At 39.7% G+C, this 144,179-nt stretch overlaps 4 protein-coding genes across 9 annotated transcripts; all 4 read left to right on the top strand.

The window, feature by feature from the left end:
- Window positions 1–21,710: 21,710 nt before the first annotated feature.
- Window positions 21,711–39,162, top strand: LAPTM4A (lysosomal protein transmembrane 4 alpha). Its single transcript, XM_032430105.1, has 7 exons — window positions 21,711–21,982; window positions 29,468–29,588; window positions 33,313–33,389; window positions 33,496–33,618; window positions 36,813–36,908; window positions 37,440–37,538; window positions 38,533–39,162. Exons 1-7 carry the CDS (start codon window positions 21,872–21,874, stop codon window positions 38,605–38,607), a joined length of 702 nt encoding a protein of 233 aa, XP_032285996.1. The 5' UTR covers window positions 21,711–21,871; the 3' UTR covers window positions 38,608–39,162.
- A 10,606-nt stretch (window positions 39,163–49,768) lies between these two features.
- On the top strand, window positions 49,769–69,696 carry MATN3 (matrilin 3). The gene is made up of 8 exons (XM_032430058.1): window positions 49,769–49,982; window positions 54,156–54,722; window positions 57,665–57,790; window positions 58,546–58,671; window positions 60,097–60,222; window positions 63,234–63,359; window positions 66,901–67,011; window positions 68,843–69,696. The coding sequence occupies exons 1-8, from the start codon at window positions 49,769–49,771 to the stop codon at window positions 68,896–68,898; spliced, it is 1,452 nt and encodes a 483-aa protein (XP_032285949.1). The 3' UTR covers window positions 68,899–69,696.
- Window positions 69,697–71,781: 2,085 nt separating this feature from the next.
- Window positions 71,782–135,277, top strand: WDR35 (WD repeat domain 35). 6 transcript variants are annotated; one of them, XM_032430049.1, is made up of 29 exons: window positions 71,783–71,955; window positions 72,655–72,772; window positions 74,334–74,405; window positions 75,609–75,701; window positions 77,180–77,308; window positions 80,487–80,620; window positions 81,503–81,668; window positions 81,807–81,952; window positions 85,957–86,082; window positions 89,357–89,542; window positions 94,438–94,470; window positions 94,806–94,866; window positions 102,897–103,041; window positions 106,113–106,182; window positions 107,223–107,276; window positions 110,636–110,745; window positions 111,248–111,458; window positions 116,462–116,542; window positions 118,993–119,129; window positions 119,678–119,881; window positions 120,715–120,861; window positions 121,521–121,653; window positions 123,632–123,742; window positions 124,635–124,799; window positions 126,152–126,292; window positions 126,885–127,041; window positions 128,699–128,939; window positions 129,226–129,332; window positions 135,210–135,277. In XM_032430049.1, exons 1-29 carry the CDS (start codon window positions 71,932–71,934, stop codon window positions 135,245–135,247), a joined length of 3,540 nt encoding a protein of 1,179 aa, XP_032285940.1. In that variant the 5' UTR covers window positions 71,783–71,931; the 3' UTR covers window positions 135,248–135,277. The 6 variants fall into 6 exon arrangements, with proteins under 6 accessions (XP_032285942.1, XP_032285940.1, XP_032285937.1 ...); XM_032430046.1 differs by lacking the exon at window positions 135,210–135,277 and adding an exon at window positions 130,024–131,355; XM_032430051.1 differs by lacking the exons at window positions 123,632–123,742; window positions 135,210–135,277 and adding an exon at window positions 130,024–131,356 and having other exon boundaries at window positions 71,782–71,955.
- Window positions 135,278–135,732: 455 nt separating this feature from the next.
- On the top strand, window positions 135,733–140,317 carry TTC32 (tetratricopeptide repeat domain 32). The gene is made up of 3 exons (XM_032430052.1): window positions 135,733–135,971; window positions 139,236–139,402; window positions 140,143–140,317. Exons 1-3 carry the CDS (start codon window positions 135,820–135,822, stop codon window positions 140,268–140,270), a joined length of 447 nt encoding a protein of 148 aa, XP_032285943.1. The 5' UTR covers window positions 135,733–135,819; the 3' UTR covers window positions 140,271–140,317.
- The last annotated feature ends 3,862 nt before the right edge of the window (window positions 140,318–144,179 follow it).

Here is a 144,179-nt window from a genome sequence, read left to right as displayed (position 1 = left end):
CAAAAACACTGCTTGGTGGAGCATGATGCTCCTTGGCCCACTCAGTCCCATCCTGGCTCTCACAGGCCCTTCCAAGCTCCAGCCATGACGTCCCGGTCCCTGGCCTGCAGCATCCACCCTGCAGCAAAGAGAGGGGGCTGCACTCTTGGGCCCTGTCCATGCCACTGGGGAGCACACTCTGGCCTCCATCCCTGTCCCTCCCCCTTGTCATCACTTCCGCTCTAAAGTGGCTACTCCTATGTCTGCAGTCCTCAAGGGGAAAGGCTGAGACACGTCTCTAATCCATGCAGCTGGGATCCAAGCCAAGGCTTCTGTACGTGCCATCAAATTTCAAAAATACAAAAGGCAAGAGAGTGAAATAAAAAATATATCTCCTTTCTTTCCTATTCCCCAACCACACAGTTCCCTTCTTCAGAGGCAACTTCCTCCTTCTCCGTACCAATGTCTGGCATGTCCTTTAGGAGATATACTATGTATCTGCAATTATAACCATGTCTTATTAAAATATTTTTATAATGGTAGTGTATTTTACATACTGTCTGCATCTGGCTTTTTTCACTTAATGTATCTTGAAGGTACAGGACATATAGCACTACACACACACACACACACACACACACACACACACATGTATATATAGGCTGCTTAGTATCACATCCATACCTCTGATGGTTAATTTTATGTGTCAACCTGGCTGGGCCATGGGGTGGGTGCCCCAGGTACTTTGTCAGACATTATTATTCTAGATGTTTCTGTGAGGGTGTTCTTGGATGAAATTTACCTTTATTATTTATTTTTGGATGAGGTTTACATTTAAATTGGTATACTTTGAGTAAGCAGGTTGCCTTCCGTTGTGTGGGTGGGCCTTATCTAATCAGTTGAAGGCCTGAAAAGAACAAAAAGCTGACCTTCCCTGAGCAAGTGAGAAGTCTGCAAGCAGGCTGCTTTTGACCTTAAAACTGCAACATTGGCAGGGTGCCTGGGTGGCTCAGTCGGTTAAGTGTCTGCCTTTGGCTCGGGTCATGATCCCAGGGTCTTGGGGTCCAGCCCTGTATCCACCTCCCTGCTCAGTGGGGAGTCTACTTCTCCCTCTCCCTCTGCTACCCTCCCCCCAATTTGGCCCCCCTCCCCCCACGCTTGCTCTCAAATAAATAAATAAATAAATAAAATCTTAAACAAAAAACAAAACAACTGCAAATTGGCTCCTTCCTGGGTCTCCAGCCTGCCTGACTTTGGACTTGAACTGCAACTTTTTCCTGAGTCTCCAACCTGCTGACCTCCTTCATCAGATTTTGGACTTACCAAACCTCCACAATCACATGAGCCAACTCCTTAAAATAAATCTCTTTTTATACATAACACACATCCTATGGTTCTGTTTCTCTGGAGAACCAGACAAATACAATATGGTAATCTATTTGACCAAGTCTCTATTATTGGACACTTAGGCTTTTCATTGCTTTGCTATTACAAACAAGGCTGCAATGAATATACTTGTAAGCATGTCGTTATGTACATGCCATGCCCATGTTGTAACCACTATGGTATTTTGCTTCTGTGTATAGGAATTTAGAAAATCCTCTCCCCTAGCAGTAGCCAGGGTAGCTCGGGTAATGCCTTGCTACAAATATTATTGTGAATGTCGTTAGTCGTTACGGAAGTGCATCATGAGATGCCCCACAAACCCACTAGAATGGCTAAAATTACCAAGACTGGCCATATTAAGTGTTGGTGAGGATGTGGAGCAACTGGAACTCTCACACCCGGCTGGTGGGAGTATAAAATGGTGCCAGTATTTAGTAAGAGAGTTTGGCAGTTTCTTGTGAAGATAAAAGTACACCAGTGGTATGATCCAGCCATTCTGTTCCTAGAAATTTGCCCTAGAGAAATGCAAGGATGCGTCCACACAAAGACTTGTACACAAATATTCACAGCAGCTTAATTTGTAATAGTCCAAACCAAGAAACAACCAAATGTCCATCAATGGGCAAATAAGCATATTGTGGGACATCCATACAATGGAATATTCCTCAGCAGCAAAAAGGAATGGCCCACTGATTCATGCAGTGGGTCATGAGGTGAGTCCCAAAATAATTATGCAGACAAAACATGTGTAAATACTGTATGATTCCATGTGTATAAAATTCTAGAAGATACAAATTAATCTGTAGTGATAGAAAGAAAATCAGTGGGGATGAGGAATATGTTCACTGTCTTGATCGTGATGACTGTTCCACAGATGTATACATATGTCAAAACTCATCAAATAGTAAACTTTGAATATGTGCCGTTCCTGTGTTTCTCTTTCTTTCTCTCTCTCTATAGTGTTTCAATATAAAGCTCTAACATTGTATTTTAAGTGTCAAAAGGTATATATTAATGCTTTCTTCTTTCCCATATTTTTTCTAGAAAAAATCTTAATCTTCTACATGTAAATGAATGCCTCGGGACAATCGGATCATGTCACATACCCAGAACAGCTAAAGGGAAAAGCACATTAATATTTTTCCAAACTATTACCCTGCTTACAAAGTTACGTTGTGAGTATGCTGCGTAGCCCCCCCACGGCTCTTCAGCCTCATCTCCCATCACACCCCAAAGGCGAGGTAAGCCACGTCATACCGAACCGTCAGTTCCCCAGATACACCAGCCGTGGTCCCTGGGACCTGCAGAGCAGGCCACGCTGAGCCCATCTGCAGAGTCTCCAGAGCAGGAACACACTGCCAGCCTTAAGGGCAGAGCCTGAGGACGTCCGAGGGTGATGCCCTTCCTTGCTCTGAGCTCAGCTCTCCTTGCCTGGTTCCAAGCTGTGGGCGGAGAAGGATGAGTCAGTGCCCCAGTGCAGCCTGCGAGAGGCCAGGGCACTCCTCACTGCTTGGCAGCCTGTGCAGATGCCCTCTGCCAGGCCTGGACAGGCAGATGCCCCAGATATAGGGCTGGATGCTGGGTGAGCAATCGGAAGCTCCTGTTAGGACACAGCCAGCCCTCTTGTGTGTCAGCACAGGCCGGAAGCGAGAAGAACACCGCTGCCTGCTGCAGGTTAGAGCTGAAGGGGCCAACACTACCTGGTCCGGCCTCCCTTCGAGGCTGCACACCAGAGGGCCAGGAGCCTTTTCAAAGTCTCATGTTTACTGTGCTTCAGCAAGCCCTGAGCCCCCAAGGCCTGGCACTGTCTGAAGCAGAAGACTCCAGCAAACTTTGCTTGTCTTCTATGCAATTTCTACTGGCGCCCACTGTTGGTGCAACCTGCCCCCCCGCCCCATTCCACGGCCCAGCCTGGTCCTATTTTCCCAACCCCTGATAGAAGGATCTGCTGGCCTCTTTATGTTCCTCTTGGACTCCAGAGGACAATATTCTCAATTTTATGAATTGTAGAAAGAAACAACACATCCTGCCCAACCCCTGCTCACCCAGGGATAAATGTTAATGGAAACCGCATTGTTTATTACTTTAAAAAAAATTATAGTCCAAGTGTTTGACCAGTTCATATTTGCAGGATGAAGAGAGAGGTGCTTGAAAGCTCAGATATTAAACAAAAAGGTGAAGGACTCTGGGTTCTTTGGTTTCACTTGGCTAAGACCCACAATTGTGTAGACTCTCCCAATCCGCAGGACTGCTTTAGCTTACAAGCATGGGAATCCTTGTATTCCCTGGGAACTCACAGGCTTGCTTATGCTCCTCGGCCTTGTCTGCATTTTGGAAGTTCAAGAAGAGCTGTTAAATTGAATGGTGAGGGTGGTGGAATATTCCTTTCTCAGTAAGATGTATTTGGAAGAGTCTACCATTAGTAACAACATTCGGTAAACAACATGTACAAAGAATCCCAAGATCAAGTGCTTGTGAGGCATCAAAGGCAAAAGAGTTCAGAGGTCTCATTTTATCTTGGCCGGAATGTACCTGAGAGTAGGGGCAAATTTATGCTGCCCAAGTAGAAACTGTTTGACATGCACTGTCAAGGTTATGAGGGCCTGGACAAGACGAACAGGGGGCCTCTATGCATAATTCTCAGAAATAATCTGGAGACTACACATCAGACCAGAGGTAGCACAGGACTGTATATTGGTCAGGGTTCAACCAGAGAGTAACAGAGTAAGTATATATTAAGTGATTTATTGCAAGGAATTGACTTATGTCATTGTGGGGGCTGGCTGGGCAAATCTGAAATCTGTAGGAAAGGCCACCAGGAAGGGCAGACTGGAACTCTGGGGATGGATGGAAGCTGCTGTCCACAGGTAGAATTTCTTCCTCAGGGAATCTGTGACTCTGCTCTTAAGACCCTTCAGCTGATTGAATCAGGCCCACCCAGATTAGCTAGAATAATCTATCTTATGTAAAGTCAACTGATTATGGATTGTAATCATACCTAGAAAATACGTTCACTGCAACACCTGGATTGGTGCTTGAATAAGTGGAGACTGTTACTCAATCAAGCTGACATCACAGATTCTGTCTGCTGGACTCAGGCTAAGCCATGTCCGTGGAATCCTCCTGAGAAGTCTGGAGGACCAGTAGGTGAGTGGCAGCTGGGGCCCCGGAGGGATGGGTCCCCTGTGGTAGGTGAAAGCATGGGCCCCAGCCTGCATGGGAGTTGATACCCTGGGATCCCAGGAAGACCAGAGCCTCAGAGCTGGGTGAGCCTTTAGACACTCTCATTTGAACACTCCCTTTGTGCCTTGAGAAAACTGTGGCTCAGATCAGTGAAACAGCCCAGACGAGCTAGAACAAGAGATGAGGTCTCCCATGTGCAAGGATGAGGAAAGAAGGAGAAGGCAGAGGGGAAGCAAGGAAGGAAGAAGGCCTGATAGAGAAGGAAGGGCAAACAGGTTCTCACAGCTCGGAGCTGAGAGGGACCCTGGGGTTCCCTCATTGCACCTATGGGGAACCTGAAGCCCAGCAGGAGGGGAGTTCCTCTAGGTCACTCTGTGAGTTGAGGGTGAGACTGGAACTGAAGCCAGGCCCATATCTCCTGGGAAGGTGCTGGGTCCCCCCCCCACCGCCCACTGCCCTCCCAGGGAGCGAGAGAGGCTAACAGTGACTTCTCTTGCCCTCAGGCATTTGGAGCTCGGTGTTCTAAGAAAAATAGAATCAATTCATCAATCTGAACAATTAGTTTCAGAGCCAGAGGGCTTGAGGATTGTGTCATGGGAACAACTCCAAACACAGTCTCTACCCTGAACAAACATAACCACCTGTGTCCTGAGTCTGCAGGTGACTCCCCACCTCAGCCATCCAGGTCAAGGGCACCAGGGACAGGCTGCGTGGCTCCATGCAGGCCTCCCCCATCCCAGTTCCCCAGTTCTCACCCCCAAAGGGACACATCGCTCAGGGCAAGCATCCTCTGGACGGCAGGGTGGGGCACCATCTTCTTATTTTTCTCCTGCCTCTTGCAAATGGCACCATGGAGCACAGAGAGGTAATTGGCACGAGGCCGGCCAACAAACTACTGCCTGAAAACGCTAGTCCTCTGAGTCTCAATTCAGCATCTTACATGTGCGTTTCTCCCACTATTTTTCACTCACTTCCAGCAGCCAGCCCAGCACATAGGTGATGCCGTAGAAGGGCCTGGAAGTGTTCTCACTGCGTGTTGGTGGGCAGATGAAGGAAGGCAGGCTGGAGAGGGCTCAATAAGGTATAATTTAGTTACTCTAACTCTTACGTTAAAGGAGAAGTATTTGAGTATGGTTTTGAGGCCTCGTGCTTCAAAAAAGTCACCCAGGGAAATACTGTGGGCCCCTGGGAGAAATGGGAGTCTTGGCTGCTCCGTGACCACGTCAACAGGAGTTATGACTGTGACTAATCCAAACCACACTCTGGGCTCTGCAGAGTGCGTCAGTTCTCCCTGTGGCTCCCCAAGTCCCCGCTCAGAATGGAACCCTTCTAGAAAAGAGGAAACTGATGCTTGCAGCAGGGGCATAAAGCTGCTGCGGGTCACGTCACACTGCTGCTCGGGGATGCCCTGTGTTGTGAAAGGTCACATTTCTAAATGGCTAATGTTAGCACCAGATGCCAAAGCTGGGCGTCAGGTTCACGGAGCTCTAACGTAGAGGCTTTGGCCAGATTAAATAGTCCTTTTATCTGTGATTCAGGGTCGATAACCCCATTTCTGGATTGTCCACCCATCAGCAAACATTTATCAGGCCACTTTTCATGCTAGGTGGTTTGGTATATAAAAAGATTGATAGACCTGTCCTGGCCCATGGAGGTAGTAAGACAGACGCATACAGATACTGAACAAAACCAGCCCGGGTGTGCACACAGAATGCCACATGAGTGGTGCCCTCTGGAGTTGGGCAGTGTGGCGGTCCAGGCCGAGAGCTCAAAGGGGGGCAGATCCCAGGGGGCTGGGCCGCTCAGGGAAGACAGCTGTTCAAGGACCATATCCCTCCTCTTCCTCTCTCCTGCTGGCAATCACTGGCTGGGGCTTTTGCCAATGAGGGTAGGAGCCTGGGAACAGCCTCGTGAAGCAACAGATAAAGGAGGGCACCAGTGTGATAGGTGGAGGGCCCCTTCCCATCCTCCTTTTTTGAAACATCAATAGGGAAGTGGAGAGGGTAAAGCTGCTATTACCTTGTTGTGAATTGTTCAGATTCACTGTCTCAGTAGAAACAGGGTCTCCAGGAAAGGCAGGCTGTCCCCCTGTCGGGTCTGTCTGCTCTGGAACACCCTGGGAAGGGCCCCTTCTGAGACAATGACCCCTTGCCCTGTGTCCAAAAGAGAGAAGAAAGCAGGGCAGACTTGGGGAGACTTGAAATCTCATCCTCTGAGGACAGGCTAAAGGAAATTTTATTTTCAAACCATATGAATATATTTCTTGATAAAATAATTACATTTGAAATTGTTCTGAGAAAAAAGGCGGTGTTATAATCACAATGATGTAATGACCGGAACCAAAAGACCAAATCAGGCACTTCGCAGGGCTGGCAGATGCAGGCACATGACCACTTCCTGTCACCAGGCTAATGGTGACATTCACACGGGGAAGTAAGGATGATGAAGGCAAAGACACCACTCTATTAGAAAGCTGCTCCGAAAATTAGTTTCCCCTTTCTTTGGCTCTCCAGAGACATGCCTGGCTCTGGTTCTCTCTGTATTCTGTCTATTTCAGTCCATTCCACCCCAACAGGTGGATTTCATACTGTCCTCAGTGTGGCAAATGATGTGCATGTGGGTAGACTTGGCCCTGCTTCTGTAGCTGGTCAGTCTCCCCAAGGTCACCTCCGACCTCATGCACTATCGCAGCTCAGAGGAATCTGATTCCATTCCCATGATGCAAGTTTTGCAACACTGAGCTTTTATGACATTATATCTGCGTCTTGGATGAACTTGGAAGCAGCCAGATCACGTCCAGTTGCTTGAGCTTATTCTAGGCTCAGATGTTAACAAATACATTGATGAAATCAGCTTCCAAACTTTTTGTATTTTCTTGTTTTTGATTAAGTAATACACGCGCATAATTCAACAGTCATAACCTGCTCAGTGCTCAGTGAAAATCTTCCTCCCACTCTTGCCCCTCATATGCTACCCCCTTCCAGGTTCTTTCTTATTAGTTTTGTATGTCTTTTCCAGAATATATTTATGCAAATATACATAAACACGAATATATATTTTATCCCCCCCCCATTTTTTGTTTACAAAAATGGTATGTGTACATTGTTCTGTACCTTTTTTCTAAGGTCTTAGAGATCTGACTGTTTCTGTTTATACAGAGAGCTTCTTCATTCTTTCCATTAAAAGGGTGCAGATTGTTTATTAAACCAGTTTCTGTTGCTGACAGGCTAAACTAGTTTGGATGGTCTCAAACTTTTGCTATCACTAACACCACTATGATGAATCACATTGCTCATTCACCATTTCACACATGTGCAAATGCATCTGTCCTATAAATTCCCGGAAGTTGGGTTGCTGGGCCAAGAGGTGTGAAGACATTTGAAATTTGATGAGTTTTGTCAAATGGCCTTCCACAAGGGTTACACTGGTTTATATTCCCACTAGCAGCCTATGAGAGGGACCAGTTTCCCACAGCCATGTCAAAAGCGTGTATTACCAAACATTTGGATTTTCGTCAAGCTATTAAGTAAAAAATGGATTTCAGTTCAATTTTTGGGGGTAACTTAATTTTGATATAATTTTTAAATTCTTAAAAAATGTGCAAGAATATACAAAGAGTAAGCAAAGACTTCCTATATATTCTTGGTTTGGCTTTAATTTGCATTTCTTCTAGTGAAGAGTTAAGTTGTAATTAAAGCCAAAGAACTGACTGACGGCATCATCAACACAACTAGGTACAAGGTGTTCCTATGGACTACATAGAAGCAGGTAGAACAAATCCTTGCAAGCAGCAAGACCTGCTGATCCTGGTTTCCATGCAGGGATGGGGAGGGCACGGTGAAGGTGGGATTCTGCTGGGGCCTCCGCAAGCTGGAGAAGTTGCATTCCCCAACAGATGCTCACAGGAAGCTCGGCAGGCCAATCCCGGAGGGCCCTCCCTTGCTGGGAGGGTGCTCTGCTGGCTCCAGCTTGTGAGTAAGGGCAACTACACGCGGCTGGTAAGATGGGATGGTGCAGGCCCTATGAACTCTCAAAATCAACCAACCCGCAATCTCTCCCAAGACAAAGCCCCATATTAAAGAGAACTGGGATATTATCCAACTTGAACGGCATGGGGACAATGGAACGGAGGAAGCAGGAGGTCCAATGGAGGGGGAAAACAGAGCCAGCAGGCAAGTATGAGGCCATATTTTTAAACACTTGTGAGAAGAGTAAGCCCAAAGACGTGCTGGCAAAAGTACAAAAAGATGTATGCCACAAAATTGACTGTAGCGCTATTTGTAACTGCAAGAAAACTGGAAACAAATCCAAAAATCCATCAATAAGATAGTCAGCCACGGCGCATCCACACAAAGGACTCTGGGCAGTTATAAAATGGAATGAACGATATGTGTTTACTACCAGGGTGTGATGTCCGGGATACAGGACTCACTGAAAAAAGCAAGTTGGAGAAGAGTTGAGTATGCCACTATTTATTGAATAAATGGGGGTGATGGGAACATAAGTACACATGTGCTTAGATTAAATTCTTTTTTAATTAAAAAATATCTATGGGAGAGAGAGGACAATATGCAGGGGATATAAAAACTGGATACCCATGAATATATTTTGTTTTGTAGATTTGACCTTGGAAACATATTGGTTTTACTTAACTGTAAGAAAAAGTAAATCAAAAGGAAAGAACAGCCCTTAAAGTTGAAAAAGAAGTCAATCAGATGTAGCTGTGTATCCAGTTGATGACAAAAACCCACACAGAGAGGAATGACTTCAAGTTACTTTAAAGCCCAGTCATTCAACTTGTGGGGAGAGGCTCACATCCTTCATGTTTTCCTGCCCAAAGGCTCTCTCTTCTGGAGGGGGGAAGCAACGGAGCACTTCTTGGGTATATGGTATTGTGGGGTGAAATGTGCACCCCCAAATTCACAGGTCGAAGTCCTCACCCCCAGTATCTTAGAATGTGACCTTATTTGAAAATAGGGTCATTGCAGATGTCATTAGCTAAGATAAGATTAGCTCATTAGGATGGGCCCTAATCCAAAGGACCCAGTGTCCTTATAAAAGGGGGAGTTTGGACAGCGACACACAAGTAGGGAGAATGCCACATGAAGGTGAAGGCAGAGATGAGGGCAATGCTTCTACAGGCCAAGAAATGCCGGAGATTGCCCTGGTCATACTTTGAAGGCTATGGATATCTGCTCTTAATTTTGCTGAACATCGAGTTCACTGATTCGGATGTCCTTCTTGATGTTTTTCTACCATTTAAAAGAGAAGCAACAGAAAGATGCTAAACCTATGTTAGCATGTTCATATCAGAAGTCCTTAAGGTTAAAATTTAATACCACAAGCCCAAGTCATGATTTTAGCCAAGTGCAGGGAAAGTCATTTTCCCATGGTGATAATTACATAGTACTTTTCATCTTCAGGGTTCATGGGCAACACTTACCAATTACTCCTTGCAATACCCTGGGGCAATGAAAAATAGAAACCACGTATTGAATTTGGCTAAAGGAGATAATTACCAATGTTAGCAGACAAGAAATGCCTTGAGGGACTGGAAATGAATAATTAAATTGTGGTAGAAATATTTCAGGGAATAATTGCCTTCTGCTTTCATTGGGGTAAAGAAATTATGGCTTCCTTGGGAAGCAAATCTTATTTGCATTCTATAAACGAAGAAACATATTCAGACAAGAAGGTTCTTGTCCAGGTAAACACCAATTAGCCAATAATCTAAACTGAAGTTAAGATGAGAACTGTATAAATCCACAGTATTATGAATTTTGAATCAATTTTCTTCTCTGTTAAAAAAAAATTGCTGAAAGCAGCTCTTAGTATCTCAAAACCCTCATTTTGAATATCAGTAACCATTGTCCACTGTGGTGGTGAGAAGGCTTAGGTTAGTGGTTCTCAAACTTTTTGGTCTCAAAACCCTTTATATTCTTATAAAGTATTGGGGACGCCAAAGAGCTTTTGTTTATCTGGATTATAGCTATTGATAGTTACTATATTAGAAATTAAAATTGAGAAAATTTAAAAATATTTATAAATTCATTTTTAAAATAACAATAATAAGTCCATCATATGTTAACACAGACAACATAATTTTATAAAAAATAACTGTATTTTCTAAAATTTAAAAAAAGCCATTAGAAGAATGGCATTGTTTTATATTTTGAAAGTCTCTTTTTAATGTTTGGCTGGACTCTCACATCTGCTTCTGATTCACTCTGTTGTGATGTGTTCTTTTGGTTGAAATGTATGAAGAAAATCGAGCTGCACACAGATATGTAGTTGGAAAAAGGGAGTATTTTAATAACCTTTTTGATAATTGTGGCTTTTTTTCTTTTATTCTACATAAAAAAACTAGTAAGTGGTAATTACTTTTTTTTTAAGATTTTATTTATTTATTTGAGAGGGAGAGAGTGGGGGAGGGTCAGAGGGAGAGGGAGAAGCAGCCTCCCCACTGAGCAGGGAGCCCAAAGCGGGGCTCGATCCCAGGACCCCGGGATCATGACCTGAGCCGAAGGCAGATGCTTAATGACTGAGCCACCCAGGCATCCCTGCAGAAGTGCTGTATGTGGACTTCCCATTTTGTTACACAGAGTATTTAAAAAATGTGGTCTCAAAGGTCAACATAACAAAATTAATAACGTTTTGTTCATCATGAACTTTCTGAATCCAAACTAGCATTTTTAAACTGCCGATGTGTGATGGTGAAGAACACCAGGATGACTAGTTGCGCTCAGTACTAGAACCACTGTTTTGATTTGTGTTAAAGCTCCAGCAGGTTCATCTTCCATTGATCGTGTGCCACCCACCAGATGTCAACACAGTGAAACAAGCAAACTATATATTGTTATGAAATTAATTTTGAACTCAGGTCCTCTGAAAGGGTCTTGGGGATCCCTAGGGATCATACTTTGAGAACATTTGGATAATGGGCCTGAGTGAATACTGAGCCCAGTCAGTATTTAAGAAATTGACATTTTGAAATCATTCCTGACATGATCATTAGGAAAACAACGTGAGAGAGACAGAAGCAAAGGCAGATGGTGGGTGGATGGATGGATGGATAGATAAGATTTCAGTCTGGCTTTGGAGGTTTGACACGTTTCATATAAATCCAGCACTTCTTTATACCTAGTACTCTGTCTTTCTCCTCACTTCATAATCTTGCTTCTTGTGAACTATAATTTATTTTTAGTGCCTCTCCTTTTCATTTTTCACCTCTATTTCCCATTGCCACTGCTCCATTGAACCTACTCTCATAGACCTCACTGAATCTCCCAAAGGTTGGGAGTTGCTAAATCCAACCTTTTCTTACTTGATACTCCTAGAGATCTGACACTATTGACTACTCTCTCCCTTTTATTCTAAGTTAATTGCATTTTTATCAAATTAATAATACATATAGTTATAAAAACTGAAATAATAGACTTGTTACATCTACACACACAAATGTAATGCTGGCAAGAATGTGGAATGACTGGTTATTAGAATATACTTCTAATGGTAAGTGATACCAATTTTCTGGAAAATAACATATGTATATATAGTAATAATATATTAGCTAAGATTTTTTAAGAATTCTTTAAAGAAATTTTTAAGAATATCTATAGTAAATAGATATAACAGTAAATAGAATAACATTTTTTAAGAATATCTATAGTAAATAGATATTCTTCAAATGGCATTAAAATGTTTGTACTTTCTTATCTAAGAAACCCATTCCTAAGACTCCATCCTAAGAAAATAATAATTTTTAAAATGGCTTTAATGCAAAAAAGGTGCTTTTTGCAATGCTATTTATAGTAGTGAAAATACTAGAACAGTTAGTAAATTATGGTTTATCCACCTGATAAAATATTATATAGCCATCAAAATGGATTCCCATAAAGTCTATGTAAACACGAAGAAAACCATTTATTTTTTATTTTTAACCATAGTTAACACACAATGTTACATTAGTTACAATATATAACATAGTGATTTGACAAGTTTATACATTATGCTATGTTCACCCCAAGTGTAGCTACCATCTGTCGCCATACAACCTTGTTACAGTATCATTGACTACATTCCTTATGCTGTATCTTTTCTTCCCCTGACTCATTCTGTTACTGGAAGCCCATATCTCTCCCTCTCCTTCACTCTTTCTGCCCAACCCCTTCCTCTGGCAAACTGTCAATTTGTTCTCTGTATTTATAGGTCTGATTCTGCTTTTTGTTTGTTTATATATTCATTTGTTTTTTTATAATCCATGTATGAGTGAAATCATATGGTCTTTGTCTTTCTTAGTCGGACTTTTTTCACTTAGCATAATATCCTCGAGGTCCACCTATGTTGTCACAAATAGCATGATCTCATCCTTTTGTGTGGCTGCATAATATTCCAGTGTGTGTGTGTGTGTGTGTGTGTGTGTATGTATCACATCTTCTTACCCATTCATTTATTGATGGATATTTGGCTATTGTAAATAATGCCGAAGTAAACAGGGTTACATATATCTTTTTGAATTAGTGTTCTTGAAAGAAAACCAGTTAAAAACTAGATATAAACTTGTATATGTGCTGCTTGTTACAAATGTTATCTGAAAGACCTGTAGAGGGGCACCTGGTTAGTTAGGTGTCTGACTCTTGGTTTCAGCTCACGTTGTGATCTCAGGGTGGTGGGATCCAGCCCTGAATTGGGCTCAGCACAGAGTCTGCTTGAGATTCTCTCTCTCCCTCTCCCTCTCCCCTTCCCCCTCTCTCTGTCTCTTTTAAAATATTTATTTATTAATTTATTTATTAGAGAGAGAGAGAGAGAGCACACGCACAAGGGGGAGGGGCAGAGGGAGAGGGAGAGAGAAACTTAAGCAGACTCCGGGCTGAGCACAGAGCCCGAGGCGGGGCCTGATCTCACGACCCTGAGATCCACTCTGAGCCGAAGCAAGAGTCAGCCGCTTAACCAATTGCACCACCCAGGTGCCCCAATAAGTAAATCTTAAAACAAAAAATCAAAGGCCTTTAGAGGCAATTGCAAAAAATATATACAAAAATAAGATGGGCTCTGCCAAACAATAAAATAAAATAACATAGTACTAAAATGCTTATTATAAAGTACAGTGGTTCCCTTCCTTAGTCCTCCCAGCGCTCCTCAATCTCCCTACCCACTTTGCCTGTCCCTGCCTCGCTTCCTCAGATCCTCTCTGCAGAGACAACTACTATTGATGCTTATACTACATATTCTTTCCATCCCTGTGTTTACATCCTTCTCCAATGTGACTTTGCCGTTCCTAACATCGAGAGGGAGAGTCTAGTTCTCCATCCCTTGAACCTGGGCTTAGCTATATGATTTGTCTGGGCCAATGGAACTTTAGCAAACGTCACACAAGCCCTGCAAATGTGCGTGTGCATTGGGTTTGCCCTTTCATGGTATTCTTACAAAGCCTGCAAGAACTACATGAAAGAGGGAAGCCTGGGTGGCTGTCAGTTAAGCATCTGCCTTCGGCTCAGGTCATGATCCCAGAGTCTTGGGATGGAGCCCTGCATTGGGCTCCCTGCTCGGCAGAGAGCCTGCTTCTCCCTCTCCCTCTGTCTGCCGCTCCCCCTACTTGTGCACACTCTCTCTGACAAATAAATAAATAAATAAATAAATAAATAAATAAATAAAATCTTTTTTTTTTTTTTTTTTTTAAAGAACTGTATGAAAGAGCCTAGGCCGTCTGCCTGCATGATGAGACACAGTGGCTAAATCATCACCACCACCCCAGCTGACATGGAACCAACCACCAGATGGGTGAGAACATTCCAGACCATCCAGCCTCAGCTAAGTTCGCCAGCTGACCACACAATTCAGCTGAGCTGACCTAAACCAGAAGAAATGTCGAGCTTATTTACAGTTATAAGAAATAAAAAGATGTGTGTTGTTTGAAGCCACTAAGTTTTGTGGTGGTTTATGACATAGCAAAAGCTTACATATACGTTCTTGCAGCTTCCCCCCTGCCCCTGCATACACACACTTCCATATTTTTAAATAATAGGTATATATGCTATATTTTCACAAATCAGCTTTTGATATTATCTATTGGCTTCTGTTATGATAAAGATGTATTACTGTTGCTGTCATCTATTCTGCCCCCAAATATACATATTTCAATGTTTTGTGAAATCAATAGTCAGTGTTTATTTGATGATGCCATGTAATCATTATCCACAACTAAACATTGTGGTATCCTCTGGTTAAATTTCTTTCCCAACTTTCTGTTTTTCTCGAACTTACAGTAATTGCCTTGTTTACTCATGTGCGTCGTTTTCTTGGCGCTTATTGTTCTCTAAGTCTTGCCACACTTTCCCAGGAACTATCATGACAGCTTAGTTGGGGGGCGGGGTGCCAGTTCTGAATGTTTTCTTCCTGACTTACCTTCTGGTGACCTTTCTCTTCGATCTCTACTGGCTGCTCCCCAGGCCTCCCACACAGCTGTCATCCCAAGACTTCCCTTTGCACTCAGGCTTTGAAATGCCCTTTGCTTTTCTCCTAGATTTGATTCCCTCTTCCCTAGTTCTCATGTCTTCCTCTTTCTTGGTTTTCGCCTTTGTTTTGGTGTCGTACATCTTCGAGTAGCTTCCTCAGGATGAAAAGCCCGTAAAACTACAGAAGGCAACCATGCTCAGATGTCCAGTTTTCACCCTGAGCCCTTCATCACCTTTGGGAGTCTTCATCCATATCTCACCCCTGTCAGATCTCTTGTCTGCGCCTCATGCCTTCCTCTTTTGCGGCTTCATTTCACTTCTTCTGGTGGCTTTCTGAAGTGGGAAGTAAAATTTTTGAGCCTTATCTCAAAATATAGTTATTCTTTCCCCATCCTTGATGGGTAGCTTGGCTGTGTGTAGAAATAAATTGGAAATCATTTTTTGCTCAGACTTTTAAGGACAACCACTATTATGTTCTAGTTTCCAGGGTTGTTGCTGAGAATTTCAAGGCTGTTTGATTCTGATTCTTTCCATATGGCTTGTTTTTCTTCCCTCTCTCTGGAAGCTTGTAGAAACTTCTCTTTGTTTACAGTGTCTTGACATTTCACTCTGATGTGCCTTTATGTGGATCTGTTTTACTCCAATGCTATGGTCACTGAGCCAGCCTTTCAGTCTTAGAAACTCATCCCTGTAGTTTTGAGAAATGTTATCATAGTAATGATTTTCTCACTTTTATTTCCTCTCTCTCTCTTTCAGGACTTTTTATTATTTACATTTGGATATCTTTGACTAATCCTCTTATTTTCTTTTTGTTCTTATTATATCTCAGTTAAACTTAATACAAAACTCTGTCGATATGATTTCTTTCAAAGCTGGAAGATTTGGAAGTATTCTGCACAGACTAGTTTCTGTCTCTGAGTATTTCAAACCTTGTTTCTCCTCCATGATCCAGGTACTTCCAGAGCAGGTTGTTGAAGGACATGCTCACATGTAGGGAGACCCCTGGCTTTGCCTTTCACGGCACATCACCAGGTGAGTCAGCACAGTGGGAATGACAGCAGTCCTGGAAACCATTCCCAAGACAAGGAAATGCAACTGAGGCACATAAATTTCCATCACACTCAAAATAATGATACCCCAATTCAATTTCTCCTTCCTTGAATGCCCTATATCCCCATAGCCACTAGGACACCACGTGATACAAGAGGAAATGTTGTAAAGGAAAAACAGAGGAGGAAATAGCTGTCTTACCCAGTGGGAGTCAAAATCTCTTATTTTTTGCAAATTAAACAAAAACACATGATCATTTTTTAACACACAGAAAGAGACTTTTCCAGGCCCAAACAAGAGAAGGGTCCTGAAGCTGAAGCTTGTTAGATCAAAGTCTTAAACAATTTGAGAATTAGTAGGCTTAAAGCATTTTGAAAGCCTTAATTTAGAATCAGAATTATAGATCTGGAATTTGACATCATTTAGTTTAACCTACTAGTTTTGCCCATGAAGAAAATAAAGCCAATTGAACTACTGAGGCTATGACCCAGGAAGGTGGCGTAACGTAAAACCCTCAAAAGTAACAATAAGGAAATTTAAGCAATGGAGAGAGTTCCTCAGAACACCCTGATAGGGGCTGAGGCACGACCACAGAGTTCCCTACTTACCAAGTCGGAGTCTGGACAAGGAAAACCTTACTCCCATTATAAAAATGATCATAGGCGACTAACATGCTGATCACAATTAAGCTTACCTATTCATCAGTTATGTCTCAGAAAGGAATAAAGCTATATTTCTTTTAAAACATTCTATAACATGTTCTTTCCACTGATTTAGACCCTGGGTAAGAATTTAGTGTATTTTAAGGTTGCCTGATATTTTATTATGAAACGAACTTTTTCAGGGTGCCTGGGTGGCTCAGTTGGTTAAACATCCAACTCTTGGTTTTGGCTCAGGTCATGATCATGAGATTGGGCTCTGTGCTCAGTGAGGAGTTTGCTTGGGATTCTTTTTCCTCTTTCTCTCTCCCTCTCTGCTCCTCCCTGCACAACCCCCCTGCCCCGTCTCTCTTTAAAACAAATAAATAAATAAAAATATTTAAAAAAAAATAAATAAAATGAACTTTTTCAACAACCAAACACACACACACACACTTACTCATTCACTGGAAATTAGATAAAAGGAATATCATAAACCCATAATTTCTACCAGCTTAACAACAATAGTGTTCATTTTAATATATTTACTTTTGGTTTGTGTTTAGTATTGCTGTAAACACAGTATAGACAATTTTGTATTCTCTTTTCACTTAACATTATATCATAAATATTTTTCCTTGTTTCACAGTTTTAAAAACATTAGAGTATCTCATCATATAGGTGTATCATAATTTACTAAACTATCACTGGTCATTTAGGTTGTTTCTACATTTTTCTATTATAAATAATGATAAAGGATGTTAAAAGATGTCCTTGTGCAGATCATTTCTCATTTTTTAGACTTTAAGAATTGATTTTTAGAAATGGCATCACTAGGTTAGAGAATGTGAATGTTTTGTGGCTCTTAATACATACTATCAAAGACTTTTCCAAAATGGTTGTGCCAATTTACAATCCCACCAGTTATGTACAAAAGTATTAATTTCATGATATCATCAGATCAGGATATTATCTTTTCAAGTTATATTCCTTTAATAAAGGGAGGGGAATAATATTTCATTTATATTTCAATTCTTTGATTTTTCATTTTCCTGTACGTTTCTTAGGAAATTTTGTTACTGGTTGTGAATTGTCCATTCATATCCTTTGCCCATTTATCTGTTTCTGCTGTGATCTTTTACTTATGAATTTCTAGAATATATTTAGATAGCAAAGATATTCAATTTGCTATAGATTATCTTTCACTGTTGCCCTTAGTTTGTTAATTTTCTTTGGTACTGTTATTTATACTAAAACTCCATTTTGGGGTGGGAAGGAAATCAATTGATTTCAATTGAAATCAATTGATACAGCTTAAATGTTCTATTGACTTCTAATATTCTGTGAAGCAGAAATCAAAAATTCCAGTTTTCTTCTCTCTGTTAAGCTTCTTTCAGGTATATAAGAAATTCATTGAGGGGTTCCTGGCTGGTTCAGTCAGTAGAGCATGCAACTTTTGATCTTGGGGTTGTAAGTTTGGGCCCCACGTTGGGTGTAGAGATTACTTAAAAATAAAATCTTAAAAAAAAAAAAAGAAATACATTGAGTACTATCTCTACTAACGTACAGGGAAATAACAATTCTATCAAACCATAGACTTTGGGCAGGTTACTAAGTTGTTTCCATAAGGTAGTTGTGTTTGTTTTGGGGCCACCATCCCATGTGATTAAAAGGGAAACATTTCAACACAACCATGAAATACGCCAAGTCAGACTTTTAAGAAATGGACATGACATCAAGAATTCAAAGGAAAGAACCATTTGAGAAGATGGTTAAGGACGTCTTTTGAACAAAGGAAGTGCTTTTTGAAATATTTCAATAGAACATTAAAGGAAAGCAACTGGGTTCTTTTATTTTTATTATTTTATTTTATTAAGGAGCGTTTTTCAGTCAAAACGATTTTTGCTTCATTGAAGGGGATGGGGGAAAGACTAACTTGAATCCATATTTTCCATCTGTCTCACACCTGATGAAACAATTTAATGAGGAATAATGGGGCTTTAAGTTGATTTTTAACTAATCCTCTTATTTCTTGGAAGTAATGAATATACTGTATTATAGATCCATTCATCTGCTATAAATGCTTTTATTGACAATCAGACTCTCCTTGGTAGAAGTCTTTAAAAATTATCTTCTCTAAGAGTATTATGATGAAAGTTTATAGAGAAGGATAATATAGAAGAACACATTTTAACTGTAAATTATGGTGTGAAAGGTCAAATTAAAATAATATAATGAAATAATATCAGTTGGGGTGGGAGTTTTACAGCTGAAGAATTGCAATCTGCTCGTATATCCTTTTTATCTACCTTCCATGTCATCACTGCTCATATTTTATCTCTGTCTCTCTGTGCTGAGTTCTGGGTCTCTTTGTCAGTGCAATCTTCTGATTCATTAATTTTCTCTTAAAATGACTCAATCAAGAGTTTATCTGATCTATTGAGATTTTTGGTGTTTGTCTCATAGTTTTCCATGTCAGTGTAGTTCCTTCTCCTGTTTGACCCTTCCATTTCTCCCCAGTAGCCTCCTCCACCCCCCCTCTAGCAGTTTATTGAGATATATTTCACCGAAAGTGTACAATTTAATGGCTTTTAGTATATGCAGAGTTGTGCCACCATCACCACAACCTAACTGTAGAAATTTTCATCAAGAAAAAGAGAACATTTCCAACACTGAAAAAGAAACTACATTAAAAACAAAAAAAAAAAAGAAGAAGAAGAAGAAACTTAATCCCCTTTAGCATTCATCCCGTCCCCCACCAACACCAGCCACTGGCAGCCACTAATCTACTATCTGCATATAGATTTGACTCTTCTGGAGATTTCATAAAAATGTCTTATACAATATGTGGTCTGTGACTGCCTTCCTTCACTTAGCATAATATTTTTGAGGTGCATTATGTATCATTCCTTTTTATTGCTGAACTATATCCCATTAGTATTAGTATTTATTTTTCCATTCCTTACTTAATGGACATTTGGATTGTTTCATTGTCAATGGACATTTTTTCCTATGTAAGTAATGCCACTATGAACATTTGTAATGAGGTTTTGTGTGCACTTGATTCTCTTCATACATGTAGGAGTGGAATTGCTGGATATTACAGCACCTCTATGTTCAACTTTTTGAAAAACTGTCAAAACTTTTTCACAACAGATGCACCATTTTACATTCTCACCAGCAATGTATGAGGGTTCCAATTTCTCCACATACTGGCCTTGTAAATCTGGACATGTAATTTAACTTCTCTGTGGCGTTAAATAATGTAAAAGTACCTGCCTTATATTGTTGAAAGGATTAAGTGATTGGATCCAAGCATGGAACACAGTGAGGGCTATGTAATTTTTTTTTGGGGGGGGAGGGGAGTGTTACTGTAGTCTAAAGTGGAGAAATGTCATAATTCATTATGAGTTAAATTGCTTCCACTGTACTCCATCTTTCAGGGTAGCCTGACTTAACTATGGCCTCCCAGATAGTTTGGAAGTATTATCCAAACTAGGATAATTGTCCATGGACAATTCTTTCAATGTTGCAGAAGTAAACAAAGTCTCTGCTTTTCTAGAATTTACATTTTAGTGGCGAAATAATCAACAAATCAACATGTAACTTCAAGCAGTGTTCACTGAAGCCGTATCAGTGCACTAACCTTTACTCTGAATCCACTGGGGTCTCCATCTAAGAATATACTTGAGAGGAAGGCCTTTCTATTCCCTAAAAGGTAATGTACTTGCCAAAGAGTTAAACCATGTATTTTTTTATAAGACTTTATTTATTTATTCATGAGAGACAGAGGGAGAAGCAGGCTCCCCAAGGAGCAGGGAGCCTGATGCGGGACTCGATTCCAGGACCCCGGGATCATGACCTGAGCCGAAAGCAGACGCCCAACCATCTGAGCCACCCAGGAGCCCAAACCATGTATTTTTTTAAAAAGGTAAAAGCCTTAAGTCTCGTACAAATACAAAATGAACACGTGTCAGATATTTTATTTACTCACTTAATGAGGAAACCAGTAACATATCAGAACCAGTTTAAAAGGAGAGTTTAAAGTACTCATATTGTTAAATTGTGAATGGAAGATGAATTTGCAAATAGAAGCAAAATGCCTTTTTCTGAGGAGCGGTAAGATTCAATGTCAAGTTCAACGGACAGGAGTATTTCCTCTTGGTATTAGTTACCTACAATAGAGCTGTACAGAGTTCTACAAAGAAAGGTGGACAGCCCATATACAATCAGGATACCCAGAAAGGGGTGTCAGACTATGGCTGGTTTTTCACTGAAGGCACCCAGTAGTCTTTTGGTCCATTTTAATGAGCTTCACAATTTTTCCCAGTAAAGCTCACTCTTATCTGTATAAACCCAGCAACCAAGCAGTTCTTCCACTTTATCTTGCTTCTGTTTTCCTCAATCCTCTTAGTTGCCTGAGTTAGGTGTTATTTCTTTGCTCCCACCAAAAAGCCCGCAGAGCGAGGGAGTGTGGAAACCTAAGCCTATCCCCTCCGACAAGGCCCCAGTTTCCTCTCCCGCAGTGACGAAGGCCCCCGGGCGGGGACTAGCAACGCCCCTTTCCCCCTGGCACCGCCCCCGGCCAGCCAAATAATCGAGCAGCGCGCAAAGGTCACGTGAGCAGTCGCAGTCCCGTGACGCCTCCGGAGCAGAACGTGGCAGACATCACTCAAAAAAGTCCTTCATGCCCGTTTTCTGCCACCAACCTATCTCGTCTCTGCCTCTACGCATTAAATGCCTCTTTTCTTGCCGCTCTCGCCCCAGGGATGGTAAACTACCAGGTTACCCCGAACCTTTCTAGGCCTTCGAGCCAGCCCTTGCCCTCGCGTAAGAGGCGGGGATCCTTTAGCGCTAAAGGGACTCGCACTTCTGATTGGGCGTGACGTCTTGTCAATCTCCAAGTTTTCCCAATCAGGGGCCGAGTCCACCCCGCTTTCCGCTCTTCCATTGGCCTGTGTGCGGGGAAGGTGGAGGAAGAGGGGTAAACCGAGGTCGCGCGAGAGCGGCGCTCGGCACTCAGTGCGCAGGTGCAAGGAGCTGGCTGGGGCCCGGGCCGGGGGCGGGCTAGAAGACGCGTCGGTTGGTTTTGGAGGCTGTGGCAGAGTTATCTGGGTTCGACTTCTGGGCGGAAAGCGTTTGTCAGGGGCACATCCTAGAACGAAGGTTGTGAGATTCCCGATGGTGTCCATGACTTTCAAACGGAGCCGCAGCGACCGGTTCTACAGCACCCGGTGCTGCGGCTGTTGCCATGTCCGCACCGGGACGATCATCCTGGGGACCTGGTACATGGTAAGGGCGGGCGGGGCTGGAGGGTTGGGGCCCAGGGGAATGCGCATGAGCGGGAAGTGGGGGAGCCAGGTCTGAAATGAAGGGAGTGTTCACTGGGAGGGGGTGGGACTGAAAACGGGGTCTTGGGTGGGGCGAGAAGGCATAAGGGAGCCTCTTTTTAGGGTGCTGTAACTTTGAGGGAGGGGACTGTGGCCAGGAATCGGAGTGGGGGTGGGTAGGAATGGGGAGATTGTTCCTCGGCTCCAAGTAGAGGAGAAAATCGAGGTGGGGAGAAGCGGGGGCGTTGTGGGCGGGCGAGGGGGGCATGGAGAATAGGGGTAGGTGGGAGAGTTGAGGATACTGGGATTTGGCGGGGAGTTCTGGAAACTACCTGATTTCGGTCCTTTTTGTAGTTCCGTGATCAGAAAGAACACTCTTCCACCTATGTTCCCTGGAGTTTTTTTCCCTACAAAACAATTAGGAGTAGACCTTGAGAAATGCAGCCGAGTTTCGACATTGTCTTACCTGGAAGGAAATCGAAAGATCCAGCTGTAACGCAGTTGCCTGTGGTTCCTGGACTTTATTTGTTACGGTGTGTTTGTGATGTAGGCGGAAAGGCCTCTGTTGTAAATCTGGAGATTGTCTCGGAGGCCGTACCTTTTTGCCAGGATTTACACTCGATCGGCCTTTTCCTGGTGCAACTACCCGCTGCCCATTAGACGCTTTTTATTCCGTTTTTTTAGGAGACCTTTATTGAGAGCCTTCTCTATTCTGGCCACATACACTGGCATTTCCTGGGTTCCAAGATCTGTGTAATTCTATGTCATAACCAAGTTGACAGTGTTATTGATTGGTGGTTCACCAGTAATACTTTTGTGATTTCTTACCACCATCTCCAGTATCTACACATTGAAGCTAATTTATGACTGTTGGGATAGCTTTAGGCTATAATAATGACTTTACTGAAGCTTTGACAAACTTCTCATATTGTTGACTTCATTGGCTGCTTTCACTAGTGACTTTGTAATTGGTTGTTTTTGTGGGGTTGTTTTGGTTTGGAGGGTTGTGGCATTAGTGATACTGTATGGTTTCTGTTAACTTGCGTGAACTACAAAAAACAAAAAAGGAAAAGCTTTATCACATTCTTTTTGCCTTTCTCTGTTACCATTACTTCTTTACCCAGTGCCTTGAAATCATTACCATTTGAACAAACACCAGATGAGAATAATCTTAGTTAGGCAGATACTGTTTCATGGCCGACCCCCAGGAGACTACTACTGACCAGGGATTATTTCTGACCGCCCTGTTTTGCTTTATTGGTGTACATTAAAAACAACAAAACTTGAATGTGTAGGCTTATTTGCTTGTTTCTAAATTTATTTTAGTATTTTCTGTACTTTCATATTCAGAAACATCATCTTATTGGTATAATATCAGATTTCCCCTCAAAAATTCTCTTTTGTTTTATATTTTAGCTGATTTGTGATATTAGACATTAGTCAGTTAATGGCAATAGCAGTATTTCTAACTTCCTTTTCTCCTCCATTTTGCTAAGGATCTGGGTCTTCAGTTTCTTTTGTTTGTCCTTAGTTTTGCCTTCCATTCCCCTAAATGAATCATTCAAATCTTTAGGGTCCTCAAGCCTCTTACTCGACCCTGCCTCCCTCATCTTGAGAAGATGACCTCCCCTCCTACTGAACTGAGAAGTTGTGTCCATCAGCTGGGACTCTTGCCTGCAAACCTAATCTTCCCGTTTCTTCTCAGATCCTTCTCTCCATTCACAGAACAAAGGATTTCTAACTCCTTCTCAAGAAGGAAATAAACACCATCCCAGTTTCAACCATCTGAATATTATTGGCTGTATTTCTTTCCAGTCTTTTCTAGGCAGATTTTTTTTTTTTTTTTTGATGCTGTGGGCTCTGCTCATAAAAATGAAAGGAATAGCAGGGAAAAATACGAGTTATATACAGCAAAACCCAAAACGCAGGGAGAAAAACTTTAGTAAGGGCATTTATTTTCCATTGGAGGCACTTGATGTGAAAACATTTTACATCTCTTCCTTTTCCCCTGCTTCAGTTTTCACAATTTTAGAAGGAGGCCATACCTGTTCTTCCGTTGCATGGACTTTTGGGTTAGCAGAGCATTATAAACTGCTAAAATCAATTCGTCTGTCTTATATAAGGGATTTACTGATCATTTGCAATGTAAAAGGCTTTAGTGGACATACAAAAAGAATAAATTACAGGGACCGTTTGTTGTTATCTTTTCTATTTCTATTACCTGCCACACAAAGGCTCTCAGATGTTTCTTGTCTTGAAAGTGGTATCTGCCCTTAAGATACGGTATTAGAGATTTTTAGAGCACGTATACGAAAATGAAACGGTACAGTGACAAGAGGAGAAGGTGATCAGTAACATCAGATTCTAATTGGATGAAGGACTGGGAAAAGGCCATTGGTTTTGTTGGTGACTTTCAAAAGTGTAGCTTCAGTACCACAGCAATATAAAAAAACACAATTTCTGCCAATTGGGAAGGCATGTAACCTTTTAGAGAACAAGGCCACCTACACGAAAGTGTAGTATAATACCTCTAAACAAAGAGGACTTGTCCAAGCGGTGTATTTTCTTGCTGGAAACTTCTTTACTAAGACAGAAGTAATAAGGGATTGAGTGAGGTAGAATGCCACTTCCCTCTTCCTCCCTTCCTCAATTTCAGGTGGGAGGTTATTTACGATCCTCTTTAGATTGCCTCTGTGCTGTTTGAAACCTGGGATGATGGGGGCAGCCCTCCCTCCTGCTGGGCCAAGACACTGTATCAGTCAGTCAATCTGATACAGTGTCATTGCTTTCTGGCAACTGGTCTAGTGTTGAGGCCAGTCTAACACTGTGTTCTAAAGTATTCTATGGTATTAAGTAGTGCAGTAGGACATAGAGAAGCTGGAGCCAGTTTTATGCACCAGAGAGGTACCAGCCCTGAAGTGTTAGCTTTTGGCGTTTTAGATTGGAAAGAAGCATAATCCCCGGTTAAGGGATACAAAATTTCAGAATGAGCTCTAGTTTAAATTCTGGCATTCCTTAAATTGTTTTCTCTGTTATTTAGCCAGATGATTTCAGACAAGTTTGTTACATAGTGTAAGTTCAAATGTTCATTGAATAATTGAAAATAGGCGTACAAGTGGGCTATAGGACTGTCCTCATTCATGATTGATGTTGTTACAAGAATACATTTTGAGCATTTGTAATAATTTTAGGTCTTGGAAAGACTTAATATGTGGCTAATTTTTAATGAATGTCTCAGGCATAAACAATCTGGAGTTTATAGCTGGGAGAGAAGTGAAGACAGCTTTCCTCAAGCTCTATTCCTTTCCAGCCCTCATTCCTGGTTTCTTTAAATAAGAGTAAAGCTTGTTTATATTTCCAAGTTAATATTCTTCCTCAAACACTTTTTTTTGTGTGCCTCAGTACTTTTGCATGTGCTATCTCTTCTCCCCCCTCCCCCAAGTCACTTTTTAAAAACTTTTTTAAAGAAAATGTCAAATATAAAGAATAGCGAGATAGCATTAACATCTCCCATTTACTCATCACCCAACTGTGACTAATAACAACATTTTGCCAATTCCGTTTAATTTTTTAATGGTTAGCTCATGTTTTCTTGGTGAAGCTTTTCTTGTTTCCCAGCCAGAGATATCTGATTTCCTCACTGTGTACCTAGAAAAGTTCCTACATACCACTTGTATGTGCTCATTAAATAGTACTTATTACACGATTACGAATGATTATCTTTTTATTTTTCTCCTCCACAAGATGTTCTCTTGAGGGAAAAAGATGATAGGTCTTACTCTATAAAATGTGTGTAGTAGCTAGCTTGTTAATTAACATTTGAAGTGTTCATTAGACATTTGTAAAATTAATTGTCTCCTCCCAAAAGTAGTAGGAATAACTCATTTGTAACTGCACGTACCAGTAAACAACAAAGTTTATATGTATGTGAAACACTTAACAATTTTTAGAGATTGGCTATTTTGATCTTTACCTGCTGAGAGTGCTTCACTGAGTCGCTCCGAGTGGAGCCTGTCTGCCTGTGAGACCCTTATCAGGATGCCCTGAAGCACGTACATTCTTTTAATTATAGTCTCAGCAGATACTGAGTTGTGGCAGAATCCGTGGGAACCTAAAGAATAATGACTTAAAACAAAAACCAGCTCCCAGAGAATGTTCTGGGATGGGTGTGGCAGTGAGATGAGAAAGCAAAGAGGAATTCCTTTCTGGAGGCTGAGTACTTCATGGGTCTGATAACTGTAACAAGTAAAATCTACACATCTGGTTTTTGTAATTGTTTACTTATACAAGGTGTGCAAAAGGCTTGCAAAAATAATGCAAACCATATTTGACCCAGTAAATTTACAGGACTCCTTCCACATTGAATGGTATGTCCATAGTCCATACCATTGACATATTTACTGTATTCTGTACCTCCATATTGTGAGGTTTAGAAGTTAATCATTATTGTAATTACATTTTTGTTTTATTTCCTGAATAAATGAAAAAAATCAATTGGGAATAAAGATTCTGAAATATAATTAAACTACTTGCTCTTTTCAGAGAAATTTTGTATCAAATTTTATATTGTAAGGCTGTAAAATTGATTTTTTTTTTTTTAAATGCTCTGTGGAACTTAGTAGAAATATCGACTGTAATCAAAAGTAAATAGCACAGGACTGGAATAGGAGCACAGGATGGGTGCTCAGTTTAAGATCACAAGGATGGATTTTCCAGGTTAATACTTTAAAATGTAAGGTGAAGTTCTAATGAAATATAGTGATCTAATGGAATATAATTAACTCAGTGAAGATTCGAATTGTGTGAGCTTTAAAGAAGTAACACTGCAATTTATTTTTTCATTTCTTGGTCCTTTTGATTAGAGCTGTGATTTTTGTTTAATACTCAGGGTTGTGACAGTGAAGTGAAATTTGAATTGTCACTAATTCTACAAGAAGATAATAGTGGATGAATCTGGCTTATCCATGTAAGAGAAAATAGATGTTATAAGTCCTACGTGCAATAAAAATATTTAGGAAGGGAAAATTAAACTCCTAAATATTTTTGGTTGTGTCATTTCCTTCATTTAGTCATTGAGTTTGTTTTTCTTGATATGAGAATGTTTTTTCTGTACTGTGCAGAGCTTTTTTAACTATGACTATATTGTGGTTAGCAAAGAATAATTTGCTGAATTGATTTCAGACTGATTTTCGTACACAGAATCTATAAGATTTAGGTAGATATCTCTAATTGCTCAATAATTAATTCACCTAGTTGGATGAACTACTCATACTCGGTAGCCAAAACCCATTGCAATGAAGATGGAAAAAATCAGGCTTCAACCAGGGAGCCACCCTTGCAAGTATGATTGTCCTTTGTAAGACCTTTCAGGAGTTGGAGGATAAAGTACCTTGCTTTTGAGCATTGCGTGTTACTGAACATCTTTACTTGGACAGTAAAGTATAAACATCTTATAACCTTAGATAATAGTTTCTTCTGGAGAGACCTCAAAACAGGAGTTGCTTAGGAATGGGTATGAGTAATCATGTGGTGCTCCGAAGCAGGTTGTCCTAAAAAGAAACAGGTTTGTATCCTAGCTTTCTCCTCTACCATATCAGTGAACTTACCACAAGTTATTTCACTTGCTGAAACTTAGTTTTCTCGTCTGCAAATGGGCTTTAGTAATATTTTCTTCACCAGGTTGTTGTGAGGAGTGAGTGAAGTAATATATGTGAATATGCCTGGTATATAGTATATCCTCAGTAAATGTCAGTTGATTCTGAATTTGGTATTGTGACATTGTTTAGATCTCCTAATCTTACTGAATGATAAAACTTGGGTTGCTTGTCTTAGAGAATGTGAAGTGCCTTCAATTGAGAAGCTGTTATTTTTCATTCAGGACAAACAGGAGAGAGCTACCTAACAGAGTTTGTTTAAAGTACTGTTGATGATAAGGCTCTAATGTTTCTTAAAAATACCAAATATTCAGATTTTCACAAAAGGAAGAGGACAGGTTCTGTGAACTTTTAGATAGGGAAGCCTAACTCCAGTCCTAGGTGGTTTTCTGTATTGAATCATTAACGGGACTGTTTTTGAGCACCTCAGGGAAGGGTGCCTCCTGGGCTACTGCAGGGATTCACTAACCACTGGAGGCATAAATAATTGCTTCTTGAAATAGAGTTACAACCTTGGTAAATTAGGAAAATTCACCAGATATTATGATGGAATTTCGGCAAGAAGTTTGACAAAGACTCAAGATGTTTTTCTGAAAGTGATAAAGAATTTTATTCAAAGATTGCTGGTTAATGGGAAGAGGACAACCTCTGACAGCTCCTGTGATTGGCCCAGTTCTCCTTTACTAGTGACTGAGATGGAGATACTGATTACATGCCGACCATATTTTCAAATAATGAAAGCTAAAAGAGATAGGAAATCTGTAGGGTATTCCGAATCTAGATCCAGAACATCTTGACAGGCAAGAATATATACGGTGAAATTCCATTGCAAATGTATAAGGGCTTATGCTTGGGCCTCTGAATCTAACTGTACAGGTTCAGGTGGTAACTTAGCAGGATCAAGTGTGAAAAGAATTAAGGGTGGGAGTTACTCTGACACGACATTCAAAAAATTTATGAAGCCAGTACGATTTCAGGCTGTGCTAGTTGAAATTTGTTAACTTAGACTGTAGGAACTGAGATCCCTGTGTGCTCTGACCAGGCTGATCTTACCTCATTTTCATGATATGTCCAACAAACTGGAGTGTGTGTATAGAGGAGAGCAGAAGGAGGTAGTGAGGTAGCTGGACAGTGTTAAACCATTAGAGAAATGGTGGAAGTACCTGAATGTTTATTCTAGAAAAGATTATTTGACGGCCTGTGTCAGCTCCCCTTAGGTGTTAGAGGTGCACTTACTCAAAAAGGGGAGCACATTATTTCAAAAGGTAGAATTAAGGACAGTAGGCAAAAGTCAAAGTGAGCTAGTTAAAATCTTGGAAAGTCTTTTAAGCATTTGAGTCAGGCCTAAGAGGAAATGAAATAGTTTTCTATCATTAGATAGGACATACTGTAGAGGAGTGTCAGGCTTATCTGATGGATCACTATTTACTTAACTGATGGCTATTATATATATCTGATGGATAAGTATATTGGATGAACTGTAGTTTCTTCAAGCCCAGGAATTCTGAGATTGGTGTATGAATAAATACATGACTGAACACAAACAATTTGTAATGATTCCTTTTAATTGTTTTGCCATTTATTAACATAGGTTCAGTCATGTTTAAGTTTATACTTTAAGAAATACTGACTTTTAGGGTGGTATTGCATATTTTATCTATAGGTAGTCTGCTACTGTTTTCTGTCTTTGTTACTCCAAGTAAAACAGGTTAAACATGGGAAGACCTCTGAAGATTGTGGTGAGGACTGTTTCCTGATTAATAATATAATGGATAACATCTTATCTTTCACAGGTGGTAAACCTGTTGATGGCAGTTTTGCTGACTGTGGAAGTAACTCATCCAAACTCCTTGCCAGCTGTCAACATTCAGTATGAAGTCATTGGCAATTACTATTCATTGGAGAGAATGGCTGGTATGTTTTTAGTTGGAAATACCTCCTGCTCATCACACACACACACACACACACAACACAGAGATTATTTAGAGGATTGATTAAATTGTATTTAAGTTACTCTACTTGCTGAGGCGTAAAAGTGTTTTTGTGGGTTTTTCAAAGATACTCAGTGAGAATTGTAATTGAGCACTTCTGGCCAGAAAATGTTAAGGACTACCAGAAGATTTTTTGAGAAATGTACATTGTATACCTTGATTCTTATCAGTGCTGTGGAGAGAAGAAGAAATTACAAAAAGACTTGTAAGCCTTTAAGGTCAGCTGGCAAGTGTAGTAGAGGATGGGAGCAAATAGGCTTACAGGAAAATAGGAAATACGAATTATTGGAATATTTGCTGATACCTTTTGCCGAGGGTCACAGTTCTAAATATATTTCAATCATTTAGATGAAGAAAGACGATATTGGAGTTAAAAATAGGAGACATTCATGGAAATTGCTTTTTTAAACCTGTTTATTCTCTGATAGCATTTTCATTATCTTGCTTTCTCTGAAATACAGGTGCAGAAAGATTCTAGTTAAGATTTTATATTGGGGGGCGCCTGGGTGGCTCAGTCGTTAAGTGTCTGCCTTCAGCTCAGGTCATGATCCCAGGGTCCTGGGATCGAGCCCCGTATCGGGCACCCTGCTCGGCAGGAAGCCTGCTTCTCCCTCTCCCACTCCCCCTGCTTGTGTTCCCTCTTTCACTGTGTCTCTCTCTGTCAAATAAATAAATAAAATCTTAAAAAAAAAAAAAAAGATTTTATATTGGGCACCTGGGTGGCTCAGTCCATTAAGTGTCTCCCTTCACCTCTGGTCATGATCCCAGGGTCCTGGGATCAAGTCCTGCATCTGGCTCCCTGCTCAGCAGGGAGTCTGCTACTCCCTCTACCCTCCCCCCCTGCTCATGATCTCTCTCTCTCTCTCTCCCTCAAATAAATAATAAATAAAAAATAAAAAAGATTTTATTTTATAAATGTTAGAAATTTAATATTTGAACAGAAAATTATGCCTCAAATTTTCAGTGCAAAGTTTTTTGCATGTTTAAAATATCACTTCAGAAAAATGTTCTGAGTACTCGTGTGTATTTATAATGTTACAGGATCTTAAGTTATTTTTAGGTTTATTAGCTTTTATTATAAATTCTTGAGCTTCATTACATTTATGATCTTCTCTGATAAATTTATCAAGTGGTTTTTAAAACAAATTTGGTTGTTAATTCACATAATTCACTCACTGTCTATAGGGCTAACTGCTGTTTCTAGGATTCAAGTAGAGTTTTGTGGCCATCTGTTGACATTATAGTATGAAAACACTAACAGTTGTTTAAACTGTGTTCAAGTGCTTTTTAAATGAGTCTACTGATTGTCTATTCAGATATATATAATCCTTTAATTCTGTTGTTAAATGCGATAAAAGAGATACCAAGAACATACTAGAAACATCCCTCCTGGTGTTTGTTTTTTCTTCCCAAGTTAGTCTATTTCTGTTTAAAAACCAAAATACAATAATGAATAAAACGTTAGTTTTTAATGGCTATTTTTGGTACTTTAGGCTGTAAAATTATGCAAAACCTGATGTCAGCATTTTTTCAGCATGCAGTGTCAGCATGTGTTTCTCTTAAAATCAAGGTGTAGGAAAAGATTTATGGTTATTGACATTCTTGTAGGTCTGTACAACTGGCTGCCTTGGCTAGAGCTGCAGGGATGGAGTCACGGGTTTCCTGAACGGTCTGTGAGCACTGTGCCTGCTGTAGAGAGAAGCAGATGTATTCGTTATCATACTAGTGTTGATTATAATTCTGCCAAAGCCCCCTATTCTTGACAGAATATAAAAATGCATAGCACTTGGTCATATGGTAGTTTTTGTGTCTCTTTGCAGGTGGAAAGTTGATTTTCCCATGACCCAGTGTTATAATGGCAAGTTAAGTTCTGATCATTGGCCTGCCAGCGGATTTTATTTATTTATTTTTTTTATAGCCTTTATTTATTTTTTCTATTTTTTTAAAGGTTATTTATTTGACAGAAAGAGACAGTGAGAGAGGGAACACAAGCAGGGGGAGTGGGAGAGGGAGAAGCAGGCTTCCTGCTGAGCAGAGAGCCCGATACGGGGCTTGCTGGGCTCCATCCAGGACCCTGGGATCATGACCTGAGCCGAAGGCAGACGCTTAATGACTGAGCCACCCAGGCGCCCCAAGATTATTTTTTTGAGGGAGAGAGAGAGCACGCACAAGCTGGGGGAGGGGCAGAGGGAGAGGGAGAAGCAGACTCTCCGCTTAGCAGGGAGCCCAACGCGGGGCTCCATCCCAGGACCCTGAGATTATGACCTGAGCCGAAGGCAGACACTTACTTAACCGTCTGAGCCACCCAGATGCCCTGGCCTGCTGGTTGATTTTAAATAATAAGGTTCATGGTTATTTTTAATCAGCTAAACAGAATACGACATTCAATGTATATGAAATGCTTCTGCAAAATATACAAGCTGTTTTTCAAATATGAATTTAACTTTATATTCACGTTGGTAATGGGTGAACACTTGGGGCCCCCTGGAGAAAGTTCTTAAATGTGGTGGTGGCTGGAAACCGGAGGTTCACATCTGGGTATTTAGCCCTCATATTTTGTTTGCTTTATTGACTCACAAATACTGGAGCATCTCTTGTTCTCGGTATTATATATGTATTTTTCACCTGTCATCCCATTTCTCCCCTATTTGGCTATAGGGCATCTAGAGGATATTCTCTATCCTCTAGAAAAATTTAAAGAGGGCTCTTCTTACCTAATATAGTGCCAGATATTGATGATGTTTGTACTGCCAAGTGACAAGATGGTACATGACATTTATCTAATAGTGGGAATGTTCGGCAATTTTTCAAACAGCCGTTATTATTAGCACCCTTCTGGTTCTTAATCTCTATCCAGAGTCAAAGAATTAACTTTAAATCTGTGCTAAGAAACTCAAGTCGTGTGTGACTTAATATTGTTGAGATTACTCTGGTGTTTTGTGAGGCAATTAATGAACTTGAATAATGTAGAGGAAGGGGACAACCTGAGAAGGAGGTGGGGAACAAAGAAAAGGCCTGTAAAGTATCGGAGAAATCATGAAGAGGGGATGGGGAGCAGCGAGTTCACATGTTGGGATGAGGGAGAGGAGGTTAATGGAGAACCTTGAATTTCTGATTGTGTAGTTTATCTGAGGTTAGAGGGGGCAGCTGTAATGCTCTGTATTTAATATATTTGTGTCTTTCAAACAAATACCAGCTTTTCCCTCGTGTGGAACCCTGCTTTGCTCACAAGACCCAACTTGTGTCATTTCGTATTTTTTTCCTGATTCCCCTGGGAAAGCTAATTGTTTCTGCTTCTGTTGTAGCACTTTGCCACATTGGATTATAATTCTCTGTTTGCACACCTTCAGACTCTGGGCAGAGATCTGTCTCTTTAGCTGAGTGACTGGTTGATGATAAAAGTCAGTGAGTTGTAGCCAATTTAATAAACAAAAACAAAGGCGTGAGTTCGTCAAATGTCATTACTTAATGCTGAGACAGATTTTTTTTTTTAACACGCTTGGTCTTAGATTTTTTCATAGCCAATCTTGAAAATACTCATTTTTTAAGCTAGCTTTAAAACATCATTTTGTCATGAAGAGTTCTGTTCTTTTTGTTATGTTTGTTATGTAAGTAGCTTAATTAGATTTTTGTTTTTGTTTTCTTAGATAATGCCTGTGTTCTTTTTGCCATCTCTGTTCTTATGTTTATAATCAGTTCAATGCTGGTATATGGAGCAATTTCTGTAAGTATTCTATATTTTCGACTTTTAGAGTTTGACCTTTACTGAGTGGTACTTAATAATTTCATATTTATGTTGTGATGTTGTGGTTGTTATTTTTTGTCTTCAGTATCAAGTGGGTTGGCTGATTCCATTCTTATGTTACCGGCTTTTTGACTTCGTTCTCAGTTGCCTGGTTGCTATCAGTTCTCTCACTTACTTGCCAAGAATCAAAGAGTATCTGGATCAATTAGTAAGTGTGTATGCTAATTAAACCTTTTTTCTTTATTTTAAGTAAAATATTTAAATAGAAAATTTGAGTCAGCTTTAGGTACTATTTTTATTTTATTTTAATCTACCTACTTCTTTAAAGTGTTTTAAAATAATTATTACTTCTGTTAATTACCATGTTGAAACCAGTAAGATACAGGTAGAATATCCTCTAACTAGTACCATTTGAATATTCCAGGGTTAAAAGTCTCTAAAGATGGATATCATAGAACGTAAGAAGTAGTTCAACTTTTGTTTTGAGTATACTAGTGGTATAATAATTTGGCTCTAGAGGTTTCTCCCTCTCTTCAAAAGTAGAGCATTCCTGTGAAATCTTATTTAAGCAGAAATGTTGTAAATGTTTATTCCCAGACCCCCCAAATAATCTTCTTAGTCTTTTCTGATACCCAAGGGCACACCTTGCTAACGGATGCACAAAATAAAGTGCGGTAAAGCAAGGATGCCCACAGACTCCGTTCACCCCTCTGGCGGTTGGACGCTGAGACGCTGGGCGGGGCTCTCAGGGAAGGAGCTCTCAGGGAGGGGGCGGGGCGAGGCTCTCAGGGAAGGAGCTTTCAGGGAAGGAGCTCTCAGGGAAGGCGCTGGGCGGGGCTCTCAGGGAAGGTGCTCTCAGGGAAGGGGCGGGGCGAGGCTCTCAGGGAAGGAGCTCTCAGGGAAGGAGCTCTCAGGGAAGGCGCTGGGTGGGCCGCTCTCATTGGGGTGTGCGCTGTCGCTCCCAATAGCTTGCTTCCATACGGACGCTGGATGCTCTTGTTGCTCTAACCCCTTTTTTCTTTGTAGGCATCCATAGCTAATACTTGAATGCTTACTGTATCCTTCACTCTATTTGAGGCAAATCGTTGGTGAATAGTGTAGGTACAAACATAGCTTCCCTCTCTCTGAGGAGCAGCCCATGGATTGGGGGAGTTAAGAGGTTATCTGTGATAACGAACTGGAACTGTCCACTGCACCATTAAGTGCGGAGCTTAGATTAGTGCTGTATGATGAAGCGGCAGGGAACCTTCTGGGCTGGAGTAAGATCTGGAAGGAGGCATGGAGTCCAGAAAAATAAAAGTTCATTTAAAAAATGCTGTCTTGGGGTGCCTGGGTGGCTCAGTCGTTAAGTGTCTGCCTTCGGCTCAGGTCATGATCTCAGGGTCCTGGGATCAAGCCCTGCATCGGGCTCCTTGCTCAGCGGGGAGCCTGCTTCTCCCTCTCCCACTCCCCCTGCTTGTGTTCCCTCTCTCGCTGTGTCTCTCTCTGTCAAATAAAAAATCTTAAAAAAATAAAAAAAAAAAAATAAAAAATGCTGTCTTTTAGGAATTTTCTCCCCGCTTCCAGATTTCCTGCATAGTCCATCTTGCATACCACAAATTTATCATTTGTTCAGAAAACATTTGGTGGTTGCTTCTTATGTGCAAGGCACTCTGCTGCATTCTTGGGATACATCAGTAGAACTTACTTGCTAGTGAAGGAATTGGAAAATTGACAATTACTCCATTAAAACTGTGGTAAAAAGCTGTGAAGGGAAGGTAGGTTGCGCGAGTGAATGTCACAGAGCTGTCAGATGTGGGCTGGGAGCAAGACTTGAATTGCACTCAAGAGTCTGAGTAGGAATTAAGACAGGGAAGATACAGAAGCAGAGGTCACAAAGACCCCTCGAGGTGGGAAGGAACATTCTGTGTGTAGTCAGAGGACTGTAAGGTGACCGTGGTGGCTGGCACATAGATTAAGGGAGGGAAGCAAAGCAGCAGTGATGAGTGGGAGAGAAGCAGCTGGGGGCAGGGCCTAGTGTCCGGGTTGGCCGTGGTCAGAAGTTTCCTCATTCTAGATCTCTCTTGTCATGTCTGGCTGAAAAATTGCAAACCTCCTGAATAAAAGCTATAGCATTCCCCCATGAACCGGTCCCATTCAGTTTTTGTCTTTCTATTTATAAATGAAGGCTTAAAGAACAGTTTTGTCCCAAGGAGACACTTAGCTAGGGTTTGGAGTTGGTGTGTGGGTACTTTTCTTCTTTTTCTTTTTTGGTCCTTTGGGATTTTTGCATGCTGCTTTTTTATAAAAATTATTTGGGCTTTTGTGTTGACATTTCCAGTAAAAACATGTTTTCAAAAATTAGATGAGCTTTAAAGGAGAACATTAGAAAGAATTTTTTTTGCTATTCCTTTTACAGACCCCAGTGGTTTCTCCCCTCTGTTATATTCATTTGGTCTCTCAGACTGGCAAGTACCTTCTCTGTTGGCCAGCTTGTAAATCCTTAATTATTTTTTCGTAATGCCCTTCTGGAACCCAGCTCATTGCCTTGTACACGATAAATGCTAAATAAATATTTGAGTAAATAAAGTTGACCCTTCGCAGTAGAATGTCGTATGTCTGCAGTGAATCACAGAGGTTTGCTGTTTTTATAACCAGGGGCGTGCCTTCTTTTTCCCCTTTCTGATGAGCTTTGAGACTGATGACTGGCTTTTAGAAAAATGAATTTCCCGAGATAGGACTAAATGACCCATGGAACTTAGATAAGTCTTAGCACCTCCTGACTTGGTGACTCAGGGACAAATCTACAGTTGTATACAGGAGATAGTGGTTTTCCAAAGGCCAGAAAGATGTAGAATAGTGAAAAGTAGAGGATGAGCTCTTCTCTTTGGACAGCAGTACTCAAATATGTTTTAAGTGTTCAGTGGCATGCATTAATGATGATGAGGCTTAAAGGTACCATGAGTTAAATTCTGTTTATAAGTTTTTATTGGAAATCAGTTCTGACTTCGGTGCCTTTTCTTTGTATTTTTAAGATGCTCTCTAGACTATCATGAAGTGCAAGTGCCATAGCTGAATGATGAGTGTGTGTGTTTAATTAATAAACTTCATGGTTTAGAGCAGTTTTAGGTTAACAGCAAAACTGAATTGGAAAGTGCCCTCCCACCTCCCCCACTGTCCACATCCCAAACCATAGTGGTCCGTTTGTTACAAGTGATGGGCCTGCATGGACACATCATTATCACCCAGAGTTCATAGTTTACTCGAGGGTACACTTGTGGTGTACATTCTGTAGGTTTGGACAAGTGTGTAAAGTAGTCACTGTGGTATCAAACAGAACAGTTTCACTGCCCTAAAAATCCTCTCTACTTTGCCTGCTCACCTCTCCCTCCCCTCCCCCCCCGCCTTTTTTTTTTTTAATAGCCCGATTTTCCCTACAAAGATGACCTCCTGGCATTGGACTCCAGCTGTCTCCTCTTCCTTGTTCTTGTGTTCTTCGCCTTATTCATCATTTTTAAGGTGAGTTGCTGACTAAATGTTTGGGCAGCCAGTTAGACTGTGACACAGTTCGTCTAAAACCTTTTTGTTGCCTTTTCTCCTTATAGTTCACTGTTAGGGGACAGTGTTCTGACATAGTAGTAAAGGTAACTTCTGGGGGATGTCCTCCCTCTTGTTTCCGGAGAGTGGTTGGAATTCCAGGATCCTTCCTAAGTGTAAGGAACATCATGTTTTTGGATCAACAGATCAATGATTTGATTGAAAATCTGTTAAAATTCCAAAGGTTCAGAGACAGAATTTCTTTTGCAGCACAGTGGTTATCAGACCTGAATTAAAACCCTAGTTCTGGTTTCTCTGTAAAATGCTATCAATAAGACTTGTGATATTTAAGTGTGAGCAGGTAGGGAAAGGGCCTGGCCTGTGCTAGGTTCAAATGGATGTATGTTCTCTTCTCCATGGAGCACATGTGGGGGAAAGCATAAGCCACCTTAATTTTAGAGCAGGTAGTCTGTTGAGTTTCTAGCATATGGAAATTTTGTTTGCCTCTTTCAGGTGTATCTAATCAACTGTGTTTGGAACTGCTATAAGTATATTAACAACAGAAACATGCCAGAGATCGCTGTGTACCCTGCCTTTGAAGCACCCCCGCAGGTGAATGACCGTTTTAATATAGGAAATCTTCAGTAGCCATTCTTGATTATTCTCAAGAGCCTAGATCTTGACTTCCTCTTCAATGCCGTATGTATGGTTCGGGCATGGATAGCTTACATCCGCAAGATTTAGCGTTTCCCTTTGGAAACCTGGGTGTGTGGGTGAGGGGCCTCCTGCACTGCTCGTTCAGCTTCACTCCTAGGGAGTCTCCAGGATGGTTGCATTTTCAGGGGAGATCAGACAGGAAGCAGCCGTGTGAGCCATATCAGGCTCGTGGCTTTTGGAACTTCTAAGGATGGGGTACTGTCATGTGCAGCTTGTGTTGCTTTCAAAAAACATCCACATGATCAAAAGGGGAAGCTGGTTTTTCTGTGGGGAGATGAATGCAGTGGGTTCCGTGAGTCTGTGGGGAGGCCTACTTCAAGGGCCCTTTAGTTGCTGCTGTATTAGCTCTTCCCAGTTTTCAATATGTAGAATGTATGTGGCCCATGTAGGGCCAGCCTGTCACACTTGGAGACACTTGGGTTGGAATGTCACTCCTGCATAGATGTGCCCTTTACCCTAGAAGAAATGATAGAAGGGCCTGATCCTTTGATTATAGATTCTGATGAAATCCAGGATCCAGCACCTTATTGGAGGTTTCCTTTAGTGTAGTTCCGTGATGCCCTTAACCTGGATTTGCAGCCCCTGAGGCACGGGTACTTTGTCAGTCACGCTGTGCGGGGGAGGAGAGAGCCGTGCCACCTACTTCCTTTCCTGTCAAGGTGTCCTGGTAGCCTCAGGGTCTGTTCAGAAGCAAAATTCTGCCCCTCTCCCCTCCATCCCTCTGTCTTCAGCAGTCTTGGATCAGACAGCTCACCTCCAGTTACCAGTCCTCTCTAGAGCTCAGGAACTTTTCAGCTCACAAATTCCTCAGCTAAAATCTGAAAGCTGAATTATTCCAGGTAGGATTGTAAAGATGCTTTAAGTCAATATAATTTTTTTCTCTCTTCAGTATGTTTTGCCAACCTATGAAATGGCCGTGAAGCTGCCCGAGAAGGAGCCGCCGCCTCCTTACGTACCTGCCTGAGGAGATCCTGCCTTTGTCAATAAACCCTATACCAGCTTTTTGTCTCGTTTATTGTACAAGATGCTGCAGTACAGGGCTCTTCAGACTTGTTTGATATAAAATTCGTTTTCCTTTGTTGAAGCATTTATTTTCAAACACTAACAAGCTCTTTGGACATCTGTTCAAAGTCTGTTTTTTTTTTGTTTTTTGTCGTTAAGTCTATACATTTTAATAGTTTTTGGAGACAATCTAGGTTAAGCAAGAGCAAAGTGCCATTGTTTGCCTTTAATGGGGGGTGGGATGGGGGTATTCTCTACACATTTTCTTTTTTAACTTTGAACTTTCTTTATATAATAGTTTGCATTTTGGTTATTTGCTGCCCTGGATACTTTCAGGAAGAATGACTTAAATATTCAGGGTGAGTGAGTTGGATATAAGATCTGAAGTTTTCAGCTATGAAAACAGGAAAAATACATAACCTTTTAACTTGACTGTGGAAGACGTTGGTTGCATGTTTCTAACTTGTATGTGTTTCCATCTTTGTGATAAGATGCTTTAATAAATCTCTTAAATATTTATTGTTGTCATTTTTTAAAAAGTCCATTACCTTTTTTTGGTAGATAGAATTTAACATCTTCCATTACAGTAAACTCAGACTGTCAGGGTCTTTTGGTACTTCGAGAATATAATGCGGCTTAATTAGAAAGCATTTCTTTAGTCCAGTAACTCAAATCTTATTTAACGTTATGGTGAAGATATTACTTGAATCACAGGCCAGAAATTACTGATGGTTTGTTAGAAAAATTATATGATGAGGGTAGCAAGCTGTCTTTTTATGTAGAGATCATTTAGTATTTAGGTAATGAGTTCATCAAGAATAATTCAATAGGTGCGCCTGGGTGGCTCAGCCATTTAAAAAGTGCCTGCCTTCAGCTCAGGTCATGACCCCGGAGTCCTGGGATCGAGCCCTGCATGGGGCTCCCTGCTCAGCGGGGAGCGTGCTTCTCCCTCCCCCTCTGCCTGTTGCTCCCCTTGCTTGTGCTCTCTTTCTCTCTGTCAAATGAAAAAATAAAAATCCTAAAAAAGAATTCAGTAATTCAAGAATAATTAAAAAATGTATCAGTTGACCTTCAGAGTGGAGCCAAAGAGAAAGCAAGCAAACTGCGGCTTATATGCACAACTAAAACTACTCCACCTTGCATCTTGCTAAGAATGTAGTAGTAGTGGCCTTGCTCACGTCGACCATATAGACACATGAACGTATTTTACACATTTCTTAAAGGGTTAATGGAATTGTTTGGCTGCAGTTTCACTTTTATAAACACCTGCCACCACCAAAATAAAGAGTAAACTTTATATTTAGAAAGGACATACAGTTGTGTCTGGGAGTATACCCAGTTTCGGGTAATATAAGATATTTTACTGATCTTATGATTTTAGAACATTTCAAAATCATAACTTTTCTGGGCTAGGTCTCACTTTGTTTCTTTATAAAAACTGAAAAAGAAATCTTAGAGATCCATCAAGTTACCTTAGTTATTACTGTTGGTTTAATTGTGTTCTCTGTTAAGATCATGCTAAGCAGTGTTTAGATATTAACCAAACTCTTATTAGCTCTTTATTAATGGTGGGATTACATCAAAATGTGAACACATCAGGACCCTGACTTGGTGGGGCTCCTTTTAGCGCTGGGGGTGGGAGTGGCATTTGCCTGTAATCCATAGCCAAGCTCGGTGGGCCCAACTGGGCATTGTTCCTCCTGGAGTGGAAATGGTGGGCCATCGTGACTTTTAATCACGACTTTATTTGGAGCAGGTTTATCTTCTGGAAAAGGACACAGGCCTTGGACTTCATGAAGGACAGTCACAATGTGTTAAACCCAGTCATTTTCCCTAAGGCAGGGGAAAAACTTAGATTGTTAAGGGTTCATGTTTCCAGTAAAGGGAAATTTGTCATATAACAGTTAAATATCCTCCTGAACATGCCAAAATTGTTTGCATTAAAAAGGTAAATTCCCTCTGCTAGTTTTGCAGAAAAATGTTAGTAGACTAGTGTATTTGATTCTAAAATTCAGGTAGAGATAACACTGAAAGATAAATGTTTAGGCGTTTGGCCTTGTTTTTTAAAATAGGAAGCAACTCCAGCTTAAGTAAGGAGCTCATAAATCTCACCATTCTGACTTGAGTTTGGCACTGCTTCTGATATTCCCATAATAAAGTCTCATGAGATCCTGATGCCTTCCTAAATCACAAAGTCCTGTTATATTTGCTTTTTTTAAAAAAATATTTATCCATCAGGAGACAGAGTGCAAGCTTGGGAAGAGGCAGAGGGAGAGGGAGAATCCCAAGCAGACTCCCCGATGAGTATGAGTGCAGAGTCCCAATGTGGGGCTCGATCCCAGGATCCTGAGATCATAACCTGAGCTGAAATCAAGAGCTGGATGCTCAACTAAGTAAGCCACCCAGGTGCCCCCCGTTACACTTTCTAACCTCGGTTTTGGTTTTTATCATCCAACATTGTTGACTACCCAACCTCTTGGCTTTCACAACTTTTCACTGAGTTTTGCCTATCTTTGTCATCTGTTTGGTTTCCTTTTGTAGCTTTTTCACCTCCATCTGCTTTGTCCACTCTGTGCTCCGGTTTTGGCCTTCTTGCTTCACATTCTCAACATTTAGTTATATGAATGTGGCTAGCTGTAAAAGCTCCATAAAGTTCCAGGTGTTTCTGAGACCTATGAAACAAAACTTGAGCCCTGTGAGGCCCTTGTTTCCAAAATTGAGCTCACTGGAGCATGCATTTTCTCTGGCATTATTAGCACATTTGACGTAATGGAAAGAGGATGGTGTTAGGGATTATCTGCTGGGTTCAGTACCCAATTCACACTCTAACCCTGAGCAAAAGTTTAACTCAACTGGTATATTTTGAGCCTGTACTTTGTTCCAAGTGCAAGAGACACAGTGATGGGCAAAACAGTAAAAAAACAAAACAAAACAAAAACCAAAAAAACCCTCCTTGGTCTCCTTTTAGTGGGGAGAGACAGATGATTTAAAACGATATAGTAAGTTAGTGACAGAGCTACGGAGAGGAGACAAGAAAGGGGAATGGGGTGGGTACAATTTTAAAGGATGTCAGGAAAGGCTGCACTTGGAATAAGGTGACATGTGAGTGAAACCTGAAGGAGGAAGATCTTAGGCAGAGGGATATGTACGAGTGCACTGGGCGAATTCAAAGAATAGCCAGCTTGAGTGAGGAGAGTGGAAAGGGAGGAGAGCCAAGGGCAGTGGGCGGTGAGCTCGGGGAGGTATTGGGTTGGCCACTGTAGGTCATTACGATGACTGACTTAGTAGAAGGGGAACCTACTGGAGGGCTCCGAACAGATGAGTCCTAAGAGGACTTGTGGTATAACTTCTCTGAATCTGTTTTCTCATCTAGAAAAAGACTCTGCTAACTCACAGAGTTGTAAATAATAAATGATATAATTCATGTGCAGAATCTAGAACAGTGTCTAGCACATAAAAAAGATCAGTAGATATTATAAAGCAGGTTGTATAGAGGAGTTGTTGAGAAATCAGATACTGGATTCAGACAAGTTGGTTTTAAACTTCAGTTCTGCCACTGATTTACTGTGTGAGTCTGGCCAAGTTACTTAACCTCTGTGAGCTTTAGTGAGCTCCATGTAACTTACTAAGAGAAGGCAATGTGTACGGTGCTTAGCACAACAGCAGACCGACTGACAGCAAGTCCTCAGAGAACACATCTATATATATTGAGAGATCTTAAAATTACTTAGAAGGTTTTAGTAAATTAGGTAAACTCTGTAAATTGGCCATTTTCTCTTTTGATTATTTGGCAAATGGACTACCAGGGCATTCGCTTTGAAAAATGATTTGTTGAATCGGCCTGCTTCCTTTCCTCTTCCTCTAGCATCTGGGAACATCCCTCCATTAAGCTCATGTTTTATTTTGTCTGTGTCTCTGTTAGTGAACAACTTAAAGATGAGGTCTTACTCTTTTTCCCATCTGCAACACTTGGCACAGTGGCTCACACAAAGTTGGGAGGGAAAGGGAGGGTGGTAAATGTTTACTGAATGAAATACTTTGTCTCCACAAACTGTACACTGCTAATAGACTGTTTTCAATATGAATTGGATATGATCTAAACGTTGGGTGTACCACACCTACATTTAAAGGTACTTGCGGGGCGCCTGAGGCTCAGTTGTTGGGCGTCTGCCCTCGGCTCAGGTCATGATCCCGGATAGAGCCCTGCGTCCCCGCGTCGGGGCTCCCTGCTCAGCGGGAAGCCTGCTTCTCCCTCTCCCACTCCCCGGGCTCGTGTTCCTGCTCTAGCTGTCGCTCTCTGTCAAATAAATAAATAAAATCCAAAAAAAAAAAAAAAAAATGTACTTGAAATCAAAACCAAGAGCCTTTCCATTGATAAATTGTACATTTTCTTCTGTTTGGTGATGGTCTAATCCCTGTTTTCTAGCCTGTGACTAATTTGTTCATAGTCATCGTGAACTTAGTTTTTTCTAATCGTTTTTTTTTTTTTTTTTTAAGATTTTATTTATTTATTTGACAGAGAGAGACACAGCGAGAGAGGGAGCACAAGCAGGGGGAGTGGGAGAGGGAGAAGCAGGCCTCCCGCGGAGCAGGGAGCCCGATGCGGGGCTCAATCCCAGGACCCTGGGACCATGACCTGAGCCAAAGGCAGACGCTTAACGGCTGAGCCACCCAGGCGCCCCTTTTCTAATTGTTTTGATGTCGCTTACAGCAAATGACCAATGTTCCATTTTCAGGACTCCTTTTACTTTCAGAGAAGGAGCATGTTATAAATAAGCCCAAGCAAAGTAGTACTTTTGCTTTTCTGAGGTTGCTTTGTGTTCCTATAAAAGTCGTGATTTTGGGTATGAGAAAATAATTTAGAAGATGCGTGCCAGAAACATGGAATTCAGGCATGTGAGAGAGGCAGTATGGGGCTGGCAGAATGAGCACGCAGTCTGGAGTCAGAAGGTTGAAATTTCAGTCCTAACTTCACCACGCTATTAATCCCTCGTGCTGGGGAGTTTAACTCTGGTTGAGATTCAGTTTCTGCATCTGTAAAAATCAGGAAGATGCAAACCCCTGACCTACACACTTCTGGGAGTTGTTTTTAGGATCAAGTGAGGTAACAGACATGGAAGAGTTGGCAACTATCAAGCACTGTGTAAATATTATCACGAAGGGAGTGTGTGAGCAAGGAATGGCGAGAGGAAGGATTGAAAAGGGAGAAGAGTATTTGATCTGGAAACCAGAAAAAGAGTAACTGTTTCTGGTCTGTTAGAAAGGAGTTTTGTACCTGTCATCATTCAGTGAAGTAGCTGAAAATCTGGATGAGGCATCAGGAAACCTGATTTATATTCCCTCGCCCTCCCACCAGTTGAATGACAGTAAATAATTCATTTCCAAATGAGTGGCTGACTAGGTTCTTTCTTGTGTTGACTTTCTGTGACTCTTATTTTTGGCTAAACAGTTAATTATCTTTTAAAAAGAGGAAGATAATTTTTTAAATTACATATATACCCATTTAGTTACCATTTCTGGTGTTTTTCTTTTTGTAGATCCACATTTTCACCTGGTATCATTTTTCTTCTGCCAGAAGAAAACTTTTTTTTTTGCAGTGTGGTTCTACTGCTGATGAATTCTTTTGGCCTTCGTGTATCTGACAATGTCTTTATTTTACCTTTGTTTTCAAACAATTCTATTCCTGGATATAGAGTTCTAGGGAGTCAGGTTTGTTTGTTTTTAAAGATTTTATTTATTAGAGAGAGAGCATGAGGGGGGGAGGGTCAGAGGGAGAAGCAGACTCCCCGCTGAGCAGGGAGCCCGATGTGGGACTCGGTCCCGGGACTCCAGGATCATGACCTGAGCCGAATGCAGTCGCCTAACCCACTGAACCACCCAGGTGCCCCTGTTTGTTTGTTTTTTATTCAGTACTTTGAAGATGTTGCTCCACTGTCTTGTACATATTGTTTCTACTGAGAAATTTTCCATCATCCTTAACTTTGTTCATTTATTTTTTTAACTTTTGGTGATGAAAAGCTCTGTCACTGGTTTTAAGCATTGTTTAAAATATGTTCTTTGATTTTTTTTTTTTTTGAGGTATAATATATACAAAAAAGTAAGGTTTTGTGTGTGTGTGTTTCTTGTGCTTGAGGTATATTGGGTTTATCGGTTTCATCAAGTTTCACATGTTTTTCAGCCATTATTTCTTCACATTTTTCTTCTGTCTTCCCCTCCCTCTCCTTCGGGGATTGCATATAGCTGGAAAGATAAGGGTAAGCTTCCTGTAATGAAGTGATTTGAGATAGGCTTTGAGCATTGGACAGGATTTGAACTGGTGGAGATGCGGGCAGAAGACTTGATAACTTTAATACAAGGGGATCAAGAGAGGAAAGAGGACATCAAGATTCACCCCCATGTGGCTGGGAGAACGCTAGCTCCACAGGCAGAAAGGAGGCATAAAAGGGAGGTCATTAAAGAATGTGGAGGGGCGCCTGGCTGGCTCAGTCAGTAGAGCAGGCGGCTCTTGATCTCAGGGTTTTGAGTTTGAGCCCCACATTGGGTGTAGAGATTATTTAAAAATAAAATCTTAAAAAAAAAAAAAGAGGAAGACGTTGAGTTCATTCTTGGATGTGGTTGAGCCTGAGGTGCTTTTGTGATCTTTGAATAGAGAGTACAACAGGCAGAGTATTAATGTAAGTCTGTTGCCCAGGAGCAGGACTGGGACAAGAGACATGGTTTTGGGAATTATCACTAGAGAGATGGCAGCTGAACCCACACTCAATGGAATTCCTAATACGATGGTACACAGAGGCCCAAGAAGGCCTAGTCATTGAGATATTCCACTTATAGCCAGAAAGAATAATAGTTCACAATGATTCACAAAAGGAGATTCATTGAAGCACTATTTATCATTAAAAACAAGTAGAAACTAAATGTCCCACAATGGAGAATTGCATAAATAAATGGAATCTATGATGGAATACAATATAGCCATTAAAAATGATGTATTAGAAGAATATAACAAAAAATGTTCACTATACATTAAGTACAAAGAGCAAATAATAAGATCACAATATACAGTGTGATCTCATTTTTAATAAAAATATATGAATATACAAGCAGAGAAAGAGATAATCCCACATACCTAACCTTTGGACGTTAGTGTTTCGGATGGTCTTTGTTTTCTTATTTTTGCTTTACTACATTTGCTAAACTCTCCACGGTAAGTTGCATTACTTTTATCGTTAAGAAAAAAAAATCTATTACAATTTTTTTAAAAGCTGACCCAGAAAAAGTCTTGTGGATTTCTAGACTGGGAAGCAGTAAAAGAAGTGGAAAAGGAAATAGACAATTCATGTAGAATCAGGATTACAGAGCAGCCCTGCCGGAAGGCGCTAGAACTGGGACACCTGCCAGCTGTGGAGCTGTCTGAACTCTCCGAGGAAGCCTTTGGATTTGGTGATCTGAGTTTTAGTGACTGCTCTTGAGAAGTGTGATGGAGGAGAGAGAGTACTCACTCCCTGGCCCAAGATGTCTTCTGACCATACAGTCAGTCCCTCAAAGGCCTTCTGTGCTGGGGGGCCACTTCCTTGCAGGGGCCCTTGCACGGGCCCTTGCACTGGATCCCGCCCAGGCCTGTTGTGGAGACCATCAGAACCGGGACATTGCAAACTCCCTCAGGTGTCAGTTGCCTAGAGAGATTGTTGACTGCAGATTCCTAGGCCCAGTCCCAAACCGTCTGCCTTTTAATGCCCAAGTATCAGGAAGCTGCCTTTTAATAAGCCTCCTGAGGGCTTCTTAGACTCAGTCAAGTGGCAGAACCTCCGCATTCAGGCGTGCACAGTAGGCCTCCTTCCCTTAGGTTTCTAGCATGCAGAGTCAGAGAGAACTGAATCTGGGAGTTTCTGGAAATTACCACAACTAGGTGTTTTGGTCACGAATCAGTAAGTCCAGGATGTGAGAAAATAGCTCTTGGAACCCAACCGACACCATGGCCTTGCACGTGTCCCGGGAGCCTTTTGGAGCTGGGCAGCGCGCAGAACCTAGAAGGTAAGAGGGGGCGTGGCTCCCGGGGGTGACGACGGGTCTGAAGAGGCTTCCAGAGACATTTCCCAGTGGGTCTGAGCTGAGAGCTAGTGCAGCTACCCTATCACAGGACGCCAAGCAGCAGGAACAAAGAAATCAATCCACGGAGGCTCTCCCACCTGGGCCCCCGGAAAGCTGTTAGTGGTCAGGATTAGGGGCGCCTGGCTGGCTCAATCCGGGGAGCATATGGCTCTTGATCTCGGGGCTGTGGGTTTGAGCCCCACCTTGAGGGTAGAGATTACTTAAAAATAAAATCTTAAAAAAAAAAAAAGTCAGGACTGGATGGCTCAAAGGGAGGGGCCTCTGACGAGAAGCCGATCAGGATTCAGAGGCCAAAGATTCTTACCAAATCTAGAGAGGAGACCTCAGAGGGCACCCCCCCCTCCATCCCATTATAAAAGGTGTATAAATAAATTGTGCTAGATTGTATTATGGTTTGCAACGATTTGCTGTAAAAGCCTTCTATTCCCCACCCACAGACCTTTCTTGCCCACATGACTTGCTTTGGCCAATCACATGTGAGTGGGATTGATGTGAGCCACTTGCAGAAATGTTAGGATCTGTCATCTGGTTCTTCCATCTCTCATTTCCTTCCTTTGCCACAAGACCAGCATGTCTCAGATTGGGTCTGCCCCTTGTCTGGGTTCCAGAATGAAGACGCCGTGGGGAAGAATTGCAGCCAACCTAGGAAGGACACATAACAGAGCAAGAAGTACATTTCTCTTGTTAGGAGCCCCTGAGATTTTAGGGTCGTTATTACCATAGCCCAACCTAGCCAGAGCTGACCAGTAAAGAAATAGTTTCTATTTTTTTTTTTTTTTAGGATTGTAAAAACAAAATGGTAGTATTATAATGAATTTTTAGGGAAAACTACCTATAATTTCTTCCCTAGCCTAACCAAATAAATAGTTTTAATCTTCACATATGCCTACATGCAAATGCGCTGAAACAGACTATTACACTTTATGTTGCTTGTACCCCTGAATTTCTTCAGAGAAGGAGTCTGGTGGTGGAGGAGGACCAACTCCCCACCAGAGGAGGCCAGAGGAAAGGGCGATCTGTGGAGCCGGTGCCCAGCACAGAGCCATCTGTTGTCAAGCAATGAAGTGAAACTGAGCAAAACCATTTCCTCAGCATCCTTGGGCTCTTGGATAAAGTAATGCCAGGTTATTTCTTTTCTTACAGTCTATCGTGCCTGTTTACTATCCCGCCAAGGCAGAGTTAAATTTCAGCCCTGTTCTATGATCTTCCATTTCCTAAATTTTCAGTCCCATTGCAGACCTGCATGCAGTAAGGGGGAATTTACAGGAAGTCAGCACCGAACAATGCCAGGCATCAGCTCTGCCCTTCTGGAGCCTACAGTCTGGTGGGATATAAAAATAAATAAATTGAATATAAACTGAATAATTAGAAATTGAATAAGTCCCCCAAATGAAACACACAGGATGCTATAACAGAGCAGAAAGGCGGAGACAGTAGGAAAGAATCTATTTAAAACAGAATTTTTTAAACTGCTAACTGGGAAACATTAGTGAACTACAAACTCATGTACTCATGATCACATTTAAAAAAAAATGAAATAGAACTGAATGGAGGTGGATAGAATAGCATCAAATGTGGTTAAGTGTTAATATTGTTTCGTGCAACTATCATTTCTGTGGATATATGTGTTATCTATGTAGCTGCTGGCTCATAATCTAAAATGTAGTTGTTATAATGGATTGTGGTAAAAATAAGTTTGAAAAACTAAGATCTGGCCTCAGGGAAGGCTGCTCTGATGAAGACATTACAATGACTGATGACCAAGGTGGGAACAAGTTTGGCGTCCTCCAGGACACGGGGAAGGCTAGCATGACTGAAGCATGGAGAGCAGGAATACAGTTCTGGATGTTGGTCAGTGCTGCAGAGGAGGTGGGATTGAATCTCAATGAGCCTTGTTGGCTGTGAAAAGGAATTTGGATTTTCCTGGAAGCGAAGTTGCAAGGTTTAAGAAGAGAAGTGATTTTAAGGTTACTGCGTGGATTTTAGAGGACTAAGTCTGGAAGCAGGAAGACCAGATTGGATCTGTTGGAACTCACGTTCATTGTCAGGTTTTAGGATCCAGCTCAAACCTCACCTGTTTTTAGAAGCCTTCCTGCTTTCCTCAGTCTGCTGCAGTCTCTTTTTCCTAAATTCACCATGTTCCCTTAGACAGGTAGACCATTATGCTTTCTCCCGGTAGACAGTTCTTGGAGGGTCCCCTGGGTAGCCCCCAGCCCCGTGCTGCCACCGTCACTCTTCCGGAGAGGAAACGGGATTTAGGGAGCGCCTTCGAAGCCTCTGTTGGTACAGGCTGTCCTTCCAGCTGGCCGGGGGGGCTCTCTGGGGAATGTATATTTGACTTTCTATTCCTGTAATATAAGTTCAAATGTTTACGGATGTTTGAAGCTGGGATGAAAGCATTTCTATTCATGCTGCCAGAATCTGTGAGGCTTTTTTTTTTCTTTTACTGAGAGCCCACAGCAAAACTTGGTTACTTGGCTGGCGAAAGGAATGCAGTGCGAGCAGCGAGATGAAACCTCGCCGCAGGCACTGCTGGCGGGAGCGGGAAGGCAGAGCCCGGGGTCCCCTCGCCTGGGGCCGGGGGTCAGGCCTGCCGGGGCAGGAGGAGAGCGCCCGGCCGGCGGGCTGCAGCCGGGGGGGTTCGCAGGCCAGGGCACAAGTCTCGGGAGAGACGGAGCGCGGCCAGGAGGCGCCCGGCCGAGCCCACCCAGACGAGGCCCGGCGGGGGCCTCCGCGGGCCGGGCTCCGGGCACCGCGCCGCTGCCGGCTCGCCCCAGACATTCCGTTTCTGCCGCCGGAATGCGCGGACAAGCTCCCGCGGGCCCCGGGCTCCGAGCCCGGCGGCTCCTCCCGCCCTCCGGCGGTGGGCGGGGCCGCGGGGCGGGGCCGCGGAGTGGGCGGGGCGCGGGGCGGCGGGACCTTTAAATTGGCCTCCTCGGCGCCGGGCTCAAGCGCTTGGCTGCTGGAGCGAGCGAGCCTTCGACGACGACCCCTGCAGGAGTGCGGAGCCCGCCATGCCGCGCCACCTCTCGGGACTGCTCCTGCTGCTGTGGCCGCTGCTGCTGCTGCCGCCGACCCCTGCCGCCCCCGGCCCCCTGGCCCGCCCGGGCTTGCGGAGGCTGGGGGCTCGGGGCCCAGGGGGCAGTCCCGGGCGCCGCCCTGCTCCGGCCGCCCCCACCGGCGCGCCCTATTCCGGGGCCAGCCAGCGCGGCGGGGCCCGCGGCGCAGGTACCGGGCCGGGATTGGGACCCCCGCCTGGGAGGGACGCGAGCGGGCACCAGGGAGGGACAGCCGGCAGGAGGGAGGTGGGGAGGGTCGGGAAGGAGGGATGGGTGGTAGGGAAAGCGGAGCATCGAACAGGAGAAGCCCCGTGCAGCCGCCAAGTGTTCCGTCTGTCCCAGCCCGAGCCAGACTGCGGTGCAGGAGAAAAAATCCCCTCCCCGATGAATCCTGTGAGGAAACGGGTCCAGACAAGGGAAGGGAGATGCCTAAAGTCACTCATAGTCAGGACTAGAATTTGGGTCGCCTGAAGCTCAAACTCCAGCCACTTCCCTCTGCAATTTGGGCCTGGAGGATGGGGCACCGTGGGAACGCCGGCCGCCTCCCGGCGCTCTGTGCCAGCCCTACCTTTCGGTGCAGCTGAACAAACCCTTCCTGAGATTCTGCCTTTAGTTGTCTGGAAATCACTTCATCTTTAGCCCCAGATCAGTGTGTGACCTTCCCTCCCCTGGCCACAGCCTTCAAGCTGTCTCAGTCCAATCTAGGATCTGGATCAGAATTGGGACTGGAATTCACACGAGGGAGTGGGGGTGGGAGGCCAAGAAGGACACCTGAGGGGCCCCTGGATGGCCCCAGATCTCTCTTGTAACCGTCCTGGTCTCCACCTCCTGTTCTGCCCCTGACCAGGTGTTCTGCTTGAACTGACTGGGTCCCAATCCCAACCTGTACTCTCTTAGATCCTCAAACACCCAAGACACTGGGTCTTTGGTGAACAATTTTCCATTCCCCTTTTTGGTCTGTAGTTGGTTCCTCTCGCAGAGATTCCTAGAGTAGCAGAGCTTGAAGATCACCTGACACAACCCCTAAAAGCATATAAACTGAGGCTTATCAAATGACCCAGCAAATCAGTGTCAGAGCTCAGAATAGAACTCAGGGCTCCAAAATCCCACACAAGGATCTTTCCACTGCTACAATCTACCAACCTCTTAAAATGGGCTTACATAAAATGTAAAGTTTCAGTCTTGCTGAAGAGAGGCTGCACCAAACCATTTTCTGGGTCTCCAGTCTCATTCATGCCTCAGGTTGTTTTGTCTATCCCTTTTTGCACCTTTCTGGATAATGTTGAGAAAGAGCACAAAGGATTCTTTCCTGCACCAGCCCCAATGGGCTGGATTTGAAATGGTGACAGCATTGTCTTTGAGCCAGGGCGTACCAGGGTTCTCAATGGTTAAATTCAGCTGGTAGCCTACTTTGCTCCAGGCTGGGAGGAGGGTGGGGGTGTAGGGAAGTCTTTCTTTTAAAAAGTAACCTTGCCTCTGGTCCTGACCTACCTCTCTTGGGGATGGGACTGGACAGGGAGGAGGGATTCTGCATGGGATGTTCATGTTCCCCCAAAGCAGCACTGGCCCTGCATTACTTGTATTCCAAACTGATCTTGAATGATACTCCTTTAATAAACAACACATTTCACCCTTTCCCAAATTCCCTCCTTTTTGCAACCAGAAATTGCTACGCTTTGCTATGGGCTTTTATTTCTAGCAGGACTATCAAAAATCAGCAAAATTGTAAGTATGGAAATCTTTTAGGAAATTCAGATTCTCACTTTCTTGGTTTCTGAGACTCAAAGTGCTGCTATCTAGAAAAGGGGAGTGAGATTCAAAAACAGTGATGTTGCAGAGGGGGTCCAAAGTGGGGGGTAACCAGATGCTCACGGAATTTCCTGCCATCTGAGTTGAGCCTCTGTATTGGTTTTCTATTGCTGCTGTAACAAATTAGTACAAACTCAGTGACTTACAAACAGTACATACTTATTATCTAAGAGTTCTGTAGACCAGAAGTCCAACACTAGTCTCAAAGGGCTAAAATTGTGTCAGCAGGGCTGCGTTCCTTTGGGAAAGATCTAGAGGAGACTGTTTCCCTGCCCGGTTCAGCATGTAGAGGTTACCTTCACTCCTTGACTCATGGCCTTTTCCCTATTTTCAAAGCCACCAAAGGCAGGTTGGGTCCTTCTCACATCTCATCACTGTGATCTCCTCTCCTGCCTCTCTCTTTTCCACTTTTAGGGGCCTCTGTAATTACATTGGACCCACCCCAATAATCCAGGATAAACTCCTCATCTCAAGATCATTAACTTAATCCATGTGCAAAGTCTTTTTTTTTTTTTTTGCCATATAAAGTAATATACTTACAGGTTCCAGGGATTAGCACATAGACATTTTTGGGGGTGAGGGGGCTTTTTTCTGCCCACCACACCCCGCTGTAACCTTCCATAAAGGATTCCATGTGAGAAGGAAGGAATCATGGACATTTACCATAAGAACATAACCTTGACATTAGGACAAGATTTGGGTGTTAGTGAAATCATTGTCAAATATGGGTTTCATATCACCATGTATTTTTCCTTTTATTCCAATTATGTAAAATACCTATATCTATGTCCAGGAAGGATTTTCAATAGGATTCTTCTTCCTTGCCCCTGATGCATGGTAATCAAGGGATGAAATGAAATTCGGGAGTTGTTCTAAAAAAAAAAAAAAAAGACTTGATTCCTTTTGACTTAACTAAATACATGACATATAGCATATTTCAGGGAGGTGGCTCAAAGTCAACAAGCAGGATGTTTACTAGGTCCATGAGATAATATTGATTTTTTTTGTGGTGGAAAATATTACCTCAGAGAGAGGCAGCCATTCAGTGAAAAGCCCCTTTAGGCTGGGAGTCAGGAAAATTGGAGTCCCATCCATGACCTGCTGTTTTCTGGCTCACACACCTTCCAGAACCTCAGGCTTCTCACCTGTCAAATGGGTATAAGAACAACTCTGCACCTCTGACTTCACAGGGTTGTTTGTTTTGTGCTCTATGATCTCTAAAATGTTATTGAAAGTAAGGTATGATTTATTTTCTTAATTGAATACCTCCAGGAAGCAGGATAAAACCAAGAGAGCATGAGCCAGGGGGAGGGGCAGAGGGAGAGGGGAAAGTAGGCCCCCCCCACCCTCAGGAGGAACCTGATGCAGGGCTCTATCCCAGGACCCCGGCATCATGAAGGCAAACCCTTAAGCGACTGAGCCACCCAGGAACCCCAAAGATGTGTGGTATTATTACTAAGTGCTTGGTACTTTTTTTTTTTAAGATTAATTTATTTATTTGAGAGAGAGAGAGAGAGAAGGACAGAGGGAGAGGGAGAGAGAATCTCAAGCAGACTCTGCGGTGAGCATGGAGCCAACGTGGGACTTGATCTCACCCCTGAGATTGTGACCTGAGCCGAAACCAAGAGTCAGAGTCTTAACCAACCTACTGTGCCACCCAGGGGCCCCGGTGCTTGGTACTTTTGAGTATGAAAGATACAAGCTTCTTTGCTTTTGTAGCCCCAGGGCTAAATACATGGTAGGTCCCCACAAAAGTATCTGGTGAATGAAAAAAATGAAAGGGGTGACTGCGAGAGTTTGGTGGAGGTGGAGGGTAGATACCAGTGGACATCTCTGCTCCTGAAAACCAGACACACGGACAGAATTGGAAGCACAACAGATGTAGATCAGATTGTCATTCCTCTTCTCACTTTTAAGTATCTCAGGCTCTCGGGGTCCCAAAGTTCACTAAACCTGCTGAATGATGAGAAGGAAGGAGCACTTAGGGCTACTCTGCGTGCAGTTTTTACCCCGTTGGTGAGGGAATAGAAGAAGGAAGCTTCCAGAAAAGCACCAGTGTGCTTGCCTCTAACTCTGCCATTGCCTGAGGTGTCTGTGAAGCCTGGGCAGGGCACCGAGGCTGTCCCGAGTTTACCTTTCACACTGTTCAGGGCCACTGTCCCATTGCCACTGTTCCATTGTCCCATGGCTGAGGTGCCCAAGAAAGGTCTGGAAACCATTCATTCCTGGGAGTCAAGAGGAGCCTTGGGAGCAATACCTGAAGCAGAGGGATGAGGTTCTAGGTGAAAGTTTGGGGTTCAGCCAGCCTGTAGGTGAGATATTTGGAGAAACTTCACCCCTCTGTGTGAATTCTCACTAGGGAATTCGGAAGGACCTTAGTGCTTTCAGCATCTAAAGGGAGGATGGTCTTGGGGGAAGATAGCAGACAGGGGCCCTCCAACCCCAGGGCTCTCTGGGTGTGAGGATTGCCCCATTTCTGATTGGGCTCCCATCCTTGCTCAGCCGTGCCCATTCCCCACACCCTACTTTGCAGGTGTTTGCAAGAGCAGGCCCTTGGATTTGGTGTTTATCATCGATAGTTCTCGCAGTGTGCGGCCCCTGGAGTTCACCAAGGTGAAAACCTTTGTCTCCCAGATAATTGACACTCTGGACATTGGGGCGGCGGACACACGGGTGGCAGTGGTGAACTATGCCAGCACTGTGAAGATTGAGTTCCACCTCCAGACCCACTCAGATAAGCAGTCCCTGAAACGGGCCGTGGCCCGGATCACCCCCTTGTCAACAGGCACCATGTCAGGCCTGGCTATCCAGACAGCGATGGATGAGGCCTTCACAGTGGAGGCAGGTGCTCGGGGGCCCACTTCCAACATCCCTAAGGTGGCCATCATCGTGACAGACGGGAGGCCCCAGGACCAGGTGAATGATGTGGCGGCTCGGGCCCGGGCATCTGGTATTGAGCTCTATGCCGTGGGTGTGGACCGGGCCGACATGGAGTCCCTCAAGATGATTGCCAGTGAGCCCCTAGATGAACACGTTTTCTACGTGGAGACCTATGGGGTCATTGAGAAACTTTCCTCTAGATTCCAGGAGACCTTTTGCGGTAAGTCTTTGCTCCCAACTAGAATATTCAGATATTGTATATCCAAAGAAAGAGAGTTATTCTTTTTTTTTTTTTTTTTTGTAGAAACTTTATGGAAAACTGAAATATAAGCAGTGCTTTTCTTGAGTTTTTTACCAACTTAAACACACTTTGTTGGTTTAGGAATATAGAGTTGCTTTATATATAACTTGGTTTGCTCATAAAAATCTTCATGTTTGCATTAGAAATGTGAAGGTCTGGAAATATCCAGGATAAATGATCCTGCTGTTCCCTGATGGGGTCAGGAAAAAAAAAAAAAACACAACACCTCAAGACACCTCTTTTCTCCCATCTGCCCACAACTCCATTTTTCCCAGATATTTTCTTTAGCTTTACCATCTCTGGCTTTAACAGAACTCTGTTTGTTTTCCTGCAGAAGACGGGCAGCAGCATCTGTCTGCCCATGGAAGGATCCGGGGGCTTTCCAGTGTAACTGTCAGTCAGGGTTTTGCTTATTCTCTAGATCCTCTAGTTTTCAGATTCTGCTCTTCCTCTGATTATTCTTTGTGGAGGGACAGGATTAAGAACAGGGGGAGGGATTGGGATTTCAGTTCACTTGTGAGATAGCAAGAAGCAGATTAAAAAAAAAAAAAGATTGTTACTGTCCTTCTGTCTTTTTTCGTTTAGGATAGAGTTTGAATATGAGCATGCTAATTTAATTGGAATTTGTAGCATGAATCAGTCAAATCCATGAATATGAATCCATTTAAGGCGGGGCTTTATTCTTAGTCACTGATCAGAATTATGAATATGTAAGACTCATACTTTTTTAAGTTTTTTTTTTAAAAATATTTTTGCATATTTATTTGACAGAGAGAGAGACAGCGAGAGAGGGAACATGAGCAGGGGGAGTGGGAGAGGGAGAAGCAGGCTTCCCGCTGAGCAGGGAGCCCGATGTAGGGCTCGACCCCAGGACTCTGGGATCATGACCCGAGTCGAAGGCAGATGCTTAATGACTGAGCCACCCAGGTGCCCCCTCTTTTTTTTTTTTTTAAAGATTTTATTTATTTATTTGAGAGAGAGAGAGTGCGCGAGCAAGCACAAGCTGGGTGGGGGTGGTGGAGGGGCAGAGGGAGGAGCAGACTCCCTGCTGGGCAGGGAGCCTGATGCAGGGCTTGATCTCAGGACCCTGGGATCGTGACCTGAGCCAAAGGCAGATGCTTAACTGACTGAGCCACCTAGGTGCCCAAGTTTCTTTTTTTCTTTGTATCCATCTATCTATGTTCTGTCTTTCTATCTACCCATATTCATGCTTTATTATTTTTTTAATCATTTAGAGATATAATCTTTCAAAGCCCTCTGTGGAATTATCCAAACAGGTGTGGGCAAATTTTTAGTTCAGGTGAATTTTAAAATGTTCTAGATACCTTTTGCTGTGTAACCTATTCCCCACCTCTTTATTCGATATGCATTAATTGATCCCTGATGATACAAAGATAAAGGTATTCCCTCCCTCCTGTCAAGCAATAGTCTGGAGGTGGTGACGAGAAACAAGTGAATCAGTAATTACAATTGCGAATTTCAAGGCGACTTTACATTGAAATTAATGTGGAACTCGGCAGTCACCCCAGTTGTCAGGAAATGGGAGATGAAGTCTTGGTCTGGAGCAAAGTTTGGCCTCAACTCAGCCAGACCTGGCTGGTGGCCCCTTGTCTTTCCTGTCCCAGGACACTGGGCCTTCACAAGCTGCCCTTGGCTTTGGTGGCATCTACTTGGCGTTCATTGGTTTCTCAAAAGAACATGGCTTTCTTTCTCCCAGGAAAACCCCCTGTGCTTGCGGGTGAGAGCTTTTCCGTAAAGACGCTGGTCTGTGGCAGGGTTGGTCTCCAAGCTAGCACCTGGGGTTGGCCTTGAAGGCCGTAAAGTAGCAAGTGGTGAGTGGCAATCTTTCCCTTCTGGTACAAAAGACCTGCTTGTTCTGGGGGGAAAATGTCCTCTCTGTGGAAAAAAGACTGAGGGGCAGCTTGTTGTAGTCAATGGGTTGGAAAGATCATTCCATGAAAAGGCCCTTCTTGGGAAAATATTAGCCTTGACCTGTTGCCAGAGCAGTCGGGGCTGGGTTACCTGCCCAGGGGTGCCAGCCTCCTCCAACAGGCCTCCTTGGTTTCTCAGAAATAACTAAATTCATTGATTCTTCTTTCACAACATGTCACTAGGAAAAAAATCCAACAAGGTATAAACACCTCCAGGAGTGAAAAGATGGGGATGCGGCTTAGCTGACGTGATCTTGTTTATTCTGTTCTTCTTTTCTTTTTCCCTGCTTGCATCCATCCTGTGAGTCCATTCTCCTTGCGGACACCAGAGGCCCTGAAGTTGCGTTGGTGTACGTGTAGGCTCACGCACCCATGCTGCTCATTCAGAAGGCAGTTACCTGCCTTGCCCTCCACCATTTGCACGTTCAAATATGTATTGCCGCCCAAGAGCGAGTGAGTTCCAGGCCGAGAGACATGCCTGTGTGTGAATTCTTTTTTGACACAGACTACAGAGCTCTTGGAAAGCAGATTCTGGCGGCAACAGGACAACTAGCTCATAGACCTTCCAGGGGTACATTGTAGTTCTCCCCGCTTCTTGCAGTTGGGAAGTAAAAGGTCTTTTTCCTGCGCTAGGTGGATACATTGAATAAAATATCAAGTTGTCTGACCCACGTAAGTGTTTGGCTTCAGCTCCAAATTCAGAATTTCCTTTCTCTTTGAGAAAGCTGAAATGAAATTTGTAATTTTAAATTAGTATCATTATTCGTGTAAGAGTGGTATTTCCAATAAGGTAGAGGCAGAAAACAAATAGTTTTTATAGCGAACCTCATTGAAAAGGAACCAGAGGGCGGTGTCTTTTTGACAGGGAAGGAAGTATCTGGAATGTTTCTTATGTGTCGATACTGACGATTTTACACTTCCGGTGTGCAGCTTCGGACCCGTGTGCCCTTGGCACGCACCAGTGCCAGCACGTGTGTATCAGTGACGGGGAAGGCAAGCACCACTGTGAGTGTAGCCAAGGGTACTCCTTGAATGCCGATAGGAAGACGTGTTCAGGTGAGGCCTGCTTCGGGGAGGGTGCGTGACTGGGACTTAGCTGGGGACCTACTCTCCAGGTTCGGGACTGGCCTTATGCTTTTCTCCTGTCCGCCTTTTGGGTGGTTCACGGTTGCTTGTCAATGTTTTTCCTCTAAAATTGTTGGAGAAAAGTGAGGTAATACATAAATCAGCTTCTTTATAGTACCTATAATTAGTTTTCGAGAAAGGGGTTAGTAGGGAAATGGATTAGTCAGGAAGGGGGCCAGAACTCTTGGTCCTTTTGAGGATTTTGGAACTTTTCCTGGATTTTACTTAATTAAATACAAGCTGCCCCTTTGTCTCTGTGACCAGAACCGCTCATTGAATTTGGACACAGAAGAAAGTTTAGAGAGGTTCTCATGCATCTGGTATATGAATACTCACATGCAATCAATAAAGATGGGAACTAGGTCCATTTTTTTTTTTTAATCCTCGAAAAAAGTTTTTGAGAGGAAGGAAACTTAGAGATCATTTAATTCAACTTGCTCATTTTGTAGATGATGAACTTCAGACCCAGGCAAGGAAGAAGACTTACCCATGTCATGGGGTCTGTTAGTGAAAGAGCCAGCACAGAAATTGGTTCCCAACCTCCTGTCCCGTGGCCTTTCTCTTATGCCAAACAGTCCCTGTTTCAGTGTGTGTGTGTGTGTGTTTGTGTGTGTGTGTGTCATGGCTCATAATTAATTTACCACGTTTTCCTTGTGTTTACATTTGTCCTGATGGTCTTTTGATAGCTATCGATAAGTGTGCTCTGAACACTCATGGATGTGAACACATCTGTGTGAACGACAGAACTGGTTCTTACCATTGTGAGTGCTACGAAGGTTATACCCTGAATGAAGACAAGAAGACGTGTTCAGGTAAGTGGGGGAGGAGGCTCTCCTTTAGCTACCTCCCCGTCTGCATACCTCCCTAGCCAGTGTTGGAGGGGTAGGTCACACTGACAAGGCCCTTGGTTGGTTTTTCTCCCTTGGGCCTTTCCCATTTCTGAGTCGTATTAGAAAAGTCCAAAGTTGCAGCAGGTGTGAATGTTTCATGGCCCCCACATGTGAGCGTGTTGTTCATTTCCTTCTCGGTAGCCAGCCCTGGTGGTGCTTTCCAAATGCTAAAGACAGTTTAGTAAGTTAAAATCAAAGAACGCTCCACAACATACTTATTACCTACAACGGGATAAACAGTTCCTTCATAGTGGAGAGACCTGGCAGACAGCACTTCAACCAAGTGGTCAGAGGGAACTCCACCAGTAATGACCCACAGTGACATCATGCACCTCCTATGCAATGTCCTGAGGGCACAGGAGCACCTCTGTTGTCTTCGTTAAAAATTCAGCATCATGAGGAAACGTGAAACGAACCCAACCTGGGAGGCATTCTACAAAGTAATTTTCCAGGGCTTTTCAAAGCTGTCAAGGTCATGAAAGACAAAGATGGAGGAAATGTCCCAGAGAGGAGGGGACTAAGGACATGTGACAATGAAGTGCAATGTGGATCCTGGATTGGATTCTGGACCAGAAAAAGGGCATTAATGGTAGAACAAATGGCAAAATTTTATTAAGATCTGTGGATTAGTTAATAGCATTGTGTCAGTGTTAATTTCCCGGTTTTGATAATTGTGCTATGGTTATATGGGATGTTAACATTTGGGGAAATGGGGTGAAGTACAGCACTTTTTGTACTATTTTTGGAACTCTTCCATATGCCTGCAATGATTTCAAAATGAAAAGTTTAAAGACCAAAAAAAAAAAAAATTATCATGTCCGTTTAGAGAAAAGTGCATTGAGTGACAGTTTAGGTCTTGAGTTCTGATGCTGCTCTGAGTCAGCTGGTCTCCTTTGGATTCAGCTTCTTCATTTAGAACAGGTGAGGGCTGAATCACAGTTTCGTCAAACTCAAATTCGATGTCTTTCTGAATCTAGTGTAATTAGCCACATAATTGTTGGTATCCCTCTGATTCAGCATAAATACAATAAACCTAAAAGGAATGCTTTAGTATTTATTTGTTTGTTTGTTTATTTATTTAGTGTTTATGAGATACTTAGATTATAAAAACTCAGTTTGGATGATTTTGAAAAAGCAGTTGGGGAAAAAAGAAGAATAAGGACTGTGTGTGGGATTTTGCTAAACTCCGCTTTTAGTATGAGCTTACAGTACGGATGGCTGTGGAAAGTTTCCAATAGGTTTGCCTCTTATATATTTCTAGCCGCAGGTAAGAAGATTTCTATATATGAGTAATAAAAGACTTCTCCACTTTTAATTTCTTTTCTCCTGGACTTTTTTTTTTGGCAGCTCAAGACCAATGTGCCTTTGGTACACATGGCTGTCAGCACATTTGTGTGAATGACAGAGATGGGTCCCATCACTGTGAATGCTACGAGGGTTATACTCTGAATGCAGATAATAAAACGTGTTCAGGTAAGGTCCACTCAACAAATTCTTTCCTAGCTGGCTCTTTCTATGGCAGTGAAACCAACTTGCAATTCACACAGTGAGAGGTTCTTAAAGATACTTTAAGGAATCAGGCTCTAGACCTTCTATCCTGCTTATAGACCAAGGCATACATTGCTCAGACAGCAGTGAGCTCACTTGATTTTGCGAATATAGCTCATTTCAGAAACGGGTAGGGAGTGAGGGATATGAGAAAAGCTAATTAAATGTAAGATCCTTATCCAGGAAAATTTTAGAGCTCTGTACACTGGGGACTTGTAAAGCAAATGGGAACTTTAGAGGAAGTCAGTTGGAGAGTAACTATTTGGTGTGATAGGCTGGACTGATCTTTTTCCAATTAAAACTTGCCCTGGAACTTTTCTGTAGCGTTAATCTTAAAGCTGGATCATTTTAGTAAAGGAGACTTTGTCAATGACTGAATTAGACCCACACAGATCTTCCAGTAAATTTGAAGTAAGTTGTTCCCTGACGGTTTCTAGATGATCAGTCTTCTGTGAATCTGAGCCTTATGACTTGGCGAATCCTCATTAATTTGATTTAAACTCACTGGCAGAACAGGATGGCATTTATAAAATAAAAACACTCCTGAGAGAAATTCCTGCCTCTAAAGGTGATGTTTAATTTTGGCCTATTCAAACTTTTTTTTATATAGATTTTTATGTATATGCTCCTGTCCCTTGAGAAGAGATATTATGTGACCTTTTCAAGAGAGACGAAGGGAAATGGCACATGACCAATTCCCTTTAAAAAAAAAAAAAGAAATCAATTAAAGAGGACTGAGCACCTATTTTGTTCCCAGGACTGTGCAAAGCCCTGTGGGGATGTAAAGAAGCACATTTTCTGCCTCTGAGCAATTTGCAGACTGGGCCCAAAGAGAACCAACACCCTGAGAAAGCAGAGACTAGCCAGGGAGAGGGACAGACAGTAATGGAGGGCTATGGAAGTCTGGGGAAGGGCACGGAGCGTGTAGGGCAGCAGGTGGGCCTCGAGGATGGTGGAGGTTTAGATGGAGGACAGCAGAGCCAGATGGCCAAGGGGAGCGGCTTGTGTTGGTTTGTTCTGGGGGTAGGACTAAGTCAGTTGGGGTGGAGAGACCTCAGGGCTGTGCTTCTCAAACGGGTTATCGGTATCCCACTTGATACCTTAAGCAGCCAGGGACATTGAAGACCTTGAAAAAGGAAACTAAAACAAATTTACATTTAAACTAATAGATATTGTGGAATAAAGTGGAACATTTAAAAAAAAAAAAATCAAAGAAAATGTTCAGTTAAGGCAGACTGTTCCAGGCCATACTCCCGGGTCACGATAGCCAATGTTCTTCAGTGCCTACTGTATGCAGTACGTGGTTCTAGGCATTTCAGACACAGTCACACATTTATTGTTGCTCACAGCAACTTTATGAGGAAGCTGAGGCCCAGACAGGTTAAGTAACTTGCCCACGGTCACACAGCTAGTGAGTCGCAGAGCGCGGATTTGAACCCGGGCACTTGCTCTGTTGTGGTTACACATGCTGTCACATGTCAAGCCATCATGTTTCATGGTTGCCATGCATGGTCGTACAGCACAGGATAGCACAGGTAGAAGAGCAAGACCAGATGGCGGGAAGTTAGAGCGTCAGAAAAAAATATATTTATGGAGCCCAATGCGGAGCAGTATTTATATATTTTAAAGTAATAACGGATACTGTTCTGAAGCTGAGGTACATAACATGGGTCACAGTCCCTCTAACAGCCTGCTTTTTCCCCTGCTGGGCGGTAGCAAGGCTTGTAGATTAAAGGTGGAGCCCCAGATCTGGGGCTGGGGGTGGAGGCGCGACCAGCTGCTGGAGCAGCTGCTAGGCTGGGGGAGGGAGAGGGGAAGGGACAAAATCTCAAGCAGTCTCCACGCTGAGTGCAGAGCCCAAGGCGGAGCTGGATCCCATGACCCTGAGATTATGACCTGAGCCAAAACCAACAGTTAGGCGCTCAACTGACTGAGCTACCCGGGTGCCCCCTATTATTTGGCATTTTGCTGGAAAAATCTTAAGTAATGAAGGGGAATATCAGTGTTAAAGTTAGAAAGACACTCTATGGATAAATTATGTAGAGACTTGCATTTCACTCAAAGCTCTTTTATAGGCAATAGTGAGCCATAGAAGTTTCCTGAGTGTGGAGGGACACTGAAGAGTTAGAGGGGGACAGACAAACGCGGTTGGTCCGTGCGATGGTGGAGGAAGAAACTGTGTCTCCCGGGAAGACTTTCTGGGTTTATTAAAGGAGATCTGCTGTTTTTATTTATCCTGGGCCAGTCTAGATATGGGATGAGATGAGCATAGCACTTTGCTCTCCACTCAAATTTGGGCCAACTGTCTTCCTCCTTGTAATATACTTACTGTGACAGATAATAAATGCTCCACTATCCAAACCTACACCTCTCCTCACCATCATCACTAGTATCACTATCTCTGTGCGTATGTGCGAGTAGGCTGGTGCTTTCTGTCCCACTCTGCCCGCCATCAAGGGCAGCCCCTTGGTCAACACAGCGTCAACTTCATGTGCAGCATCAGACTTAGCTCCATGTGCACGTGGGTCACTAATTCATTATTTTTGGTGATGGTGAAGATGATCCATGTGTAGCTGGAGATGTTGGAGGCACTAACAGGCATCCGGAGAGGCCGAAGGTAAGTTCTGGAATATAATCAAGACTCAGTGCAGCCCCAGTCCTGCAGGCAGGAAGAAAAGAGGAGGCACCCCCAGATATCTGCAAGAAATGAGAAGGAAAAGGGGGGGAGGCAGTAAAAGGTGGGGCTGGAGGGATGTGAGATGTAGGAAAGGAAAACGGGCTTTCTCCTGAAAGGTGGGAGCTGTGTCGCTGACTGCGGAAGGGTCCATTCTCAGCACCTGTTGAGACCAAACCGAAGCTTTTCTCTCCCATAAATCTGTGTTTCCTTCGTCACTGTAACCTGGGACTCTTTTCTTTCCTGCCCCACTCCTGGGCAGTTCGCAGCAAGTGTGCTCTGGGCTCGCATGGTTGCCAGCACCTTTGTGTGGACGACGGGGCCGCGGCCTACCACTGCGATTGTTACGCGGGCTACACCCTGAATGAAGACAAGAAGACGTGTTCAGGTAAAGACTGTCCCTTCGAGCCCGTTTTGTTTGGAAGGGTCATCTTCTAGGAGCAAGTTTTCCTCTTTAAGCTCGAAGCACAGTTCTGAGTGGTTCTCCTGGTCCGAGGCCTCTGGAGGTTCCCAGCTGTCTTCACGATGAAGCAAGTCTCCCCCCAGCCATTCCTCCCCCAGGATTCCTTCGTCTCTCTTTGTTTTTCTTTCTAATTACAGTCTCTTCCTAAGTTGGATTTTTGGTTGTTGTTGTAGTGACGGTAAGATACACATAACATCCGATTTTGCACTTTGACCATCTTTAAGCATCTAGTTCAGCGGTGTTAAGTGCATTCCTATAGTTGTGCAACCGTCCCACTCCCCAACTGCAGAACTTTATCATCCCACACTGAAACTCTGTACCCCTTCCCTTCTGTCCCTGCCCCTGGTCACCTCTCTTCTTCACCCGGTCACCCCCTTTGCCCCCGGATTCACTGCTTCCACATCCTCTGCTCTACCACGTGGACACCTGGATACTCCAGGAACATGCCCTGCCCGTTTCCACCCTTGGCTGGGACCCCCTTCCTTCACCACTTTCGCTTGTCAAAATCCAAGAACCACACCCTTGCCAACATTTGGTTTTGTTGGATTAAGTTTTTGCCAATCTAGCAGGGGCAAAAAAGCATCTCCCTCTGGTCTTTATTTTTTTATTTCCTGGCTACTTCCTGTATTTATTGGTCATTTGAGGTTTTTATTGGGAAAGGCTGTGTATGCCCTTACTTTTCGCTTGGGTTATTTGTATTTTTCTTATGGATACAAAGGAACTCTTCGCATTTCTGGATATAAAGTCTTTGTTGTTTTATGTGTGGCAAATATCTTCTCGTGTTTATTTATATTTTTTACTGAAATGATGTCTGCAACAGTATTCATGATATTTTAATTCTTGAGTTGTGCAGTAGCTTTATTAGTGTTTATTTTCATTATGCTTCACCACTTGCCTAAGTGTTCTCTAAATTGCTTTGTGTGAATCAAATACTACACAATAGTGTTGGTATGTTTGTTTCTCTAATTCCCAGGCCTAGTTCAATTTTACCCCCTCTACCAGAGTTTTTCCCTTTTCATTCCATTGAGCTCGGTCCTCTTTCAGCCCAGGACGCCTTGTGTTGGGGTTACTTGTGTGCTCCTTCAACCATTCCATCGTCCATTCGGTCAACAGAGCACCTGCTGTGTTCTAGGCACTAGGTATATAATCGTGAACAGAACGCGTATGGTCTTTGGTAACAGTCTAAGGGGAAGAGACAAGGAAATAGCAATTTATAAAGAAGAGCCGTGAGAAAAGAATAGGGTCCTGAGACCATGGGGGTTGGGGGACCTACTTCAGATTGGGAGGGTCTCTCTGAGGAAGTGACATCTGAGACCCGAGGATCAGCGGTAGTTAGGTTGGGATTGGGGTGCTGGTGGAAGGAGGGAGAGTGATGCCAAGGCCCGCATGGTGGCTTTAGGGGGAGAGGTGGGGAGAGGCAGCCAGTGTGAGGGAAGCACCCCCAGCCAGGGAAGTGTGGTGTCACTTTGGAGACGGAGGCAGGGGCCGAGTCATGCTGGTCTTCTGGGGTGAGGGGAAGGAGTTTATATTTTGTTCTACGGAAAATGGGAAGTCACTGGAGAGTTTTAAGGAGCGGAGCGGCATGATCCTGCTGCTATGTGGATCGGAGGGGACGAAGAGCAGAGGGCCGGGACCAGCCCGAGGCTGTTGCAGTGGTCCCAAGTTGGGTGAGGAGGGTAGCGGTGGTGACAGAAGCAAGCTGATTCCAGATACCTTTCTGAGGCAGAATGACCAGGATTTGGTGATAAACGGGATGTGGGGAATAGGGCAGGAGAGGAATGAGGGTGACCTTCCTATTTCAGACTTGAGCCTGAAGTCTGAAATCTTCGTTGAGGTGAGGAAGACTGAGAGTGAAGCAGATTTGGGGAGAAAAGTCAGAGTTTGAGACTTGTGTGTTTATGCTCCTGTAGACAGTAAACTCCAACCCCTGAGGGTAGTAGATGTTGTCTGTATTCCTAGCATCTTCCATAGTACCTGACACTCAGTAGATACTTCTTCAGCTGAAGTAAAGTATGGATCCGCTTCTTGGGGAGGGTGAAGATAATAGGGAATAGCTTGTAGAATTTGAATATGTCAGGGTACTGTTACCCTATCTAGGGGTTTAATCCTCAAAAATATCAGTCTTGGGCATTATTTCTTCTCCTGGAAGACAGGGATTCCAGCCTCATTTATGATGGGTTAGATCCTGACCTCATTTGCCTAGCCATTTACTTCTCTGCTCAGCAAGTATTCATGGAGCTACTCTTATATATCTAGTACTCTGTCAGGTCTTGAGGAAGGAACTGGAGACATACCAATGTTTTGTAGTTTGTAGTGTACAAGTCTTGCACTTCTTTTGTTAAATGTAATCTTAAATATTTTATTCTTTTTGATGCTATTGTGAATGGGTCCATCTCTCATCTTTCAATTGTGCTGCATCCCAGTTTTAAAATTTTCTGGGAGCGTTTTAAATAGACTATCCTACTGAGCCCTTGCCCTCACAGAACTTATAGTTCATCAGGCAAGATACACTGGAAAAGCATCTTGAGTGCCAATTATATGCTCTGTATAAGAATGATGGGCATGTACTTAATTTCAGGAGATACTTTCTGGCTTACTGACTGACTGATTTGGGCTGGCTGTCCCTAAAAGTCAAGAGGATTTGGACAGGTAGATAGATTATATTTATGGTCATGTTAGCTCTATATCCTATCTTTGTAGAATGTGGGAGAAGACATAGGAGGCAAAAGACCATTCTCTGTCCTCAGGTGATGGTACTGCTCAATGGAAGATTATACATCAGTTTTCAGATCTGGGAAGTTACTCTTATTTCTATTAGGCAACTTTAGGGGCTATGATAGTGAGTAGGAATAGCTGCTTCACTGTATTTCAGAAAGAACTAGGAGTTAGCATTATCATTCTCCCAGGTTCTTTGCTTAAATGCTGATACAAACCTAAATTTTTACTTCCAAAGTATTTATGGGTAAGAACTAGAACTCTTAATTCAGACCATTCACTAGAATAATAGTCTGTATAAGAAATCAGGAATTATCTAATTTTAATTCTTGAAATATTTTGGCCAAAGAGAGAATTCTTTTCCTTATTTTCATTTCTTAATGAGGACACAGTATCATAATAAGATTAATTATCTTAGCTCTGCATTCTTGGCTTCCCCCTACATCAACTTTTTAAAAATTTACCTTAGATCATAGAAAGTTTCCAATAGTTACAAAGTATAGAGAATATAATGAACTCTCAGATAATCAACACTCAGGTTTGATGATTGTAAATGTTTCCCAAAATTCAATTTCTTCTGTGACATTAATATTTCAAAGTATTTTCTCCTCTTTCTGTGTGCTCTTATATCCTTTTACCTCCTGGAAAATGCATTTAGGTAAGTCTTAAAAATGGAAGGATTGAATTACAGATTTCCTGATTTGCTATGGTTTCTAATTAGCTATAACATTTTATGTACTGTCGTCGTCAGCCATTGAAGAAGCACGAAGACTCATCTCCACAGAAGATGCTTGTGGATGTGAAGCTGCACTGGCATTCCAGGATAGGGTCAACTCCTATCTGCAGAGACTGAATGCCAAACATATCCTTTCTGGAAGGTTTTCTGCTTTAAGCCACCCCAGGTAGTATAATTGAGCCAAAGATTTTAGGACATTCCACAGGATAAGGGCCCTATTCATTACGTTTTAAGATGAGCAATAGTAATACAGTGTTTATTTTTTTAGAGTTCTTTTAAAACGTTTTAATAGACTGTTTTGCCCATTTAATATTTACATGCTAAAAGCTGCCTAACTATTTCTTTCTCTAGTGCTTTTCCATAGCAGTATATGCTGTGTTATTAACAGATGGAGCTATTATGCTATGATTCCTTAATATGGGCTTTCTTAGTTTAGAATCTGTAGATGGACGGAAGGAGTTAGCTGATGAGTGAGGTGATAGCTCTAGACAACTGGTCAAAAGCAGATTTCACAATGTAACATGGTACCATCTAAGGAACTTTCGAAATCAGTTCTGTAACTAAAGGAGTAATTCAGGAAAAGTACTTTTTCTTAGATCAAGTTAACAACACTGTCTCTAGGTATCTTAGAGGAGTGGTATTCAAATTGGGGGGGGGCACAAAAAGTTTTACAAAAATCCATTTTCAAATCCTTAAATTGACCTACCAAAAGTGTTACAGGGGGTCAGCTGGCATTCTCTGTTCCCATCTCTTACTTCATATTGCCATTCTCCTAACTTTACACAAGGAAGGCATACCTCTTATCTAACCTGAATCTTCTAAGGTGAATTTCTTGGAAAAGTAAAATCTCCAGAGAGCCAAACAAAAGGACAGTTCAACAGTTTTCTAATCAAGCTTCATAAACTCCCCCAATTTATTTCATTCATTTCATTCATTCATTCATTTCCATCCCCCAGTTAAATTTTGCCTTTTATTTTTAATAATTTTATGTCAACATTTATAATTTATTTATTGTTTGATCAATTATGTGCTCATAATAGTTGTAATGATAACTCATTCCAGATGATTAAAAAAACTGTGGGCCTTATGGTCAAAGAAAATTAATTTAAAGGTAGTTTCAATATAAATGTATATGTGCTTGTTGTTTGTATAAATTTACCTCAAAGAAGTCTTGGTGATCAAGAAAAGATTTTCAAGATTCAAAGTAGAACAAACTTCTGTGGAGAAAGCAGAAAGGAAATACAAATACAAGGAAATACAAATTCCTTTATTTTAAATATTTGATTTTAAAAGACAGATAGTAGGTATCCATTCAGTATGGCATTAATATATAGGATATATTTGAAAGACTAATTTAGATCTTATTTTTTAATTAAAAAAATTTTTTTTAAAGATTTATTTATTTCAGAGAGAGAGAGGGACAGCAGGAGTGGTGGGGAGGGGCAGAGGGAAATGGAGAGGGGGAGCAGACTCCCCGCTGAGCGCAGAGCCCAACACAGGGCTGGATCTCAGGACCCATGAGATCGTGACCCAAGCGGAAACAGAGTCAGACGCTTAACTGACTGAGCTACCCAGGCGCCCCTAGATTTTATTTATAAAAAACCAATACTTATGATATGGCAGAAATTGCATATTTTGTAACTAAAACTTATGATGAAAATTTTCATATAATTTAAATATGCACAGACATCACTTGTCAAAATTATTTTAGGGGACAGGAGCAAAAATGTTTGAAGACAACTGCTCTGTATCATCTCTGAAGACCACTGCTTTATAACATGCTCTCTAAAGAACAGAATTTCTGACTTTTAGAGTTTTGATGAGAAACAATTTCACTTTTTCTTTATTGACAATAGAATGTAATTATTTTATTTTATCTTGTATTGAAGTGTTTGAAAGTGTGTTTGTGTTTTGTGATGTCTAAAAATAAAAGGCGTTGGCCTTAACAACTAGCCACTTGATGACATTTTGGGGAAGTTGCAAGCAGATGAATATGGACAAATACATCACTGAATTACTCAGATTTTTCACCTGGAAATACGGAGGGCTTGGTGTATTTAATATTTTTGCATACTTCAGTGTTCCTGCTAATAATTTGCCATTGCAAATGCTTGGATATTACTGGATAAGTAGTATGAGGATCTTCTGGAGAATCAGTATTGTTTTTTTAAGGAAATAAATACGTTCACATCTTTAAGAGCAAACTTTAGTGTCTCTAAGCTATGACTGTGAAATGATTCGTAGGAAATAGAATGAAAAGTTTAGTATTTCTTTATTTACCAATTGAGCCATTTAATGTTTAAATGTTTATATTAGTAAGATAACCATTCTTACAATGGGAACTTTTGATCTATTATCTCTTGATAGTATTTATAGTATAAACCAGTCTTATTGAGTGTGAATTATACAAAGTATTTACACATAAAAAAGTTCATATAATTAAACTGAGGTGAATATAATTTAGAACTGTTTCTTTAACGCTTTGTTTTTGCTCAGTTTTTGTTGGAGTATTACTGAAGCTGTGATCAGGGGATTGTAACACGCATAGCTAGATCAAGTGAACACTACATGAAATATTATAAGAAACCCATAACTAAAGACTTTAGTTTTGAATTAAGAGTGTTATAACTTTTTACTAAGGATAAAAAAAATCCTACATTATCTTTACTCTTTCACTTTAGGATCCAATCAATAAAATTATATATTTATAAATATTGCTCTAACAAGTAACAACAAACCTAATGTCTCTTTAAAGTTTTAAAGTTTAAGCCTAACTTTTTTTCACTTACATATTTGGTATATGTATTTTTTTTCAGCTTGAAAGCTTATAGTTTTTAGAAGAAAACAGTCCTTTAAATTGTGACTACTCGTTTTTTTGTTTGTGTTGTCTTTAGTATAATAAAAAGTTATATTATTGTCATGACTTTTTAAAATTTCATCTATTAACATATTTCCTTAGACTGAATTAACAATTATTTTGAATATATGATGATTTCTTGTTAAAGGACACAGTGTTGTAACTCTTCCCATAATTTAATCGCATACTTTTAAGGTTAAAAATGTAAGTTCAGGTTAAATAGGCTTTTATCAAGGATGTTATGGGAGAGGGAATAAAACAAAATTATCTAAATTTGGATAAAATAATGAAGTACATTAATATAAGCACCTGAAATGTAAATATAACTTATAGATGTAAACCTAAAATCAGTCAAAAATCTAAAAAAGAAACTTTAAAGAGAAGAAATGAAAAATAAATACATCAAAGCAGTATATATTAAATGAAACATACATTGTCATTTCTCAACACTTTTGAAAGATGACTTAGAGCAGTATTATTTTCCAAACTTATTTTAACACAGAATCGGTAATACCTATTTTTTTTTGTTTTCGGTAATATCTATTAATATGTCATGGACACATGGTGCTATAGAAGGAATAAATGACAGTTCGTGTGCAAGCACTGGGGGAAGGTAAAGAGATGATTTTTCAAGAGTGTGACCATCTGTAACTAGTTTCAACTAATCATCTCTTCTACTTCACCGATTGATTGGAATCCCCTGTCTTAGGTAATTCTGATTTGTTTCATGAGCCCAGTATAGGGAGCTCGTTCGTTGTGCACAGGCGCCAACGTATCTTCAGAATTTACAGTCTGACGTTGAAAAAAGGTACACATTTGAAAACAAACATATTATCTGAATGGGATGGGGGTTAAGTTTGGAAGTAATTTCTCAGGGAGACCTGATTTTTACATTTGGCTAGGCACAATTGGCGGAGAGGGTAGGAACATATAAAATGGCCTCGGAGGCAGAAAGCATATTGGCTTGCTTGGAATGGGGGCACCGTCGTAAAGATATTTCCCTATTGAAGGAAAAACTAATTTTAGCTGGGGTTTAGATTTGATGGGAAAGGCACTGGGACCCTTGTCAATTCTTGAGTGTGCTCGGAGAGGTAACAGACCCACTTCAAAGGATCTGAACATTATTTGCCTGAAATGGGGAAAGACTAGGTGGGGGAATTGGCTCCTGCTGCTGCATAAAGTACGAGCTAGATTATACAACTCAACACCAATAGCCGCAGAATATAGCAAAAGGGAAAATCAGATATAAATTAAAAGACGAGCCAGACTAAAATAATTCCATGGGAGTTTCTGCCCTGTGCCCAAATTGCGGTCCTTTGTAACTCTCCAAGCATTCAAAAAGGACAAGGGAGAACTGAAGAACGAATTAAGGTAGAAAAAGGATATAGAAAACAGTCGACCTCAGGCGAGAAAATACCAAACACCAACCTTAATGATTCAAAAATGGAAGGCTATGCCCCAATGGCAATTCTATGCCGCAAAGGCCCAAAGCTCATACACATTCCTTTTACATGAACCACTCACTGGGCTGCAGTAACAGCTTAAATAAGCTGTTAAAAAGTTCTAAGACAGAATAAACACCATCTCCTACCCCAAAATTGTGCCAGTGTTCTCCAATCCCCAAAGGCGTAAGGGAAGGATTGCGCTTTCACCTGGCGGACGGCGCCAGCCCACCGCATACAGTAAATGACTTTCCTTTCCACAATGCTGGGACTTTGGGGCTTACAAAACACCCAATCACTGTGACCTCATCTGAATGAGCGCCTTTGCTCCTGAGTTGACACTGACACCTCAGGCAAGTTCCACCGCGACCATCAGAGGTGTGACCTGTCCTCCGAGCCAAAGGAAAGGAGGACAGCTAAGGCGACGAGGTGGGGCGCTGAGGTCACCCTCCCGACCCCAGGCGCAGGACAAAAAGGCCCAGAAACAAAGCGATCAGGCCCAACCACGAGCTCATCCCCGCGTCGGCAGCTAGTCCAAGACCCCCGACATCCGCGCAGGCGCACGACGCCCGGCCGAGCGGGGACGAAGCCGGAAGTGTCCCTCGGCGCCCCGGATGCGACCTGGCGGCGGTGGTTGCCAGGGCGACGGGCGCTCCCAAGAGCTGCTGGTACTCGAGACTGGTGAATTAGAACAGGTTTCCTTTGGTGGGCCTGGACGGCTGGGCTCGTCCTCTCGGAGTTCCCAGGATGTTCTTTTACCTGAGCAAGAAAGTGAGTTTTCCCGCGGTCGCCCTCGCCTCCCCTTCGTTCTCGCGTCCCGCGGGCGATTCCCGCATCCTGCCGGCGAAATCTGGCGTCCTGATCCCCAGCTTCGCCTTCCCGCCTCCCACCTTCGTGCATCGCCCAGCCTCCGACGGTCCCGAACCCCAGATAAATCTCGGCGGAGCCAGCAGCCCTCTCGCATAACTCTCCCATCCCTGCCCCTGGCTGGGTCTTTTTTGGGGAGCCAGCAAGACAGATCATTGTGTGCCTCTCTATCTTTTTTCCTCCACCTATTGTTGACCAGGTGCCTTACATTCTTTGGATTGTCCTGGGCTGCCGGGCAAGAGAAAAGTAATAACAAAAGGTAGCCCAAGTGTTGTGTGTGGAAAGGGAATATGGACTGATGGTCTGCATTTATACCTCCGTTTCCCTCTTCCTTCCTGTAAAACGTTCATCAGGTGACTTTCCCACTGGGTTCCTCCGCGGTCAGTGCCTTTCTCTTGTGTGCACTTTTTTCTGTCTTTCGCAAGTGGTGGGGCAGTTCAGGAGATCCTGCCATGCCCATTTTCATCTCAGCTCACACTCTGCAAGAAGGACCGTTTTTCTTCTTGGGGTGTGTGTGTGGGGGATTTTCTTCAGCCTTCATCTGTAAGTCACTAGCCAACTCCTTCGTGAAAAGCTGTGAAAGCGGCTGTGGTTGCTTTTCAGATTGCCATTCCCAATAACGTGAAGCTGAAATGTGTATCTTGGAACAAGGACCAAGGATTCATAGCATGTGGTGGTGAAGATGGATTACTGAAAGTTTTGAAATTAGAGACGCAGACAGGTAAATGAATGCAAGCCCAACTGTTTGAACTTGATGGAAAATTGGCTAGTATCATTTGTTCACTGAGATTTGCTCATGGTATTTGTCAGTATGCAATTCTAATTCTTTTAAAACCAAAAATAAACACAAAACTCCCAAACAGTTAGTGGTGTTTTTTGTAGAGTATTTTTGCAGTAAAGTTCAGAGAATATCGAATGTAAAAATCAGATGGCTATTGCTGAAGTTCTTGATGGAAAAGGAAAAACAATGAGGAATGAGAACTGTATTGCTTTGTCCTTTTCTGTTTATTGTGCTCTGCTATTTGGACTCGAATAAAAATGATGTGAATCCACATTTCAGTTAGGTCACAAAATCTCACATTTTGTCAGATTATTTGCAGGCCTGTATCATCCTTTCTGCTTCTCAGATATGTTAATAATTATTCATCTAATTTCCAAGAACAGAAAATGAGACTTTTTAAAACATTTTTGTCAGTAAGTTTCATGTGATTACAGGTTGCTTTCTCTTTTTTTAGTTCTCTGGAATCATATCAAACAGTTTCACATTTCTTTTAACATCCATAGTATTGCTCTAGAATGGAGAGCTAGACGATCCCCAATCTATATTGGAGATCTAGATGAGGAGATTGGAGTTGGAATCTCAGCTCTGCCATACTGACTTTCAGCAAGTTGGTGAACATCTTTGGGTTTTAGTTCAGTCTTCTGTAAGATAAAGGGCTGAACTAAATTCCATTTTGGATTCAAAGGCTCTACACTTCAACCCTGGGGCCTTTGCACTTGCTATTTCTGAGTCTGGACTACTCCCCTTTCCCCTCCTCTTTTCCCCACCTCACTTGGCATCTCCAGTTTATTCCTCAGTCTCAGCTTCAATATAATTTCTTCAGAAAGCCTTCCCTGGTTCTCCCTCCCCCCAGTCTAAATTAATCTCCCTCTGTCACTATCTTATTATGCCTTTACTTCCTCAATTTGTAATTTTACATATATGCATATATATTTATGGGGGTGGGTGAGTGTGTGTTTAATAATATCTGTCCCCTCGGTAGACTACAAGCTCTCTAAGGGTAGAGGCCTTAACTATTTCATTTATCATTTTATATTCAGAAGCTTCCACAGTGCATGGCACAATGTAGACATTTAGTGAATGAATGAATGAATAAAAGATTCTGCAAAATCTAGTAAAAACTGATTTCCAAAGACATTGCTTTCTGATCCCTCTTATGCTTTAGAATTTTCAGTCTATATGTCATAAATGTTTCTATTTATGATCTTTTGGGAAGGAATAAGTAGCAATAATAATTACAAATATATTTCATATACTGGTTAAACAGTGTTTTTTTTTTTAAATACATTTTGCTTTATTTTGTCAGAATAATATCTTTACAAGGGGGTACATATTATTGTCCTATGTTTCCACCATGAGAAAAGTAGATCAGAATGAGGCATACTTAAAAAATCTTTCTAATATCATCCAGGAATAAGAACTCCTTTTAAAATAAGCAAGAAATGTCAAAGTCTTATAATCTGTTAGTTTAATGTATTTGCCGTAATATTTTTTTCCCTAGATGATGCAAAATTGAGGGGTCTTGCAGCCCCTAGTAACCTTTCTATGAATCAGACTCTTGAAGGTCATAGTGGTGAGTCATGTGATTTTTAAAATCGTATTTGAATAGTCTTTAGGCATTTAGAAGCCATCTACTTAATGCAGAAATGTTATCATTTTTAATAATGTTAATATTTAAAGTAATCATTTTTATTGAGCCATAATTAATTAATTGAGCCTAGAGTCTTTCAACAACTTTTACATGATTAAACAATGTCTTCAGTAAATCTAAAACAAAGTCGGTCTTATTTTATATATTAAAAAATACTGTTATTTGTCTACAGATAGGATATAATCCTTTTTTAGAATCTGCTCCGTGGTTCCACATCAAAGTAGACTAAAGAGACATGACAACTGAATGCACTCTATGATCCTAGATTGGATTTTGGAATGAGAAAAAGAAGTACCTATAAGGGACATTATTTGGACAATTGATAAAATTTGAATGTGGACTGGGGTTAGATAATATTGTGTCAGTGTTAAATTCACTAATTTGTAATATGGTTATGAAAGAGAATGTCTTCTTAGGAAATGTACACTAAAGTACTTAGGGATTAAAAAAAAAAAACAACTAAAAAAACCTCAGTTGTTCATATAACCCAGAGGTTTAAGATATGCTCAAGAGTGTGTTTCTAGGGGGAGGGGGGATGGGGTAACAGGGTGATGGGTACTAAGGAGGGCATGTGTTGTGATGAGCACTGGGTGTTATACACAACTAATGAATCACTGAACACTACATCAAAAACTAATGATGTTTACAGTGGCTAACTGAACATAAAAAAAAAGAGTGTGTTACTAATAGAATGGAAAACAAGAGGGGGGAAAAGAGAAATTAGGGCATATATCAACCACAAACAACTCCCCCATCCCTCTAAAAAAAAATCCAAGTACTTAGTATGATGTCCTTTGGGCATTATTATCCTTGGGAGTCAGACCAGCTGGGTAAATCTTACTTACATTTGTTTCTGTCATCAGATATATGGCAGCTCTTGCATCTGACCGTAATAGGTGCCTTTGCTGGCCTGGAATAGGAGCAAACATGAAAATATCACATGTTGTAGGAAATGAGTGACAATAGCGACTACATCCTATGAATATGTTTGAGTGATTTATTAAGAGTGGCTAGTTGCACAGGAACCATATTGATTTGAAGATGCTGTTGGTGTTTATTATAAAAATACAAATTTGAAATTGTCGCCTTTTTTAAGTTTCTAAATTGTTTTATAATTTTTTTTAGGTTCTGTTCAGGTTGTGACATGGAATGAACAGTATCAGAAGTTGACTACCAGTGATCAAAATGGGCTTATCATTGTTTGGATGTTATATAAAGGTATGCTAGGAGAGCTTATGGAACCTTTCACAGATTGGAGTCTGGGTTATGGTATTTGAATGGGGAAACAACATATTTGAAATAGACTCCTTTGAACCAGCAGCAGGAGTTCATCCTGACGACACGGGGGTAATATTTCTGGATTTGTTGCTGCCTACTTTTCCTTTTAACTTTATTTTTTTTTTTTGAACTATGACCTTGCATGAGGAAAGTGAACTAGGTGACTGTTGGTTATCTCCAAAATGAACGTAGGCCCTTAGCAGGATAGTTTCTACTTGAGATAGCTTTTTTTCCCCCCAGGTTTCCAATAAGAATTATTTTCTGTGTGATCAGTGGCTAGAGTTAATCCAGTGGGTAAAAACATTTATTAAGAAGTCAGGGGCAATAATTCATTCCCTTTATTGAGTCATTTAGCTTCCTTTTCTTTCATGGATACAGATTTTATCTCAGTTCTGACAACTGGCTCATGATTTGCACCTTTTGGCTACAAGAGAGAGCAAGAGAAGGATTAATTTAGGTGCATCACTATTACCGGAAAATAACACATAATACTTGATCTCTTGGGGCCTGTAGCCATCATCTTTAAATGTGTGTTGTTTTGAAAACATTCAGGGTGTACCATTTAAAAATTCTTAATTAAAAATATGCTGTACATGAATTTATGTTTTTCAAAGCTTATGTATGTGTGTGTATATCTGTGCAGGGAGTAGAATATGAGAGTATTAGGAGATTAGGGTAAACTGTCTTTTTCCAAGGTGGGTGTTCTCTGGGCCTCAGTCCTTACTCTGATAATGCCCTCTTCGACTAGTTATTTCAAATTATGTGATAATTTGCTTGGCTGTAGGTCAGAATTCCTGATACCAAAATGTAGTAAAAAATAAAAACAAAACAAAATAGCCTTGTGATTTGCCTCACATTTGGTTACACTTTGAGACCTCTCACTCCAGCCCTGTGTACAAGAATGGTTTTGTCATTCAGCGTTAGTGATGTGAAATCACTAAAGTGATTTGCACTGTTGAAAATTTTTTTCAAGCAGGCTTAGAGTTTTTACCTAATGTACTTGTATTTAATATGCTTATAATTAGTCATTGGAGAGTTTATGCATATATATAAAATTATTATGGTTATTTTTTTTTTCCTTGGTTATTATCTGAAGTTTTAGACTTTGAGAAAAATCGGTTGTTTTGGCCTGTCAAAAGCAAATAAAGTTTTATTTTTTAATGGACAGAAAGGAAGAAAGAAAGAGAGAAAAGAGGTGCATTTATTGTGTTTTCTGTGATAATCTTTGAAGCAGTTGTTGGTCAAGGCCTCAGCTAATTTTTTATTTTGTTTTTGTTGGATTTGAAGGTTTTATAGTTTAATGTCTCAGATTGTAGAAAATTTTGCAGTTACTTATCCCACAGTGTGCTTTATGGAATGTTTTCAACTCTTATGTGAAAGTTTTGACTTGTAATTTTTTTTTAAATTTGTGCAAATAGGCTCTTGGTACGAAGAGATGATCAATAACAGAAATAAATCAGTGGTTCGAAGTATGAGCTGGAATGCCGATGGACAGAAGATCTGCATTGTATACGAAGACGGGGCTGTGATAGTTGGTTCAGTGGATGGTAATGCTTTGTTGCACACAGAACTAAGATCAGTATTTGGTTGGCATTTTTGCCTTTAGAGGTTTAATTAATTATATGTTAGCTTTCTGACAGAAAAGTAAACATAAAAAGAGAAAACAGTTGATATACAATTTGATGATGTTCAAGAAACATTTATTTTTTTTTAAGATTTTATTTATTTTTTTAAGTAAACCCTCCACCCAACATGGGGCTTGACCTTACAACCCCATGATCAAGAGTCACATGCTCTACCAACTGAGCCAGCTAGGTGCCCCTAAGAAACATTTATTTTTACATATACTCAAGTAAAAAATCTATTTTTAAAAAATTTCCTACAGTGGCACTGAAAAAAGAGTGAATTAATTTTTCAGGATTATTTTAAATGTCTGCCTAGTTATAATTCATTTTTACACTTGTTAGGCTATTTTATTATAAATACGTAGATCTTAGTTTCAATAAGTATGTAGGGATATAACAATCTGGTTATTTTTAAAAAATTGAACCATTGAATATTATTGACATATAACATTAGTTTTATTTTTTATTTTTTTATTATTTTTTAAAGATTTTATTTATTTGAGAGAGAGGGAGAGAGAGCATGAAAGCACAAACAGTAGGGAGGGACAGAGGAAGAAGCAGACTCCCAGCTGAGCAGGGAGCCCGATATGGGGCTCGATCCCAGGACCCCGAGATCATGACCTGAGCTGAAGGCAGCTGCTTAACTGACGGAGCCACCCAGGCACCCATAACATTAGTTTTAGATGTACAACATAATGATTTGATATTTTTATATGTTGTGAAATGATCATCTGGTCATTTTTAAATAGAGCTGAGCATGTTGTTATTATTGTGTTTTATAGCTTTAAAACCTATGTTTTTCAAATTTTAGTTCATAGGTAACACTGGGGCTTCTGAGAGTCTGTACCTTCATTTTAATGTGAAACTCTATAGAGAAATAATTTATTTCAAAATGATTTCCATTTTTTTTTTTCTAGTGTAACTTTGTTTATTCCACAAATGTTTCTGAGAGCTTACAAAGTCACAGCTATAGTTCTAGGCACTAGGTACGACAAAAAATATTTCAGATCTAGAACGGGAGAGATGGATAAGTAACCAGGCAATTACAATGCCTTGTGGTAAGTGTGGAGACAGGGAAAATACAGCAACATATAGTAGAAGTATCTAATCCAGGCTTGGAGGGATCAGGGAAGGCATCCTGGAGGAAGTGATATGTGCTGAGGCATTAGGCACCAGGAAGGTTGGTTTGTAAAGTGTCCTAGGCCTAAGAAATAGCATTTGAGGAGGTCCTCAGGGGTTGAACTTAGCCATGGTTAGGGTATTGAAAAAATTTTGAGAGTCAGTATAGTATAATATTAAAAGGAGAAGAGTTGTATGTGATGAAATTAGAGACATTAGCAGAAGCCAGATTATGCAGTTTGTAAGTTATACAAGGAGTTGGGATTTAACTTTAAGGGCACTAGGGAGCCAATGAAAGCTTTTAAGAATGGGAGCAGTGTGATCGAATTTGTTCTTTGGAAGCATCTCTGTGACTGCAACATGAAGACTGGAGGGAGGAAAGAAGGATAGGGGGCAGGTGTACCAGTTGGGGAATTACTATGGTAATTCAGGTGAGAGGTGATGGTGGATGGTGGCTGAACCAGGGTAGTGACAAAGAGGCTGGAAGTAAGTGGACATATGCTGGAGATACTTAGGAGCTAGAATAGATAGGGCCTCATTATTGATCAGTTTGGGGATGAGGGGATGGAAGTGTCTAGAATAATAGCCAGTTTTTAGCTTTGACAACTGGATGGATGGCCATGCCATAAAAATAAGGGATGTGGGAGGGGCGCCTGGCTGGCTCAGTCAGTTAAGCGTCTGCCTTCGGCTCACGTCATGATCCCAGGGTCCTAGGATCGAGCCTTACATCAGGCTCCCTGCTCAGTGGGGAGCCTGCTTCTCCTTCTCCCATTCCTCCTGCTTGTGCACTCTCTCTCTCTCTCTGTGTCAAATAAACAAAATCTTTTAAAAAAATAAGGAATGTGGGAGAAAGTCTGATTGTGAGGGAAGATTTCGTTTTTGGACATACTGATTTTGTCATGCCGTAGGACAGCCAAATAAAATATGTCAGACCATAATTACATGTATGCATCTGTGGCTCCGAAATATCTGGGCTAGAGTCATACTTTTGGGAATCACCAGCAGGTAGATGGTAATTTAAACCATTGGAATAGATGAAAAACCTACGGGCCACTGTGGGATAAGAACCTGCAACATAAGTGTTGGAGATAAAGGAGTAAACAAATGCACAGAAACCAAGAAAGAAGGAAGGGGTGGTTAAAGAAAAGCCTGCAGTGGACCTAGCAACAGGCCTTAGGGACCTCCTGAAGGTCATCTCAGTGGACGTGTGGGGTGGAAGCTGGATTGGGTTGGGCTGAGGGTTGAGTGGGAGATGAGGAAGTGGTGACTGCAGGTGTGAACTCTTTGGAGAAGCTTGGCTGGGAGAGGAATGGTGGAAATAGGGTAGTGGCTAGAAGGGAACTTGGGGTTGAGGGAGATGTTCTTTGTTTTGTTTTATTTGTTTTTATTTGAGGTGGTAGTTTTGAAGGATAGATCTGAGTATATTTAAATACTTGTGAGAAAGGGCCTGGAGAGAAGAGTTTAAAGAGAAAGAGAAAATGTGAATAATCAGTAGAGGGGGATCTTTGCAAAGCTAGGAAGGGCTTAGACCAGAAAGTAGGTGGAGGGATTCACCCTAGGTGGGTGTCTGGTTGGGGATATACCTCTTCCTTTGTTTTGGGGGGCAAAGCAGAAAGGGTTATCATGGATTCAGTTTTGTCCTGAATGTTTGAAAGTGGAAATGAGGGATTTCTTTTTTGAAAGCTTTTATTTTCTTTCCATGGTTGAAGATGAGTTCATCTGCTAATTGGGAGTAAGGTCCTAGATTAGAGTTTTGAAGAGAAGGGAGAAAGTTGGAAACAGCTGCTATTTCAAATGTTTAGTAGGATATTTGGCACATAAGAGGTGCTCAGTAAATTTTATTGACTGCATAAGTTGAGCAAATACATCGTGCTGTGATGAATGTGAGAGCTCTTTAGGGAAACAGAATTTTAGGGCAGTTGTTGGAGAATTGTGACCTTGAACCTTTAATGAAATAATTATGTTTTATGTTTTATTTTAGGGAATCGCATTTGGGGAAAAGACTTGAAGGGTATACAGTTATGCCATGTAGCATGGTCTGCAGATAGTAAAGTCCTACTTTTTGGAATGGCAAATGGAGAAATACACATTTATGATAATCAGGGGAATTTTATAGTAAGTGTATATATTTTCACATATTCATTAGTTTTGGTTACACAATTTTATATGATTATTTTATGTATCATTCGTATATGTATACACATTTATTATGATGGTTTGTGTCATCAAGAAAGTCTTCATTTCAGTTTTTTTTCCTATCATTTAGATTTTTTAATTAAAAAAAAAAAACCGGGTCGCTTAAAGGTAAATTAATGCTTTTAGTTCAGAATTCTTGGTAACTGGGAAGGGCAACATTTCAGTGTATTGAAGCTGAGGGATAATGAGTTGGATGAGGTACAGTTTAATCTTTGTGTTTTCTAATAGCAGAAGCCTAAGTTTACATGAGATACCAACGATACATATTTTTTTTCCAGTGATATTTTTGTAGCAAGCTACTCAAGGTTGTTTGTAAAAAGAATGGAAGACTTAAACAGTAAAGGGCAAAAATCAGGTCCTGGGAAGAAGGCAAAATAGAAGAGGCTCAGCAAGCACAATCTCAAGAAAAACTCTGGTTTTGTGAGATTTAGCTGTGTTTGATCTCTGATCTTACTTATGGGGCAGTTTTGTTTGTCGTGAGGCTGAGGACATTACATAAATCTATTTATTCGCGGAAGTGATAATAGCCAGCTTTTCCATGACACTTTGCTATTTTTGAGGTACTTTCATATACCTCTTGTCATTTAGTCTCATAAATTCTCTGTGAGTTTTTTTTAATCCTCATTTTGCAAAAGGGAAAAACCGAAATTCAGTTGAAGTTGTTTGTCCCAGGGTTGGTAAACCAGTAAGCCATGGGGCTGGCATTTGAAGTCAGATTTTTAAATCCCAATTGTTCTTTCTACAATACTCTATACTGATCTGTTTTAAAAGATGAAATATTAACCTAACTCATTTGTTTAGGTGAAAATGAAACTGAATTGCTTGGTGAATGTCACCGGAGCGATCAGCATTGCTGGGATCCACTGGTACCACGGCACGGAAGGCTACGTGGAGCCAGACTGCCCCTGCCTCGCAATTTGTTTTGACAACGGGAGGTGCCAAATCATGAGACATGAGAGTGACCAGAGTATGTAATTTTTCTTTCTTTTTTTTTTTTTTTTAATGTGGAGAACTTAAAAAATATTTTAAAATTATTCTGAAGATTATACAGTTCTGTAGGCTAAGTATTTTACCACAATTACCTCATTTTTTTCTTTTTGACTAGATCCTGTTTTAATTGACACTGGCATGTATGTGGTGAGTATCCAGTGGAACCACATCGGCAGCGTGTTAGCTGTGGCAGGCTCCCAGAAGGTTGTCACTCAGGATAAAGATGTAAACACTGTGCAGTTTTACACTCCATTTGGTGAGGTAAATGTCTTTTTTCTTTCCTATGTAGTGAGTAACGTAGGGGAAAAAGGTGGAGGAAGCGGTATAAACTTGTCACCTTTTTGAAAAGGGACATTTTGAGTAAAAATGATGGAATAACAGGCATCTTGTCTTTGATTAATGTCCTCACTTCTAAGTCTTGATAGTTGTATTTTATCATGGAATTTAGTTTACCCTCTGTACCTTTAGAAAATGAGCTGTTTCACCTAAGAAATCACTATGCAGTAGTATTTAGAATATTTTCTCTGTGATCTGAATGTGCATCTTTTTTCCTAGCTGGTTTTTGTGTTGTTTTTAATATAATTTAGTTGTTTCAGATTAATATTTTGGATTTTTAATGTGATATATTAAATGTACATGGATGTTAAGCACACATATCTGTCTCTTCCTCCTTCAGACTTCTTTTTTTTTTTTTAAGGTTTTATTTATTTATTTGAGAGAGAGTGCAAGTTGGCAGAGGGGCAGAGGGAGAGGGAGAGAATCCCAAACGGATTCCCTTGAGTGTGGAGCCTGATGCAGGGCTTGATCCCAGGACCCTTGAGATCATGATCTGAGCTGAAATTACCAGTTAGACACTTAACCAACTGAGCCACCCAGGCGCCCCTCCCTCCTTCAGTCTTCTAACAGTTTTAATTTGTTGAGGAATAACCAACTATTTTAAGAAAATCTATCTTAATAACTAATCTTAGGTGATGCTACATTAGAATACAAGCATTGTTTTCATAAATGCATGTGTTATCCTTCTTAGTAGTACTATTAATTAAATTTTTTTTTTAGATTTGATTTATTTATTTGAGAGAGAGAAAGAGTGTGCGTGGCAGAAAGGGAGGGGCAAAAGGGGAGGGAGAGGGACAAGCCGACTCCCTGCTGACTGCAGAGCCCAAAGCAGGGCTCTGTCTCAGGACCCTGAGATCATGACCTGAGCCAAAACCAAGTCGGTTGCTTAACCTACTGAGCCACCCAGGTGCCCCTAATGAATTTAATTTTTAAGGAGAGTTTTATCGAAGATGTAGTGGAAAATATCAAATAGGAGAGTTAATGTATTGTGAATTTTAAAGAATTTGGAAAGTGAGAACTTAGTAACTAAGCTTAATAATTTTTTACCTGTTTTATTTTCTGTTTCTAGACTCTATTTAGTCCCTATTGGTTTTTATAAATTCACCATAGACTTCAATATGTGTTTTTGCTACATAAAAGCCTTCCCCAGTTGTTTTAATATTTTAAAATACATTTTAATAATTTCTCTGAGGGTAAGAAACGGTATCAGCTCATGCTTTTGAATCAATGTCTCAAAATACCCAGTAGAATGTGATGTAGAGAATAGATTGTACATTGCCAGCTAATATTTTTGGTAGATGTTAAAAGCTAAGGGAAAACTGAAGTATGGTTCTCAAGGTTCCTAACTATTAAAAATCTGAATTCATGGGGCGCCTGGGTGGCTCAGTTAAGCGTCTGCCTTCGGCTCAGGTCATGATCTCATGGTCCTGGGATCGAGGTCTGAGACAGGCTCCCCGCTCAGCAGGGAGTCTTCTTCTCCCTCTCCCTCTGCAGCTCTCCCTGCTTGTGCTCTCTTGCTCTCTCTGTCAAATAAATAAATAGATAGATAGATAGATTAATTAATTAAAAAATATCTTTAAAAAAATCTGAATTTGTTCTTAATTCATGTTCTTTGTTGGTTATTTTTGTCAACCATTGGCTTATTTATCATTATTTTATCTGCTTATTTTTGGTAGTTCAACCTTTTCTAAGTGGAAAAACATGGATTCTAAGGCCTATTTATCTTGCAAAACAGTGTGTTATGTGTTAAATTGACAACTGTAGGTTGGTTTGGCATGCTTGTAATTAAAAGTATCTAGCATAGTTCCTCAGGGTATATTAGTCACTTGGTATTTTTTTGAATGAGTGAATATATAGGGGACTTACTTTGGATCTATGTTATTAAGATAGGGAAGGTAACTTAGAATGAGGTTATCTAAAGATTTAACCTTAAGGAAACCTCAGGGAAGAATTTGCTTTTGATTCTGAAGGCCTGAGTCTTCTGGTTTTTATACAGTGGTCCTAGCCAGGGAAGGGGATGACAGAGCATGTGATTTGTCATCAGGTTGGCCTGGCTTTGGCTGTGAATTCCATTTCCACAGCGTCGTCTCACTTGGAGAACTTCTTTCACCTCTGAGACTCAGTTTACTTATGTTCTGAAATAAAGGTAATACCTCATGGCACTGTTGTAAAAATTACAGGAGGTAACAATGAGAAAATGCCTACCCCAGGGCTAGGTGAGTGCTTACTACAAGTTGGTTTTCTCTCGGTGTTGCTGCCATCACCTGGCTGGCCTGCAGAGTTGGGAGATGGCCTTATTCTCTTCCCAGTGAGGCTCGTCACTCCTAGGAGTGATGCTGTAGTGATGTTACAGATGCAGACCTGCTCCCTCTGGTTTCATGCAGGCAGCAGGACAGACAGAGTGGACCCTCCTAGGTTAAAACATTTTTACCCCCATCGGTTTCCCTGGCAAAATGGAGTTTCATACGTTAAAGCTGACTTGCGAGCATATCTGCTTAAGAACAAGGGATAGCAGTACAATTTATTAAAATTCTTGGGTCTGTCAAAACATAGATTTACAGTATTTTCTTTTTATGGCCACATTAAAATGTCTTTGTATTAATTTATTCACTTGTTAATTTAGCCATAAAATGGGCTATGTTACAGTTAAAGCTGTAAGTTGGTTTGATATCATTGTAATTAAAAGTTTCTAGCATGTCTTCATATATGAAGACATTAATTTGAGTGCATGATACATTTATTTACTTAATAGATATTTATTGAGTACCTGTTTATCAAGCAATCCATTAAGGGATAGGGACATAAATGTGAATATGATGAAGTTAGTGCTCTCTGGTAGCTCACTTTCTGAATTCTCTGGACCTGTAGAAGGAAGGAAAAGGCAGGAAACAATATTAAAGTTGCATCTTGGAGGATGGAGACTGTGCTCCAGGAGCACAAGGGAGAGTAAGGCTGGGGAGGCAAGGGAGAGGAAAGGAAGATTTCAGGCAGAAGGTCTATTATCCAGGTCAAAAGTTTGGAGGCACAGTAGCCCTCTCATGAGGGAGAACACAGGAATTATGGCTAAATAGTGAGGTACTGAGCCAAAGAGTATAGCTTTGAGCCAAACGGGAAGAGGCATTGTATACTCTGCTAAAGAATGTGATGGTGGGAAGCTATTGATTTTTAAAAATGATTAAACATTTTTTTAAAGCAGGATGAGATAATGATTGGATTTGTTTTCCAGAAAGGTAATTTTGACAGTAGAACAAATATTGAATTTGGGGGGTAAAGGCTGGGAAAGAGAAAAGAGATAAAAGGTAAAGACTGCAGTTAGACCATTACCGTAGTTCATTCAGGAAAGGGGGAGGGGCAGTGGAGGATAGATGAGAGTGAGAGCAATAGGACTTGGTGACTGATTGGCTATGGAGGATGAAAGAGAGACCAGACTTAAAGATTGCATTTACTACCACAATAATTCATTCATCCCAAGAGGCACAATTTTTTTTTAAAGATTTTATTTTTAAGTAATGTCTACACCCGATATGGGGCTCGAACCCACAACCACCCACTGAGCCAGGCAGGTGTCCCCAAGAAGCAGAATTTTTTACAACTCCAAAATTGGAATGTATCTTATAATCAAAGTTTTCCTGTTTTGATTAGCAGTAGGTTTTATTCTTTCCTGAGTTACACATAAATATGCATATTTAGATCTCTGGCATCTTGGATTTGATGAAATTTGATACTGAATTCTTTTGCTTTTGTTTGTAAATTTCTCCTATCAGAAGTATGTTTTTCATTATAAGAATTCAAGGAAAATGATTTTGAAGTGAGTAGTAACCTTTCACAAAATAATTTTTATAACACCTTTGATCCCTATGAAGTGATTGGTGGTAATTTATATTTTATTTAATTGTGATATTTTAGGTTAAATATAATTATTTTTTCAGCATTTGGGTACTTTGAAGGTTCCTGGAAAGCAGATGTCTGCACTATCTTGGGAAGGAGGAGGACTGAAAATTGCACTAGCTGTTGATTCTTTTATATATTTTGCAAACATTCGACCTGATTATAAGGTGAGTATTGTGAGCAGTTGTTAAAAAAAAAAAAGCTGTTTTTACTAAACAGTTTTGCTACAGCTCAAAGTATAATGTACGTTTCTTGCATGTGTTCGCAGCCACTTTATTTTAGAAACCAGATGAAAGGAGACGTTTTTAGCGTGAAGACTTTAGAACCTGAAAACTTTTCTAGAATACTATACATAACGAATAAAATACCCCTAACAGTCAGGGTCTCAGCAGGAAACAGATGACACACTCAAAAGAATAACTGAAGAGAGACTGATGGAGGGTTTATTACAGAGGTACGGGCATGGCTAATGGGTCCTGTAAGGGATGACAACGCAGGCATCCAGGGATTAGCAACAGTGGGCAAGGTAGGAAAGTATTGTTCCTGGCACCCGCTAGAGCTGTGGCTATGCAAGAGGGATTATCCTGTGGGAGCACAGCCTCTGCCGGCTGGCTGTGTAGGAACAGTTTTGGGGAAGAAATACGTCAGCCCATCTCTCTACCTGTTGGTGCCTTCTATTGGCCAGACCCAGCTGGAAACCAGAAGGCAAGGTAGCCTATGTGTTGGAGTTCATAGAAGTCAGTCTCCAGGGAACAGCAGGGTAAAAAAAGGCAGCGGGAGAATGGATCAGAAGGGGAAAATGAGAATAAGCAGGATAATACTGATCAGTATTTTTTAAAAAGATTTTATTTATTTATTTCTTAGAGAGAGAGAGCACAAACGGGGGTGGGAGAGGGAGAAGCAGGCTCCCCGCCGAGCAGGGAGCCCGACACGAGGCTCGATCCCAGGACCCTGGGATCATGACCTGAGCCGAAGGCTGATGCTTAATGGACTGAGCCACCCAGGTGCCCCAATACTAATCAATATTTTATCTTAAATTTAACATTTGACCCAAAACAAGTTCAGAAGTATGAGATTACTCAATCTGGTAAACTACCAAGAATATTTGCTATGAAAAACTTATTTCATTTTTAAAAGGCAAAGCACCTTGGAGAACTGTCTGATTCTAGGACTAGGGTGGGAAAAATACAGGAGTCTCTGACAGTGCCAGAAAGTCAGCAAGTGCTCAAAACACAAAAGGATAGGGCATACCAAAGAGACAAAGGAGCCAACCTGGAAGAGCTCCCAATGGCCAAAACTGGAACAATTTGAGCAACAAAATAAATGATGTAACTTTGCATTGTAACCAAATTGTAAAATAAATGTCCACAAGCAAAAGCTGATCTAAAATAAATTATTTAAATAAATAAATGGAGGAGAAGAAACAAATCTTCCTTACAGAAGTATTCGAATTACTTAGATACTACCCCCTCTGGTCCCCGGCTTCCCTAACTTGAACATGTGTTGCATTCAGTGACTCATTTCTGAAGAGCAGGGTATGGAAAGGGGAAAAAAGAAAGTCCCCTTACCGTGGAGAGACCTAGCAGACACCGCCTTGTCTTGGCGGTCAGGGCTAGTGTCAGTGGCGTCACACAGGTATCGTGTACCCCCTGATGTGGCACATGAGGAGAGCCCTTCGCTTCTGTCATGGTCTCACTAAAAACTGAGAATCCCAATCTGAGCGGGAGAAAAACATCAGACAAAAACAAATTGAAGGATATTCTGCAAAATACCTGACCGGTACTCGTTAAAGCTGTCTAGGTCATTAAAAACAAGGAAAGACTGAGAAATCATCACAGCCCAGGGGATTCTAAGGAGATATGACTACTAAGTATAATGTACCTAATGCCAAATAGGATTCCGGGACAGAAAAAGGACATTAAGGAAAAACTAATGAAATCCAAATAAAGCGTGAAATTTAGTTAGTAGGACTGGATCGGTGCTGGTTTCTTAGTGGTGACAAATGTACCACAGTAGTGTAAGATGTTAACAATAGGGGGAGGAGTACAGGGAACTCTGTATTATCCTTGTAACTTTAAAAAAAGTTTTTTTTATAGAGCATGTGTGAGCGGGGGGAGAGGGCAGCTAGGGAGAGGGAGAGAGACAATCTTAAGCAGACTCCACACTCAGTGCAGAGCCTGACACGGGTCTCGATCTCACAACCCTGAGATCATGACCTGAGCTGAAATCGAGGGACGGACACTTAACCAACTGAGCCACGCAGGCGCCCCTATCCTTGTAACTTTTGTATAAATCTAAAATTATTTTATTTTATTTTATTTTTTAAGATTTTATTTATTTATTTGACAGAGAGAGAGAGATAACAAGAGCAGGAACACAAGCGGGGGGAGTGGGAGAGGGAGAAGCAGGCTTCCCGCCGAGCAGGGAGCCTGATGTAGGGCTCAATCCCAGGACTCTGGGATCATGACCTGAGCGGAAGGCAGACACTTAATGACTGAGCCACCCAGGCGCCCCTATAAATCTAAAATTATTTTAAAAAGTTTATTTTAAAAAGTAATCATAGTATAAAAAGTAAATATGCCTTAGTTTTGGATAGTAAACACAGTCATAATAATATCAACTCCGAATACTGATTTATTAAAAATTACACATGAATATATTGGGGGAGTTAGCTCAAGAGAAAGAGGTTCCATTAAGTTCTTTAAGTTCCACTATCTCATACATAAGTGATATGGAGGTAAATAACAAAACAGTCAAAGCTCAGAGTTGTAAATGGCTGCCCCTGGGAGGAAATTAGTCAGTGGGATCTGCATTTTATTTTTGTTTTAAAGAAGCCACATAGAATTATTTGACTCTAAACTATGTGCACATGTTACTTTGGTAAAAACAAATGTAGAAAATGTGGATGGGGAAAAAAGGCAAAGCATCTGTTTTTGAATTTTGGCTTGGGGACCCAGAATATAAACTTTTATTTATTTATTTATTATTATTATGTTATGTTAATCACCATACATTACATCGTTAGTTTTTGGTATAAACTTTTGGTGGGGATCACTCTTCTGTTGTCCCCCCATGCAGCTGGTAATGACTATTGAAAAATCTGAAATTTTCACCACTGAAGCTTAAATCTTACAAATGTAAATAAGGAAAGTTAAATTTATTTTTGTAGTACATTCTTTGTTTGATAACTGTATTGCTTTTAGATTTTGTTGTTGTTGTTGTTGTTATTTCAGTGAGAAAAGGTATTAAGCTGAATGTTTAGTCCTTCTGTCTTTTATTCCTGAAGAAGATATTTGGTCAGCACCAAAAAACCACATATCTACAGTATATAATAAGATTTTTCTTTTTTTTTCTTTTTTCTCTCCCAATGTTAAATGTTCTTTTTCTCTTTCTCTCCCTCCCTTCTTCCCTCCTGTTCTTTGCTCCTTCCTTTCTTCCTAGTGGGGTTATTGCTCAAATACTGTCGTTTATGCTTATACCAGACCTGATCGTCCAGAGTATTGTGTTATCTTTTGGGATACGAAAAACAATGAGAAATATGTTAAATATGTGAAGAGTCTCATTTCTATTACTACCTGTGGAGATTTCTGCATTTTGGCTACAAAAGCTGATGAAAATCATCCTCAGGTGGGTGTTCCTTTATATGTTAAAGCTAAGATGGGTTAACCTCTACCTTCTTAAGCATAGCCTCTGTACTGGTCGGTGCAGCAAAGTATTGGGTCTACTGGCCATGTCTGTCTAGACCTCTGTTTTGGAAAATTATGTGACTCCATTGGTTCTCTGTCCCCTGTTTTTTTTCTCCTATCAGCTAATCCATTAGCATTTCATATTGACCAGGTCAGTACGGAAGCTTTTTGTCTCTGAAATATATTTAAAATGCCATACTCCTTTGCCAAGTTAAAATTCCACAAGGAAAAATGAATATCCAGATGTCTAGTATAAACGCTCAAGAAATTATGTAATGATGACCATTATAACACTTTGGGTAGCTTTGGCACTGAGAAATATACTTTTATTTGGAATTACATTGCTTTAAAAATCAATGTCTCATAGAGTAAAATAAATAATGTAAATAATGCCTTTCTAAAAAGTATGCTAACAATTTAAATATTTGCAGAAGCTTATAAATTTTTTTTTTTTAAGAAGGATTACCATTGTCTTTGGCTGGGTTATAAATTATTTTAGCCCGTTAAAAAGTATAGAGTTTTTAGTTTAAGGTGGCCATTTGAACAGCCACCTTTGGCCCTGTTCTCTCCTGAAACTCACAAAACAACAATAAAGGTATTTTTTAAAAAGTCATAAGCCCATAGGGACCAGAAAGGGAGAGGAAATGGCAACATAGTTTTAGAGGTTAAAGAGTAGGTGGATTAGTGGTAATTACCTTAGCAGACCTAGGAAAGCTGAATCCTAAGTCATCAATGGAGAAAGCAAAGAAGAAACCAGTTTTCATCCCAGAATCCTGAAGAGACACAGGACTTAATGGTACCTGGTAGGAGAAAGAAACGAATGGAAAAACAATTTGGAAGTACTAGAGATTATGCAAGAAGGAGAAAATTAAAAACAAAACATATAAAGAGTCCTGCCTGAAGAATCTGACCAGTTCAAGAGAAAAGACCTCTTAAAAGTTATTCCTGTGGGGAGTCACCAAGGAAAGCTCCCTGCCCCATCACCTTACTGTGAAGACCAGAGTCATGGGGCTCACTCATAAACAAATAGATTCCAAACAGCTTTTTAGTGTCATACTCTTAAATAGAAGCAGATAGACAAGGATTGTCAGACATTTGAGAAAAGCAACTCATTTAACAGACACACACACAAAAAAACACAAGGAGAAAAGAATTGGGAGGAAGCAGAGACTATGCAGGGAGAAGAACAATGCAGAAGAATAATTTCAAATTATCTTCCTAGAGTTAAGAGATACTACATCCATAAAAGAAGGAAGGAATGCTATAGAAAAGGAAGTTTTTGGAAATTACAAATTTGATAACAGCAATGAAAAATTTGGCAGAGGGGTTAGAAGATAAAATGAAGGAAAACTCCTGTAAAGCGGAACAAAAAGACAAGGAAATGGAAAACAGGAGTGAATAGATAAGAAAATCAAAGGACCAGACCTGGAAGTTCAGTGAACAGGCAAAGTGGAAGAGAGTAATTCTGAAGAAAATATTCAAGAAAATTTCCCTTGACTTTCTAGATTGAAAGTGCCTAGCTCAGTGAATGAAAATATTTCCACATCAAGGCACATCATTGTGAACTTTCAGAACACTGGGGATAGAAAGATCCTCTAAGCTTTCAGAAAAACAGACTTTATAGGGTCAGGTGTCATCATGGCATTCAACTTGTCAACAGCAATACTTTGGAGAATTGCTTTTGAAATTTTGAGGGAAAATGATTTCCCATCTTGAATTCTATATGTTAAGCAAACTATGAATTACGATGAAGGTAGGAGACAGATTATGCTTCCAGCATGAAGGTTTTGGACAAGATGGTGTTGCCTGTGCAGGTCTCTGCTCATCAATCTCGGCCACTGCTCTGCCTGTTCCTCGGCATTGACTACGGAGCCAAGCTCAAGTTACCTGAAACCTTGGGCAGAAGAGGAAAGGAGGAGAGCAGCTGAGGAGAAAAAGAAGCAGGATGAACAGAAATGGGTTGAGAGAGAGCTGGCAGAAGCCCAAGAGGACAGCATACTAAAGTGAGCCTGCCTTTCTCTGGAATGGTGTGGATGAATAAAGCTTCCTGTGTTGTGTGAAAAAATAAAATAAAATGAAGGTAGGAGAAAGACATTTTTAGATGTACAAGGTCACCAAAAATTTATCTTCAAGCTTTCTTATCTTAGTTACTTCAGGATATGGCCAACCAAAATGAGGACCAGACCAAGAAAGAAGAAACTGGATAACCCGACAGCAATGGTGAAGAGTGGTACCAGCTGACGGTGTGTGGCATGCCTAGTGTGTCATCAGATGACAGCATGTCACATGGCTCCAAAGGAAACTCAGATGAAATTAATAGAACACTTAATGTGGTTGAACCCTTGAGAGGAGACACATACCTGGGAGGTAACTGGGGACTTAAGTTAGTAATCAATACAGAGAAACTAGCAAAGAGAAAAAAATAAAGACAATTACCAACCACAGGGAAAGCAAAATGCACTTGAAAGGAGAATAAATCGTGACATACTTAAAACTCAGCTATGAATAACACTTACATAGTCAAAATGATGTTTTTTAAATGGATTTTTTTAGTTAAATGGATTTTTAATTAAAAAGAGCCTTTTATTTGGAGCTTAATGACCATATTAACCCCTAAAATTCTGATCTAACAAAATGTAGGTGGGAAGCTGGAGGCATAGGGGTGTGCCCTGTGTTGGGGGCTGGGAAGGGGCTGAAAGAGAGTTACATACCTATCTGTGATAGTGGGAAGTCAGTAGAGAATGTCCCAGATCTAAACAGAACAAAACAAGAAGTAGCATCATAAACACATTATTTAGGTTTGTGGAGGTAAATATCAAAAGGATGAGTTAAAGGAGCTGAAAGTTGTTACTTCAGGGAGCAGAAAATGGGAAGTTAGTGGGGAACTTCTATTTTTAATAAGTCTTATGGAACTACTTCATTCTTTAACCTTGAGCATGTAGATTATATGTGGATTAAAAAATACACTTTATTTGTGGTACTTTGTGGCAGTAAATCAGCTTATTTTAAGTAGTAGAAGAGTAAATTATATTTCGGTACAATTTTTGTCATTTAGTTTCTTAAAAATTTTTCTTAAACATTTTTTTCCTTAAATTTTTAATTGTATTTATTTTTAAAAGATTTTATTCATTTTTATTTTATTTTTTTAAAGATTTTATTTATTTGACACAGAGAGAGAGAGGGATAGTGAGAGAGAGCACAAGCCGGGGGAGCGGCAGGCAGGCCGAGGGAGAGGGAGAAGAAGGCTCCCCATAGAGCAAGGATCCCGATGTGGGGCTCGATCCCAGGACCCTGGAATCATGACCTGAGCTGAAGGCAGCTGCTTAACCGACTGAGCCACCCAGGCACCCCTATTTATTTATTTTTAGAGAGAGAGAGAAACCTGTGTGCCTGCATGTGAACGGGGTCGAGGGAAGGGGGGAAGGGCAGAGGGAGAAGGAGAGAATCTCAAGCCGACTCTGCTCTCAGCATGAAGCCCGATGCAGGGCTTGACCCCAGGACCCTGAGATCATGACCTGAGCTGAAATCGAGTCAGATGCTCACCTGACTGAGCCACCCAGGTGCCCCTAAATTTTTAACTTTAATTCCAGTATTATTAACATACAGTGTTATATTAGTTTCAGGTGTACAATATAGTAATTCAACAATTCTGTACATGACTCAGTGCTCATTATGATAAGTGTACTCTTAATCTCCTTTACCTATTTCCTCCCCACTCCCCCGCCCCGCCCCGGTAGCCATCAGTTTGTTTTCTATAGTTAAGAGTGTGTTTCTTGCTTTGTCTCTCTCTCTCTTTTTTTTCTTTGCTCATTTGTTTTATTTCTTAAGTTCCACATATGAGTGAGATCATATGGTATTTGTCTTTCTCTGACTTATGTCGCTTAGCATTATACTCAGTAGTTCCATCCATGTTGTTGCAAATGGCAGGATTTCATTCTTTTTTATGGCTGAATAATATTCCATTGCATGTATCTATACACCACATCTTCTTTATCCATTCATCTATTGATGGAGACTTGGGCTGCTTCTGTAGTTTAGCTGTTGTAAATAATGCTGCAGTACACATAAGGGTGCATTTATCCCTTTGAATTCGTGTTTTTGTATTTTTTGGGTACTCAGTAGTGTGATTCCCGGATCATGGGCTGGCTCTATTTTTAAGTTTTTGAGGACCCTCCATACTGTTTTCCAGCAGTGTGGCTGCACCAGTTTGCATTCCCACCGACAGTGCATAAAGATCCATTTATTTATTTATTTATTTATTTTTTAAGATTTTATTTATTTATTTGACAGAGAGAGACACAGTGAGAGAGGGAACACAAGCAAGGGGGAGTGGGAGAGGGAGAAGCAGGCCTCCCGCGGAGCAGAGAGCCTGATATGGGACTCGATCCCAGGACCCTGGGACCATGACCTGAGCCGAAGGCAGTTGCTCAACAACTGAGCCACCCAGGCGCCCAGAGATCCATTTAGTTTATATTTATGAAATCAAAGAAGTTTTACTTAAGCTGAAAAAAGAAAGAGAAAGACTATATGTAAATAGTACATAGAGAATTGGTTTATTTGAAATCATTCTTTTCAGGAGAACATCTAAGTAAAACAGTATTCTTAGCACAAGATAATAGAAAAGGTAACAGAGTAAAATTAAATGATCACTTTAGAATGATATGGTGTAAAGTGTGCATTATACTTGATTATTTTCCTTAATATTAATTATTGGTAATTGTGTTTGTGCTAACTAGTGGGCATTGTAAGTCATTTTTCACTAGATTGGATTATATTTTTTTCTGAGTTAACTGATTTTTTCTGAATTTCTCATGTCCTTTTTATATTGCTTCAAAGGAGGAGAACGAGATGGGAACATTTGGTGCAATGGTAACAAATTAAATTAATTCTTATATAGCTGATCATAGGATGAAAATGAGTTTTGAGGTTACAGCTGATCAGGAGTTTTAGAAGTGTAAATAATGAAAAGTAGCCAGTGTACTTGCGTTTCTTAGGTGGCCTCTTAAAAACCACAGTGTTCCATTATATTGAGAAATCAGCCTTGGTTTAATTTTAATTCATGTTTCTTTATGTTTAATGCTGTAGATTATATTCTTTGCATCAAACAATTTTATCAGTTATGATACTAAGCGTGGTATCTTAAGCATTGTTTCCTTTATTTTAAAGAAGCAGGAGCTCTGATACTCTTTGTTTTTTGTTCACAGTTTGTGCTTGTTCTTTGTAATTCTATTGGCACACCTTTGGATCCCAAGTATATTGATATTGGTAAGGAAATGTTAATGTCTATTCCTTTTTTAATCAATCTTTATTTGTAACACTAATTTAAAAACCTAACAATGGTATTATTAATTAAAATGGTATTCTCCAAGATAAGGATGACCGTTCTTCCTGGTTTGCCAAGTCTAGCACCAGTTTATGCCTATTGTCGTGGTAAAATTATTAATAATGCTCCACTTCACTGTCAGAAGTATCCTGTTTAATACAATAAATTATAGGTTACTGTATCTAAAAGCCGCAGTAATCTCATGAATGCTATACTGCCATCATTTGCTTTCAATGGGAAATATAATTGTATAGGAATTGGTATGCAGCATAAGGATTAGCATGTAATAAACTGAGGATTGTAGAAAGAATTTTGCTGTTAAACCACTTTTATTATTAATAAACTGCTTGTAAATACCTCTCTCCCATAAAAACACTTTAGCTGCTTGTAAAAGTGCATTTGCTCTTTCCAGATTTTTCTAATGAAATCAGTCAGTTAATGGGGACAGCTTTCACAAATTCCTTTTTGTTTTCAGAAGACATTTGTTACTTTAGATTTACCATTTCTTCTAGCTAACAGCTATGAAAGTCACCATTAAAAAATTGCACATCTTACTCTAAGTTTTTTTGTTAAAAATCATTACCAAATATCTTGTTGCCGTTTCACTGCAACTTCCAAAAGTAACATTTTTTTTTAAGTGTGGTAGTTTATTGAATATGGTATTAGAAAAGTTATTAGATTTCAAAAATTGAAAACCCATTGAATTATTTTCTGAATCTGAGAGCTCGTCATTTTTTTTTTAGATTTCATGTTCAATCTTAATCAGATGTTCGTGTCTGTCTTCTAAGTATATTTTGCTAAACTCTTTGGGTGATACAAGCAAATGAGAGAAATACTTATTGGCTTCAAGGATTTTATATTCTCTGTTCAGGGTCTTGGTAACTCACTTTTATATAGTGAAACTTTTCAGCTTCATGTCTTACGTTCATTGTTACTTAGGTGTATGTTTATATATGTGCACACATGTATATGTTAGTGTTCCTTATTAAAAGGCTTCACTTAAAATTATTACAGATTCTTGTTACATGAATGTCTTCTGTTAGAAACATAATAGTCTTTAAGGTGTGAATTCTGTCAGTCTTTAGATTATAGGCTTTTTCTTTTGATATCAAAAGTTTTAACATAGAATAATGATGATAGGGTTAGCCTCAAAGTAATTTTAATCACAGGTAGTCTTTTTTTTTTTTTTTCATAAAGCCAGATGTCAATCCTTCACCTTCCTAAAATGGCCAATACTTGAGGGCATGATTATTTGTATTTTTGAGTCTCGAAACTTTTTTTTTTTTTGCAGTCTCGCTGGCTGAAATTTTAACAAACAGTTCTTTCATTGGTCTGCAGTAAACCCAGCCAAGGACTCAACATTTTTGTTTCATACATATCCTGTAAAATTCCTTTTTTTTTTTTTTTTTTTTTGCCATTTTAGAACCCATTTATATTGTCAGTGTTACTCTGGGCTTGTTCCAGCCTCACAGCAGCCTCTGAGACTGCATCACACTGTTTGAACATTCATGGCTTCCTTGGGCTGTAAAATTCCTTTTTTCAGTTTGTATGCCAAATTTTCATGAGGGCCAGAGGTGAAAATGAAAAAAGTATGTAACTGATGTTGTTCTGGAAAGTGTAATTTTTGTTGTGCTACCTACTCTTCCTCCTGACAAACTCTATAGGAACTTTTTAAAAGAACTTTATACATTATTATAGAAGTTTAGTCCGTGGGACTCTTGTTCTGTACGTGAAGGAGTTAGGTGCCCGTTTTTGGTGCTCTTCCTTTGCTTCCTTAAAATACCTTTGATGCACTTCTATTCACAGTACTGCTTTTTACTCTGCACTATGATTATCGATGTTCTTGTTAGTCTTCCCCACAAGATTTTGAGCTTCTTAAAGATCTATGTCTTACTCATTTCTGTATCTCCTCTACCTAACTCTGTGCCTGCCCCATAACAAATGTTTATTGAACATATGGAAAATATTTATTTTCTATCATGAAAATAGAAAATGATAATTCATTTATTTAGCAAACCTTCAGTGAGTTTCAGGTCCTGTACCGGGTATCTGGAGTTATAAGAAATTGACTTTGAAACTTCCTGTAGGATATTTAAACGAATAATGAAATATAGTTACTCAGTTGAACACTGGCTTACTGCTCCCCATCTGTGTGCTAGGATAAGTGGATGTTGGTGAGTAAGGACAGCAGGGACATCTTTCCTACTTAGAGACAGTTTCATTTGACCTGAATTTTGAAGGATAAGTATTTCTTCAGGTGACTTTTTAAGGAGAGAAAACAGCATTTGCAGAGGATTGGAGGCATGGAAAGTGCCTGAAAGTACCAGGTGCCTGTACTTTAGCCATTTTGGTGAGAGCATGTCGGTGGCTTTCCAATGATGGTCTCTAACACATGTACTGAGTCCTCCATATAATCTAGAAAAAGGCAATTTGATGAAAACATGTCAGTGCAGTTTCAGTTTACCAGCTCTTTACGGGGCTGAGAAATGAATAGGAAAGTAGGGGAACATTACAGATGTAGACATTTATTTCAGGCCTCAGCATTAAAATATTACAAGCAGGTTTTACTTATATGTGAATTCCTAGATTGTTTTAAGTTATTTTATATCCTTGCTTGCCTAGTAACTACTCCTTCTTAGTGTTACAAAGTTCAGTTAATGGAAGCATAATTTTTTTTTATTAGTTTCAGAGGTAGAATTTAGTGATTCATCAGTTGCATATAATACCCAGTGCTCATTATATCAAGTGCCCTCCTTAATGCCCATCACCCAGTTACCCCTTCCCCCCACCCACCTCCCCTCCAGCAACCCACAATTTGTTTCCTAGAGTTCAGCGTCTCTTATGTTTTGCCTCCCTCTCAATTTTCATCTTATTTTATTTTTCCTTCCCTTTCCCTATGTTCATTTGTTTTGTTTCTTAAATTCCACATATGAGTGAAATCATATGGTATTTGTTTTTCTCTGACTTATTTTGCTTAGCGTAATACCTTCTAGTTCCTTCCATTGTCATTGCAAATGGCAAGATTTCATTCTTTTTGATGGCTGAGTAATGTTCCATTGTGTGTGTGTGTGTGTATGTATATATATATATATATATATATATATATATATATATATATATACCACGTCTTCTTTATCCATTCATCTGTCGATGGACTTCTGGGCTGCCCCTTCAAATCACTATGTTTGCATCCTTTGCATAAATACCTAGTAATGCAATTGCTGGGTCATAGGATAGCTCTATTTTTAACTTTTTGAGGAACCTCCATACTGTTTTCCAGAGTGGCTGCACCAGTTTGCATTCCCACCAAGAGTGTAAGAGGGTTCCCCTTTCTCCACATCCCCGCCAACATCTGTCATTTCCTGAGTTGTTCATTTTAGCCATTCTGACCCGTGTGAGGTGGTATCTCATTATGGTTTTGATTTATATTTCCCTGATGCCAAGTGATGTTGAGCATTTTTTCATGTGTCTGTTGGCCATTTGTATGTCTTCTTTGGAGAAATGTCTGTTCATGTCTTTTGCCCATTTTTTGAGTGGATTATTTGTTTTTTGGGGTGTTGAGTTTGGTAAGTCTTTATGGATCTTGGATACTAGCCCTTTAACTGATATGTCATTTGTAAATATCTTCTCCCATTCTGTAGGTTGCTTTTAGTTTTGTTGACTGTTTCCTTTGCTGTGCAAAAGCTTTTTATTTTGATGAGGTCCCAATAGTTCATTTTTGCTTTTGTTTCTTTTGCCTTTGAAGACATGTTTAGCAAGAAGTTGCTGTGGCTGATGTCAAAGAGGTGCCTGTGTTCTCCTCTAGGATTCTGATGGATTCCATGCATTTTGAGTTTATTTTTGTGTATGGTGTAAAAGAGTGGTCCAGTTTCATTCTTCTGCATGTGGCTGTCCAATTTTCCCAACACCATTTGTTGAAGAGACTTTTTCTTAAAAAATTTTTTCCCAATAATCATTCTAGATATTTGAAATTTTTTTGTAGATAATGAATAGTTGAGAAGGGCGTGGAGTGCTTTTATCCTGGTTGTGTTCTTTTTCTAAAATGTTCTATCTGTTAAAATTTGGATTCTTAACTTTTTCCTGGAGGTTTAGTTCTAGGAAACTAAGAATGAATCCACCTGGATGGGTTGGATCTTTTAATGAATATTTAGCATAATTTTTGTAGATAGGATTATCTACCTATATGAATTTGCTGAAATTACTACCCTACTGATTCAAAAGAATGTATGTTTCAGATACATTTGTATTTGTTTTTTGTATTGACCGGTGGGTTTGTGTGTGATTTTATTATAAAAACCTATGTAGGTAATAAAAGTAAAGAAAATAATAGTAACCACATCTAATACTTATTAACCCTTAATGAGAAGCATGATGCCATAGTGGTTAAGGACACAGCTTCTGGAGCCAGTTTAACTGGGCTTGTGTCCCACCTTCTCCCACTTTCCAGCTATGTGTTCAGCAAGTTATTTAACTCCTCCATCTTTCTGTGTCTTCATCTGCTACATGGGGATAATAATGCCTACCTCAAGGAGTAGTTGTGTGAGTGAGAATAGATACTATGGAGTATTTTCATTATATATTAATACAATTATATATTATATATAACTATGTAATTATAATTAGTATATTGCAATATGTACCTGGTATATATATACATTTAAAATTCAATAAATATTGGCTTTGAAGTGATTATTAAGCCTTTATTCTATTCCAGGCACTGTACTATGCTTTATGTTTACTATCTCTTTTAATCTTTAAGCAGCTGTATAAGGTTGGTATTATTATCATCTTCAGTTGCAGTGAGTAAACTGAGGTTCAGAGAGAATAAGTGATTTTTCTAAGGCCACAGAGTTAAGCAAGTACCTGTTGCTTGAATCCCAAAGTCTGACTCTTTCCATGAACCACTAACATTTTACTTTTGAATTAATCAGGCTAACGATTAGTTATTGTGATTATTTAGGATGTATCAGAAAGGAACGGGGCGCCTGGGTGGCTCGGTCAGTTAAATGTCTGCCTTGGGCTCAGGTCATGATCCCAGGGTCCTGGGATCGAGTCCCACTTCAGGCTCCCTGCTCAGCGGGAGCCTGCTTCTTCCTCCTTCCCGCTTGTGCTATCTCTTGCTATCTCTGTCACTCTCTCTCTCAAATAAATAAAAAATCAAAAAAAAAAAAAAAAAAAGGAACATGAATATAATTTAGTTGTAGGTAAACAGTGGATAGAGGAATGCTTTTATATGCTTAAGAAAAATTGTATTATTAGAAAGTAGTTTAAAAGTTTGTGAGCTTCCTTTAAATCACACTAAGGGCATAATAGTTGGCATTAGATAATGTGTCTGTGGTAGAATTTACTAAACATTTAGCAAAGGTCTTAGGATTTAGTGAAGAGCCGGGGTCAGAGAAAGCTGAGCAAAGCCTGGGCCTGGTGTGCTCATTCATCCCACTCAGCACTCCCCAGGGCTTTGCTCCCCTTCTCCAGGACTGCCTTTCAACCTCTTGTTCCCTCCAGGAAAGGCTTCTGGCTCCCTCTAGAGTTCAACAATAGTATGTGTTTTGAATAGAACAATCTTTGACAATTGTAATGAAAAAGTTTTTTTTTTTAGTATGATTCAACTATAACTGAATTACTTAGCATATAAAAATTCTTTTTTTTTTAAGGCTTTCTTTTTTTTTTTTTTTTTTTAAGATTTTATTTATTTAGGGCGCCTGGGTGGCTCAGTTGGTTAAGCGACTGCCTTCGGCTCAGGTCATGATCCTGGAGTCCCGAAAAGATTTTATTTATTTATTTGAGAGAGAGAGAATGAGAGACAGAGAGCATGAGAGGGAGGAGGGTCAGAGGGAGAAGCGGACTCCCTGCCGAGCAGGGAGCCCGATGCGGGACTCGATCCCGGGACTCCAGGATCATGACCTGAGCCGAAGGCAGTCGCTTAACCAACTGAGTCACCCAGGCGCCCTGCATATAAAAATTCTTGAATTTGAAACCCAAAGTTGGTAATCTACTTAATTAACATTTTACCATTAGTCTGGTTTCTATTTCTTTGTCCACTTTCTAAGTCTCTTACTGCCTTAAATATCTTCTTGGACTGTGGCAAGAGCTCCCTAAGTGGTAGAGCTACTACTGACAGCATTCCTTTATTGTGGCCGTACGAGTACTTCGCTTAATATTTAATAAAACATAAGTTTTACACTATTCTCATTATTCATGAGTTTAGAAAACAGGTACTAAAATCTTTTATGAAGGATTTTTTTTGTTTGTTTGTTTTTACATATTTTGTGTGAATGTGTGTGCTTACTTTTATGGTGTTTAGTTTGTTTTGTGACCATGGGCAAGTTATTTTACTTCTTTATTCCTCCATTTAAAAATTTTTGAGATAGATTTGATAAGACTGTGTCATCAAAGGGTACACAGTAGGAGCTAATTAAATGTTCTTTAAGAAATAGAACAGAAAGGGGCACCTGGGTGGCCCAGTTGGTTAAATATCCGCCTTCAGCTCAGGTCATGATCCCAGGATCCTGGGACCAAGCCCTGGGTAGGGCTCTCTGCTTAGCGGGGAGCCTGCTACGCCCCCTGCTTGTGCTCTCTCTCTTTCTCTCTCTCTGTCAAATAAATAAAATCTTAAAAAAAAGAAAAAAATGAAAAAGATGAAAAAAAGTTACATGTTTAGGAGAATATTTTCTGAAATTAGGAAGGAACTTTGGAGAATTTTCTTTTCTAAATTAATGAGGAAATATAAGACGTGAGATTGGAGGGAAGGATAAAGGCCCAAACCAAGCAGTAATAATAGTGGGGACAGGTGGAAGGAGTGGGAGTTGATTTATCTATTCATCAGTTAATGGACATTTGGGCTATTTCTACTTTTTGGCTATTATGAACAATGCTGTTCTGAACATTTGTGTGTGAGCTTTTGTGTGGACATGTGTTTTCATTTCTCTTGGATATATACCTAGGAGTGGAGTTGTTGGGGCCTGTGGTAACTCTGTATTTAACATTTGGAGAAACTGCCAAACTATTTTTCAAAGTGGATGCACCACTTTATTTTCTTACCATTTCTGTACATCCTTGGCAATACTCATTATTGTCTAGCCTTTTGATTTTAGCCATTAAAATGGGAGGGAAGTAGTATCTTATTGTGGTTTTGATTTGCATTTGCTTGATGGCTAATACTGTTGAACATCTTTTCCTTTGCTTACTGGCTGTTTGTATATCTTCATTGGAGAAATGTCTGTTCAGATCTTTTGCCCATTTTTTAATTGGGCTGTTTATCTTTTTATTATTGAATTCTAAGAACTCTTTACATATTCTAGAAACAATTCCTTATCACATATATGATTTACAAATATTTTCTTCTGTGGGCTGTCTTTTCACTTTTTTGATGGTGTCCTTTGAAGCACAAATGTTGGGGCACCTGGGTGGCTCAGTTGGTTAAGCATCTGCCTTCCACCTCAGGTCATGATCTCAGGGTCTTGGATCGAGCCCCACGTTGGGCTTCCTGCTCTGCGGGGAGCCTGCTTCTCCCTTTCCCACTGCTCATGCCCTCTCTCACTATCTTTCTGTCTCTCAAATAAGTAAGTAAAATCTTAAAAAAAAAAGTCTTTTGAAGCACAAATGTTTTTAATTTGATGAAGTCCAGTTTATCATCTCCATTTTGTTTTGTTGCTTGTGCTTTTGGTGTCATCTCTAAGAAACTCTTGCCTAATCCATGGTCACAAAGATTTATTCCTCAAATAAGTTTTTTTTTTTCTTCTAGGATTTCTACAGTTTTAGCTCTTACATTTAGGTTTTTGATCCATTTTGATGTAACATTTTTGTATAGTTCTACAAGCTTTTGATTCTTTTTTGATTTTAGAGACTGTGTGTGAGGTATATTGTCTGAAATGAGGAGTTGAATGCAGTGCTCACTGAATTCCTTTGCAGCACAAACATTCTGCGTTTCTGTGTAACTGTAACCTAATTGTCTTAATGCTCTTTTTAATAGTACCGTTATTCGTTGCAATGACCAAAACGCATGTGATAGCGGCTTCAAAAGAAGCATTTTATACCTGGCAGTATCGTGTGGCAAAGAAGCTCACAGCATTGGAAATTAATCAGATCACGCGGTCTCGAAAAGAAGGGAGAGAAAGGTATATCTTTTGATGTATGGTTTTTAGTAGCTCAACCATATCGCATTTAAATTAGACATAGTTAATTATAAATTGTCATGCTTGAGAACTGTAAATTGTTTTGGTTACTAGAAATAATATTTTTCCATTAATTTCAAAACCTTTCAAATTATTTGTTTAAATTTATCAAAATAAATGAGAGGAAGCGTGGTGTAATTAAAGAAAGCCCTTGGAGATAAAGAGTGGAAATCTGTGTTTTTATAAGGAAATAGCTGTTCTCACTCATCTACACTTACCATATTAGGATAAAGCATAAATATTATTCAATTGAATGCCTAACCAAAGCTTCATTCTTATGGGTTAGTGGTATAGGTGTTTCCAGAAGGGTGGGGGTGATTCTAGTATCAATCTCCATAGGAGAGATTCTTAGACAGGTTCTTAGATAGGGAAGAGGTCTTCAGGTGGGGCGAACTGGTCACTTGGCTTCTTTCTCTTGCCGTGGATTCGAGGGAATCTGGGGTTAAGTGATAGAGGGGGCTCTACCACATAGAGAAGTTAAGAGCTAGGATGGGGGGATTCCCTGTAGTAAGTTTCAAGGTACAGATGCATTTACTATGTTTTGTTAGTTATATTGTCTCTGTTGGTGATACTCTTTTTGCCCTTTTGTTGTTACCCTAAGCCTTTAAATAAGGCATTTTGTTGAGTGTTTTAAGCTAATAATTCTTAATCAGGGCATTGGTCTGTGTTGGTGGGAGTGGGCAACAGGGGTCATGTCAGATCATCTTCCCTCACACATGCTTGAGATCTTAATGCAATCTTCCTTTCCCTTTAAGACTCACTCATGTACTAAGATAGGAGAAATGTCCCCAGTAAAAATATTTTAGATATGTGAATTCATATGGAAACAAACAAACAAAAAAAACCCAACCCAAACCAAACCAAAACAAACCAGCTGAGGGACACCTGGGTGGCTCAGTTGGTTATGCGTCTGACTCTTGATTACGGCTTAGGTCATGATCTCAGGGTTGTGAGATTGAGCTCTGTGTTGGGCATGGAGCCTACTTAAATTCTCTCACTCTCTCCCTCCCTCCCTCTCCGCCACTTCTCCCTCTCTAAAACAAAACAAAACAAAACAAAACAAAAACCTCCAAACAGTTGAAAAATACTGTATCTTGTTTTCTTAGTAGTTCTGAAAGTCTAAATAGGAAGAACCTTTGGCCTCTCTCAGGACAGCATGTGACAGTGGTAGCAATAATGAGCAAGGGAACCACAGTCTGCAGGGAGATCTTAGAACAAAGTTGGAACTGAAAAGTCTAGCCCCTACATAGAGTAAGTGTCCTCTGAGAGCCAGCTAAAGATATTCTGGCTTAAGATGGCAGCATCTCCCTCTGTTTCTGTCTGGGACACACTTACTGGTTTTAATGATTGGGCAGGTTCTCTCTGGGCCTCAGTTTCCTCATCTGTAAAATATGGTGGATGATGGTGAGAACAGCCATCACTGATTGAGTACTTCTAATATGCTAGATACTACAGTAAGCCTAGTCAGTACGCTTATTAATCCTGTTTCAGAGAGGGAACTAAGACACAGGAGCTTAATTTATTTGCCAAAGGTCACCAGCTGATAAGTTGAAATGGGACATAGAGCCAGGTTGATCTGGCTCTGAAATGCTTACTCAGATTGGCCTTTCTTGTAGCACCCTCCTTGTTTTAAGAGAGGGAAGATGGTCACATGATCTTGAGAGACCGCCTATTCTGACCTTTGACTTTTATTTTGTGATAACTAAGTAGAATAATAATAGTAGCTGGATATACTTAATAGAAATGTATTAAAATGCAGAAACCTGGTACCTCTAAATTTATTATTTTCTTTTTTTAATATATTTTCTTTCTGCATTTAATACATTTCTGTTTAACACTTGATCTCATTATATTGATGAAAGTACAATTATGATTTCAATTTAACAATGATAAAATTTCATGATATTTTAAAGACAGAAAATGGCTTGATTTTCTTGTGACTGTATTCCATCTATGACTTCTTGATGATCAGGCTCTGTGCATATGTGCTTTACAAACATCAGTTTATTTATGCCTCTTAAAAAACCCTGGAAAAGGTTGCCCTTATTCTCCACATGGAGAAATTAGGGCTCAGAGAGGTTAAGTAGTTTGTGAGGGCCTCATAGCTACTCTATGATGTATCCTCCCTATTCACCTTCACTCATTTTAATATTTTTCCAGCAGACATAGAGCACCTGACAGTGTGTGGCACTGTGCTAGGCACTGGAGACATGGTCTTTGCCTCCAGGAAACTCCTCAACTGGTGGGAGAGACAAGTAAAGTAGTAGAGATGCTATGGTGTGAATAGTATTATATTGAAGGTATCAGATGGAGGAAATCCAAAAAGAGTGCATCTTCACAACACAGGGAACATGAGAATGATTTTTTTTTTTTAAGATTTTTTTATTTATTCATTTGTCAGAGAGAGCCCAAGCAGGGGGAGAAACAGGCAGAGGGAGAAGCAGGCTCCCCACTGAGCAAGGAGCCTGATGTGGGACTCGAGCCCAGGACCCTGGGATCATGACCCGAGCTGAAGGCAGATGCTTAACTGACTGAGCCACCCAGGCGTCCCAAGAATTATTCTTCATTTCAGAACAAAAATTCCATTAATTAGAGCTTCCCAAATACATTTAAGCTTTACCTTTATTAAGCACATTGATAGAAGGGAAATTATGGAGAAATAAGAGAAACTTAGTGTATTGAAGTTATTTCTGAGTGATGTTCATTTGCAGAATAAGGTAAAATATCTGTTGGGGCTTAATGAAATTTATTGGAAATATGTGATTCAATGTTCAAATACGTTTTTGGCATAACTTTCAGGAACATATCACTTGCATAACTAGTAAACACCTGGTAGGTAGTTTCTACCTTTATGGGATCGAGCTGTGTCAAGAACTCTTTAAAATAATCAGGGCATTTATGTTACATAGTAGTATTAATTGGCATTATCCAGTCTTTTAATTGTTTTAGAGATTATGAAATGGTATAACCTGTACTTAGACCATCTTTGAAATTCTCACTTTTTTTTTCTCCAGAATTTATCATGTTGATGATACTCCTTCTGGATCAGTGGATGGGGTGCTTGATTATAGTAAAGCCATTCAAGTAGGTGATCTTATTATTGCCAGCAAATGTTGATATCTGTAAATTTCGAAATACTCTAACTTTATTTTGAGATCTGAGAATTTGTTTTTACTGAATAGCATCTTATTCTAGTAATTCTTTAAAAAATGTCTATTCTGAAAACCTTTTTTCTTGGCCTGCTTTTTTTTCTTCTTTTGATTTTTAAAAACATTTTTGAAATAATTACAGGCTCACGGGAAGTTGCACAGATAGCACATAGAACCTCTTTACCCTGCTTCCCTCAGTGGTGACATCTATAACTGTAGGGTAATATCAAAAACAGGAAATTGATATTGGTAATGACACTGTTAACTGGACTCCCACCCGATTCCTTACTCAGTTTTCACTAGTTTTTCCATGTACACCTGTGTGTGTAGTTTTATGTCATCTTACCATCAGAAAGGGACGTGCCTCATGCGAGTTCTCCATTTTTGCACTTGCTCTCCACCCTGTCCCTGCCCCCTGGCAACCACGAATCTGTTTCCATCTCTAGTTTTGTCACTCTGCGAATTTTTTAAATGAAGGGAATCCTGTAACGTGTAACCTTTTGAAATTGGCTTTTTCGCACTAAGCTTCTAAGCTGTTGAGATCCATCCAGGCTGTTGCAGTACCGAGTGACCTCCCCTTGCTCATTCTGGCAAAGGGCTGTCTGTCCTTCCGCCATCTCTTCTTTTATGACTGAGCTCAGGTTTCTGCCTCCCTGCCTCCTCCTGTATGGGTGAGATGTTCCTTCCTATCACTCTCACAACTCCTGAGCACATCTCTACTTGTATCGTACTGTGCTGTCTTCAGGTGTTGGGCCCCCTGTCTTCCTCAGTAGGCTTTTGAGGAATCCCTGAGGGGAAAGGTTTTATCCGCATGTCTCCAGTGCTTAGTTCAGTATCTAGCACATAGTAGGTGCTCAGTAAGTAAATGTTAAGTTAATAAATATATTGGAGTATTCTTCTTGGTGAATTGCATACTACCTTATACCAGATTAGTCATTCAATAAATATTTGTTAAAGAATAACGATTTATTTTAGGGCACCCGGGATCCAATTTGTGCCATAACTGCATCTGATAAGACACTGATTGTGGTAAGTTCGAAGCAAACTGATTTTATGAATAATAATTGTTTAAATTATAAAAATAGAGTCAAGTAATATGTTTTGGATTTGAATATCATCTTGTGGGCACCTAACTTACTAAGTCCAACATAAGAAATAAGAAAGTTTTAAAGGTTGCCTCACAAATTGTTAAGCATTTGCAAAAACACCTGTTTATAAAATGGGTAGAATAGTGGCCCGCTGGGGAGAGTTTGACACTGGGTTGAAGGAGCCACACAAGGGTTGGCAGGTGCAGGGTGGATTGGATGGTGGTAGCAGGTCTTTGAAAGCTTCCTCCTCTCTGTAGCCTGCTATTTTGTGTTGGAGAAGGGTTTTGGCTCAGCTACTTTCGTAAGACTTAAAATGAAGAGGTGGTGTGTTTGCTAACCAGTAAAGTGAAGAAGTCTAGGGCAAAATTTTCAAATAAAATCAATGTTACAGTGTCTTTTCTTGAGCTCTGACATATGAAAATATTAATTTTAGAACTAAGTGTTTACTTTAATATAGTAATGCTGGTGGAGTCATTGAATTTGAATTATGTAATCAGAGCCTTAATAGTGTGTATTTACAGTTCTAGTTATGTTCTTTAGCCATTAGAAATTTTATGGGGGACAAAATCTTAAGAATGTCGTATTTGTTTTTCCTCATTAGGATTTTTATAGCAGTTTGTCTTACAGAGCCTCTTGTTTTCTTTTTAGATTCTTTACTGTATGGCAGGGGTTTTTTTTTTTGTTGTTGTTGTGTTAGTTGTGTTTCTGATATTTGCAGAAAAAAATAACATGCAACTCATATCAATCACAAAAATTGACATAATTCCTAAATGACAGAGTCTGCTGAAGAAATGTACTCAGTTTAATAACAACCAGAAGTTTTGTGTTTTTATTTTTTTATTCACATATAATATACTATTTGTTTCAGAGGTACAGGTCTGTGATTCATCAGTCTTATACAATTCACAGCGCTCACCATAGCACATACCCTCCCCAGTGTCCATCACTCAGCCACCCCATCCCTCCCACCCCCCACCACTCCAGCAGCACTCAGTTTGTTTCCTGAGATTAAGAGTCTCTTATGGTTTGTCTCCCTCTCTGGTTTCATCTCGTTTCATTTTTCCTTCCCTTCTCCTATGATCCTCTGTCTTGTTTCTCAAATTTCTCATATCAGTGAGATCATATGATAATTGTCTTTCTCTGATTGACTTATTTCACTTAGCACAATACCTTCTAGTTGCATCCACGTCATTGTAAATGGCAAGATTTTTTTTTGATGGCTGCATAATATTCCATTGTGTGTGTGTGTGTGTGTGTGTGTGTGTGTGTGTGTGTGTCTATATATACACCACATCTTTTTTATCCATTCATCTGTTGATGGACATCTAGGCTCTTTCCATAGTTTGGCTATTGTGGACATTGCTGCTATCAACATTGGGGTGCAGGTGCCCCTTCAGATCACTACATTTTTATCTTTGGGGTAAATACCCAGTAGTGCAATTGCTGGGTCATAGGGTAGCTCTATTTTCAACTTTTTGAGGAACCTCCATACTGTTTTCCAGAGTGGCTGCACCAGTTTGCATTCCCACCAAGAGTGTAGGAGGGTTCCCCTTTCTTCGCATCCTCGCCAACATCTCTTCTTTCCTGACTTGTTAATTTTGCCATTCTGACTGGTGTGAGGTAGTATCTCATTGAAGTTTTGATTTGGATTTCCCTGATGCCGAGTGATGTTGAGCACTTTTTCATGTGTCTGTTGGCCATTTGGATGTCTTCTTTGCAGAAATGTCTGTTCATGTCTTCTGCCCATTTCTTGATTGGATTATTTGTTCTTTGGGTGTTGAGTTTGATAAGTTCTTTATAGATTTTGGATACTAGCCCTTTATCTACCAGCCAGAAGTTTTAATGGAGAAAGTACCTTCTGCATTTAAAACTTCTTTTTGCCGTTGAAATGTAAAAGGTTTTATTTACTTATTTTTTTAATTTTTAAAGATTTTATTTATTTATTTGACAGAGAGACAGTGAGAGAGGGAACACAAGCAGGGGGAGTGGGAGAGGGAGAAGCAGGCTTCCTGCTGAGCAGGGAGCCTGATGTGGGGCTCGATCCCAGAACCCTGGGATCATGACCTGAGCTGAAGGCAGATGCTTAACGACTGAGCCACCCAGGCGCCCCCCCTTTATTTTTTTAAAGATTTTATTTATTTATTTGACAGGAATATGGAAGGTTTTAGAATGATTACTTTTTCAAACCTTTGAAGCCACAGGACCCCTTTTTTCAAAAACAAAATCTTATTTCATACTCCAATATGGTAAATCTTCTGAAACCCATACTTCCCTTCTATACATTAAAAAATATTCTCTCCCTCACCCTTCCAGCCTTTCTGGTAGGCCCCTCTTGAGAATCATGCTGCAAAAGCAATGCCGCTCTGAAAGATTGGCTGAGTGGAGCCTTCTGCTTTGTCCCGTTGCCATGACCAGAGGCACAGAAGGGTTTGGAAACCACAGTTCTGTCCTGATTGTTATACCAACTGTTGATCTGTCAGCATTAAGGCTTGCACAGAGTTGCATAGTAATTTATATTGTTTTATTTTTATTTAAAAAAATTTTTTTAAAGATTTTATTTATTTATTTATTTATTTATTTATTTATTTATTTATTTATTTAAGATAGCATGAGCCGGGGACAGAGGGAGAGGGAGAAATAGGCTCCCCACTGAGCAGGGAACCCGATGTGGGGCTCGATCCTAAGACCCTGAGCTCATGACCTGAGCCGAAGGCAGATATTTAACTGACTGAGCCACCCAGGTGCCCCTGTACTGTTTTATTTTTAGACCGATTTAAACTAATACTCATTGTATCACTGCTTTCTGATCATCTCCCTTTCCCACTAACTAGTATCAGATAGGTGGCTATAGATGAAAAATATAGACTTTCAGTAACAACTGTTTCATATGGTGATCTTAAATTAATTTTTCATATATATGAAATTTAATTCAATAAGTGCTTTATATTTTAGCTTTTCATGTACCCTGCATATTAACCTAGACAACAACTGTAAATAACCCTTGTTATTTTTTCCTTGTGATATAAGCATTTATGTATTATGGAACAGCTAGGTTTCTGACTTCTTTCTTAAATGCTACATGAAAAAATTAGATCACCTTCAGCCACTTTTAAAAGGGTTTTAATTAAATTAGGAGATACATATGTAATCAGTAATGTGATTCAGTATCAGAATTGGCAGTTAGTTATGACACCATCACTTTGGTTTTGGAAACAAATGTGTGAACATATAGACAGACCTGTATTTGTATTTAATTTTATTATGTAGATATGCTTTAATAATCAAAAGTAATTTCCATAGGGTCGTGAATCTGGCACCATTCAGAGATATAGTCTTCCTAATGTTGGTTTAATTCAAAAATATTCCCTTAATTGTCGAGCCTACCAGTTATCCTTGAATTGCAACTCTAGGTAAGTCTGAAAATTCTCCTCATGTAGTTGTTGGGTTTAGAAGTTATCAATTGGGATTGTTGGATTTATGTAATAAATGCAATAAATACATTTGTATAAATACAAATGTGTATTTGTTTTAAACTTATAGTTCAGTGTGATTTTACTATACTATATTTATATTTAGATAGTTGTATTTATACTGTGTTTAGATGTTTTTCTCTAAGTGGGCAAAATATAGAAATTCTAATGTAATACTTTAAATTGTTTGCATGTCAGTTGCTTTAATTCCTTTGGATACTTTTTCCTCACAAGGAAGCAAAATGGAGAGTAGTCCATGTCTTCTCTATCAAATTTGTAAAAATTTGTTTAAAACCAGTTATTTCTTTAAAGCCATTTCTGCCTTCTTCCCAGATTTGGATGAACTGATTTTTGCAGAAGAACAGTAATAGGTAATTATATTTGTGATTGCCGATTATCATTTTACAATGTTGTTTCCCTTCTCCAATGTCATTATTTGTAGTCGTCTGGCTATCATAGACATCTCAGGAGTTCTAACTTTCTTGGACTTGGATGCTCGGGTAACAGACAGCACAGGACAGCAAGTCATTGGCGAGTTGTTAAAATTGGAGCGGAAAGATGTCTGGGATATGAAGTGGGCCAAAGATAATCCAGATTTGTTTGCAATGATGGAGAAGACAAGAATGTATGTTTTCAGAAACTTGGATCCTGAGGTAAACACAGGAAAGGAGCATTAGCAGTACATAAATAATGAGCCAGATAGCGAAACCTGGCTGTTTCCCTTATGTTTCCTTAAGAGGTTTGTTGGTTGTTGGTTGCATGAATTTCTGAAAATAAATAGAAACATCTCTGTGGAATTGTAACATATTTGGTCTTAAGTGGGAATAATACTGATTCTTTAAATATTCTCTGCTTTCTCTGAAAGGCACTTCCTAAGCATTTATCTGTTCTTTTTAAAAGATGGAGCCATGGTCTCTAATATATAGTCTTTATTTTTTCCTTGTCAAAGTTAAGAAAAAAAGAAAATCAGTAGTAACATTTACCAAAATTGCTTAAAACAACCTAACCAAAGAAATGTGATTTTGAAATTGCTTTGTGCTTTTATCCTCTTTTGCCTCTCTGTCCGCCTTAATCTGTGCTTCCTTGGTCTTATTTATATTCATACCAACTCTGTCAGCCACGAATCCTGGTCTTTCTCACTCTGATAATTTTATGAATATGCAAGTGTGGACTGATTAATCTACCCTCTCTGGAGTATCAGGAAGCCCCTTGCTCACTAATTTTAAAGTTGTATTTTGATTTTCTACTTGCAGCTCACATCAGCTAATTTTTTTTTTTTTTTTAAAGATTTTATTTATTTATTTGACAGAGAGAGACATAGTGAGAGCAGAAACACAAGCAGGGGGAGCAGCAGAGGGAGAGGGAGAAGCAGGCTTCCCGCCGAGCAGGGAGCCCGATGTGGGGCTCGATCCCAGGACCCTGGGATCATGACCTGAGCCGAAGGCAGACGCTTAACGACTGAGCCACCCAGGCGCCCACATCAGCTAATTTTTAAGCTTGGAATTTTCCTGTCACTTGGTCTGCTCTGCATCAACTGTTAGCATTTGTGTTTAGGAAATTCAAAATAATTTGAGTGGTAGCCTAATCAAAGCATAATTGAAATAAATCTTTTATACAATTTTTGAATAACTAATGGATTTTTGGTTTGGAATTTTCTGTATGCTTGCTGTACCCAACAAATGTAAATAATAGATAAGTTGATAATTTCTGTATGTCATTAATTGATGTGTGGATTTACAGTTTCCTTTTTGGAAAGAAATTGCATGCTTGGGCCCCTGGGGTGCCAAAGATCTTCTAGAGTAATTTATTTAGTGGTAAACTATTTGTCCCTTTAATATCCTAAATTATTTTCACATTTCCCCATTTTGGCTCTACTCAGGATCTTTGGGTTGGGAAATGACCTGATATAAATTGCTCTCAAAGACTTTGTTAAAGCTTTTAGGAGTCTTAAGGATCTTAGTAATTTTTGGTCCCTGAGTTAGGTTTAGAGGAAAGGCAATCAGGGCTGTTGCATTTAACTTGTAAGCAGGGGCTTCTATCAAGGGTCCAAGGGAAATTTGATGCTTGCCACAAAACAAGTGTGAAAATTTGACAGGTAACCACAGGATAACTGTGAGGTTAGGAGAGGAATACTTTTTGAATGTTGGGGTCCTTTTCCATCATTGGCCCTGTGTGCACTAAGTCAGAAATCATATGCCGGGATGAGTGAGAGTGTTGCGCTGCCTGGCTGTTCATAATGTGTGTGTAGCACACATGCTCAGTCTAGCACTGGGGGAAAAGACATCTTGGCCTGGTGCAAAGTGCTTCTTAAGTAGTTTTAACAGAACAGTTGTTTTTTTTTCAATTTCTTTTGAGTTTGTTTTCTGGCTTAGCGAGTAGTTCAATTTCTGTTGGATTTAGAGCTAGATGAATTTCTTTCAACCTTACCACTGACTGGATTTCTTTATAAACCCTGCTGTTCTTTTCATTCATGAGGACACTGGCTGGCTGTGATCCCTGCTTGTTTAGTTTCTCTCCTGTTTGTTCCTGTAGCTGCTTATTGACTGATCATGTAAGGACACACACTTCAAAACCGAATTTGCTGGGGCTGCTTTAGGGCATCGTATTCTTTTATTATTCAGGAGATAGGCTATCATTTGACAGTTAATACTGAATACATTTTTATCCACTTGAGTGTTGTTATGAATTCTAGATTCATACCTTTCTTTAAGTTGTAAAGTTTTCTTTAGATTATATGTGAAAAAAGGGTGCCATTTGTATGTGAAGTTGTAATTCACTGATAAAGCACACTTTCTTTGAGAATTTGGAAATGAGTATTTAATGTTGATATTCCCTGCTTGATCATTTTTATCTCCAGTGACCCTCTCAAGGTACTGATTCCGCTTTTCTAGTCTTTTTCTTGAATCTTCCCTCTCATTGATGCTATTTCATATTCATATTCCTTTCATATCTCATATTTTTGTCACCCACCCTCTCATTTTTATACGCTTCTTTACCAAACAAGGGGTTTCCAAACTTTTGTATCTATACCTTCGTATGTGTATAATTATTTATTAGAAATGATATACATGACCTACCATATTAATACATTGTGAATCATGTCCCTGAAATAGAAATTTTAAAAGAATGAGAAAAAAATAACAGGAAGTAAACTTTATTTTAAAATGTCATGGTGTTATGGTTCATGCTACCATTAGCTAGTGTCTCAAACATAATGCACACTTTATAGAGTGTGGAATTGTTAACTTAGTATAGGTCCCATGTTTCAAATAGTCTTCTTGATAATTTCCATTTTTTAACTGACTTTTTGTCAGACCTGGTTAGACTGTCATTGTTTTCACTGTGTAATGTGTTTTCACTTTGTAAAAACCTCAGAATCTGTGCGAGGAGTAAGGGAAGTGACTGTTCTGCCTTGTCTTGTTTGCTTGTGCTTGCATTATGGGTATTCCAGTAATTCACAAATTCTTTGCAGGAGGATTTTGAAACTACATGTCCAATTTATGAGGGTTAGCTAAAAATTAGAAACTGTAATCCCTAAATCCACTTAGCTAGGTATGTACAAACTTCAGTATGTCACCATGTGCTAGAATTGAGGGGATAAGTACTTCAGAGTACCTATGTTATATTGCACATGTTATGAGACCTTCTGACTTCTGTACTGAATGAGAATACTTCATATAGAATAGATTAGTGAAGTTTTAAATACTTTCTTGATAAAAATAAACTTCTTGCGTATCGCATAGGGGAGGGTGTCCTGCTTTTGTCATCCACTGGTCTAAAACTTCATATTCAGTTGAAATGTGGATGGATATCTAGTGAATTTTGGAAAATAAAGAGAATTAGTTGAGATCAAGCAGAAGTTGACTTTTTAAAATCTGAATTACACAAATACTTGCATATTTACTTACGTGCCAATAGGTTATTTTGGAAACTCTTAATTTTTTGGTCTCTCCTCCTCCCTGTATTTTCTTACTTTCTCTTTATTTTTGGTATAACTGTTATCCACGCATCATCTTTTATGACTTTATTTTTTGGCTACCTTGCTTTGTTTTTTATCTAGCCAAATATAAAACAATTTTCTAATGACAAACATTTTTGTACAGGTTTATTTGGACACATGTAGTATCAAAATAATTCAGGTGTACAAAATGCCTCTATAATTTAAAGAAATATATCCTTGTATTCTTTCTTTTTGAATTAAATTTTGTTCTGATTCTCTCTGTGTGTTCATTGCTCATAAAGGCATATTATTTGCCTTTACATAGTACATTTTTTTTAAGAAATAAAGGGATTTTGTAAAAATTTTCTCATATAATCAACAATTTTTACTTTTTAAAAGAAAATCATCACTTTAAGACTCAATAAACACATATAATGTGTATACAAGAGCCTTTTTTTTTTTTTTTTTAAAGATTTTATTTATTTATTTGACAGAGAGAGACACAGTGAAAGAGGGAACACAAGGAGGGGGAGTGGGAGAGGGAGAAGCAGCCTTCCCATGGGGCGGGGAGCCCGATGCGGGACTCGACCCCAGAACCCTGGGATCATGACCTGAGCCGAAGGCAGACGCTTAAGGACTGAGCCACCCAGGCTCCCCCAAGAGCTTTATTCTTAAACTTTGACATACTAAAACTAAATTTGATTCAATTTTTACCTGTAATTTCCATCTTTTTAGTATCTTCCTATTATAATTTTTGTAGTTTTATCGTGTGAAGAACTAAGTTTCAGAGTTAAAAATTCAATGTTATTTCCTTTGGATTTTGCTTACTTTCTGTTTCATGATATACATATACACACATATCTAAAAAAAATTACATTCTGGTATTATTTCCATTACCAGACATTAACTTATCCTTTCTACAGCGTTCTTGGAGGTAGTAAGTATATTGAGAGTTTCTTTCTTTTTGTTTACATGATATTTATACCTAACTTTTTCTACTAGGGATTTAGGGCAGCTATTTTACATTGTAATATGCATTTACTACACTTTATTTCTATAAGCCTGCATAATACCAGGATGAGAGACAGACCTGTAACAGACTTGTATATTTACATATTGGCAAATTAAGTCTTCTTATATAGAAAATCTATCAGGAATGCTCTCTGGCTAATGTTACATAGGATGGACTTTTCAGTATGGTACAAGTTTTCTTTGATATATGTACTTACAAATATAGTGTTTGTCAGTTTTATTAAGAATTAAATTTAATATTGTATTGCATGAATAAGAATTATCTAGTGGTATCAGACATTTCCGGATTAAGAAAAATTGGACTGATATTAGATGCTATTCGGGAATTAATATTGATTACATAAGGCATAATAATAGTAATGTGGCCATATAAAGAGCATCTTTTTTTTTTTTTTTTAAGAACATCTTTATCTTTTAGAGATATGTACTGAAATATTTAGGGATGAAATTTCATGATGTCTGTAAATTTACTTGATTTACTTTAAAATATTTCAGCCAAAAAATTGACTGAAGCATATTTAGCAGAATGTTAATAATTATTTAGATGATGGACATATGGGTGTTAATGACATTCTTTCTACTTTTCTCTTGGTTTGGAAATGTTGATAATAAAATATAAAATCATATATTGAAGGAAGGAAAATTTTGTGCAGTTTAACATAACATTTGTTTTTATCTTTAAAGGAGCCCATTCAGACTTCTGGATATATTTGTAACTTTGAGGATTTAGAAATTAAATCTGTTCTTTTGGATGAGATACTGAAGGTAATTCTTAAAAAGCAATTGTATTTCTGTCGCTGGCTTGGCTGGGATTTATTTTTTCACCAGGCAGTGCAGTGTCCCTGTTAGGAATGTGGATAGACCCTGCTCTGTCACTTGCACCACTTTTAGACAGGTTCCTTCACCTTTTTGAGCTTCATTATCCTTTCTTGTTTACGAGCCTCAATTTTTTGCCTCTATAAAATGGGGATAATAGTAGTACCTATCTTCCAGGATTGTTATTGTATAAGGTAATGTGTAAAAAGCACTCAGCACAGTGCTAAGATGAAGAGCTCAAAAAATGGTAGCTAGTTGTTGTTGTCATTTTTTATATTATCAACAGAGGAACTGAAGAAATATTTGACAGTTTAGTGTTTTGTAGTTCTAGGATACTTGAGTAACTTTTTTTTTGCAAGGGCACTATCCTATTTTTTTTCAGGCTTTATAAAATAATCCATTTCTGATGCCAGATATCTTTTTGAACCTCTACTTTGGCCCTCATTGACCATCTTTTAAGAATTTCTTTCTCTAAGAATATATTGAAAAGAGTTTTACCTTCATTTTATACAAAGCATTTACTTTTTCTGTGTACTTCATCCAGTTTTATGGAATTAGAATAGTAGATTTTTACATTTCTGAAGTTGCAGTTGGTAGCATGTTTTCATGTTTTAGTTTGATGTATAAATTGTAGCCCTTTTATTAAGAACCTGTTTTTTTTTTTTTTTCTTGAGAAATTTCTTGGAGGACTAGAGCAGAAAGAATGCAAAAGGAAAAGGAAGGAATTTACTAAATTTACATTTACTAAAGTACCTTTCATAGGAGGTGTTCATTTGTCATTTGTCATTATATGTCATTTTTCATTTGTCATTACAACCATGCCTGGTAGGTACTACACAGACCTCATTTTTAGATGAAGAAGGCTCTTAGTGAAATGATTTACCAAAAGTTCATCTGTTCATTGACTCAGGAAATGTTTACTGGCAGTCAGTAAGACACAGTTCCTGGCCTCAAGTAGAGGAGTTGGGGAGATAGACAAGAAATTCAGCAACCAGACAAGGCGTGCGGGAGCTGTAGTTCAGTTGGCAGATGTATCCCTTCAAAGGTCTGCAGCGAAAGAGCATTGGGTCAGTTCTGAGACTGTGAGTAATGTGAGTAGCACAACCAGGTATTGTGCTAACTGTTTGATCTCATTTAATCCTCACAACTCGAGGAAGTAAGTTTGATTATTATCTTCATTTGTTCAGATGAAACATGTGAGGCTTGGAGAGAGAAACTAGTTTGCCAGTGACACCCAGTTAGCAGTAGGCAGAGACATGATTTGACTCCAAGCCGTCTGGCTTCAGAACTGCTGTGTGTATGTAATTGGTAGCACTGGCAGAAATGAAGAAGGGGAGTGGTCATGGGGTAGGTTGGCCCAGGTTATAAGAGGCCTTGTGTGCCTTCTGTGGAGTTTGGACTACATCCTGGAGTCATTGGGGGCGTAAAGCAGGAGAGTGACATGATTGGGTTTCTATTTGGGGAAGATGGCCTTGGCTTCCTGGGTGGGGCTGGGACGGGGTGTATAGCAGGTTTTAGAAAGAGTTGTCACATAGCCAGTGAACAGTGGAACAGGATTTAAGCTTAGGTCGGCTTGAATCCAAACCTCATGCTCTTTCCATACGACTTTCTATCTTGTGCCAGGGATTTCCCGGAGAACTTTTTAGCTTCTGAATGCAGTGGTTTAGTTGCAGGGTGAGGAGGGGCACATGCAGCTCAGTTCTGGGAGCCATTGCTGTTTTCTCTAATTTTCTCGTATGCTTCACTTTTTCTTTGCTTGGAATATGTAGGATATTGGTGAGTTCATTATAACTGTTTTCTTTGCCCATTAGCTAGCTCTTTCCTGCAAGGCTGGCCTTCAAAAAAAAAAATTTTTTTTTTTTGGAGGGGCCAGCTTGCAAAATTAAGAAAAGAAAGAGGTGATGAAAACTGGCCCTTTTCCTTTTATTTGCTTGTCTGCTGCCCAGCAGCACAGGGAGCAACAATTTCATTGCCCCTGACAAGGAAAGAGTAGATTAAGGAGTGAGGGGGTAGAGGACCCTGCACACGTGTTTTCTGCTCTGGTGGAATCCACAGCACTTCGGGCGAGAAGAGAATAGTAGTAGCTCCTGGGAACATGACATTTAAGCTGAGGGAAAATAGGCTGCATAATTCTAAGAGACCCCTACTTCCACCACTGCCTTTTCCCCATGGGCAGCCTTATAGCCTCGGGAGGAACTTAACTGGTGGGTTGTGGGTGTTTTCCAGATGACTTGAAAGACCCACACATTGGAATAGCTTTTCTTCCCATTTTGGTTCACAAGGTGAGGCAGTTGTGTGTGTGTGTGTATGTGTGTGTGTGCGCACGTCTGTTTTACTGTAAAAAAGAAACACGTACTCTAAAGGCAGCCATTTGACTTTCTTTTCGTGTTTACTTTTAGAATCCTGAACATCCAAACAAGGATTATATAATTAACTTTGAGATTCGGTCCTTGCGAGATAGTCGAGCATTGATTGAGAAGGTTGGCATTGAAGATGCATCTCAATTCATAGAGGACAATCCACACCCCCGACTTTGGTATTTAAAAATAAAAAATCTTCCTCAAATGACTGGTGTATGCTTTTTATTTTTTTATTTTTTTAATTTTATTTTTTTTAAAGATTTTATTTATTTATTTGACAGAGAGAGACACAGCGAGAGAGGGAACATAAGCAGGGGGAGTGGGAGAGGGAGAAGCAGGCTTCCCGCCGAGCAGGGAGCCCAATGCGGGGCTCGATCCCAGGACCCTGGGATCATGACCTGAGCCGAAGGCAGACGCTTAACGACTGAGCCACCCAGGCGCCCCATGGTGTATGCTTTTTAAAGTTTCAGCTCTATTGTCCCCCACTCTCGTGGTAGCCTTCATGGGGGGTAGATGTCCATTCTTGCTCTTCTTTTTAAAATACAGAAATTCATTTCAGGTGTGGAAGTACTCAAAATGAGCATAATATTAAGTGAAACATGTATAAATGTGTTTATCGCTTCCCACCAGTTTGACTAGAAACAATAGGTATAGTAATTGCATTCTGGTTCAGACTTGTTTGTCAGTAATTGCAATAAGCTTTTCTGTTTCTTTTGTAATACAGGCGCCTACTGGCTGAAGCAGCTCTTCAGAACCTGGATTTGCACACTGCAGAGCAAGCATTTGTACGCTGCAAAGATTACCAAGGCATTAAGTTTGTGAAGCGTCTGGGCCACCTGCAGAGTGAGTCCATGAAGCAGGCCGAAGTTGCTGCGTACTTCGGCAGGTTTGAAGAGGCCGAGAGAATGTACCTTGATATGGACAGAAGGTAAGTCGTGAAGGTACAAGCACCCTGAGTACTTCGGCATTCGTGATCTTTTTGTACAGTAGACTAACTGTCTCATGCCATTTCTTTAGAAAATAATTTCAGTTTGGATTACCAGCTGGATGTTCCACAGGTCCCTCGTTAATGTAGGTTTTGTAATTTGGAGGTGGTTTTCTTTGCTGTTGTTACATATATTAATGGCTGGCCGTGGATTGCTTTCATTTGGTGGGGAAAAACCATAAGACTACAGAGACTGGGGGCTTTTATCCTTTATTACACAGCTCAATATTTGGGTTTTCTTTTTCTGTTTAGGCCTTTATTTAACTTTTTGTTGTCAAGGAGCATGAAATAAAAATGAACGGTATATAGGGATTGATTTTTATTCCTCTGTTCATTTTAGATTTATATAAAATACTGTATGAACTTCATTTCAGCTGTAAACATTATGTCTCATTTTTATTAATATTGTACTTCCAGGAGATCCCTAATAACAGCCTAAGCCCTGAAAAGAAAGATAAACCAAATGTGTTTATATGTGTGGTTTTTAAATAAGCCTGATCATGTCTACAAAATTGATGAAGTGATTATTATTTAAATCATTATTTTGCTAGGAAAATTGGAATTCTAGGGAAAAAAAGGCAGGAAATTACTTCCTTTTCCCTATTTCAGGTTTTCCCCATTGCCTCTTTCCTGGTTAAGTTTCTAAAATGTTTGGAGAGGTACATTGTCTTTCAGTTCCCTGCTGTGTATTCTAGTTCCCTGGAATTGAACCTATCACGTGGTAGGCAGTTGTTAAATTATTTGTCACATGAATGAATACATGCTATCTTTTGTAGAGATCTTGCTATTGGCCTTCGGCTGAAATTGGGAGATTGGTTTAGAGTACTCCAGCTCCTGAAAACTGGATCTGGTGATGCAGATGACAGTCTCCTAGAACAAGCCCACAATGCCATCGGAGACTACTTTGCTGATCGACAAAAATGGTAGGTAACCTAAGTGGACCACCTTCTCCATTCATGCGGCACTTAATATGGTAGCTGCCTGAGTAACTCCCTATGACACAACGCTGGGGAAATTGAAGTCCATCCTCCTGGATCCTAAAATTCAAACAGCTTTAGATTCACACTGGGGAGCAAGAGATCCTTAGATAAGTGTTGTAAAACTTTGGAGTTTTCATACTCACAAAATGTGTGCCTAGCTTCAGACAGCTTTCTGCTATTTAAGACCGCAGTGTGCATTTCAAAGATACTATATGATCTACTTCTGAGAAAGGTAAAAAAAAATTTTATATTTGCTTGTTTTATTATAGATTATTTTCAGAAATCATTGACTTTTATTCTGAAGTTTTCATTTTGATCAGTATGCTTATTTATTTACGTCAGTGTTTGGAAGTACAGCTGTGTATCAGATTACAACAATATTTCTTAAGAATATCCAAAGAATGTTGCAACTAAAATATGCTTCACAGTTTTTAGATTTTTTTTCCCTCCAATTTATATGCTTCAAAGACATACTATAACTGAAGGTGGTAACTAGAATAATACTAGTAATTCTAATGAAGGAACATTTTGGTGAAAATGCTTATTTACCAGGAGGTTCACATTAGTTTTAAAAAGTTTTTGCTTCTTTTTATATTCTATAGGTTGAATGCAGTACAATATTATGTACAAGGCCGGAACCAGGAACGTCTAGCTGAATGTTATTATATGTTGGAAGATTATGAGGGATTGGAGAATCTTGCCAATTCACTTCCAGAAAACCACAAGTTGCTTCCAGTAGGTATTACAAATTTTAGGTTTTAGAGTTGTTAGGTTATTTTATAAGGTTTTCATGTTACAGTCAGGAAATATTTCTCTGCCACAAAGAAAATTTAAAATGAATCTATAATCTTATAGTTTCTTAGATGGAAATGATACTTTTAATTGTTAAAACAATATGTCAGTATTACAGAATGCTTGAAAATGGAGGGAAAATTAATCATATTCCCACTACTTTAACATGTTCACAATCTACTGTAGTCTTATCAGTTTTATAAAATTGCTTTTAAAGTTAGCTGAACACATGAAATATTTCCAGCTAAAATGATATCTTATCAGAGATTTGCCTCAAAATGATCCAAGCTTGGTCTGGGGATTAGTGTGTATGTATGTGTTTGAAATTTGCTATAACAAAAGTTAAAAAAGATAGCTTGACTTTTATTAGGTTATTTTAACAATAAAGTATTTAATGTTAAAAAAAGAGAAACAAAAAGTTTTCTGGAACTTTGTTTTGAATGTTCTTTTTAAGTGTATTAATTGTTGAATGATGTTAATGAATTTATATTTTATTTGTTTTATCTAAAATGTAAATAACTGAGTTGTAAAGTACCTGTAGAGTTAGCATCTCTCAACTGCATGGTCTGGACATAAATCAGTTGTGAGCTCTACCATAAAAATTTTGTCAATTAATAGATGAATGAATAGTAGAATTCTGAGAATTTGGTTTTCTCTGTTGAATCAGAGCAGTTATCCCTATAATAATGATATTTTCAGTTACCTTTATTTTTAGTCCTGTGCTTTCTTGAGTAGGAGAGAAACTGAAATTACTTATAACCCTGGGTATTAGGACAGTGTATCCTACATTAATGTCATCTATTAGGTGTGTCTGATGATGCAGAAAAGAATGTTGCTATCGAATATCCAAAAAAGTATTATTACTGAGTAAATACTAAGTAATTATAGATATAATAATAATTAAATAATTAAAATGATTAAAAAATTTTAGTAGTGCAAATTTTAAATCAAGTTTTTGGAGGAGTTTTTTTAATAATATGGTAAAATGTACATAATATTTAAGTGGGAATTTCAGGGTGCAGAACTATATATAATATCACAATACATACAGCAACTCACACATACATATAGACTCATAGGACAAAGATGTTAGGAAATTACATCACACCATTGAGAGAGATTTCCTATGCGTAGTGAGATTATGAGTAACTTTACATTTTTGTGCTAGAAAACATTTTTTTTTCCCCACCATGAGAATGTGTTACTATTTTCTAACCAGAGAAATACAAATATTACTTTTAAAAAGATAGTTGGGTCCAAAATGTACTTTTATGATTTTCCCCAAATACTTTAGAAATGAGGGTGGGGAGAGAAAAACTCTGGCCAAGTAGATACTCAGAAAGAAAAAGAAAATTGATTTTTCTGAAAATGGAGAGTAAGCCCGATGGGTGTGGTTGGGTTTTGTTGTGATCTCCCTCCTCACCACCACCCTGCAAGGGAGCTCTGTTTTGGATCTAGCTTCCTGCACTAACAAACGGCCGGCTTGTCTGGGGCATTTCTTTAGAGAGGTATGTGAGAGCTCCGTGAATGTGAGATTCTGCTGAAGCCTCTAACGATGACCATTGATTATACCATCGGTTGCCCTAAATGGTTTTTTCACACACTGCTATGGAGTTTGTTTCAGAACTTGACATTTCTGTAGAGTTGCTACTGTACTGGGAGGAGAAAAGAGTGCAGTATGTTCAGGACCTGGTTAAAAGTCAGATCTGGGGCGTGAGCCAGCGAAACTCTGGTTTTATAGAAAATGATGCCTTAGCATCCTTTCTGGTTTGTAGCCGCTGTCCCTGTGTATATTTCAACGAAAAATGACTGTAACCATTAGTAAATTTAATACTCATATGTCCCTATGGAGTTTTGTAAATGAAAATATAAGTGATTTCCTTGGTCTGTGAAATCTGAGAGTAATGTTCTGTCCTTACAGGAAATAGCACAGATGTTTGTGAGGGTTGGAATGTGTGAACAAGCAGTGACTGCATTTTTGAAATGTAATCAGCCAAAGGCAGCAGTAGATACCTGTGTCCATCTCAACCAAGTAAGGACCTGAAAACTAAAGTCCCTAGTCATCCTTTTAGGCTTTCGCCAGTGTAGGGTTGAGGCGAATTTCGTGAAAGGAGCTAGATAATGTCTTACTTTGCCGAGGACCTAGAAAATGTTGGAGTTTGCACTTACCTCTTAAAGTGCTACCATTGAGGGTGACCCGCTCATAACTAACTCAATATGGGACAAACCCTGTGCTTCTAGTCTGGCAAGTTTTTGTCTGGAAGTAATTTCATAATCTTCTGTATTTTATTAGGGTTTTGTTTCCAAAGAAGGACTAGGTAATGGTCATTGCAAGAGGAAGGAATTGGGTTACCTTATCAATATTTATTTTGGCAAATCTATTTTCCTGTCTCTTTATAGTAAACATATATTTGGTATTTTTAAGAGCTGGAATTTAACTAAAATTAAAGTACGGAATCGTGGAAATTGCTGAATATCAGTGTATTCCTTTAAGTACTGAAGTATTTTATAAAGCTCCATTTGCTTTTTAAAAATAACTTTTAAATGTTAAATCTGATCAGACATTTTCTTAACTGAAATTGCATATTTTGTTTTACTATAAGCAAATGTAGCTTTTTCCCATGCCTTGCTGGTGCAAAATTGAATTATAATATTGTGATTATAAACTTTGAAGTTTTCCTTTTCCAATGGACTTCCTAAGCAAATCAAAGTCTTACATCATTTAATCATTTTGACACATGTTTAACTTATAGAACTTATAATTGCTCTGATTTTAGTTAAATTTATTTTAAAAAACATATACAGTTTTTAAATTTTGATGTATCATTATTTATTACTATAAACTTAAATCTTTATTATATGAAATTTATGACATCTGTGACTATAAATGCTTGGGTAACTGAATGGTATATTTTTCCCCTTAGTGGAACAAAGCTGTTGAATTGGCTAAAAATCATAGTATGAAAGAAATTGGATCTCTGTTAGCGAGGTATGCATCTCATTTATTGGAAAAGAATAAAACTCTTGATGCCATAGAACTCTATCGGAAAGCAAATTACTTTTATGATGCTGCTAAACTGATGTTTAAGGTAATATAATAATCTTGATGAATATTTGATATGTTCTAGTTACCAATGTTTTCTTGCATATTAAAGAACATATTTTCCATTTTCTTTGAAAACAAATACTTATAGCAAAATGCCTCTGGTTTTATTACTACTATAACTATGTGTTATCTTAGTATTATTACCTTTTACTAAAAAGGCTGTTTATTAGTGTTAGCACCTTATTGATACCTAAACAACTGAATATTAATAGTGAAGTTAACAAAGAATTATAGAATTTTCAGGGACCATAAAGTACAAATTCCCTTACAAATTCAATCCTATTGATAATAGAATTTTGAGTCCTTTTAAATGTACACATTTTAAAGACATTACATTTTTTCATAATATGCATTTGGAGGGAAGATGACTAATATATGGTATTAATGTATGCAAAATTTACATCCTATTCTATTTTTTCCCATTTGACTTAATGGAAAAGGGAAAACTCCCCTCAGTCTTCTAAATAAATCTTTATTTCTGAAGGCTGTACCATGTTAAAGTCCTGTTATTTCAGTATATTTGGAACATCATTTTAAAAATCTCCTTATGGAAAATGCTACCCCTTCCATGAAAACTTTCTTCATTGTGACTTAAGAGCATTTGTTATTTTCGGAGATTGTTAGGAGTTGTAACTCCATGGCTAAATGCTAAGGAAAGAATGGAGTCCTTATAAGCTAAAGAAAAGAAAATTTAAAAAAATTTTTATGTTAATCACCATACATTACATCATTAGTTTTTGATGTAGTGTTCCATGATTCATTGTTTGTGTATAACACCCAGTGCTCCATGCAGAACGTGCCCTCTTTAATACCCATCACCAGGCTAACCCATCCTCCCACCCCCCCTCCCCTCTAGAACCCTCAGTTTGTTTCTCAGAGTCTATAGTCTCTCATGGTTCGTCTCCCTCTCCGATTTCCCCACCTTCATTCTTCCCTTCCTGCTATCTTCTTCTTCTTCTTCTTTTTTTTTTTTAACATAGAATGTATTATTTGTTTCAGAGGTACAGGTCTATGATTCAACAGTCTTACACAATTCACAGCGCTCACCATAGCACATACCCTCCCCAGTGTCTATCACCCAGCCACCCCATCCCTCCCACCCCACCCCCACTCCAGCAACCCTCAGTTTGTTTCCTGAGATTAAGAATTCCTCATATCAGTGAGGTCATATGATACATGTAAGAAAATGGGTTTTAAAATACTTATTATAAATGGGTGGTATTTATGTTCCATCCTACTGGTTTTCTCTTTTTATTAAAGATCAAATTTCAGAAATGATTATACAAATATAATTTGATTAAGGAATGTCTTCCCATATTCTTTAAATGTTTAAAGATTGCAGATGAAGAGGCAAAGAAAAGAACCAAACCTTTACGTGTCAAGAAGTTGTATGTCCTATCAGCTTTACTCATAGAGCAATACCATGAACAAATGAAAAATGCTCAAAGAGGAAAAGTTAAAGGAAAGAACTCAGAGGTAAGGTAGAACATTACAGAACATGAAATCAACTCATGTGTTTAAGAAAAAAAAAAACTATCAAACTTCTCTTTATGGACAGCCCATAAATGAGAGGAGAAAAAGGACTGATTTGGAATTAATACTCAAATTTAGAAATTTCTACTTAGGAATATTGAAAATTTTTTCTGCAAGACTAATCTGTAGCCTTTGCTTTCTAACCAGTGAGTTTTAGAAACTTTCCTAGAATATATATATTATTTTATGTGTAAATGAATCTCTTATTAACTTAAAGTTTATACTCAGTTCTATTTTAAAATTTGACCATACCATGGGTCACGGTGTATTGTGTGTCAGATCACCACGAGGTACACTTTTACTATCTTATAATTTTATTTGTCAGTTATACCTCAGTAAAACTGAAAGAAATTTTTTATTATCCTGGCTTAAAAAATACAAATTCTAATGGAGAAATTAGATCTGTAATGACAGTTTTGTCATGATAAAATTTGCTTACTTGGATATTTTAATGTATAACCATTCAGAAACTATCTTTATTGGAATGACTGTCATGGTTGTGCTGACAGAAAACGTGGGTCTGCTTGACTCATAGGCCACTTCAGCTTTGGCTGGTTTGCTGGAAGAGGAAGTTCTGTCTACAACTAGTCGCTTCACAGATAATGCTTGGAGAGGGGCCGAGGCTTACCACTTCTTTATACTTGCACAGAGGCAGCTCTATGAGGGATATGTTGACACTGCACTGAAGACAGGTGGGTATATGACCTAACGTATAGAATATGTCTAAAAACGGTCAATTGAATATGAAGGGCCAGCTCCCTCAGTTTGCCCATATATTAATTTCAATAACACTTTAATCTATGGGTTTATTTTCATGTTTGAGATTTGCTATCTGTAATTTGTTTTGTGCATTCCCCTTTTTGAAGCACTTTTAATTTTTTTTAATACATAGAAAGTAATAAGTATGGTTCACATTAAAATCAGAAGTTTGAGATAAGCAAAAAGACCATCTATAGCATTCACTATTTTATTCATTCAAAGTTAAACACTTAATAACCCAGTCCATATGCTTTTGAATTTATATATATATATATATAAAAATTTGTTTTTTTTTTATATCAGGAGTATAACAGGCCATACTTTTATGTCCTTTTTGAGAAACATTGATAGGTTGTAAGATATTTCCATATTAATAGCTTTCCATAGCATTTGTTTTTTATTAAAATGACACGGATGTAAAAAAAAATGACATATAACAATTTAAGTCAAAACAGAAAAAAAAGTCCAAAGGAAAAGGTAAAATAATCTAATAACTTGTAAAATAATCTTGTAACTCAGAAGTAATGATTGCTAACGTTTAGGTGAACTTCCTTTTAGACATTTCTCCATGCACATAGAATTGTAGATAGTTTTCCTTAAAATAATATCATACATGTTGTTCAGGAGCTTGCTTTATACCCTGTGGTGTATGTTGCAGTCATGTTTCCACATTGACGAACATACATGTGTGTTATCATTTGTATTAGCAAGGGGACTGTAAAGTTTTTTTCTAATTGGTTATTAGTTATACACAAGAACCATTTTTGTTTTTGTATGTTTATAACTGACCTTCATTTAATTTAACTGATTACTATGTGGTATAAATTATGCAATTATGTTTAAAATGGTTGTATTTTATATAACTTACACACAATTTCTAGACTTATAAGGCAAATTAGAGCTTTAACTTGAGAGTTTTCACCTACTGGGTGAAGAAATCCATATACAATCTATTAATTCTTCAGTACATTTTAAAGAAAGATTATATATCTCTAGTATAGAAAAGGTGAAAATAAGATATGGCAGCTGTCAAAATAAATTTTCTGAACTGACGACTTAGAGGCTCATCGTGACTTCTTTTTTCTCAAAGTCCTGTTGTTTCGGTAAGACAAACAAAAAAACAATCTGTTCAAAGAAACTCAAAGAAAAAAACATGATTTCATGCTGCTTTGCTTTTTTTACCAAAAGGAACCATGATGTTATCTTGAAAATTATGACTAACGGTATAATATTAGTTTACTTTTCTGGAAGGCCACAGAAATTTCTAATGTATTTATATGAAAAAAAGATGTGTTTCGACAACAATTTTTATTTTTTTGTCTGTGTGTGTACTTCTCACCGGCACAGCATGCGCATCATGTGGTGGTGGTCTCTGTAACACCTGAGCTGTTGGCTGGTGCTGCAGAACTGTGAGCTCGGATAACCTCCTTCCTTCTACCAGGCTTCGAGCGCCCGCCATTGTTTTTTTTTTTTTAAGTTTGTAAAAGTTCATGTAGGTTAAACTAAAGCTGCTTAACATAGCTTCTTTTCCATGCATGATCATGATATTATGATTACTTTTCAAAATCTAAATTGTCCTCTTTTTCCCAGCTCTTCACCTGAGAGACTATGAAGACATTATCCCTGCCGTTGAGATCTACTCTCTGTTAGCTCTCTGTGCATGTGCGAGTAGAGCTTTTGGTACTTGTTCAAAAGCTTTTATTAAACTTGAATCTTTAGAGACCCTCAGTGCAGAGCAAAAACAGCAATATGAAGATCTTGCTTTAGAAATCTTCACGAAACATACTCCAAAAGATAACAGAAAATCTGAATTGGACAGCTTTCTTGAAGGGTAGGCTGATTGTAATTAATGTTTATTAGAAGCTGGGATTTCTGTAAGTGTAATAGCATGATGTAATAATTTAAGCACGAAATTTTGAAGTAATTTACCTTAAGATTGTACCCTATTTTATTTAGTCTTGTGTTATTAATGCTTTATTTTCTCATTGTAAGAGAAGTTTTTAATTGAAACTTGCCTGGAGATGTTTTTCATCCCTTAATTTTTTAAATGTAATAAATGGTTTAAGTAATTAGAAGTTTTAAACTGTAATTCATTGTTTTTCTTCTTGTTTTTACAGAGGGGAAGGGAAACTGCCAACGTGTGTCGCCACGGGAAGCCCGATCACTGAATATCAATTCTGGATGTGCAGCGTGTGTAAGCACTGTGTCCTGGCGCAGGAAATAAGTAACTACAACTTCTGTCCCCTATGCCATAGTTCAGTGGGGTAAAGAAATGGCACATCGCGTAGAACTGTAAAATATATGTAGCAAATACACATAGCTATGACCGTATATATAATAAGATTGGAAGATTTCATATTTTATGTGAAAATCAGCATTATTTCATAGTTGTATTGTTACACAAAATTATATGTATACATAATACATATCTGTATATATATAATACAGATGTTACATATACATAATTTATATATATAATTTTGTGTAAATATGCTACTATGAAATAATGATGTGATTTTCATATAAAACGTATGGAAATCAACCTTATTTCCTGTCTTTCTCTCTATCTGTTATGATTACATGATACTATGAAAATATTCCAAATAAGAAATTTTTCTCACAGTTTCAAGGTTACTAATTCATCAAAAACCTTGGCAGGGGTGGGTGGGGGAAGCACGGGAGTGGGGCAAAGTTCAATTTAGGGAATTGACATAACCTGTATTAGAAGAAGGTTGAACAATTGTAATATTAAAATGAGCTCTACTGTTAGCTGTATTTCATTAAATAAGTATCAAATGTCTTCTGTATTTTATTTTCAGAAGTGAGAAGGCACTTTAAGATATTTTTTATAATTTGAATTGTTTCTAATAGCCTTATTTTTTATATAGCTTTTCCTTTTTTATTTACCCTTTTAGCCTCATCTGAGAGATGGCATTTAGCATTACTCTTTATATTGTGCAGAAAACTCGGCTCTATTTATAATGATAAAGTCTATACAACAACATCCATTTTGTAGTTACAGTTCTAGTTGAAACATTGTTTCTAAGCAGGGCCCTTCATTTAAACAACTCTAGGGTGTGGGGAATGATTCTTTCTCAATAATGTGTCTGTTTTGACTTATCATCATTAATTAAAAAAGAAAAAATTGTAACCAGCAATGGGTAATTTCTTACCTGTTTTATGTAGCTAATAGTGTTCCTCGTGTATTTCTCATGAACTATGTCCTTTCATTTTGCGGCTACAGGCTAGACTCTAGCACTGTGTCATCACCATTATTTACTCAAGATGGACTGATGTTTAGTAGAGGCAATAAGTAAAGAGAAATATGCCACATTGCTATTGCCACTGCGATACGTAGGTTAGTCAGCCACTCTCCAAGTGCTGTTTGGAGACAAATTCAGCCTGTTGCAGATCGAGAATAGTGAGCTCTGAGAAGAGGTTGAGAGCCTAGATGAGCTTACAGTAGTGGGCTCATGTGCCTAAGTAAAATAAGAGGACCCGAAGTCTTGGAAGTCTCTGTCTGTGTTCAAGGGCCTTGTGGGAAGTTACCATGGTGCAGTGTTAGCCTCCAGATATCCTACCAAGCAAGCCATTCCAGACGTCACGGAGCAGAAAGTGGTACAGACCAGTGAGGATGCTTTAATTCACAGGGTTTATTGAATCAATTTGAAATACACAGGAACAACGAGAAAGTGATTGGTCAGATTAATACTGTTGTTAGGGTAGGGCGTCAGTGGGGTAGAGAGATTACATTACCTGAATCGTGAGTTCTGTTCTCTTCTTGTGTCCTGATTGCCATTCTGCCCAGTCAGCTTCCCCCTGATAGTATGGTCACAAAGAGGACCAGGGCTGAGGTTTGAGCCGGGTGACCCAGGCATATGGAATGTGCCTGGAGCTAGTGACGGACACTTGCTCTGTAAGAGGCTATGGGGCAAGTACATCAGGTCGCAGCCATAGGTTGCCAGTTAGTCTGCTGGGCAGTCATGGATCTGATTGGATTGTATCTCTCGGGCAGAGGACCGGCCGGAGTAAGTGTCACCAATGACTAATTGTATCCAGATCCCACACATATTGAACACTATAGGTCTCATGCATATTTAGTGCATCATGAATAGTACACTGGTTGCCTTTTGTATTTTTAGTGCCTCTTTAATATGAGGTATGGTCATACATATATACTCTACTTACTTTGTCTAACACACCTCATAAATTACCTACTTATTTTTTTTTTAAAGATTTTATCTATTTGACAGAGAGAGACACAGCGAGAGAGGGAACACAAGCAGGGGGAGTGAGAGAGGGAGAAGCAGGCTTCCCGCGGAGCAGGGAGCCCGATGTGGGGCTCGATCCCAGGACCCTGGGATCATGACCTGAGCCGAAGGCAGATGCTTAACGACTGAGTCACCCAGGCGCCCCATAAATTACCTACTTATTTAAGTTTAACAGTTTCATCTAACTGATTTGTTTTCTTCTATGACCAGAATAGGATATTCTTCCAAATCAGAAAATCACATACTAACAAAAGGATCAACCCTAGGGAATATATCTCCTGTTGAACTCTATTACATCTTTTTTTAAGATTTATTTATTTATTTGAGACAGAGAAAGAGAGGGAGGGAGCATGAGTGGGAGGGGCAGAAGGAGAGGGAGAGAGAGTCTTAAGCAGACTCCACACTGAGCATGGAGCCCTACGTGGGGCTCGATCTCACAACCCTGATATCGTGACCTGAATGGAAACCAAGAGTCAGATGCTCAACCGACTGGGCCCCTTACTTACATCTTTCTATAAGACTTTCTTTTTTCAGGATAAAACTACTCTCTGCTTCATCAATGGAAGAGAAATTTTTAGGGATGTAGGGTGAAGGATTCCTGCAGGACTGCATGTTCAGAGTTGTGATTCTTAGTCCATGGTCTAATTCCTGATACATCTTCTTTCTCTTTTCCCATCCCAGGAATCAGCTGAGAACTGATTGTCATTCCTCTAGACCTTACTGTACTTGTTGATTACACTCCCAGTAGCTGCAATTCCAGTTCCATGTAGATGTGTGTATACATACATGTATACGCACATATATACAGACATACCTTTTCTACTATTGTGAAAGTTTATGCCTGTTTGGGACTTATATCTCTGAAAGTTTTAGTGATCTGCCAGAATGTCTTGGGGACATTTGTCTTGCTTAAAAATAGTACTAGGGAAAGACCTATAGTATAAGTTGACCTAATTCGGTTTATTCAGCATGAAGGAAATTTCAGGGTAACAACACCAACAAACTCTCTCCTGTTCGATGAAAGGAGCAAAGAGAAGCAAAATTGTCTATATGTAACAAATACTTGGGGAGAAGTTGGACAGAATGAAGCATATATTGAAGATAGTATAATGAAGCAGTTATATTGTTTCTCTTCCTGTAAGAAGCATGTACTGACTCCATTTAAGTAATGCTGAGTTGCTCTTTATCACAAAACTTGGCCTGAATTATGTGAAGTTTCAAAGTAGAATTATATTACCTTTCAGAGTTTGAAAATACTTTGATAGGCCAAAGTATTGAGATGATGGGAACAACAGATAAAAGTTTACAGTGATAAGCAATGTGCTTATCAACATTGTTGACCTGCCATCATGCACAAATGCCGATTTTATTACACATTTTTTTTTTTTTTTTTGCTAAAATACACTTTAAAATGATTTTTTTGTATTCAAAGAGAAGATTTTTTGTTTTTTTTGTAATAAAATAAAAAAAAAAAAAAAAAAAAAAAGCTTTGAAGTAAAAATCACTTGTATTTATCCCCAGTTTCCTTTATCTATAACTTAAGGATAACATGGTATTTGTTTTGTTTTGATTTAAATATTTTGGTGGGGGTTGGTTAGGAGAGTGTTGGGCTTCAGAGTGGATAGGGGAGAAAGGGACAAGGAGGTCCAGTAGATTTCTAATGTCATTTTTTGCTACCAAACAGAAAAAACAACTTTTTAGAAAGGTACTAGGCAAATGTCAGATGACTGGAGGTTGTAGTGAATTACTCTAGAATCATACAGAGTTCTCATTTAGAAATGGGGGGAAAGTTATTTTACCATACTTTTAAGAGAACATGGGAAATACTTATTTGATAATGTTACAGCTCTAAGATATTGCTGCTGAATTTCTAAAATGAAAATGGCAATATTATGTTGCCCCCTACTGTCTATTCTTATGATTATTCTCAAGTTATTTTTTTAAGAAATCAATGTGTATTTTTTGAAAATAAACATATTTTTAGAAAAGTAACATATATCCACAGTAGAAAACTACAAAAATACATAGAGTATTTATGAGAGATGAGAAGTGAAAATGGTCTTAATAACCTCTTTAAAATTAAAGGCATTAATTTATATTTTAGTTGAATTTAGGAGAAGAAAAAACAGGTCAAACTGAAGAAATTGCTCTAAGTTTTCTTCATGACAAGAGCTATTCTTAAGAAATTTCTCAAAAATTAAAAGAAACAGTAGACATGAAGAGGCTTAGAGTTAATATTTACTCACTTCTTATTTGGCATAGCTTAAATTTCTAGTTCGTAAAATCTAGAGAAAAATGGGATACCACTCACACATCCTGTAATAGCTAAAATTAATATTGCCAAGTATTGAAAAGGATATGGAACAACTGAAACCCTTATACACTGCTGGTGCAAATGCAAAATGGTAGACCTACTATGAAAAAGTTGAGTTTTAAAAGTTCTCTATATATTCTAGGGGAAAAAATATGTGTATATGTGTGTGTTTGTGTGTATGTGTATTTTTTTCCCACTGCTCTAGTCAACAAGAGTGAAGCTTTACTGAGGCCCCGGGGCCATGGGGCTCAGGCAAGCAGCAGCCCTGTAGGGGAAGGAGGAGCCCAAGGAGGGACCTTCTTTGACTTTCTTCTCAGGGCGTGGGTGGTCGGGGTGGCCACGCTTGGTGCAGCAGTTGACAGAATGAGGTTGCAGGTCTTTCAGCAGACCATCTTGTTGCAGCTGTACTTCTGGGTGAGCTGGCCAAGGGGAGGCTTGTTGATGCCCCTCCCCAGGCAAAGCACCACCTGCAGGTGGACTCTGAAGATTGATGTGAGAGGGAGGGACAGCAACTGAGCCTCGCCCCAGCACGGAAATCACAGGTTAGGCCCTCCAGTGTCCTCCTACAGACCAGAGCTTCTCAAGTGGACAGAGACCCCATGTCAGAATCCTCTGTGTGTCTTACCAGTAGACACACCAGCCCAGCATCTCCTACGTTTCCCGTATCAGACACATGATTTTTGGATATTTTCTCCCATTCTCTGGGTTGTCTTTGTACTGTTTATAGTCTTTTACAAAGGTTTTAAATTTTTGTGAAGCCCAATTTGTTTATGTTTTCTTTGTCTTTGGGGTCATATCCAAGAAGTTGCCAAATACGGTGTCACAAAGCTGTTGCCTTATGTTTTCTTCTAAGAATTTTATATTTCAGCTCTTACATTTAGGTTTTTGATCTATTTCGAGTTAATTTTTTTATATGATGTTTCCGTCCAACTTAATTCTTTTGAACGTGGATATCTAGTTTTTCCAGCAACATTTATTGAAAATACTCTCTTTATGCTAATACCACAGTGTTTTGATTGCTGTAGCTTTGTAGTTAAGTTTCAAAATCAGGACGTGAGTATTCTTTGTTATTTCCAAAATTGTTTTTGGCTGTTTGGGATCCCTTGAAATTCCATATTAACTTTAAGATGGATTTTTTGTATTTCTGTAAAAACATCATTGGGATTTTAAAATGGATTCCCTTTAACTTAGTGGTCCCTTTAACTTGAACAAAGGATGTCTTTCCATTTATTTATGTGTAATTTTTTCCAGCACTGTTTTGTAGTTTACATTGTACAAGTCTTTCACTTCTTCGTTAATTCCGAAATATTTTATTCCTTTTTGATGCTATTATAATTAGAATTGTTTCCTTCATCTCCTTCTCTGGATTGTTTTTTAGGTAATTCTTACTTAAACATACTGTACTTAATAAATTACTATCTGGGTTTCCCTTTGGCATTGACAGCCAGGGAATGTAAACTAACATAACAGACTGTCAGCACAAAATATTATTTAATGGATCCTTACACTATTCCAGAGGTTCGAGAAGCGTGCAATCTAGGCTCTTGGAGCTAATAAATGGTAATCTGAATTCGTCAGCTCGAGGGATTTACACAGTGTCTCAGAGTAACGGCGGCCACCCTCCACCAGGTGTTTCGCTAAGAGTGGACGCTGGAACCGCAGGGGCGCTACAATAAACCTGCGGGCCCCTGAGCCATTCATGAGACAAACCAAGCTTCCTTCTGCTTCCGGCATGGTGAGGCTCCCTGCCCCCGCAACTCGCTCAACTCGCTGTAACGAAGGACAAGCTCTTCGCAGCATCAGTCAACGGACCTGGAAACCAGTCTGGGCCCGTCAATCTACTGCTCTTCTGGAAGAGGAAGCCGGCGGAACCAGCAGTAATAACAGACCGCACTTCAGAGGAGTGGGTCAGACTTCCCTGGGCCGCCTGAGTTCCCTGCCAGCACCGTGTGACTGATCTCGCGAGATGATGGGTCCTCCGAAGGCACAAACTTCCCCCTTTGCTAAGCGCCCAGGTTTTGCGGTCAAATTAAATTCCGGGAGTGCGGAAGTGGCTCTGTGGTGCCGCCTCTAAACGCCCAGACGTCAACCCCCTTTCTACACGGAACGCTAGGCCTCTGACCACCATGGATGGGCAGCAAGGGCAACAGAGCCACGCAACGTTCGCGCTCGCCCAAGCTCACTTCAAGAAGGGCGAATACGCGGAAGCCGAAGCGCTGTACTCCGCTTACATTCGCCAGTGCGCCTGTGCAGGCTCCGTGGGAGCGGCGCCCGGGAGGTAACTATCGCGAGAAGTGGGGCAGCGGCGCCCCCGGGAGGTGGGAGGCAGGGGTCGTCGGGTCCCTTGGTCAGCCACCTGAGCCGTCTGGCACCGAGGACGCAGCGCGCGGACTGTTTGTCTTTCCAGAAGGGCGGCGAGGGCGCCGGCCGCCTCCCCCCCCGGGGGTCTTAGCTACGTTACTCACTCTGACCCAAGACTTGGAGCGGATAGGGCTTTTCCACCTGTCATTTTAGCAGGCGGGTGTCTGAGACCTGGAGACGGCGAGGTGACTCGCTAGTACATGGGACCGCGACTCCAGCCACCACCTCACCGCAAGGGTGTTTCGTTTTTCACTTGTGTGTGTGTGTGTAGTGGGGGGAGGATATCACTCGGCCTAAATATTACCATTTCACCCACGCCTTCATCCATGGATATTTCAAAATGCATTTCTAAATATTAAGGATTCTTACGGAAACAACCACAGTACCATTATTATTACGTGATTGCTTGATAGGAACTATGCAGTCAGTGTTGGTTCCTGATTGATGAATAACGTTTTTGTTTGGCTGATGTGTTTTTTTTTGTTGTTGTTTTTTGTTTTTTTTAGCAGTTTGTTCAAGTCAGGATGCACACCAGGTCTCTTAAACTGTAAGGCTCCCCCTTTTTTCCCCTTGAAGTTTGTTGAGGAAGCCAGTCCTGTGTCTTGAGAGTTCCCCATATTTTGGATTTGCTGAATTCATCCCCCTGATGTCATTTAATACGGTCCCTTGTCTCCTACACTGCTTGTGAGTTGGTAGTTAAATCCTGAGGTTTGATCCAATTCAGATCCAGTATTACGGCGAGCGTATGTTAGGTGGTGCTGTGTACTTTTGTTAGAAAGCGTATAATACTGTCTTTCTTTTTGTGATATTAGCGACTTCACCTGCTAATACCTGCTTGCCCAAAGTGCCTTGGGTTTATGCCTGGATGTGTAGCATTTGTTGGTCCTCCAAATTTTGCCTTTGTTCTTCTTGATGGAGTGATGTGGGCTAGGATGAGAAAGAACGAGAGGAGTGGAATGAACAGCTGTTTGACGGTTTTGAATCATCTGCACCATCACTCTTCTCTCCCTTCAAGGATTTGGTTTTTCTTGACAGGATGTCAGCTTGTCTTTTGCATGAGGCTTACAATTCTTCTCCTGTTTGTTAAACTCATGTGGAATTAAACTAGAAAAATAAAATTGCTTTCATGTTTTGATAATACACCAAGGTAACAGTTAATAGAAATTTCTGAACAGGCAATAAGACCATCCCCTGAGCCTCCCCCCCAGCCCCCCCCAAAAAAGATTAGTAAACATAGAAAATGTAGTTTTCTATCATTTCAAGCTAATAGGTTTCAAAAAGTATTCATCAGCAACAGATATACTGACACCATCTAGTCTCCTTTGCACATTGAGCCTAAGAGCACCAATATGTGTTTATAGTAGATATAGAAGATCTTCCTCTTCCCAACGCAGGGAAGAAAACCTCTGTGGTTTGCTAGAAGGTTGCTCAGCATGCCTGAATGAACCTTCCAATTCCCTTATAGTTCTGAAATTCTAGGAACTCATGAATTTAAAATGGATTCTGTCATTTCAGATTTTTTCCTTAAAAATATCTTTTAGCTTAAATTTATTTTTTAAAATAATGGGTCACTGAACCATTTTGAAGAAGCATTTGCAATTTTTGCATGCCTGTCACTGAATGGTTTATAACATTTTCTTTTCATATCCCAAAGTACAGCCTTTCAGATTTTTTTTTGCTAAAGTTTGCAAATGCAAAAAAATCCACATTTGTATTAGGAAGTTAAATTCTAGCATGATAAATAGTATCATTACAGAAATCTTAATATTATCAAAAACATTTCGGCTTCAATGATTAACCCACATCTTTAAAATATGAAGCAGTTTCTACATGAAAAGGAGGCTTTTAGAATTTGTTGTAATGAGATCTAATTCTAAACCGAACTTTCTATAATCCTCTGAATATAAGAAACTCATAACAAAGTTTTGAAGCTTAAAAATTGAATGTCTAAAACCTTTCTGGAGTCCTGAGGCTGCAGTTTTCTTAAAACCCTTTACAGGGGTTACAGCTAGTGCTAGCCGCGTCCAGAAGTGTTCTTGCTCCCAGTCTGCCATAGCTCCCAGAGACAAGTTTTCTCGTGTGGCAGTAGTTCTGTCCATCGTTAGTGAACTTAGACTTGAAGGGGACCCCTGTGAGTACCTCTTGTGGTGGCAGTGGTCGCCGTGCCTGTCAGATCTCAAGGGTCTAGATACTAATAGAAGTCCCTTTTTACTAGCATGGACTGCAGCCTCGATCTTTTCTGAGGACTGTACTTTGCACTAGGGGGCATAATGAAGAAATGACAGATGAGTGTAGCCTGTGCCTTTTCTCTTTGGTTCAAATGTGAGAATCCCTTTGGAAAAAAAGAAAGGAAAACAGAATTTGTCTGACACAGAGTAGAGTCCGTTTGTGTTCTCTGTGCAAACGAATCGTCTGGCAGGGGAGGGGTGACCTGCTGAGCCGGTGGCTGGTCACAGCTGCCCTTACTGGAGACCCTGCCCACTCAGAGCTCCCGGGGCAGCCTCTGGAGCCTTCAGAAGCAGAGCCCATTGGGCACACAGGACCCCCAGAATGAACCTGAGCCCCGATGTCCTCCTTGCAGGAGGCCGGTGTCGCCTTGGGGGCGATCCCAGCTAAGACGGGAGGGAAGGCAGCTCTAGCCCCTCCTTGGGCGACAGCATGTTGAATCTTCACTTACGGTCAACTTGTATTTCTTTATTGGTGAAAAGTGATTTAAAATCTCATTTTTGGTGGGATCACTTAGAACTTTGAGAATAACATGATGATTCACTTTGTGATATGTCCATTGCAAACTGGAGCTCTGGGCTGGCTTTTCCTCCTTGCTCAGCGTGAATTTGATCTGTCTTCTTTGCCCTGCTGGTGCGTGCTTAGAAAATGAACAGTCTTTTGAATATTGAATTCTGCAAAACAAGTGGACAATGCACAAGGGCTCTGAACACATTATAGAATTAATGTGTTTTTCGGACCGACAGGGTAGTGCTGCTACGAAGTAGATCATGGGATTAAACAAAAATTCATTCCACTGCCTTATTTCTTTGCACTTCGTTTCCTCAGCTTGGTTTCTCAGCGTAGATACCGCATGTTACAGGCTACGAAGGTTGACAAAACCCAAAAGAGAATGAAGGTGGAAACGAGAGGCATTTGCTAACACATGTTTTTAATGTGAACTTTTTGTTTAAAGCGAATACAGCCCTGAGGATTTGGCTACTGCATATAACAACCGGGGGCAAATCAAGTACCGCAGGGTTGATTTTTACGAAGCCCTGGATGATTACACAGCTGCCGCACGAGTCCGACCCACTTTTGAAGTCCCCTATTACAACAGAGGGTTGATCCTGTATAGGCTGGGTAAGAATTGTTTTTTTCCCTTTTGCCCTGGACTATATTTTATGAATTCAGAGCTCTCAAATGTGAAACTAATGTAGTAATCATCAGGTCTTAAAGTCATGTAAAATTTGGGTGTAGAGCCCGGAACAAAGGAAGCATTGATTTTAGGCTTCTGGTAGGCTTTACAGACCACAGTGGAGCCCTGGGGTGGGGATCGGACCTGGCGCCGGATGAGGGTGACCCCATTACTTTGAGGACAGTGCGGATGACCGACCACCTGTGAAACTTTTCTGAGTTAAAATTTTTAAAGGCACACAAGACAATATGAAGTGAAGGCGTTTTAGATCTTTGGATTAAAGGGACCGTAGGTATTGTTTCTTTTTTAAAGTGTTAAAAAGAATACAAATTTCCCGTTGCTTAATTTTACTGTAATCGTGTAAAATAGGTGATAGGATTTTGTTGAGATTTTATGATGATTTATGCTATTTCCCTGTTAAATCTCAAGAAATAAACCCAGAGCTAATTTTAAGTGTTCATTTAAAGCTAATTTAAAATTTTAATTTTAATTATTCTACAAGGGCATGCAAAATTTCTTTGATATACACATCCATATGTCGGTATTAAGAGGAAAAAATCCTTTACTTAAAGGTGTGGTTGAAAGCTCATAAATATAAAAACATGTGTATCTGAACTTTGTTATGAATTATGTATAGAAATACTCAGTTTTTTTATTATTTTTCATTTTTTGGGTTCTGGTACAGGATACTTTGATGATGCTTTGGAAGATTTCAAGAAGGTATTAGACTTAAATCCTGGATTTCAAGACGCTACTTTGAGCTTAAAACAGACTATTCTAGACAAAGAAGAAAAACAAAGAAGAAATTATTGAAAAAAAATTATTGCAAGTTTTAACCTAATTAAAATATTGACTCATAATCCTTATAATGCCTGGCATCTCATTCCTTATAATGTAAAGTGGGTATTGAGCTATTTTGATTTATATTTAAGATAAAGAGATTCATGCATTAACACTGAAAGTTAGATAATCTATTTAAAGTAGTTAATTTCAGATCGAGTAACTAATAAGTGTGCTTTTCATAAAGTGTAAATAAATAATATCAATGCATAGTTGTATGTTATTGCAGTAAAATATTTAAAGAAATGTGTAGCATTTTCTTCTGTAAAACTATATTTTTTCTTATTTTCAGTCCCAACTTTTTATTTAAAAAATTTGACATCCGGACTGAGCCACCCAGGCGCCCCTTCTCTTGGCTTCTCTTCTCTTTTCCTTACTCTTGACTGGGGTCAGATGTAATACGAAAAAAGTGGAAAGCAAAAAACAAAACCCAAAAAACGCAACTCTGTAAAAGAATTTATTTGGTTTCTTGGATTCAATGATTCTTCATTCTTTGTCAGAAAAAAATAAAATCACTGAAGGTCAGAATCAGCACTTGGTGATTAGAACCCATATACTTATTTTTCTCTTTCTTATTACTGGAAATAACTGGTCAAAACTTTAGGCATTACACAGATTCTAAATTTCTGATTTACTAAATAATACCTTTGTTATGTGCCTTCAAGATATTCTTTTATGTGTGCTATTGCTTAGATTTCTCCTATTTTAGTATTTCTACTAAAAACCTACCCAAACTGGGTCATCTTCCAGCTTTTCTCTCTGCGAAAACAAGGCAGAAAATTGTGGTTTGTTACAAAGTAAGGTAAGATAGAGTAAATGGATGGAAGTTACTTTTGAGCTTAGAGAATTACTCTTAAACTAATTAAAAGCCTGGAGCTATTTATGTTTTTTTCTGAAACCTAGAACTGAATGAAGCCAACGGACTTACTTTCTGATAGCCAAGTACAGTCTGCTGGTGGAACGGCAAACTCGGTTTCCCAGTCAGCTTTTAGTCATTACCTATTTGCCATCTCTTGGATCTTCTCTGGTTTTTCTGTCTTTCACTGGCTTCTTTAACTTCCCCTCACTCACTACATAGTCTTTCCCCCGACCCCCTTTTGCAGGTCTGAAGTCTTTCTCAGTGGGCGTGGTAGATGCCAACCTACCTTCAGGGCAAGTCAATTTGGCATTTATGTGGATTTTAGTATCCTCTCTGCCAAGCCTAATCCCCCTTAAAACTTTAACTCAGAGTTTCTAAACCTTTTTCTTGCCTGACAACCTTAATTTTTCCCTGAAAATGTTTCTAAGTGAAAAGCCATTACGTGAAAAAAAAAGCCATTAATTTAATTTAATTTAAAGTTTTAAAAATGACTTTATTTATTTATTTGACAGAGAGAAAGAAAGAGAGAGAAGGAGAGTGCACAAGCAGGGGGAGTGGCAGACAGAGGGAGAAGCAGGCCATGCGGGGCTCCATCCCAGGACCCTGGGTTTATGACCTGAGCGGAAGGCAGACGTGTAACTGACTGACCCACCCAGGTGCCTCAAAATCCATTAATTTTAATTGAAAAAAATTATGAATTCCATTTTAGCCCAAGATACCCAAACACTTTTCACAGCTAGAAAAATATATTGAGTAATGAAGACAAGTGTATATAAGTAATAGCAGTTTGGAATCACATATTTATAGCAGTTACATCTGGTGTGATGGCATGAATGCTCACTGCACTCATTTTTTTCTTTCCGTGCTATTTTTAAAAAGCTTTATTGAGATATAATTTGCACAGCATACAATTCACACTTAAAGTGTACAATTCAATGATTTTTAAGTATATTCCATTTCTGTACTGCTTATAAAACCAATTTTTCAAGGTTTTTGGGTCTCATTGTCCTCTTGCAAACTGCACTTACGGAAGTTAGAACAGAAAAACACTTTGGGGCAAATTAAGAGCTACATATTAATAGAGTCCGTCGCGATACAGAAGAGCTTACGGACAGAACAGATGGAGGGAGAGTCCCGAAGGACCGTCTCATCCAGCTAAGTAGCACAACACCAACGGGTGCTGGGGAAATGGGAAGGTATGCCTCCGCCTGAAGCTGAGGCACCGAAATTTCACTCTTCTTCTAGCATATTTAATGACTGTATTTGAGTGAACAGATTGCTATTTACAAAAATTATTGACAAACACGTGGTTCAACTTTTCAAGATCCTAGTGAATAGTGAACTGAACGATCACTACATGAGCTAGGTGTGTTATTGTGACAGCTTCTAGATAAATTCATGTTTTGGTGTTTTCTGTATTTCTCAGAAATGGGACAAATTCTGGGAAAGTGATTCCAGTTTACATGGCATTTGGTCAGAGAGATTTGTTAAATTTCACGTCTAATGGTAGGGGACTTAAAAAAAAACACTGTTACGTTCTTTCCAAAAAAGGAAAGAAGGTGAGAATTTTTTTTTTTTTTTTTGAGAAGCGAAGCAATTGGTAAGATTTAAAAACATAGTTTATATCTCTTAAAATCACAAGGAGATAAAAGGACACATCCAAGTAGCAAAAGACAAATGAGAAAAACCCACAAGGGAAGCCCCCAAAGCAGAAATTATGAGCTGTGAGTGTACATTAACGCAGTGAGGGAAGAAGTCAGCAGGGTGCTCCCAGGCTTGTGTCTGTCAGCATCTCATCTCACGTGCAATAATGCAGGGAAAAAGTCTTATTTTTCATAGAGGATGAAACTGAGGCTAAGAAATTCAGTAACTTGCCCAAAGTCATGTTCCAAAATCCATGAAAACATTCGAAACTGCAGTTAGTATCAATTGATTTTTGTTGTTGGCATCAACTCAAAGCAGATATGAGAACTCTTTTTTTTTCTTTGATCCTGATACAAAATTTAAATTGCTCGTAAGTTGTTTTAGCATCCATCAAGGTGAGTAGCAAAACAATATTAAAATTAGTTTTTACCATGGAACATTATTGCAATTCTAGACTTACTTGTTGGTAATTTTCCTTCCTGATTGAAAACAGACACAGAAGATGGTGAAAAGCAGATTAATATTAAGAGCGAACTCCATTTGGAAAATGGAAAGACTCAGCTGCCAATATGTAAATTTGTTTCTTATTTTAAGAAAAAGTATCCAACATCTATAAACAAGGCAAAAAGAAGATTGCATATCCTTTCAATATTATGCTGAGCATAGCCTAAGAGACCCACCCAGGGACTGTTTAATTCTCTGAAATTACATGTAGTTTACAGATTTTTGTCCAGAGAAGATGCAACTGATTTCTATCTGGTAGAAATGATGACCCTAAAGATCATGGTATCATGGTTTTATCACCCTGGAGGACATTAACTAGTTTTGATTCTAGGTTAACCTAGTGACTTAATTCCCCAATTCGTCATTGACTGTAAATACTCAGTTTCTCAAATGCTCTTTTACCATCTGTTGGTTCTCTCATTCATGAGTCAAGTAGACATTTGTCTGTTTTCTTAGTTTGCCATCATATAGTCTCTTATTTCTCACCGGACTAAGAGAAAAGAGGGATTGGAAGTTTCTACTGCCTATTTATTTGAAATTTCAATCATTCTTATTTGGATTATGAGAAGTTTAATTGAGCTCTGACTGAAGCAAAGTATAGGGAAGGCCTTAACCTTAAATCACAACACATGTAAGTATTCCTTTGAAAAGTAGGCAAAAGCGCAGAGAACGTAGAAAACAAAAGTCCCTCCACCCCCCACCCTCCACCCCAGGCCCCTTCCCGTTCTCACGCTGCAAAAGGAACCACTGTGAAGTTGTATCTATCCTTCCAGACCTTTCTTGATGGACCAATACATGGACACATGTATGCGGGGACATGCACAGATTAATGGCTTACATATCATTCAGTAATTTAAATTATTGATGATCTTGGA

This window comes from Phoca vitulina, unplaced genomic scaffold (genome assembly GCF_004348235.1).
Source record: "Phoca vitulina isolate PV1807 unplaced genomic scaffold, GSC_HSeal_1.0 scaffold42, whole genome shotgun sequence".
NCBI lineage: Eukaryota > Metazoa > Chordata > Mammalia > Carnivora > Phocidae > Phoca > Phoca vitulina.
The sequence above is the reverse complement of the archived record's forward strand: the minus strand, read 5'-3'. Positions and strand labels throughout refer to the sequence as shown.

Excerpts from the sequence above, each read along its gene's own strand:
- LAPTM4A (XM_032430105.1), top strand. The coding sequence starts at position 21,872 with ATGGTGTCCATGACTTTCAAACGGAGCCGCAGCGACCGGTTCTACAGC. Across the intron at positions 33,390-33,495 it reads TGGTATATGGAGCAATTTCT|TATCAAGTGGGTTGGCTGAT; the intron begins GTAAGTATTCTA and ends TTTTGTCTTCAG. Across the intron at positions 36,909-37,439 it reads CCTTATTCATCATTTTTAAG|GTGTATCTAATCAACTGTGT; the intron begins GTGAGTTGCTGA and ends TGCCTCTTTCAG.
- MATN3 (XM_032430058.1), top strand. The coding sequence starts at position 49,769 with ATGCCGCGCCACCTCTCGGGACTGCTCCTGCTGCTGTGGCCGCTGCTG. Across the intron at positions 54,723-57,664 it reads ATTCCAGGAGACCTTTTGCG|CTTCGGACCCGTGTGCCCTT; the intron begins GTAAGTCTTTGC and ends TCCGGTGTGCAG. Across the intron at positions 67,012-68,842 it reads GCAGAGACTGAATGCCAAAC|TTGATGACATTTTGGGGAAG; the intron begins ATATCCTTTCTG and ends ACAACTAGCCAC.
- WDR35 (XM_032430046.1), top strand. The coding sequence starts at position 71,932 with ATGTTCTTTTACCTGAGCAAGAAA. Across the intron at positions 71,956-72,654 it reads TCTTTTACCTGAGCAAGAAA|ATTGCCATTCCCAATAACGT; the intron begins GTGAGTTTTCCC and ends GTTGCTTTTCAG. Across the intron at positions 89,543-94,437 it reads CTGATGAAAATCATCCTCAG|GAGGAGAACGAGATGGGAAC; the intron begins GTGGGTGTTCCT and ends ATTGCTTCAAAG.
- TTC32 (XM_032430052.1), top strand. The coding sequence starts at position 135,820 with ATGGATGGGCAGCAAGGGCAACAGAGCCACGCAACGTTCGCGCTCGCC. Across the intron at positions 135,972-139,235 it reads GTGGGAGCGGCGCCCGGGAG|CGAATACAGCCCTGAGGATT; the intron begins GTAACTATCGCG and ends TTTTGTTTAAAG. Across the intron at positions 139,403-140,142 it reads GTTGATCCTGTATAGGCTGG|GATACTTTGATGATGCTTTG; the intron begins GTAAGAATTGTT and ends GTTCTGGTACAG.